Consider the following 144,179-nt stretch of genomic DNA (forward strand, 5'->3'; position numbering starts at 1 on the left):
AAAAAAAAGAATATGCGCTGGCAATGCAAATTATTGGCAAAAGGGAGACTAATTTATGTCTGCTCCCTAGTAAACTCTAAAATACATTTTACATGTAGTGACGCAATGGTGGCTATCTTGTTTACAAGTAGGCCATCAAATCAATTTTTTTTTTAGGATTTCGTTCAACCTTGGGGAGGTCTTGAAATAATAAATAACGCGGACGAAATGGGAGCCGGTTCCCATCTTTTCGGAACCGGCAACGAGAGTCTGCTCCGTTTCGAGCGTCACATCCATGGTGCAGTTCCCCCTGTGACCAGCAGGTGGAGCTGCAGCAGCGCTGCTGTCCATGAGGAGGTGTTGCTCAAACGTCTCCACTTTGTCCATGATCCTGACGTATTTCCTGGGGCTTGTGCCGACCACTCAGCGGTACACCGGAGGGGTATCATGACTGTTTATCATCAGCAGTTGTCTTTTACGCCTTCTTCAGTCGTTTCGCCGTGTCGTCGTCGGATTTAACACCGCAGTGTGAGACAATAAGCCGCAGGATCGAGCAGGATGTAAAGGAAGCTGGTAAGTTGAGCCGTTGGTAAGTTTACCGTTTGCTTTAGCTTGTTGTGTTTGACTTGTTCTGGTCGGGCTGCCGACTTTCACCGAGCCAGCTGCCCCCAGTTACGCCGAATCCCTGACACTTAGGACCAGGCAATGGATTATTGACTACGCTGTTGTCAGTTTGTGGTGTTCTCCCAAAAGGAGAGAGGGGCTGGGGAGGGGGGGGGGGGATCACACACATAAACGGAGGCTACGTCGACTACGCCGCGTCCGGTTTCTGTGGTTGTTCCTGCGGACGGTAGGAAAACTGCTGCTTCCGATCCGCGCTGCTAAATCGGTTTGTGTCCCAAAAAAAAAAAAAAAAAATTGCGAAACGATCGTCAGAAGTAGATAAGAGGAGGGAGGAAAGAGGAAAAAAAAAGGGGGAGGCACCTGTGAGAAGGAGCAGCGTGGCGTCAAGTTTGCGTTGATCACTGAGCGCTACAGTTTCAGACATATTTGTCAAGCGGAGGAGTCATCATCACCATCCTCATCATCATCGGATCAGCTCCAGCCGCAGCTCCGAGCCAAACTGTGACTCCGTGTTGTTGTGGAGGACTGAGGTGAGTCAACCCCACGGAGAACTCACAACAGGGGGCGAGGAATCAAAACCCTGTAACTTAATCTGGTAAATATTGATATTTTGAGCGATTCGGGGGCCAGATCGAGACAGAGAAGTTTGGCTCTTCCTCTTCTGTGCTGCAGTTTAGCTCGGCTCTCAGCAGACTTTTGTTGGTGCTCCGTGTGTTTTTCGGGGACAGCGTGATTCATCTTTCAGGGAACTTTATGAAGTAACGAAGATAAATCTGGTTGTTTTAAATCGATAGGGGAGGAGGTTAAGGCATTAGTTTCTGGTGATGTATTTCTCTTGATTATCAAGTGTCAGAGTTGTTGCTGCATTGGTATGAGAAGTGACCTCCTCCTGTTGTATTTATGTCTTGCACTGTAATTTCGAAATTTTCAGCTGGTGATCATTATGGATAATCACAGAAAACTGTGAAGCCCACAGTTTTCTGTAGGTAAAAAACAACAACAAAACAAAACAAAAAAACAAAACAAGACCAAACAAACACAAAAATTCACATAATGAAGTATTTATCCCAGACAACATGAAGCCTCTCAGTCCAAGACAAAAACACGTCGCAGTATTTCCATATAAATATGAATGAGGGCTTGTTTCTGCTAAGAGCTGAACCCTGTGTCTTTGAGAGTTTCATTAACTCTTGTTATAACAAGGAGAGCGATGTGACATGAGCAGCGTTTCCCCCCCAGAGCTCTGGCTGTTCGCAGGCAGCCACAAAACGTATAACTCTGCATCAGAGCCACACGTCCTCCTCCCATTTTCTCAAGATGACCTTCACGTTCCAGCAGCCGAAGTGAGACTCAGAGTTGCAGCAATTTGTTGACGTCCGTCAGGCACGTTGCTCTATTTCACCTGGTGATCAACTGTTGCGTATTGAGAATACTGACAAGTACAATTTTTCCTATCAGTAAAAATGAGCAATTTGATTTTGATTCACTGAGTTCTTCTTATGCTATTACAATATTTAAGTTATAATAGAGTTATCTCTCTATTTTTTTTTTATTTTAATGCATTGATTTAAGCTAAATAAATGTAGGATAGCTTTTTTTAAAGTGTGTATTGCTCAGTTTTAGTTTTTTCTGTTTTCCTCTTTATATGTTTTAAAAAGCTCGCTAAGTAGCTGGGCTATCTGCTCCGGTAGTCAGCCTGCAGTCAGCTGCTCACATAGCTCAACTACTGTGGTTTTAAAACTGCGTGACTATTATTCTTTTGTTTAAACTGTTGTTGTGCTTCCAAACTTGTCCCTTTTGTTATAAGCAAGGAAAACATGTGGGAGACTTGGGGTTTTTTGTTTCCAACATTTAAATTAGTTTTTTTTTGTATATAAAATATATCAGTTTGAAATGATACAAATATTTAAAACATTTTTTTTTGTAGACAGCAAGCTGTCTTTATTGGTATCTTCAACAAAGACTGTTGCATTTGTGCCTGCTGATGTTTAAAAAATAAAGTTCAGTCTGAAATGTTGGCGCTTCTTTTACCGCCGAGTTCTTCTCCTCATGTCTTCAGGTCTTGTTGCACTCACAGTCAGCATTCCCCAAAGCCCCTGCAGCCTCTCTGTTTAAAAGGAATCCCATCAAAAACGCGTCTTATCATCGCCTTTAATCAGACACGTTTGACAAAAAGGAGTAGAGCTGCTGTTACTCTTCTTAGAAATGATGTGACTGTTGCAGATGACGTCTCTGTCCTCCGGGGACTCTCTCCAACAAAGATACAAACAAGCTTCTTCTTCTGGGCTGTGCTCCTGTCACTTCTGATAACGCCTTTCTGGAAGTCATTTGGATCCAGACCTGCTGCCTTCCAGCGTCTGAAAGCTTTTTATGTCCCTCTCCGGCCGAGCTTTTCCGACGCAGGCTGAAAACGATTGCTAAGCGACGGCGATCTTCGGGTTTCAGAATCAGTTTTATTGTTAGGCAGGTAGTTTATGAAGTTGCACATTAAAGACTCCGAAAGGTCAAAATGATTTTTTTTTTATGAGATGCCGGAGAAAATGTAGAGTTTTCTTAGCCATGAGGAGCAGACCTGTCCTTTCCTTACCTGCTGCTGTGCACTGCTGGACACTTACACTTTATTCATATAAAATACAAATTTGGTTGGTTAAACTTATTTGAGGTAAAAAAGAAATAAAATGAATTGGAAATTAAGAATGCCACCCATTCCTTCGTATTTAGGAAACTTTGTTTTAAAGATACATTTACTTTATTCCATATATTTCCCTAAAATTTATGTCATAAAAAAAATATTATAGCTAGAGTTGTGCCGTATTTGGAAAGCATGCAATTGAGATGCAACTATAAAAACATTGATGTATTGATATGAGTTGGAACCAACCCACCGTTTCCTCACTTGTCATATTCTTTGCCATCATTGCAGAGGAAGAGAAAGGAAAAGCTCAGTCTGCTCTGCCGAAGCGGCAGGAAGTTCCAGCTGAGTAAACGGATGCATTATTGGCATTTATTGGACTTCAAATCGTTAACCTGCTCTTTTTACATTTTCGGTTTTGCACACATTAATTTTGTGCTTATGATAGCTATTCAGTAAACTATGCGGCTTCAATAATGACTAGTATTTTTTTAAGCACAGACTCATTTTAGCAGCAGTAATGTTAGTCGATCCTTTCTGTTTTTAATCAAATCAGTGAGATCATGCTGTGTGTTTTCCTTAAAATGTTTGTGTTCGCTCCATGAAACCAAGACTTTTTTTATTTTACTTTAATTGAAACTGGAAGCTGGATTTTTACATTTAATTGGAACTAATTAAGGATTTTTCGGATAATAGGAGCTCCTCTGGTTACGTAACACCTGCAATGCTAATTATAAAGTGACTTGCCGTGAATGAATAAATTGCTCATTTGTATGTTGATCCAATAAACAAACCACAAATTTTGCATAGGCTAATATGCGCTGTCCTTGTTATATTCATTCATGTATTATATTCATAATTCAGCCCTTGGCTACACTCGCAGCCTATTATCTCCAAAACACTCTGGAGAGTTTTTTTTTGATTGCGGAGAACGCAGTTCATGTGTGTCTCGGTGAGCGGGCCGACAGTAATTGCGGACTTAGAATAACTTGTTAAAGGTCATGTTGACTAAACCCGCTGGAGTTTGTTTCTTCTTCTTCTTCTTCTTTTTTTTTTTTTTTAATCTCATTAGAACATAAACAATAAACCAATGAGGTGTAAAAACTGCTTCCTTACAAAAACTGTCCTGATGAGATCGGTAATGAGGTCACAGTTATCTGTTGGGGTTTAATGATTCTTGGCTAATTATGATACAGTTTCAACGCATTGTCAGGCTCTGACCTGCGCCGTAATTTACTTCAGGGAGCCCGAGGACGCTAAACGTGGCGGATGTTGGCTCCTCTGGCGTCTCTTGCAGGAGTTCGGCGGTCTGTTGGCCGTGGCGTGTGCGCTTTTTTAGGCTGACGTTAAGGAAACTGAGTGGTTAGCTGCGCCGATGAGGTCACAGGCTCCTGCAGTTAAATGTCAGCGTGTGTCTGAAAATCAAACAAAAGCCTCGGGAACATTCACACTCTGTTTGCTTGTTGCATCAAAGGACGGAGGACAAAACTGAGTGAGTTATACACGCAGACTTTTTGATGGGTTTCTCTCTTATTGTAGCCTCTTTGGAAGTTGATGTTTGTAAAAGTTTTGATTTGATAAAGGGTCAATTTGATGTGTTTTTTTTTTTTGTTTGTTTGTTTCTGTTGGCTCAACATTGACACAGGTAGATTTGTCTCTGTTGGGAAGCTATTTATAGAATAAAATGTAGGCATTTGTAAAGCCTGACTTGGATTAGCAGCCCGTCTTTCCGGGACAGAAACAGGTTGACCTGTTTGACTGGTATTTGCTGTGGACAGTTGCCTCATAATCTACTGAAGGAAATTTACAGTACAGTTTAAGACACTAACTCTTCACTTTGCTCATGGACATCTCAGGATGTTTTCATCTCTTTATTTTGGTTATAAAAACGGTTTGAAATTTCATTTTAGTGCTTTGACACCAACCCAAGTTGTCAGGATTTTTCTTGATAGCTACATTGCGCACCAGTACAGACCAACAAAATGACAGTGGATGGGAAGGTCTGCTCTGATCCATGCAAGAGTGAAAAGAGCAGATGTTTCAGTTGATGTGTGTTATCTGATCAGCTGTTTCCACAATGTGCGTTAACACTTGGAAAGGTTTGTTGACCCTGTGTAGCACGAGATAAGCCACATGCTACCGTTAAACCATATTATAAAATTTAATGGTCGTATTAACTTTTTCCCGTCTTTCAACTAGGCAAATGTGTCTTTATGATCCAACCGTCACTGGGTCAGATGTTTTCTGAATAAACAACAGTCAATTATTTGCTTGATGTTAGTGATGCACCGATTAACCAGTCAGAAATCTGAATTCTCAACCGTTCGACACTGACAAATGAGAGGCAAATCAGATACTGAAAAATTTATTATTCCTGTTTGCTTGAATGCATCAAAACTATGAACTCCCACCATTCGTAACAGAAGCACATTAACTAAATGCGTGTTCTTGAAGACACTTTTATTAAGTTTGATTAAAATAATTTGCCTGTTGGGGATGTGAGCTTCTTGAATAGGGATGATGTTGTAATTCCTATGTATTCCTTAAGGGAGAAAATCGGAATCGGTCAAATCCTCAGTCAGCGAGTCAGACCTTAAAGGAACAAAAATAAATAAATAAATAAAAAATCCTGCTTCAATCTGCACTTGAAAATGTATTGCTTTTGGTTTTAGAGACGTGATGCGATCACTTTTTATTCTAATTGTCCCTTAATTACCCCATACACTGAGATGCTCCTGTGTTTTTAATTGGAAATAACAGGTTTTTATAAGAGGAGAGAAAAATGAGCCGCCGCTGCCTCTAAACGCATTATTCTTTCATTGCAACATATCATCATGGGAAATCTTCTGGAGCTTGTTTGTCCTTCCCGAGGCTAACACAATGGCTTACATGGGAGAAGTGACTATATTGCTTATAACACCTGAGTAAAAAGAAATAGGTGAGAGCCGCGGCTCCACCATAGACACCACTGGAGATCTCGTATAACGGCACGGAGAGGGAACTGCACAATAGGAGCATTGTGCTCAGAGAGGTCTAGTCCATTCGGTGGCACAGCGGTTAGCATGACGGATAATGGTCTGAACAGACAATGAAGCTGACCCCACAGCATTACTGCAGAAGTGTGTCGGCAAACAATTAAACATCAAGCTAAGATTTGTGTCTGGGTACAAAACCTGGTAGCAGAAACCTAAAATGAGGAATTGGGTTTTCCATCTTTGTTTATAGCGCAAGGCTATCTTGCAGCATGCTACAAGAAAAGAAAAGAAAAGAAAAAATAAATAAATAAAAAGTGGAAGCACTAAAAATTTCTACTTTGTGGAAAAAAAAAAATCTCTCCACTGCTTTTTATGTGCTGTCCTTGGCTGCAGCCTTTTCAGTAGCTGCCACCGCTGCCTGAGGCGTTCACCCTCGAGAGGCTACTTCACTTCCTACTGAAACGGACTCTGTTGTTATCCCTCAGCATCCAGGGTGTGGTCCTGCTTTCCAACCACACTCCTCCACCTCTGCTGCCAACTCGGTCTACCTAAGCATTTTTCTTTTGCAACCTTCGTTGACAGTAACGTCCCGTGGGAGTTTGGAGGCCTAAATTTGCTGCCGTGTGCCTGACCACAATATCAGGTCCGCTCCAGACGCCCCGCTCACTGCGTCATACCGGATTGTTAAATGCCTGTTCTTAGCTGGGCTGCTCAAACCTGCTGTTTTGGAACTTTAGTTGTTGTTTTTTTTTTGGTTGATCCAAAAGCAAATAAGTAAATACTGTAAGTTATATGATTCGTTTAAAATCTTGTGTGGCCCAAGTACATTTAAAAAGTTTTTTTTTTTTCTCTCATATGATCACACCCAGGCCACTTTGTGATCCTAAATTCTATATTTGTCGAATGTTTTCTAACTGTTTACGTCGCATTTTATTCGACTTTCATACCAATGCATGCGGCAGACTCAGGATTTTGGAAAACATGAAAGACTGGGATCAGCAATAGACAAAAGAAGCATGTGACTGCCGCTCTATATTTATAATCGCACGCTTCGTCCGTTCTTCAGAGTTTTAGTTTTCAGCTTTATCTCAGCAGAACAGCGCTTCTGCTGAAAAGCTAACTTCCTCAAAATCCTGGTTTCTGTCCTTCAAAACAAAAGGTATCCAACAGCAGTGCTTACTAGCAACATTGTAGCAGACAGCCTTGATGGAGGAAGTCCCATTTTGTCTATTCTGATAACACAACTGTCTATCTATGGAGGGCCAAGAGGGAAAAAATAAATACATAAATTCTTCATTAAGTCATACACCATAAAACATATACTTAAATAGATGTTTATTACATAAATTATCTAGACAACTGATGTATTTTCATTAAAATGTAGACATTTAATAGCTGATGCAGATTGTTCATTAAATATAATAATTATTCCTAGTTTCTTGTTCTGCAGTGTCACCGTGACACAATTTTATTTGTCAAGTTGAGGGGCGGCGCTTTGGGCGGGGCTTACATGGATCTGTTGAACTCCACCAGGGCAGCCTCATTTTTGTGTCGGCCTTTGTAATAAAAGTTTTCCCTTGAGCTCTTTGGAGAGAGTTTACAATTAGCAGACAACTCGGAAGCAGCAGATTATCATCCAGATTATGTGGCTGACAGATCAGTGTAAACATAAGCTTGTTATTTGAATGATTTAATGGTAATCAATAAATTTAATGTTTATTAAAAATTTTTTTAAAGCATTTTATTAAACATTTATTTTATTTAACGTAATATTTAATTAACTTAATGATGCATTTATTTGATTTTGTCCCTTGTGGCCCTCCATACGTAGCATTTGTATTTGTGTACAACTTGCTGCATGCAGCATGCCGAGTGTGTTGCATGCGATGTTGCGTCCAACACACACGACAGTGGAGTGACGAGTGGAGTCCAGGTCGCTCCAGGACTGCAGGCTGGTTGCAATGGAGTCTGATAGCAGCTGCATTAAAATGATGATATGAAGAGCACAAAAAAAACCCAAAAAACAATGTATCAGCATAAAGACTTGCGATGTGAACAGTTGAGACAGTTTGTCTTCTACTTTAATCTAGCTTAATGTTTCCTTTTTGTGCAAAACTAAATGAAATACTATAAGATAAAAGTTAGGAAAGCAAGGAGATTTGTTTTTTTTTTTTTTTTTTAAACTTTTAGAAAACTGTGTGTCCCGAATATACCTCATATTATCTCTGCTCAAGAACAAATAAAATACGAGCTACATTTCAGATATGGCATACAAGTAAGTATGCAGCTCTATCTTAGGTAGTTGCACATATATTTAAGAAATGTTATACTAAGATGTAATTAGAAAAATTAAAGACAGTATACCTTTTAATATATTTTAATACACTTAATCTAGCATATTGTAAATCTGTCTTAATGTTTTTTTTGTTTTTGTTTTTTTTTTACTTAAGAGCCAAAATGTTCAAATGACATTTAAGATGCAGTCTATCTTAAATGCATCTACATACATTTGATACAGTGTGTCTTAAATGGTTCTTTTTTTTTATATCTAACTTTATATTAGAAACGCATTCATCCAAGATGAAATTAGTAGCCGGTTTCTTAAAATCAGCAGCTGTCGTGTTTTCACCCCTTTCTTTAGTTTTCTATATTTAAAACTCAGAGAAGAGATGCGATTTTTATCTTTTTTTATTGTTCTTTTGTTTTCTTCCTCCTACATTTGGGTTAACACGGGGTGATAAATCTTCTTTGTTCATACTGGACCCAGTCCAGCTTGCTGTTTTGGGACTCGTACATCGGTTCTGACGCTCCGTGGTTTCCCCCCATCTTCTTTTGTTTCTCTCCAGGTGAGGTGCGACTCTCGCTGCCTTCGACTCCCTGTGCACCTGCATGCGCTGTAAGCAGCCCCGGCCTGTTGGAGAGCTGCTTCGCTCCGTGACTGTCCTGCTTTAGGAGAACCCATGGCTTCTGGGCCTCCATCTCCCTCCATAGGCTGCAGGCTCAGGCTGCTGCAGCTGCTAATCGGGGCTGTGTTTGTGCTGCTGGTGTCCGGGTTTGGATCGGCTCTGGGTCACAAGGTCTACACCAACACATGGGCGGTCCACATACCCGGCGGTCCGGAGGAAGCGGACCAAATTGCCAAGAAACATGGCTTCATAAACCATGGACATGTAAGTTGTTTGGGCTGTTTTTAGTGTAGTTCTTTAGCTGCTGCCGGGATATGCGCCACTGGTCGAGGTCGAGGTTACCAAGGCCAGGTTTTGACTATGCAAATAAGAGATACCTGAAACCTGAAGCTGTTGCACACAGTATCCCATTACTTTGTAGCTAATATCCGCCTTTATTTGCTATTAGGGTTCTCCAGAAATCCCTCGAATGCTCTTTTAACCCCTCTTTGAAATATTTATGGATGATTTTTCATTATTTATGTTCATTTTTTTTTGTGGGAGGACAGCAAAGTAACATTATCCCTTTCTATTTTTGCTCATGTTTCCTTCCACACACACACAAACCTTGAAATGTTCAAAGAGTAAAAAATCTCTCCTTTTGTGTTTGCAATGAAACCACCTTGCATTGACGTTTTTGTGCAGGTGCTTCATTGTTGTGCAGACGATATCTTTTACAGGCGTGTCACTGATCTTTCTTTTCTAGGGATAACTTGACAGGGTTTTTCTTCTAATGCATTCAGTTCACAAGAACAGGTGTGTTCCTGGGTTGTTTCTGTGAAGCTTTAGAGCTTTTGAATGTGAAAAATGCTTCCAGGTGAACAGGTTAGACGACAAGTCCAAGAGTACAGTGTATCTACATGGAAATATGAAAGCTGACATGGAAAATGCTTTCAAACTTTGGATAAAAAAGAAAAATTCACTGTAAATAAAAGGTACATTTCGTCACACATGCATGTTTCAGACCATGAAGCAAATTTTAATCATATGGCTTACAAAAAGTGGCAATGAGTGAATGAATCCCGGTTCGCACTTCTTTGCAGAATTGTTGTTTTAAGAAGCAGTACAACACCTCAATCAAATTTAAGTGGAAACTTCTACTAGGCAGCTCTAAAAGCTTAGTTTTTTTTGGAGCCGCAGAAGGTTCTGGATGCATCTTTTTTAAACAAATGTGTCTTCTTACATGATTGTTGAAACTGTCCTCATGTTGTAACAGTGTAGCATCAGACAGTCTGTGAAAAAAATCAAGCTCCTCTCGTCCTTCGTGTGTTCCTACAGCCATCTGCAGAAATACACCACTCCCGTTTAGAAACAACCAATCAGAGCCAGGAGGAAGGATTTGAGTTTTTTTTTTTTTAAATTAGGGGCATGTTGTGTTGCTTTTTGAGATCTTGTGCCCTACTTCACAGACAGGCTCTAATTAAATGATATATGATTGTGTTGGTAGTTAAATTGACCTAAATACTTGTGGTACAATGATTCATCTCAATTGCTTCATAGTTTTACAAAAGAGGCAGTTGCAATTTCTTACACGGCAGGTAAATTCATTTCCCCCATTATTAGTGAATCGTTTGTTGTAGTGATTCGTAATATATTTATTTGGTCTTTGAGCTGAAAAATCCAACTGTGATGCAGGAGATTTCTGAATGTGTGCTAAAGAGGTGTAGTTAAATCGATAATTTGCCTTTGTACAAGTCATAAAATAGCTTAATGCCTTTAAGTGAAAAATTAAGAATTTTTTTTGTGTACTTTTGAGAAAGCTCTCAAAGTGGCTGACTAATTTAACCAGCTGAGCCAAGAAAACTGTAATCTTTTCCAATGTGTGTGGGTGACGTTTTCCTTCTTTATGACTTCCTGCTTGGCTCCATTGGAAGCCAGTCAGCTGGGTTATCATTTCCCATCATCAGCTTCTCCCATAAAAACAAATACTGAAGTAAACTAGTGTAGCCTTTAGGCAGATGTTGCTGGATAAGTTTGTTTTTTATTCAAATTTCTTTTTTCTTAGGAACTGCTGAGCATCAAATCCATGACGGCGCTTAAACATCCTGCAGATATTTTACTTGTAAAAGCAGATGTCATCATTGTTGATGTTGATTCTAGATAAAAGGCTACAATTTAATGACTGGGTCTCTTAAATATTTAAGAATGTATTTGATTTGTGTTCTGCCGTTTGCACGTAGCAGTCTTTATATGTTAGAGCTCAGTCTACCGGTTTGAGCTTTTTGCAGTCGAAAACCAGAGAACAAGCAGCTCTTCATCCAGATGTTTAAAGTCCACCATGTCTCTGCTCTAATGGGCACCAGTGTTCTGTACTGCACCATATGGCCCGACTGGTCGCATGGGAAAGATGTTAATTGTGCTCTGTATCATAGCATGAACACTAATGAGCAACCCTACGCACTTAAATCCTTTAAGTATGCATTTGCTGCGGAAAGCGGGGGAAACGCAAACAAAGCAACCACACCTGGGTGCTAAGAAAACGGCTCCCTGGAGAAGAGTCCCCATGTGAGCTTTGGTCGGACTCGGCAGCTTGCTTCAGATAATTTTTGATATTCTGAAAGCTGGGAGTTGGACTTTTATGTCTGAGCTGAGCTGGACTGATAAGCAGCTCTTGACAGTGTCTGAGGCCGTTTCTGCTTAATAACGCTGCATTAACGAGGATATCTAGGAGGATGCTGAGTAAAGACTTGAACAGCCACTGAAGTGAAAACAGATGTGATCTCTCCCAGTATTCTTTCTCCATGACTTTGATCTCTTACCTTGCATGCATCTTTTTAAATGTTGGCTAATTAAACCCAGTTAGGACCCATCACACTGTTTAATCAAGCAAACAAACCAACAAACAAAAAAAAAATCCCCCAGCCACGTCTTGTTGAATCATTGAAGCCAACTTGTGCTGCTGACGACCTCTATTACTTTTACCCTTATCCACATGTGACTCATTTTTACCTCACGAAAAAAGTAAAGTCAAAGTATCAAAGAGTTGTTCAACAGTGGAACACTTAATCCTTACCAGAAGAGCTACACGTGAATGGTGTTCCCTGTTTAAAATGAATTGCAGAATGAAAATTTAATGAGCAACAAAGCTGAAATAAAGCATGAGGATTAATCTGGTTCTGCTGATGCCACAAAGTAAAGATGGAGTTTATGTTTGCCGGGATTCAACAGCGGAGCTGCGCGTTAACTGTCAACTGTGCAACAAAGTGCAATTAAAGATGCCACCTTGGGCATTATAAAACTGATGTACATTTCCTCCCTTTATGCTGTGTGGGCCAAACAATTATAAGATGATAAATTAATTAATTATGAGGGTGATTGCCAGATGAACACTATTTCAGGAAATTTACCTTTCCAGTTTGGACAGGTACCGTTACGCCTTGGCCTGGTATATATAAATACTCCGTTCATTAGCTTTGAAAGGCGAGCTTGATGATCACAAGCAATGACTTCAATAAAGATGCTCTGATGCGCTGCACTGCCTAGATGGCATAGCATTTTTGTTCATTGATTAAAATGAAGCTATTAGTTTAGAAATGGGAACAAACAAATCTGCAAAGGTTTTTTGCCTCACAGCTGATTAGAAATGAAAGTTGCTGTGTGTGTGACAGACTGTAGCATATCTGAGCTGTGATGTTGCTCTGAGTTTCTTTCCTCTGGTTTGTGTTGGCGTTGGACAGGAGGCCTGCATGATGGGATCAAAGACCAGCTGGACAGGTGTTTTCATTCCACCTTCACTCACTCTGTTTGCAATATGGCATCTATAGCTCTTCTACCCTAAAGACATGGATTATTTATTGCTCTCTGCCGCCATTCATGTCCACACAAGAGACACATTTCTGCAAATATAGAGTTTGCTAGCAACAGATCATACACATCAAAAATTCTTGTGAAAATTCAAGCTGTATTTTCTTAGATGCTCTTGAATGCAGTTAAAAATTTCTTTTCAAAGCCAGTTTTGGTTTTCCTTAGGCTTTGCTGTAACACATTTTAAGCTATTTTTAGCATACTATGCTAGCAGTTAGCCTGATTAGCATGACTAGCTTTCTGTTTTCATCAACCAATGTAAATCCTTACCTTGACTCTGAGATTCCTGAAAAGGATCAAATTTTCCACACCAGATCGATGCTAAAAGCAATTGTGCTGTATTCTGGTTAGCCTTCCTGTTATCTTCTGAAAGTCTAGCTCTCTGTCACAGCTTCTTTTTACATGGCCTTGTACGTCTCTGTGCTTCTCTGACTTAATTTCAGCTCACATAATCTCAGCATCCACACCTATCAGTTCAATCTGGTAGAGTTTAATCTGCTCTGTTTACTGATTTAAAAAAAAAAAAAAAAAAATCAGATTTTTGAATTTCCCACCTGCTGGTGCCCCAAAGCTGATTGGCGGAAGAAAAACATAAATGGAATGAAGTGACTTTTTAATTTGATTTTTATTTTTGTGTATTTGATTCTCTAGTATGATGTTTGGTAAGCTTGTGGCTATTTGTTGTCGCATTTATTGTCATGTAATGGGCTGACATAAGCATTTTTAAGTTAAAGGTATTTTATGCAACAAATATAAAAAAAAATTTTTTTAAAATATGCAGTCAAAAATTACTTCCAAGACGTTTCCTTAATTAAAATTCTGTAAGGTTTGCAAAAGGGACATTTTTCTGCAGTATATAAAATAAAACAAAATCTTACGTCAGATCTGTGTCCGTTTAAGTTTTCATTAGGATCCAAATTAATAGTACAACAAGCTGCATCAGAAGGTGTAAATGTGGGGGCAGAAAGCAGGGAATGATGGGAATGTTTGCTTGATCAGGATCTGCTACTTGTTTCCCTTGATGTTTCTCTTGACTGGTGTAATGGATCTGTCCTTATCATTGGCACTGTTGTTGAGGTCAAAATACATTCGAACTCCATTTTGTTTTTCTGTCCCTGCTAATCGATAAAGCTGAGCTGGCTGGTGCGAGTGGGTTGTTTGATGGTGTGGAAACGCCGAAGCCCTGTTGACTGATGGCAGTTTGTTATAGAAATTTCTGACCCAGAAGTGCACTAACTGTCAGGATTAAGGTGCTGCCTCGTTGCTCTGTCATTTGTCATCCTCTAAACTTTGTAAGTCATCCACTTTTTCCCCCCTCTGGTTCGTTTTTAAAATTGTTGATGTAAAAAAAACACCAAACGATTAAAAGTATTTGAAAATACCTGATCTTTTTAAAAGTAAACAGCTACGGTAACCAAGTGATTAGGCTTTTCGCTGCGCAGGCGCTTCTAGATTAGAGTGCTATTCAAAACAAGGCAAATAATTAAAACCAAGTTAAAGTCATACAATTAAGAAATGGCTGACTCACACTGCAGTAAACCGGCTTTGGCAACAATCCTGCATCTGCTGATGGTTATTTTGCATTTTAAAGACCCTCTTTTTTTGCTCACATCATCAAACTTGCGCTGCAGTTAAAGCGGAACCTGAAATTGTGGCGCTGTTCCCGGTCCGATTGCGCTCCCATTAGGGAGGTATTTAAATAAATAGTGAAATGGGATTTGAAGGAAGCCATTACTGGTAAGACGGAGGTCAGTAATGAGGACTGACACGAGCGAATGAATGCCGAGGATCATTAGGAGCGCGATCTTCAGCATGGATAGGATCAAATGTTACGAGATCAAAGGAATGATTTAAAAATGAATAAACTGCAGGCAGCGCCGCAACAAAAGGACTCCTTTTCCATTTGATCAGCTTGGCTGCTGGTGAAGCTGCTGCTGTTGCTGTTTGTGGGACTGAAACATTGTCTTTTTGTGACCTCAGGATTTCACCATCTTTCCCATCTTCTATGTGGCACATCAAAGTTCTTTTCCTGAAGATGAGTCCTTAAACCTTCACTCTTTGTAGCTGCACCTCAGAGTGAGTTATTAACTTCACTTTCATCAATGCCTTTCTCTTAGTCATCAGCCGTAGAGCCTCAGAAAGCCGCGCCATCCTGGTTATAATGATCGGCATGTGCGAGTGCCGCTCAGTGACTGACGGAAGCCTCATTTTCCCAGAAGCTCATATAATTTCTTTTTTTTTTGTTTTTGTTTCCTGCTTCTTCCTGTTGTTGCGGCATAAATCAGGTGCTCATTTTAAGAAGGCAGCTGGGTTTTCAGAATGCAAAACCGAGATTCAAGTTTTTCTGGGGAGTTGGATTTGATTATTTATGAGAAAGATTTTTGTTTTGTTTGCTGATTTTTTTAAAACAACTATTTTTATATTTGCTTCATGTAAAAAAAAAAAAAAAAAAAAAAAAAAAAAAAGCATTCCTTTGCAGCATTTCTCAGAAGTACTTCATGTGAACATGGACTTCTGATGGTGGCAGCAGATAATAACCTGTATTCATAGCTGATCTATTTAGAGCGCAGCATCCTACCCGGGGACTTTGCCTGTAAGAGAGGATTGTGTTTGGGGAAACTGTACCCTTACTGTACTCCATGGCACCATCTTGGCTAGTTTCTAACTAAAAGTACTCACTTCCTCCGTCCTTATGAAACGGTGGAAGCATTTCTTTTTTTTTTTTTTTGATGGTCATTAATATTCTGTAACACAAGATTAAAGAACCGCGCAGAAGAGGCGAACACTGTCTAAAGTTCTGATGAAGTAGATGAGGTCCGTGCTATCAGTAAGTCATGATACAGCACTGCACTTAAGGGCAGCCTCTTTGAGAACTTCTCTTTTATCTAAACCACCGTTCTCCAGGCTGGAAAAGACACGCCACAACTTCTAATCTTTCCACTTCTGATATTTCCCTGTAATTTTAACAGCTTGTTTAAAGTACACCCTTTCCCCCCCCCCTGGGGCTTTGCAAGGATATTGCAACATATTTCACCAAAGAATTTAATACTGCCACAATTCATGCTTCGTTGTGGCTGCATTTGCATGCAGGCGAGAATAAAAAGCCATAAGCCCTCTGTGCAATGTGAACAAGTTGATTTCACAGAGATTTTCACTCTGCATCTTATTGACACCCGAACAGGATTTTATGATGATTCTTGCTCTAAGTCAGATGAAATTTTAGTGCAACTTGAACCATTTTTTTTTCTTCTTTCTATGCGAGGCTTGCGGCTTTGAGATCCACAAGTATTCAGCAGATGTGTGACCGTGATGGTCGATAATGACCCATACGATGTAAAGACTTCATTCATATCAGACAGAATGGAGCTTAAATAGAGTGGAAATCGCACAGATTGAAACTCCTTTGCAGTGCGTTACAGTTGCTTATAGATATAAAAGATTAAGAGGTGTTGCAGTCGATGTCTGTTTAGTAATTGATTCGCCTGACAAGTTTTTCCCCAACCTCCTTGCAGCTGAGAAAAGTATTCTCCCTGAATATTGACTCTGACGCTGCTCAAAAGAATCAAAACAGATTTCTCAAATTGGTTTGCTGCAATGTAGCAATGTGGGATTCAGGTTACTTTATGCACAGACGTTTCCATTAAGCAATCAACCAAACTCCACCTAGCTTTATAGTGTTGTAAGATGGTTTAATATGAATTAAGACATGTCTGGTTATTGTTTTTGGAAGCTTACTGTTATGCAATCAGCTGTTTTAGGAATTGCTAACGCAGATCATTGGCAGCAGCCGACACGGGGTTGGGATCCCGATCCTGTGTGAACATGTTTGTCACAGAGATGGAAAGATATCAAAAGATGGATGAGCAAGTTTTATTTGCCCCTTAAGAAAATAAAGCAATCTCTTTTGTCAATATTGTTATCACTAGAGCTGAAACAATTAATCTTGATGAATAAATTATTGAGATAATTGTTAAACCGACTCAGTAATCGTTAACTAGAGTTTACAGACTCATTTGCTGAAAGAAGAACAAACAGAGCGTTATTTTAGTGAAATCCAGTTTGTATTTAATATGGGAAAAAAAAAGAAAAAAGAAAACATTTCTGTGTCTGTAAATTTATTCTCTATCCAGAACTAAAGTGGTATAGTTTTAACTTCTCTAATTGATTATGACAATAGTAATTAGTTGCAACCCGTCAAAGTTTGGGATAAAGGTCCATCTGTGCAACACGCTAACTGAGAAAAAGCCCTGAAGCTTCTTATGTCGCATTCGTGTTAAAAGTATGTGTTGCGTCTGTAACTCGCCGTGGTTGTCTTGCATTTAGAAACTTGTGGGTTTGACTTCAGCTTCTTCCTGTCACATGTTGAGTTGGCCCTGGTGAAAGAGTTAAACTCAAGTTGCCACTGATCTGTGTCTCAGTGAATCAGTGAGTGAAAACTGCACTGCGAAGCTAGACCAGAAAAGTGTTAAAAAAAATTCAGTTCCGTTACCATTAACCAGAAATGATTCCTGTTTTTTTTTTTTTTTTTTTTTTTTTTAATGACGATATGAGTCTCTTCTGTGATGTAGTCCAGTGGATTTAATGATAAGATGAGAGGAGTTGCGCCACATAGAGAGGAATTGAATATTTCATGCGAGGGGCAGAGCGGGTGCCCCGTTCACTTCGGCTAATGTTCCTTGACGAAGCCGTCCGGGGTTCAATTCCCGACCTCTGGGCCTTTGTTGCTCGTCTTCCCCTCTTTTCTCTCTCTGCTCCCCTCTGGTCTGAAACACTGCAAATAAAAATTCATTCTCCTTCTGCTTTCAGATCATTTCTTTGTTGTCTGTCAATCTTTCACAGTTTCTTTCTTTTTCTTTTTTTTTTTTCTTCCGCTGAGTGACCTGAATGCTGCTGGATAAATGATTTAAAAGTAGTGGGGGGCTTCTCCGCTGCGTGGAGACTCGTGAAGTATTAGCCCGATGAAGTGAACTGAATTCATCTGCTGGATCGCGCCTCGCAACGTCGGCTTCAGTATGATGAAAAATGTTATGCCGTTTCAGCGTCTCATCGCAAGTTTTATGAATATTTTAAGATAAACGAAGCCGCTTGTCGAACGGTTCTGCTGTCGGAGGGAGCAGAGCAGTTTGTTGCGCTTTAATGATTTGCGGTTAATCTTACCTGTGGAAACTGATAACTGTTTAAGGTTCTGCCATTAAACTTGTGGGCTCGTTTAATTGTGCTGACTTCCAAATACCTTCATTTAGATGCTCTGCTAAACCGTAGAGGCTGCACAGCCAGATAAGGCCTGAATTATTTTTGACCCATCAATCCGCTGAAACTTCATGGCAACCTGCAAGTAGAGAGAAGTAGAAAACAGTGGAAATTAGGAAGCTGAGCGTTCAGAGTCCATAATTGGACTCCAGAGACATGAAATAATTAACTGTGGGGCGAGAGGGGGCTGGGGGGAGGTCAGAGATATTTGCTGGGAAATCCTATAGCAGGACGTGACGATGATTGGAGAAGAAGGGAGCCCGCTGAGTGCTGATTGGAGCTTCTCGGCATGACTCGTACCGTACTATGTGGGTGGTTCCTCTTTTTGTGATCATTATTGCCAAACACAGCCCCGTCTGGAAAAAAACAAGACTCAGCGCCTTCATTAAACCCTGTCAGAGTCGAGTCCGCGCCTCCCTGTTTCTCCCTCCTCATTGTCTCTCCCTAACAATGCTTGAACGTTTCAGCCTGCTCTGCAGCACGGTGTGAAATTAACTCTGAACTTCTCACACAAACAGTGAGAATAATTGTTTCCTTCATCAGCGGCGTTCGAACGAGTCAGCAAGTTTACTTTAGGTGGAAAAAAAAAAAAACAAAAGCAGGTGCGTCACTAAGAGCATTCAGCTCGAGAAACCGTGAATTAATGTGGAAAAGTCCCTTTCATAAATGAATGTTACGTTAAATGTTTGGGCTAATATTTGTCAATAGGGTGCGACTCTAATTAAATCCTCCGAGCAGAAAAAAAAAAAGTTATATACTGGCAAGGCACAGCCCATTTAATAAATGTGGCCTGATGATATAAAATTGGCCCTAAACACAAACATCCCTATATCATCCAGAAAGTGCTAAATGTCTCACTACCACACATTAAACTCCTCCTCGAATAACAGAGCAGCGTGAACAGTGAGTGTTTGCTGTTTTTTTAAATTTTTTTCCTTTCCTCTTTTTGTTTTCCTGTTGCTGACCAGATCCAGCTGCTGTTAAGGCATCAATCATGCTATTCATCATGGATACCATTACGATGCCCCGAAGCCTCTCCGGGGTCCTCGAGTCAAACACCGCAACGCGCACAGATTGCCACTTCTAAATATTTGATCACGTTTAAGCATGTTTTGTAAGCTGGTTTGCTTTTGCCGTATCTTCATTAATCTTTAACGCGGCACTCTGTGCTGTGACTCTGTCCTACTTCAGGCTGAAGGGTGTGCAGCGTAGCGCAGCTATTGTAGCGCGTCCCATGGAGATGATGCTGCTGCTTTGAAGTTCGGTAATGAATGCGTCTAAATGGGTGTGTGCTGTCAGAGTTGTTGGATTTGGCCCCCTCGTTGGGTGCAGACAGGCTTTTTTATCCAGGGAGGAGAGAATTGTTACCAAAGCGGGGCTGGTTCGTCAGTGACAGAACGGTGCCTCTGCGCTTGCTACTTGCTGCTGTCAATAAGAGAGCCTCCTTTTATCCGGGGCGCCGCTCTGTTGTTCATCAAGTACCCCCAGATCTCACTTCGTCTTAGCACAGCCGCTCCTCTTTGGACACTAATGAACTTCACAGTTGACTCATCGTGTTCATTTGGCTAAAGACCTCGGTGGCGAAAGGACAAAGTTGCCAGCCAGAAGTGATTATCCAAAAAAAATAAAAATACTGACTCACTGTCTGTATGCGTGTTGCAGTAGAAACGAAACCAGAAAAAATCTCTGTAATTATTTTTCAGCTGGTGAATTATTGCCAGCTATTTTTCCATAGACAGAGCGACGCTATATGTAGTTAAAATACTGAAAAAATATATTTAGTTAGTGATCTGGAAGGTTGAAGACTAAGTTCTAACCAAACAGAAGCAGCATTCAGTTTCTATGCTCCTCTAATCTGGAATAAACTCCCGGAACACTGAAAAACATCTGAAACTCTGAGTTCCTTTAGATCACGGCTAAAGGCCTCCCTGTTTAGAGCTGCCTTTGTGGGAAACTGATCAACATATTTGATGTATTTGCTTCATGATTCTGATGATAAAATTGGACAACATGTAACATTTATGCCTCGTTATATAATTGATGACTGTTTTCATGATGTAAGGCGCTTTGAACTGCCTTGTTGCTGAAATGCGCAACACAAATTTGACTTGAGTCAAATTTGGGATGCTTTGATTGTCCCATATCAAAGCGTGCACTTTGATATGGGACATACAACTAGAACCTCAAGAACCCTGCTGCACATTTTGTTTTTTTCCTAATGTCATCGTCGTTAGGAAACAGAAGTTGGAATCAGCAGCTCAGATTGCAAAGAGAAGCTGAAAATCTGTATCTGTCTGAAAAGCACTGGTCTGTTTTATCTCTACTAAATATAAAAGGAAATGTGTTTGCTGCAGTTTCCACAGTGAACAACAAATAGCTACTGGTCTGCTCATAAATTTTCATGAGCTAATCCCAGATGAGGATGATTCAGTAACACTCCAGATGTTGATGCTTAAGGTTACAAATTGCCTCTTGCTTCTCAGCCTCCAATGTTGCGTTTGTTATAATAATTGAACTAATTATGTTGCTGAAGATGTTTATCACGTATCAGGATAGACGTTTTTAAATAGATCAGATCGATAGATGCAGCTACACTTAGTGATGTGTGACTGAACTGTGCTGCCATCTGTAGAGCTGCACAATGTTTCTCAGTCTTCATGATTTTTTGTTTTTATTTTTTTTAAGAACTGTTATTAAAAAGAAAATACTATCTGGCCAAAATGATCCCACAGATGATGGTGGAGAATGCTGTTATTTTCTAAAGGACTAAAATAACAGAAATCCATTTCTAGAAGCACTTATGGGGGTGGCTTCAAAAAAAAAAAAAAAAAAAAAAAACTTAATCTAAAGACAAAGATGAAAAGAAAAATAGCAGCCTGGTCAGTGGGAGGCAATCTCTCGCCTGAAGCAAAGCGGTGAACCACCCATATTGCCAGGGGTCCTGGGAACCGCAGCAGTTAGGACCCAGCACCGCTCAGTCGTTATTCTGCTCTCCCACAGCGGAGCGATGGGGGCTGGGACGGAGCCCAACCACACACAGGTCACAGAGGCTGTAACGAGAGCCAGATGTGCAGGAGAGACATGAAAACACTTGGACAGGAACCTCTTTACCTTTTTAAGTATGAGCACACACACATGTACGCACATGCGCTCTCTCGTGGGAGATGAAGCATTTGAAGAATGTTGGGACAGTAATGGAACTTTTTTTTTTTTTCGCTCTCTCTCTTTTTTTTTTATCACTTTCAGAGTTTGCGCTTTTGACAGCTCGTAGATGAGACGATTAGCAGATTTAATCAAAAAGAAAAACAAGAACGCTGACTGCTTATGAAAATACTCATTAGTTTAAACCCCCGGAGTACTGAAGTGTTCAAAGTAGGCAGATTCATATGATTCCTATTTACTCTGAATCTGGGTTGGGGGTTGAACACACCCCTTCAGGGAAGGAAATTACTTCATGGCGTCGTTAAATGAAGTACTTACCCAGCTGTTACAAGATAAGCCTGCTGTAGGTCCAGGTGTGAGCATGTTTGTGACTAAAAAAAAAAAACTAAATACCCCACCAGCATTCTTGTGCAATGATTACACAAAACCTCATGAATAATAATTGAATTTCATAAGAAAGCATTAATCTGTCTTGTTTCATCAGCTGAGTTGGAGAGAACTGACACAGATTCGTAAAAGTCGTCAGATTCGGCTGGCGTCTCGTGTCACGGAGCCCTCCATGAGGGCAGGGCGCTCTGCTGTGTCAGGCCTCTGCGTCCTTCATCATCGTGGGCCCGGCGACCCGGCCTCGCCTCCTCATGTTTGTTGATGTGGCACACATGCAAGCCGACCCGGAAGGCAGGGCAGCCGTCTGCCGTTACCAAGTTGGAAAGCACAAAGAGCCAGATCGCAGATAAGCCCCTTTTAACAATGAAAACAAGGAGGTGAATGTAAAGCAGCCTTTAACGAGCCTAATGGAGGCAGGACTGTGGGAGGAATGTTGCCAGCTGGGCGGAGCTTCGTTTAGTTTTTCCTTTTACACGAGGAGTCTCGCCGGGGTTGGAGCAGTTTGAGCTGTTTGGATGCGCTGCGGTGAAACACAGACGCAGGTTTTAGGTTTCAGATCAGATGTCGTTTCCATTGTCGGTTTCACAGAGCTGCTGGTTTCTGTCTGCATAAATGAAACGAGGACGAAACCAGTTATTTGATTTCGCTACTGTGTACCGTTGATTAAAAAAGGCTCTTTTTTTCCCCACACCTTGTTAAGTCATTTGTAGTTGCAATGTTACCCGTCTCGTCCGTCTCTTCACTTTGAGTTTTCGCTCCGTGACTAGATGCCAGTTATTTAACTCGAGTTTGTTTCCTCCAGCACCTTGTCAAAAATAACAAGAAAAAACTGATCTGTTTGAGCTGCTCTTTCAATTTGTTTTCCACACTCCTCAGTCACGAGGCTGTTCCCTCTCCACAGCGCTACGTTGTGAGTAGGTTGCATGTTTGTTGTTGAGCGTTTCCAGTAACATACTGGTACCTCGCCAACTTGGCAGAAGTCTCGTGTAAAAGGTCCTGGAGGTAAAATGTATTTTTCCTGGTAACTCCAGAAAATGCCGTGTTTATCTTTCCGACTTGTCATTTCATCTGTTCTGTTGAAGCAAAAGGATCTTCGGCTCGCCTCGGTTCCCGCAAAAGCCTCCTTACCGACGGCTCGCACCCGAAAGACAAGTGACCCGAGATCTAAAGTGAGCTGCTTCTTTCTGCATCTGCCATCCACTTTGCGGAGGAAGTGAAATTTATCAAATCTGTGTCGACCACCGGTTGTTCTTGAGGGTGTTAAAGTGTTCATGAATATTTTATTGCTGATGTAAGCTTTGCATCAGTGAGTTACGGGCCTCCCCGGCCCCTCACCTCATCTCATGTCTGTGAAATTGAATCCCTGGGTGCCCGCTATCTGCTTTATTGTCTATGATGGTTATGCTGACTGAAGCCGTGCTGACTAAATTGGATGCTTTATTTGTTTGTTTTTTAACTGTGGGAGTCGACCGCTGTGTTCGGATGAGGAATAATGCTTTAATTTAAATATATGGGTCTTGGCTCCTGGTATGAGTTGCATCTTTATTTAGCTTTTTTAAAGAAAAAAAAATACCTAAGAGGCACATTATTTTCTTTTTATATTGCAATGATGAGCTGTGTTAAACCTAATCTAAAGAACATAGATAAACCCATTTTATAACTAACAAAACAATCTGAGGGTGAATTACAATTTCTTTAAAGAATAAATGATGTCTGTTCAGGATTCTTGTGTATTTCAAGGAATAAAACAATATAAAAATAACACCACAACTAAGAAAAATGAAGTCCAATGTGTGAATACTCGAGCATTAAATCTACTTGTCAATGCAGCAGATTAACTAAAATTAAACAAAAACAAAATCTGATTTACAAACTGCTAATACGATTATTGTCATTAAAGATGACATGAGTACCCAAAGGTTTCTGAGCAACCAAGGTTATCCTTCAGCTTTCATATCAAACCCAGCAACAGGTCCCTAAAAGACCAATGTTAATTACAACTGTGGTAGTAGGGTTTGCTTCTGACAGTAACTATTGATTTTGATAACGTACTATTATTATTAAACTGTGAAACTACTCAGAGAAGATATTTTTTGCTCTTTTTTTAACGCAAGTTGACTTGACTTTTTAACTTCTTCATTGAATATCCATCAGCTTTTCTTTCTAATGTCTCTCAGACTTATCTCAGAGTTTTTGAAGTTGGTTCCGCTGATAATTTACCCTGAACTTTCAAGAAAATCTGCAGTTTTCAAGCCTGGCATTTCTAAACACAGAGCTAATTAAATTTGTAGCACTTGCCAAACTGTTAGAAAATGGTTTCCTTGAACACATTTCCTACATCTGCCATAGATGTTTGGTAATAATTCATGGTTTAGGCACCGTCGGGTTTAAAGCTGTTTAACTTTTTCAGTTTAATCGTTTCTACACAGCAGGTTTTAAAGCACTTGAAGGAACATCCATACGAGGAAGACTTTTTTTCTCCTGCTCTGATTTGGGACGTTGTACTTTTTCTTTACAAATCAATCCTGAAAGTCTAACACACACTGACTGATTCATGAGTTGGTCATGACTTCAGCCCAAAATCATCTTGCGTCTTTAAGCCCTTAAGATGCAAAGCTCTGTAGAAAAAAATAAAAAGACTCAAATAACCTCCTAGAAGTTAGATTGCAGGTACAGATTCATTTCCTCCTTTCATGTTTTAGCTGTCTATATTTTTACTTTCTGAAGTACCTGATTTTGCTGCACTTCTTTATATTTGCAGTAAAGAACCATCTTCATTTAAACCAGCGTTATCTGTCTTAGCTGGTGTTAGAATGTGCTCCAAAGTGACTAAGGATCCGATGATAGAAAAAATTTTCAGATTCCTGCTGTATTTACAGAAGTATGCAGAAAACCAGATGCTTTGTAAACACAGAATTTGTTCAGGAAGAAGGGTCCATCTGTTGAGATTTGTTTCTCTGAAAGCCATTTCAGTTTGGGGAATACTTCCCATGTTTTGGACAGGATACAGTGGCGAGGGCGGCAGTAGCTGAGCCCCAGTGGCTCAGTCTCTCTCCCAGGGCAGTGGTCCAGGGTAATTCGCTTCTTGCTCCCTGCCGTCTGGGTGGATTTTCTCCACTTTGCAGGTTTCCCTGAATCCAGTGCTGCCGTCTCCTTCCCCAAGCTTTTCAAATGCACAGAGTAAACTAGGAGAACTGCAATTATGGTATATTTGAAATAACTGAGTCCGGTGCAAAACAGAGCTCTGGGGTAATTTTCCCAACAAGTGGGTTCGGTGTTTAGTCCGCAGAAGACTGTCTGCCTCCCACCTCTTTCCAGACCTTTTTATTATCTCTACTTGGCACTAATCAGACTTGTTCGTTTATTTTCAGACTATTTTCATTGATCCTTGTTGTTGTACTTTACGGTAACCTCAGACACTGGTGTAACTTGTTTTTTTTTTCTTTTTTCCCCCATTGGCCCAATTACTCACTGAAAGAGAAATGACTGGAAACCTTATGCTGGTTCCTGGTAATGGCTATAAAGAGTTGAGTCAAAATTTGACTGGAGGGAGTAAAGAGTAGATACCTAAAATATACACTCTGGTTATTCTGATAAAATAAAGCAAGAGTAGCTTCAAAGCTCACCTGCTTTATCAAATTGATTAAAAGCGGTCAATAGGAGGCGATGCTAGCAATGTTAACGAGTCCAGGCAGTTGTTGTGGTCAGCTTTCCTGCTATTGTTTCAGCCTCCACACTGCAGCTTGGTTTGACCACCAGAATCTAGCTGAATCCAGCTTCCGTGATTTGCATCTGGGCTGAGTTGGTCCTCTGTAAACCTCAGTCTGGGCTCGACTCAGAACGGAATGTCCCTGTCTTGGTCGTTTGACCTGAAATGCCACCAAAAGTCAGGAATACTCTCTCCAAAGCACAGCTCTCTTGTTACACCCATGAGAACGATAAAGGCGTTTTAATGAGCCCCCCTAAAACCAATATTTGACATCAGTTGGGCTGGATTTATCTGCTTTTAAATGTTCCAAATGGCACATTAAGATAAAAAACAATAAGGGTTAAATAAATAGAAAGAAATCTTCGTCATTTCCACACAGATTACTTTCTTCAGTTTTAGGCAATTTTATTGTTCCAATCTGACATTCTAGATTTGACCCAAATTTAATTAAGTGGTATGCTCAAACCTTTGGGGGCCAGTTTGTTCAATGCACAACGTAAGAAACCCAAGGGATTTTCTCCATTGCGGTGCAGCAAATGCATACAATTCAATGCAAACGTAATAAAAGATGCAGTAAAACCAAATATGTAAGAAAGGGGGGAAAAAATAAAATCAATGACAATTGGACAAAATAACTGAATATATGTACAAGAAAAAACACTTACATTATTAAAAAGTAGAAACAAGTTATATAGTTGGGTTTGTTTGTGATAATACTGTGAGACCAATTACATTTTTACTCATGTTTATTTCATACACGCACACATTATTAGTGTCAAAACAGGAAATAAAAACTGATGATGTGAAATTTAGATGGCAAATGCATATTTCACAAAATGTTCCCGCTGTTGACGTTGGCTTACAAGCAGTAAATTAAATGACAAATAAAAAAAATCTAATTCTAAAACGGATAACAGAAAGTGTCCCCTCTATGTAAAAGCATCTGAGACCCAATTTCACTTCAGCTAACAGTAACTCTAAGTATTTCTTATCAAAAAAATGGTGGTATGTATACGAGTATCACTAAATAGCAACATTATTTTTAATGCGTTTGTAAAATTCCACTCATGGTTGATAAAGGTTGGATGTAGTCTGGCCAGAATATATGAGACACCGCTAAGTTTAATGAACTCATTCAAATGAGGGTTTGCCAGTGGTTTGGGCTGAACAGGTGCCGGAGCAGGAGAGTGATGGAGCCGTCAGCCCAGCGCTGCTTCAACACACCTGCAGAGTCTGGACTTACTGCACAGCATATGTGAACACAGCTGTGTGGGTGAGCAGTTACCATCCCACCCACACACACAGAGGCATGAGGGGACTTTTAGTAAAACATTAGTCGTCTTTTTTTTTTTTTATTTACCAACTTTCTGACCAAGAATGGTTTTTCATGGAGAAGTTCTCTTCTGGCTTCTCTGCAGATAAAACAAGCAGCTGTTGTGGAAGAAGTCTGTCTTTTATTTCTGCGTTTACGATGAGTTAATTGAGCTCATCTTAGTTACTCTGTGATGTCTTCAGCTCTTGACATTCTCCGCCTAAGCTATGGGGGTTTGGGGGTGGAAATAAAACCCGGCTGACTCGGTTCTTACCGGCTTGTTTGATTCCGCTGCAGCCTTCGCAGAGTAGATGGATAATTACATGTTTACAGAGGCATATGTCACCTGTGACAGCCTGTGGCGTTGACAGCGGCCATGTGTGTGCGCCTCGCACCGCTCCAGTCTCTCCTTGACGCACGACGCCTTGAACACACATTTACATTGCGCGGCTTCAGTTTCAGATGTGTTCGGTGAAGGGTTTAGAGCCGCGTCATGCTAAAGTGACCCAACTGCACGAGCAGCAGAAGAGGCGAGCTTTTGATTTTGATTTGCCTTTCAGCTGCGTGTGTGTTTGCGGTGTATTGATGCCGTGTCAAACACTCCTCTGGGAAAAGTAAAGGATCTGCAGTTTGAATGGTTGCTGCCGTAATGTCAATACCAGTATGTAGACGGTGTTATGAGTGGCTGTGTGGGTTTTCTCTCTCTCCCGCTGTACGCTTGTATATAGAGAAAAACACAAGGCTGAAAAATGGCTCCGAATTTGGGAGGAGTGACGATGCGTCATCAGGGACTCATCCAGCTTCCCTTAAGCTGTCCAGTGTAGAGTGCTGCTAAATTTGAACCTTAACAAAAGGTTAATAAAATTGCTTTGGTTGATGTTTTGAGCCTCTCCCAAGCTATAAACATTTTACTGCATGTGATGAGAAATCCAGTCACTCTAAAGTCTGTTGCTGATGAGGTAAAAATATGACTAAAGTGGCTGATTGGAGTGGTGCACACTTAGCATGCAGTCTGTGAAGCCATGTGGTCTGATGTTGAAGTTAGTCAACTGAGTAAAACTGGGATGCTGGTAATTGCTTCAGGTAATTCATCTTGTATGCACAACTCTCTACACACACTTGTGTTGTGTTACTTAAACTCTGTATTGCTGTTGGGCTTTACTGTGCTGTTTTCTATTCCAGCATTGCACAGATTATGCGGAGCTGTGTGCTGCTTAATAACTATAATGCTCCCCTTTCTCAGGATCAAGTGTGTGATTGATATCATTCCCATGCCAGGCCAAGCGCAGCTTTATTTGACAAGGAGCTGAAATAAAGGCAGCCATGTCATATGATTTTAATGTTCCATGACAAGACTCTGACTGCTTTCCACTCTCATAATGTCGCTGAGACGCAAGTTGTTTTCTGCACTCCTCTGTCTACTATGAATAAATCAGCCAAGTGGTTGTATTTAGTATTTTTTTTCCGTCTTTTGCTGAATTATTTGTCTGGAAGACCCCATTTGTTCATATGCTGAGGGAATACAGATTATGGGTAATTTTATTCATTGGCAGTCACCCACTTAATTTAACTTATCACGTTACCTCGGCATGCTGTGAATAGGATTTTTATGCGTCTTCCCAAAACTCACTGTTTTTTTTAAAAAAAGAGATAAACCCTTACTGGTCCAAGCTTCCTGACTTTTCCACTTTCCTTAATTTAGTTTTTAATCTATTACCAGAGCAACTGCTTCCTCATGATTACCATTATGCCTATCAATAGGTATCCTAATTAGCCACCTATTAAATGCACATTTTGCATTTAATTGGCTTTAAACTTTTATATTTGATGTATCAGGTTTTATTAGTCTAGCACTTTCATATAAGTCTATAAATTTTCACCACCAGTCGTTACTCTGCCATAGCCTAGATTTATTCGTTTCCGAGCCTGGACTGGGATGAAATTTTCACAGGATAACTTTGAGTCAAAAATATTATATTATGATATTTACACACAAATCTAAAACTTGAAAAAAAGTTACATATGATCTAGTTCTTTTTATTAAAACTGTGTAGCAGTAAGTATTACGGTTTCCTCCAGAGTCTGGAGACGTGTTAATGTATGGAGTCGGATTTCAGTTTCCAGACTTCACTAAGTATTCGTTTGTCTGAATGTTTTGTCCTTCCTTTTTCACATACTTCCTTGTTTTGTTTCCTTCTTCCTTCCTTCCTTAATAAGAGTGATAGGTCATTTTTCTTTAGTTCTCACACAATGACTGTCATTGTTTTTCCCCACCAGAAATGTTTCCGGTTAACAGACTCTCTGTCTCTGTAATATGTGAGGGAAAAGTGTGATTTTTATTCTTTCAACCACAGGAGAGGGGCAGCTCCACTCAGCTGGGAATCCCTTCATTTACTATTAAACTTGCTCCAGCATCTCAATAATTTAAACAATTAGATGGAATTTGCTCTGTAAAATGTTTGAAAACTTGTTTTTCTTTTATACCAGTAGACATCATGCGTCTAGTGATCCTTGCTCTGGAGTTACTGAGAGTCTTTAAATCTTTAAATGTTGCTCTGCACAATGTTATGTTCAGATGAGTCGGTGTTGTAGCTGACTGTAAAACCCTATGCCGATACCTCATCTGTTACGGTAAGGGATAAATAATCCAGTTTTAAAGTCACACACACAGTCTGAGACATTATCTCAAGTGAAGTGATTAAAAAGTCTTCCCTTTTTAAATATAAACCAGTTTAAAAATGCCTTATCTTATCCAGTCGGCCACTGTGTGCCAAACATGCCCTGTGTGTAACAAGCTTGGCCTGTAATATCTTTGAGTTGTATCAAGGAAATGATCCTTTTTACTTACAGGATGTCCTCTGGTTTCCTTCAGCAGATAAATATCGAAAGTGCTCTCAGACATGGTCTGCGGCTGTTTCCAGGTAGCGTTTAGTTGTTCTGCAGGTGATTTATGGGAAACCTCGAAGACTGAGCCCAGCTTGCAAAACATACTTGGAGAACGGCTGTTGCTGTACATCTACACACCACTCTTGATGGCACTGCGTGTGATGCATTCTACGGTTTTTGATGTGACAATTTTCTTTGCCTGTTTCAGTACTTTTAGCTGAGAATTTGATTTTGGATGGATTTTTGTGAAAGTGGGAGTGTGTGTGTATGTGTGTGGCTTGAAGCGTATTTCGAGGTGCCCATTATTGCATCAGATTGGAGGGAGCTGCAGGAGGATTTTGTCTAAATTAGCATCTTTGTGATAACATTATTGATGCCGACCAAGCCTGTAGCGCTCCCTCACACAAGAACATGTCCCTACGCCAAATTAATGACGTTTTGAGACTGCCAGCTGTTACAGAAAGATGCGCCCAACATTTGGTTTCCTTAATCATTTAGGTCTGCACTGCATGCGATAGGAAATCCTAATCAGCGATGTCTGGTTGCTTTTGAATACAGCGCAGAATTAAACCTCACCATCATGAATGACTGAATGCTATTCGTAACTGCTGTGTTTAAATGTGATGAATGTCGCATGGTCCAATAGAGTAAAGCTGCTGACGTGAATTTTCACAGAAACTCGCAGAGTTGCTCATCTGGCATGATGCTGACATGTTCAGTTCCTCTGTTAAATTAATGGAAAATGGAGTATGTCTGACAGGATTTGTTGGAGAAAATGCTCCTGACATTGTGAAGGCAAGGTCGCCGGCTCTTTGCACTTTTGGGAGACCCTCATCACACTGTGTTTAATTGGAGGGCAGAGAGCTGGGCTACCTGTGGCGGTGAACCAAGCACAGCCACTAAAGTAGCTGGTCCTCTGTGGATGAAGAGGACAATGATGGAAATGTCTTAGGTGGTAAGTTCATGGGAAATTAAGAGAGTGCAGCTTTCTAAAATGGCCCCAGCGGTCCCTCACTGAGGTGAGAAGAACCAGTTTGGTATTTCTGTCCAGGAGCTGCGTACTCTGTCTTTGCTCTGAGATTAAAAAGGGGAGGTGGAATTAGACAGCAGAGTTAAATCTTATTAGCTCTTGTCCCGCTGGCAGCCACCTTTTGCACCTTCTTCATTATCTCTGAGTGTATGTGTGTGTGCTTTGTGTAGATGTAAGCAATGGGGAAAAGCACAGAGATAATGTCTCCAGATTATTAATGACATTGTATATGGAATGATGACTTTGCCAGGTGTTTCTCTACTTTTTAACTCTACAAAGTAGTTCATGTGCCAGTTTTGATGCAGAAATCTGTTAAATCTATTATTATTTTTTCAAGGAAAAACAGAAATCATATAATCTGATTTAAAAAAAAAAAATCAAATGCAATAAATCAATTTGTAGCTCTGCTTGTGTTTCATGACTCACCACTGTATTAATATCGCTGCTCATGCTTATTCATCAGTGAACATTCTGTCCAACTCAAGATTTTACACAGCGTGCTTTCATGTCTTTTTAAATAACAGTATTTGTGCCAGCACTTGTGGCAGGGGGTCTTTGAGGCTGTGAAGCAAAAATACTTCAGCTGTAATGCCAGTGAATTCTTTGTAGGTCTCCTGTTGTTTCTATCTTGGACTCAGGTTTTATTCAGCTCTGAAGCATTGGATTAGGAAAAAAAAAGCTTTTATATGAATTGTGTTATAAATATGTAATTACTTAGGCTGTCTGTCAGTTCTTTTTATTATGGTTCATGGCAAACGTGTAAAGGAAAATGACTATCTGTATAATTTTTCTGAGACTCACCTCTTCCTTTTTACCTTATATCCGGTTGCTTGATTTGATACTGACGGAGGGGTTTGACGGTGAAAAGCCCTACTGACCAAAAAGAAAATGGCAAGAAAATACCAAAAAACATTGAAACTGTCCCCAAGACCTTTTATAAAATATTCAGGTGACAAAATAAACAGAAGTAGAAATTTTGGACGTTCCATAACTTCCGTGTGCAACTAACCTGGTATTTCAGAAAAGAAAAGCAGCAGACAATCAAACATGGCAGTAATGTGGCTGTGTCCGTCAGTTAGCGAGACCCCAACAACTGCTAACGAGGCTGAGGATTGTTGTGGTCAAAGTCTTTAATCCAATTCAGATGCTGTGAGGGAATAACCTTAAACAGACTGTTCATACTCGAAAACCCCCCAATGTGGCCGAATTAAAACAATTCTTCCAAGTGCGGGCTTCAAACACTCATTGCCAGTTATCACTTGAGCAGCTGTTGGCACTAAGAGTGGTACAACGAGTTATTAGTACGTAAAACAGTGTGTATACTGCAAGGGGCCAAAAGATTTTTGACAACACTGGGAATGGGATAAGATGTAGGAAAGTGAAGATGGCAGCCACAGTTGGAGCAGAATAGTTATTCAGTATCTGTTTATCAAATGGCACCTTTTTCTCATTTTGAATTACACGCTGGTCAGTTTTGCTGTGTATTTAACAGAGATTCAAAGCTCTGATTAGATTTAGTATAACCTCACAGTGTCAAAAGCAATCATAGAATCCCCTCTAACAGTGATAAAACTGTCTCCCTCTTGATAAAAACCTGCTTCCTCCCTGTCCCTTTCCAATTTGCTCCATCTCCGCTGAGTTGCCTCTGCTTGCCAGACTTCTCCGCAGCACCCCCGCTTCCCCCCCAACCCTTTTCACCACACATTCAGTCTTTCTGTGTACCCGGCGATGCCGTCCACTAATGAGGATGAGCTCATCAGGGCATCTGCATGAGAGAGCGGAACATATTTACACAGATTATTCAGCTGTTAGTAGGACTCCAAAGGAACAATCTTTTATTTCCAGCCTAGTGAGAACAAAACGCTTCCTGCTTCCGGGTGTCTGACTCAAAATGTGTAGAGTTTTTAGACTCAGCATTTGTCATTACTGCTGAACAAACAATGAAGATTTGAGTAGGATAAAAATTAACCCAGTTTCCTTTTTAATGCTTTAAACTGCAAAGTCTTTTGGAGAGTAGAGCACAGGAAGCTAAGCTTCAAAGCCATTGATGCATGAAGTGCGTTACAGTGCTCATACTGTATGATGCAGCAGAAAACCTGCAAACTGCAGAGTTTTACAGATTTATAAAGAAAAATAATTAATAGGCTTTTTCTTATTGGCTCCTTTGTTTGCACCTGTTCCCAGGAAACTGATACTTCATTGATCATCTAACTGTATGAAACTAAATCAGGCTTAATGTTTATGACACCAGATGCAGTATTTGAGGGATGCCACTTGCCCATCTGAAATGACTCTATGATCAAAGGAAAACCCAAACATCTGTTCTGATCTGTGTGAGACTCGTCTAAGGCAATGGCTCTTAGTTATTTTCTGTCATGACCACATTAAGGAACTTATTTGTTTTTTTCTAAACCTTCCTAAATTGATATACTGTTGAGAAACTGATGCTATTTAGTCATATATCTCTACAAACCATTGTATGACTTTGTGGTTCCAGCATTCTGCATACAATCATCTGATTACCAAAACAGATCAATAAAAGAAGCTGCAACAACTTCCATATTTATTTATTTTATTCTTTTAAGTCTTAAAAATGCCCAAGTTCAGTATGCTAACTCAATTTGTAACATTTAATTCAGATCTGCTCAATCCATGTTTCTCAAAAGAGAAAAAGTGCAAATGATTCACTGGGTTGTGCATTTTTAGATTGAACACACTAACATTCAAAACTTTTGTTTTTGTATATTGAAACATTAATTACTTTTTCATTAAGTTATCCCTTTTTAAAAACAGTAAAATCATTAACTTATAGAATTTGCAACATTGCCTATGTTTTAGCTTCTCGGAATAGCTGAAGAGGTCAATAACATTTTACATATTTCCTGGTCTTTTACTGCCAGCTACCATCACTTTACTTGCCTCTGCTGTCCTTATTATTATTATTATTATTATTATTATTATTTTTCACCATCACAAACTTCTCCGTCTCAGTTCTGTACACCAGTGCGCCTGTGTAGGCTTCCTCTGCTGGGTTGAACAAGGAGCCTGTTTAGTTTGAGCACTGCTGCCACCTAGTGACTGGAGGCTTCTTTATTGTTTAAGCATGACAGAATATATTAAAGGGGAAATCAGTCTGATTAATTTTAATCTCCTCACCTGGGGGATAAACTTGATGTGACACAGAGGCCTACATTTTTTTTTCTCTGCCACTCTTCAAAATGACAAAGATAAGAACACGCCCTTCAAGGCAGAAATAAGCTTTTATCGTGCATATGCACACATTTACAGCCAGAACACAACTTAAAACGTTCACACCTGTAACTGTGGCTATGCAGAAGAAGGTTAAAAAAGATGCCAGCAAGAATGGGATCCTGGGGTTAACAATTTACCATGACAACGTCTGTTTGTTCTTTGAAGTGTTTATGGATATGAAGGCAACTTGTTAATGTTCATCATATCATTTTAAAATAATTTCTAAGTGAGTTGTCAACTAACGGTTAATAGTTTTAATACAAGCTTGTGTAAAAGCTTGCATTAATATTGTATTAGACAGTATTTCTGTCTTTCTGCCTGGATTTTGAGTTGAGTCCTGTTTCTGCCTGATGCATTTGACAGTATAAGCAGCATAGAGTTGAAAGCTGTTTTTACTGGGATCGGTGAGTGAAAGTGCTCATGACAAGGTTGCTGTGCAACTTGGCAGAAATTACTGAAACTTCAGAAAGCATTATGCACGAGTGAAAACAGTTCCGCCTGTGGCACTGAATTCAATTTAAGGTTAGATTACTATGATTTTGGACCATTATAATATTTGTGGTGAAATTACAAAGTCCTAATGTTTAGGTTGACAGTTGATGCTGTAGATATTTTCAAGTTTAAAACTGCATGAATGAAGGGTGAACTGTCATCGCAAAGCCTAGTATATTCAAATGCTTGAATGTATTTATAATTGAAATCATATCCACATAACCATTTTATTCTCACTGTATGTCAATAAATCACACTAATCTTTTCCATTCGTTAGGAACTTTGTATCTAATTTGATATTTTTGATATTTTAAAATTATTGTTCATGTAGAGGATCCGCTTGTTCCTAAGCTTTAACATCCTGGCTAATGTCTTAAGGTGTTTTTTTTCCCCAATTTCCACATCATTATATTTTCTGATGTCATTTATTTTTCATAAATGAGCAAAATGGCTCATGCTTTTTCATTTTCTCCCTCTGAAGATTGGTTCATCCACAGTACTAAATCATTATTTCTTAAACCAAAACCATTTAACTATTCAGAAAGGTTGCTAGAGCTGTTATTGCTACTAATTTCCCCCATCACTACTAAAATGACAGAATTATTTTGAAATCTCACCTTTGACACTTTTACATTTGTATATGTCATAAAAAGTGGCATTAAAAACGTCCTCTCCAACTCAACGCAACAATGGCTAATTGTAATTAAGCAACACAGCAAAACTAAAACTGACAACACAAATATCAGAACTGAAAAAAAAAGTTGTAAGACAAAATTACTAAATAACGTCAAATACTAAAATGCTTCACTTTCATCTTGCCGATATCCATTTTAATTCACTTTCTTTGCCTTCTGTAGCGCGTCTGCAATCAGAACACTGAGGGAGTTGTAGTACAGACTTGGTTCAGTGCATTCTTTAAAATAAGCCCTCTATACTACAGGAACTGCTGGTTGTCTCTACTCGGGATCTTTGTGACATTACAAGTGACTCTGTCCGCAGCAGGTTTTCATCTGACACAATCAGTCTCTCAGGACTAGTGTGGGAATTATTACACTCGGTCATAGGCCACAGAACGTTGACCGAGTTCATCTTCTTCTTTCCTTATACCTTGTTAATGATTGCTATTCTTCTGACAACTATTCTACTGTGAGAAGACATGTGAGAGACCCATGACTGAAACTAGCAAGGCAGTGGAATCCCTAAAGGCAACAACCGCTCCCTTTCTTGGCTTTACAGTATTTAACAGCAAATTTGAACCAAACTGATTGTGTGTGTATTTCTTGGATACATTGACTTTTCTATTAAAGATTATTAGAGTCTGTGCAAACTTAGTGTTTTCTGGGTCTTGTACATGAAACCTATCATATTTGTTCTGCCTTTTTAATTGCTACCTTTCCAGCAGCATGAACATTAAAGACGCAGTCATGTGATTAAAGCTTTCTTTCACTAGTCCAATTCGTATCCCTATAACTGATGTACCATGACTGTTTTTTTTTTTAAACCCTTATCTTAACCATAAAACTGACTTCAGGCTACAGTGGCCATTATTTACCAATGCCGAGATGCAGTAAGAAAGCAAGATAATGCTAAAGATCTGTGTTTATTATACAGTGGTACAACTTATGTTTTTAATATTACTCCTTTCCAAGAGGCTGAATTAGAAAAAACAAGGAAATATTTTTTGTTCTATAATATTAATGATATATGATGTCAAATTTCAAATCTTTGCTCAAGGCCAACTTTTTCTAACTTGTTTTTATTACACTAAAATTGAGTTTAAAGTGAACCACTGGACTTGAAAATACAATGTTAAATAATTACGAAATGCATAAATCACAGAAAATAAAATGGAAAAACTAACCGTGCATCATACAGGTTTAGGTTCAATTGACTAGTTCAAGTCGTCTTAAGACTGATGTTTAAGTGAGTTTATTTTAGCACTTTTACTGTGTTTAAATAAGTTGGTACAAAGCATTTGGGAATGAAACCAAAAATTGGTGAAGTTCCCTCCTCTATCAGGGTTCTAATACACTACAGTACTAAACGTTTGGCAACTGTTTTTATTTTCAGCCTATGCACAGACTGTTTCCTCACAAGGGGCTTGTTTGTGCCTAAAAACTTGCTTCAATCTAAAATGTTTAAGGGAAAAGAACTTGCAATACAATCAGACTAGTGCTGCTGTCACTCTTCGCTTAATTTGGCTCAGACACAGATGAAAGTGAGTCACAACTTTGGCTTAGCGGTTAAGCCAAGCTGACATTTTGTACTGAAATGACAGAACAAATAGCAAGAACCACTGTAAAGGAAAACATTTTAAACTTTATGCTCACAAACGACTCCCAGGGGTGGCTTATTATTCTGGCTGTCGGATACTTCAGATATCTGTCCTAGTTTTGTTGGGCTGTCATCCCTTCTGTTTAAGATACGTCTTCACTTACATTAAAGACTCAGTTAGTCTAACAATCCTGACACAAAACGTTCCTTTAAACTTGGAGGTTTTGTTGGATCAGGAAAATTCTGTGTATGTCGAGCTCACACATTTTTCCTGAAGAGATGATCTTTGTCTCCAAATGCCTTCCTTTTTTCTTCTGCCAATAACATTTCCATTCAACATATTCCTACTAAGAGAGTCTTTATAGGTTTTATGGCTCTTCTATATAATATTTGGCCTTTATGTAACACTTTTAACAAGAAACTAGTTAATTTCCTTATCTTTGCTCACTAGGGAGAATAAATTATTTTTTAACAAGTCTTAATGACGCTGAAAGCTTGTGGGTATCTTTGTTTTTTGGTGATACCCAGAATAGACATCCTTCAGTTGATGATGGGGGGGAAAGGGGGAGCCAAATGTCCGGTGAGTGATATTCACTGACAGCTGGAAATTTCTTTCTTCCCTCAGCAGTGCAGCTCTAGTGCCATACCGAAGATTTTCCACATCCAAACACACCAAATGAACAGCACTTAAAGCATTTCAAGAGATGTCGGGTGCGGTTTTGACACATCTGTGTTTGCTAGAAGGGAGGCAAAAGGTGCTGCTAAGCAATTTTTTTACAAACTCACTCACGTCCCAGGTCAACATCCCTGGAGAGAGTGCAGATATTTAATGATCTGCATTTTTACCCTGTGTTTTCCTTCAAAGCCCCTGTGGATATTAAACCTAGTATCTTTTCATACCTCTCCTTCTGACTATAAACCTCCATATGTCACTGTCCTGTTCGTTCCATTTGTTTCTGTCAACACTATTAAAATGAGCAAATTTAATGTCCTGCGAGCAACTGAAGTGAAAGCGGATGGTGCCAAGAATGATAATCTGTTTGTTCTCCAAACACGGAGAGGAGGAATGGTCGAGTAACTTGTTGAGAATAGATGTCACGTCTGCAAATAAGAGGGGTTGAATTGGCCAATAGTTTGTTCCTTCCTATTTTATCGGTTCCATCCTTCTGACCATCACTACAGTGACTTGTATAAACACCTCTACTGCTGTGTTTGCTTCAGTCAAGGCTAAAAAGGCAAGTGAGAGGCTTAAAGTGTTGATTTAGCTTTGAACCTTCTTAAACGTATATATGACCTTAATGCCAAGTAAAACTAAGGGTTACCGAGTAAAAGACGACAGATTGAGTGCTCTATATGTGATTTAAGCAGTAAAAAAGGGTGAGGAAGGTATAAATAATGAGTGAAAGTATTTTCAGATGTATGGGTTCAGTTCAGGGTGCTGTGTTTTCAAAGAAAGAGCTTTTTATGTCCGGCTGCCTCTGTGGGGAACTGGTGCCCCTCTCCTACCCGTTCACCACAGTTGCTAATTGGACTTCAGCCTCATTACACAAACAAGTTGCCGAACTATTTTAGAAGGCCGAAACATTTGCGCTCCCACTTTATCTCGGCTCACTGATGTGCAAACAAAATATGTTAATGCCCCACTCTGTGTGAGGCCTGTAAATCAGATGGTATCAAAATCAAAAGAAGAATGCCTTGTCAAAAGTGTCTGGAAATGAACTACAATGACGTCGCTCTCCAGTGAAATCCTTTGGCTGTCTTTGATGTTCACGATTCCATATGGGCTGCGGTTTTCTGTTAATTTAATACAGCCCCTAGCTCCTTTAACAGCTTGTCTTCTGACATTGTTTGTCTCTTTGTAAGACATAATTGTGTCAACAACAGTCAGTGGGGATAAGACATCGGACCTTTTTGATAATTGCTTTCCCACAAGGTAAATTTGGCAGTAGGGGAGGAACCAAACATGCAAACAAACCAGCAGGCAGTAATTTTCTGCTGTGTGTTGCTTTGCATTTTAATGTTGATGGATTATTGCTTCGCTCTGGTAACTGACCACATGTTGAGTGGCTTGTTGTGCTGTAACAGCTCCAAGCTTATCACATCAGTAATGGTCACAGAGCTTGATCTGTTTCCACATTGGTTTTCCATCTAAATGTGTTAGTTGTAAATTGGCTTTTTTTTCCCCCCGCCTCAGTGGAAAGCAGTTAAACTCCCTAAGAAACCGTCTGGTCTTGAGTTGCTGAAAACATGAGCCCCTAACGTGTTGTTGCTGATTGCCAGACAATGTTCAAGCTGCAGGGTTTGCATTTAGAAGGACTAGATTCTAGTTCGCATTGTTGAATGAGATGAGAGTGCATGTCTGTCCATACACTTGCAACAGTTGAGCAGTTTACCTGAAATTTAGCCGAGTCTATGCATATACATGTGCTGATATACATATAGGTGTCTATATCTTAGATCTCCGACCAGTCTACTCTTATCTTTTCAATATCTTGTAATTTATCGCTTGTGCACAATGCTTTTTCCACTGCTGCAGCTTTGGTCCTCCCATAGTTCACACCGAGAGAGCAAAAAATCTTGCTCCTGACTTAAGTACACTGTGAAAAGTTGTTCACAGTTACCAGTTCATCACAATTAAGAAAGTAACTTTTTTTTGCCAATAAGAGGACAGACAGTCAGAGATGTCTGTAAATTAACAACTAAATCTATAAATTTTAATGATTCAAGATACTAACAAAGTTCTGAAGACACTCTTGACACCCCCAAATGGGGGTTTCCTCCAACAAACCACTTGTGCTAAACAGTCATTTATGTTTCCACCACTGCATTTATGAGCTGCTTACAACCAGATTCTAGCTAGATCAGAAGAGGGAACCCCCTTTGGAGTTTTAAACAACCATATTTAAAACTCCACAGTGTTATCTTCCTAGTAAGACAGGAACATAATGCAGATCTTTATCATTAATAAAGAAAAGTTATAGCTCAAATACAGAGATATAACTGTATTTGAGATATATCGACCGGACTTTTATCTTCCAGTTGATACGCAGAATAAAGGAGGAGGTAGTGGTGCTTTTTTTCCTCATTTGTACTGCAGTTCTTCAGCCTTACCAGTCTTTTAAAATTGCCTGGTAGGGTTAAAAAAATTCTTGCTGTAAATATTGTAGTTGACTTTTTGACTTTTTTTTTTTTACAACACTGTTTGTACTGATCTCTGATCAGTAGGTCACGATTGTGAAGATCTGGCACTAGCCCTGGTTAAGCATTACAACTTTGGAAAAATCCAAAGTGTGTCATGAAATAACCAAAATAAAAACAGTGTGGGGGGTAGTACAAGGTATTCTTATTTCTGTGCAGGCTGTTACTTCTTGACACGGCCATGGTTTTGTGCTAAACACGTAACTAGTACCAACCCTGTTCCAGCTTAATTTGTCTTTCATGTAATCCCATGAGATCCCAGGACAGTGTGTTTTTTTACAGCATGCAGCTGGGATTGCAGAACCAAAAGGTTGTGGCCTAAACTGTGTTGCAATCTGTATGCAAGCTGCTCAAATGCACTCAGTGCTTTAAATGCAAGTAACATTAGTGTGTGCCTTTGTCTCCTTATGAGCACCATGCATATCCTTGTACTGCTGCAGCTGCTGGTGGGTTTGCTTTGTATTGAATAACCGCCTCACACCCGTTTTGCAGTCTCATTTCTCATTATGACCACCTCCTGATATGGATTAGTGACGAAACAAACAACCCTATCCCCATATTCTGAGTTGGCACCTTTCAGCTGATGATGAGGCATAAACAAACACATGTATATTGTGCATTAAAAATATGACCTAGTCACAGACGTGAGTTCCTGAGCAGCACGCTATTAAAGTCAATGGTCCATCTTTCCCTCAGTTGTTCCACAATACTGGCTTGACTTCTTTAAGGGCAAATTGTCACTGAATGGTGCATGAGTCTTTCAGTGAAATACCAAGGGAGTCATAAAGGAAGGTTCATGTTTGTGGGTTTATCGTTGAACCTTCTTTTGGAAGGAACTTTTCATTAAAGTCCAGTCAAGCAGGACCTTATCTAAACAGCTGACCCTCAGCCCGGTTTATTCTTTTCTTCTTCAGAAAAAAGGGGGCAGTCAGCTCAGCTAATGGCTGTAAGTGTTTGCATTCTTTCCCTTCTTTCTATAAGTCCAGCATTTAACTTTGGTGTCGTTCTTTAATAGTTTTACGCACAAAGGAACACGTTCTCTCTTTCCCTCTCTCTCACACACACACACACACACACACACACACAGGCTTGTGGCTTTTGGTGGTCCTTTTCAGAGCTGAATATCACAGTTAACCATGTGCTTCCTCTTGGTTATTGCTTCCCTATTGTCTGGCGGGTTTGTGTGCAGGGCCTTTTTTTGTGTCACCCCTGCTGGAATCAGTCTGTTTACTGTGATTAAATGGGAGCAGGGAGGCTGATGAGGGTTGAGCTGTTCCTCTTTTAGACCAAGGGAATGTTGCAGTGCACACTGGAGTGGCACCATGTGGGGAGGAAGGGATCGTGGGGGAATGAGCTGAGCTTTCCAGATAAAATGTATAAATATATTTTACTTAGAAAGCAGAGTTATGATGATCCCTGTGTTTAAGGACAGAACAAACCTAACCAGGGAGCTTAAAATGCAGAGAAGACTTGTTTGCGGAGAAAAATGTGCATGGGGCTTTCAATAATCTGAGTAAAAAGAAACTGCAAGGAATATTTTTGATGCTGTTAAAGGTTATATATGTTCAAAAAATAAAAATAGAAATCCTGCGCTGGGCCAGATGGCTGTAAATATTTATGTTGTATCGGTTTCATCTTAGAGTAGAAGGCTGTTTTTTCCAGCCTGCTACACTGTTTATTGCCACTCTGTAAAGTTTATAGAAAAATTTGTCATTTAGTGGCAAAGGATATGCCATGAGGATATACGGAGGTGCTATCAGATTATAGGCAGACAGATCTGAACCGCAGGACGTGATGGGTGATCATATCTCTTTGTCTTTCCAGGTATTTGGTGATTACTATCACTTCCGGCATCGCAGAGTGGTAAAGAGATCGCTGTCTGATCACAGAGGGGCACAAGTCCGTCTGGAAAGAGATCCTAAGGTAAGAGGTTTATCTCTCGGGGTAGCGGGGCGTTCGGATGTGGTTAAGGTTTGCTTTTGGGGACAGTTTTTTCAGGTGTGGGGACAGCTGCATCTTTATGGAAAGTGAGAAGTTATTATTTTCCAGCTAAAAGGCATTTTTAGTTACCGTTTCTCACCTTTAGGACTGTGATGCCTGCAGTGAGCCTTCCAGTTAGCACTTGTCATAGCAATTAAGGATGTCTCATTCCTGTACTGCAGGTCAGATGGAGTCTAGATATAAAGCATTGTTTTATTCTACTGATTCAACTGAGTTAGCTCTTTTGCCTGTAGGTTGAAGATACTTGGTTCCACATTTTAATGATGTTAAACCGAGAAATACTTTTTTTTTTTTTAAATCAGTCAATCCTAAAAGGAAATATGGAACATTAGGTGTGGAGCAGTGTGGAGTCACCTTACAGTCTTTACTTTATAATTCTGTCTGTTTGTACAACAAATTTCAGGCTTCCTCTCACAATAAATGAATGTCTTTTAGCTCCAGTTAGCTCTAATCTAAAGTAATAACTCATTAACATATTGATTGTACAGTAATCACATAGCGATGGGAATAATTAAAATGCATTTTTTACATCATCATGTCTGGTAAATCGAAGTAGAAAACTCAACGCTGCACTATTTAGAATTGTAAAAGAAAGTAGTGTTCAATCATGGTACTAATTAAAAATAATTAACCCAATGAAAAGCATGAGCAGAGCTGGATTTTCTTTCTGCATTGCAGATATAATAAGGTGTCAATGCTAGCTTGGAAATCTTTGCTGTCTTCACCATATGTGATTTACAGCTATGTGATTTGGGAAAGTAGATGCATTGAAAGTAGACCCCGTGTTGAAAGATCCTCTATCATAACCGTCAACAAAAGGTCCAGATCAATTTACATTTTTTGCTATACTTAAGAAGCATTGTCATAAACTCATGTAGAAACAGACGTCTAAATTTTAGAGCAAAAAAAAAAAAAAAGAAAAAAAAAAGACACAATGGGTCAAAATAGGTTCAGACTATTTTTTTTCTGAAACTTTTCTGCTGTGCCTTGCAAATACCACACACATTCCCCACATCAAGGCCGATGCACTGGTGGCAGCAGGATGTTAGGCAAAACGCTCGCCTAACCATCAAGATGACTTTGGGCTCAGTGTCTTGCCTGAGGGTTTCACCGAAAGGAGGAGCCAGTATTAAAGCCCCCAATTAGTGAGCAACCTGCTCTACCTCCAGAGAGTTTCCTTTGATGCATTAATTCACTAATTATTTCTTCCACAAAGAATGATTAAAACACACGAATTTCCCCTAATGAAAGAACTGATATGCCAGTGATGTGGTGCAGCTTGTCTTAGGTAGTTCTTGCTGGGGTTTTTTTTATTTATTCTTTCCATTTTTGTTGTGCTCTCGGGGCATTTTGTGAGTGATGCAAGACAACAGTGTGGACTGATTTCAGGCAATTTTTCTTCATCCTGAATACATTTTCTACTTGTCAGTTTCCGATTTCTGCAGGTAACTAAAACTTATGAAAAAAAAAAAAAACCCGAGAGCATTCACCTTTTAAAGTGCGCAGCACAGCCGTAGCTGCATTCCACACTCTCTCAGTTGGTGTATGAATATTTATGGAAAGTGGCAGCCTCTGATCCATAGGTTACCTAGGGGTAATTGTACAGAATTGGGAATACATTTAAGGAATTTCTTTAGCCCTATGTAGCACAACCAGAGCACTGAGTTTGCACATCAGCGTGATTTCCATTGCTAATAATGATCACCAGCAGTGTAGCTGGGTAGCATTTCTATAGCAACCCATATCTTTAACCAAAAAGACTTTATATTTAAGCCGAGTTCTGCAATCAGTCATAATTCCTCTCATAAATCTCGGCATCAGTCTGTAGAAATGCAGCCCCCTGACTGATGGGTTTAATTTGCGCTGCACAGGTGCTGAGCGGGAATAGACGAGCGTCTGCTGAGCTTGTTTTACCCGGTAGACACAGTCCCACCTCCCTCTCTGGGATTTCCTTTAACGTCGCAGCTCCATTTCCTGTTGCTGAATTCCTTTTGTCCCACAGCTCCTCAGACAAAATGGACCGTTACACATCCAGCTCCTCCCGTCTGTTAAAATAGGAGTTGGGTTTTAATTTATTTTCAATCTGGTTTAATCAGGAGAACTTTGCCGATTCTGCTTTCCTCGCACACTTTACCAACCCCTCGGCTCCCTCCCTCACATAAACATCAATATTTGGACTTTTCTGTAATTAACAGTGTGATCAAAGCCTGTGAACTGTGAGATTATTGCTAATTGTGCTCCCATATTACTGAACCACACGGTTTCCCCCACAAAATAAAAGGGTTAAAATGAAATAGGAGGATTTTTTAAACCCTGGAGAGACTCTCTGCAGCTTTTAAACTAGTTGAGATGAAGCCTAAATGTTCCACTGAATTCTATTTGAAGTGCAATTAATTGCTCACGAAAGCATCTAAGCATCTGCCAGACTTTATAAACCAAAAATGCAAGCGAGTTAGGGGTTTAGAGCTTTATCTATTACGCCCATGCATTGTTCTGTTTTCTTTTATTCTGGTTTTATTTGTTGTTTCGTACAGTACTTCGTTTCAGTGAATGTCCTTTTTTTTCTAGAGAGACAATAAAAAGGCATAAGCACCAATTTTAACTAATTATCCGACACTTGTTTACGGGATTTTTTTTTAATAACTGCTTTTATTACTTCTGCAGTAATGGCAATTTTTGCATCTCCTAAACAAGTTTCATAGTAACATAAACTGCTTCATAATTCGTTCCAGTTTGTCACAGGGGAGCCGTGCTCTGCTTGTTGAATTTGGAAGGACAAAGCAAAGGGTGGACAAAATGAGTGTGTGGGGATTTTATTTGTTGGAGGAAAAATACTCTCTCTCTCAAACATGAGACAAGGCAAACTCTTTGAACGTCAGCTTTCCATTAGATTGGTATACACCCTGATTTTAATGTTCAGATATTCTCTACAGTGTATAACATGAAGATACACAAGTCTTCTTGCTAGTGTGCTTTCTTGCTGATCCTGCCAGACCTGGTAATATGTACCTTAAAATCCTCTAACTCTTCAGTTGCATTAAACAGACTAAGAAATAATTTGCCAAAGACTCAAAACGGGGGGATTTTAGGCGTTTTGATGCGAGTAAGATGTATTGCTGAGCATTTACTGTAAATTTTCTCCCAGCTGTAGAGGTGTTGCTTGTTAAACCAGTGCTTCCTGTTTGTCTTTACCATTTCCTGGTTAGGTGTTAGGAGCAAACATTCCACAGTCGAGGGAGGTGTATACGGGGTTACAGCATGATTTGCACATTGTGGTTTTTTTCTGCATTGCGTTTCACAGCATACAAGGATTCAAGGTTGCAACATCCCATGCGCTCAAAATTCTGACGAAGCGATGGAATAAATATGAAAGGTTGCAAAATAATGAGGGCATCGAGGTGTTTGTTGCTCCATGCTTTACACACCACACATATGAATCGTTGCATGTAGGTCAGCTTGAAAATGTCCCACACACACAACAGCCTTTCCCTGTGTACGTGTGAAACCAGAGTGTCAGATATGATAGAAAGGGTGCTAGGAAACGAAAAGGGGGAAATCACACCCTCATCCTGATGACGCAGAAGAAAAGAAATGGTTTTAATCTGAGTTGAAATCAAATGAAGTTTAGTCAGTGCAGAAAATGACTGCTTTCTTCTGTCCATAGAGATTGTTTTAATAAATTTGTCGTCTTATTAAAATGGAAAGCCACAGTTAAGCTGAAGAAAGAAGCAAAGCGCTCCATTAGCTGCTTTTTCATCCGTCTCTGTCTGGCCACTTAAATTGTTTAAAATTTGATGCATGTATGGTGAAACCTGGAGAGTGTCTCAGTCCTTCAGTGATTCATGAATTAGAATTAGGTTTTAGCAACTCTTCCACTTATCTAATTCAGTGATGTCAGATTTTATAGGCTCTGATCTGATTGTACTAAAAGCAGTGTTTGCCTTGGCTTGCTCTATAAAAAAAATATATGAATGCAGTATTGAATAAAAATGCTTGTTTAGATGACCTGTCTTAGTTCCTTTTTGAAGAATTGGATTTTGCAGAATGTTGTCTGCAAAATTCAGAACTGCAGGGATTAAAACTTTTCTTTGATTGGAAGATAAATTTTTTTGTTAAGTTTAAAGCCTCAAAAGAGCTACAAAGTTTTTAGCAGCATGTCCTGAATGCTGTGGCGTAGGCTAATATTTTAAACATGTTCTTCAAAGTGTCTTTCAGATTTACATGTTTGATTTATGAGATATGACCTTTAGGGTCTAAACACAGTAGCTGCTTCCTCTCACTTTCCCACACTTGCAACTAGAGGTGCACAGATCCAACTTAGAAATATTTATTTTATACTTTATTTTATCGTTTTGTTCCAATTTTGCCTTTGAGGAATATAGAACATGAAGTAGGAAAATGTTCTACACGTTTTGTAATCCTATGGAAAATGTAAAGAATATCATAGCTTATTTATCAAAGCTTATGGCTTTAAATTTTCTTAAATTTTTTATGGAACTCAAAGTTAATCAAAGTACATGTTGCTGCTTGATGCATTTAAAGCCTCAACTTCATTAGACTCTATAATTTTGATTCTGTAATGGATAATACTAATAATAATAATAATAATATAAAAAAAAACATTTTTATTAAGGATTTCATTTAATTTTTTGTATTTGATCCTTCCCATCACCAACCAGAGCTGATTCGGAGTGTGTGAACTGCCACAGGGATGCAGCTGACCTGATCTTCACAGTTAGAATAGCATAAAAACTTCACATCCTCTTAAACTGATTGAACCCAAACCCAGACCTCTTTGACGTTTTGAAGAGTGTTCTTCTTCCATTATGACATTGCTTCAGCAGTTAATATAACCTTCATTACTTTTTACCTCTTTGTCCCTCTCCCTCTGTCTGCATCACCAGAGATTTGAGTAAAAAGGGAGATTGGGTGTAATTTAGTTGTCCTTCACATCAGGTACTCTGTCCTTGCTGCAGACAGTTCTGTCTTTCTTCTTTGAAATGTTTTTTTTTTTTTTCTTCTTCTTCTTCTATGCGACTTACCAACCTAGGTGTCTGCCTGTGCTCAAAACACAATCCAGCCAGGGAGTAATATTCAGAAACATTTTCCCTGTAAGCCCTCTGACTCTGCCAACATTTCCGACAAGTGTTCCCCCATTATGACGGCCCGCTGCACACTTATGTATTGTTACGCGTTCCACCCTAATGTGCATTCATGTTCAGGTGTACGCATATTCACAATAACCTCTGATGCATTGCATTTCACTTTACACAAACCGGAAATTTTAATTAGTCTTGGCCTGCTCTGGAATTCATCAGCGAGCCTCATTAGAGAGGAGTCCAGCATGCCCCGGTGCCTCTAATCTCACTCTTTCAGCTGCCGTCCCGGTGAGAGTTGGATCTCAGTTATTTCATTTGGCATGCTGACACTCACGGGCAGCGCATAATTATACCTTCTCTCCCCCCCACCCACCTCCCCCCTTTAAATGTTGTGAGTGATGTTGCTTCTGCATTTTGTTTTCTTTGACTGAAGGTTACGAAACGTCTACCTTTTTTTGTCTCTAATTTTTTTTGTTTCTGCCCTCTCTGTTTAGGTTACTTGGTCAGAGCAGCAAGTGTCCAAACAGAGGAAAAAGAGGGATACCGTCACAGAATTTGTTGATCCCAAGTTCAGAGACCAGTGGTACTTGGTGAGTATTAACGGTGCGTGACAAAAACCTAACTGAGCAGAAGCTGCCTGAGCAGCAGTGGTGTCCAAACATGAAGTCTGGCTTTGCAGCAGTTCATAAAAAGCACAGCAACAAACAGGGAAGGCAGAGCGAGACGGGCGCAGTTTATCTTGAAGTGGTCTTGTTTTTATTGGATTGATTTTCACATTTGACTTGAGGAATGCCACTGATACATTAGGCCGTTAAAAGCAGTGGTAACAACTCCTGAGACTTTCAGCTCAGCGCCGCTCTTCAATTACTGTGAGGTTGCTGCAGGCAGAAGAAGATTCATGGTGATGCAAAACAGACTTGAATCACAAACTGCAGGAACAGAGCCTGTAGTTAGTAGTTTTGACAAGAAAAGAAGTAAAAGACCACAAATGCCTGTAGAATTGATGTGTGTTACTCATCCTGGTAAGATCATAGTACATTACCCCTAACTTATGTCATATCCTGTGTGGCAAAATGAAAAAAAAAAAAAGTTTATCTGAAATCTAATTGCACCTCTAGTTACTTCTAATACGTATAATAGTATATAATTTTCATTCATTTTGAAGTTTTTTTCATTTATTAATGAGCTATAAAACCATCAGCCTTAAAGCTGTAGGAAAAATTGCACACAGTTCAAAGTAAAGTTTGTTTTACAGATTCTTGCATAAAATCACAAACTGGTGTATTTTATTGGGATGTTTTGTTATAGACAATAATTGTCTAGTGATTCAAAACTTTGAAAATCTTTTACAAGTAAAAAATAAAAAAGATGCGTACTCAGATGTATTCAGTCCCCTTTTCCCTGATATACTTTAATAAAAAAGAGAAAGTTTAAATCAGGGTAAAGTTATAAGTGATTTTCCCCATGTCTCATGGATGGAACATCTTGTAAAGCCCTATCCTAAATTAAGATTACAACACATCCACAAAACCTACCAATATGGCTGTCTACCAAAACTGACAGGCTACAGGACTTTTAGTAGTGGGGGGGGTCCTTGTAGAAGTATTTTATTGATGGACATATGCTAGCGCTGTGGATCTGATATTAGATTAAGCATGTTTAATTCAGTTTTAATTTGTTTAAATTAGATTTTAAAAAATGTCCTGCTGATAAATTACTGATGCAGCTTAAAACAAAGATTTTGTCAGTTTGCTGAAAATGAGAAGGAGATGCTCCTGTTTGATGGACACTATTCAGAATTAAAAATGTCAGCCACAAAAAGGCCTTTTTTTTCTTTCTTTTTTTTTTTTTGCAGAACTTCCTCTGCATTGCAAATCAGAGTAAGTCTGCAAAATTAGAACTTTCAGTTTTAATTGATTTTTCTTCTTGATGCTTGGGGTGTCAAGGATCTTACAAGGTTGTGGAGTAATTTAATTCTGTCTGATCGACCCAGGCTCACATGGTACTGTACTGAAATCCAGGGGAGAAGTGCTCTGGATGACACCTCAGACACATTACTTTTTAATGGTTAACTCCGAGAGGAGGAGCTTTGAACCGTTTGAAAGTCCAATGTGACTTTTGATAAAAGGTCAAGTTAAACGTCAAAAGCATGCAAATTGCATTCAGTGTGCCCTCACTCACCTCACTGTTTCTTTACTTGGCTTGCTGGCTATAGGAAGTGTAGTCAGAGCAAATGTGATACTGATATCCTTAAATATACACCCTTGATGCTCCTCATACCATCACTGCTTCACTTTAAGTGGAAAAATTCAAACGGCAATAAAGGTTGTTTTCATTTCATCCAAAAAAAGAAGTAATTCTTAAAATAATTAAGTTGTCTTGTGTTTTCTTCTCTATTCCACAATGAGTTTTATTCTCATACATCTGCCGTCTTTGCTCTCAGTATAACAGCAACCACCGGGACTTGAATGCCAAAGCTGCTTGGCAGTTGGGCTACACAGGTAAAGGAGTGGTGGTGTCCATCCTGGATGATGGGATAGAGAAGAACCATCCTGACCTGTCGCAGAACTATGTGAGTACATGGAAAATATGCACACAGAAAATGCAACAGATTTCTGGTATACAAGTTAAGAACCAACAGTTGATGACGCAAGCTGCTCTTCTGTCTTTTAAAGGACCCGGAAGCCAGTTATGACGTGAATGATGCCGATCCCGATCCTACGCCTCGGTACACGCAGCTTAACGACAACAGGTAGCTGTTTATACCGATCACGGTTTCATCTGTTCTCTTGCTTTGTGTTTTCTTTTCCTCGCCCTACTACGCTGCTGCTTCTGTAAATGTGGCTCTGTGGGACACATGCTGAGAGAGGAAGTCCTGTTGTTCAGTTTCTCCTTTAATCACACTTCTAGTATGTAAATAATTACCACCCATAACTAAATAAAAAGCCTTTTATTCGCTGGTGAATAAATACAAGTTCATTAAAAATAGGTGATTTTTACTCATTAAATTTAGAGAGGGAGATTACTTACTAACAAATTGAGGAATTAGAAATGTTTATTTCTGATCATTTTAATAATTATCACTGGTTTTCTGAGTTTAGACAATTTCAGATTAAAATCTGAAAAAAATAAAAAAATGTAAAAGAGAAATGTCAGCCTACTGAAAAGTTAGTTGTAGAGCGGTCTTCAGCTCCTGTTCTTGTCTCATTTTTCACTTGACAAGAATCCATAGATTCTGTTTGGGGTTTAGATCAGGCCAATTTGTTGGCCAGTCAAACTCAGTGATACCCTGGTCACTGAAGCGGGAATAGGTACTTTTGGGAGTATGAGCAGGTGCCAAGTCCTTCTGGAAAACGAATAAAGCATAAAGCATGTCACCAGAGTGAATCATGGATTGCTCTAAAAAGTCCTGCAATTCATCTTCACTGACTTTGGACTACAGACACAACACTAGCAAGTGACAGGACTCCCTAAATCACCTGTATTTCTTAAAAAAATAAAATTACTCTAGACTTGTACATTTCCCACCACATTTTTCTTCCACTTAATTTTCCATTGATATGCTTGGATTTAGCGCTGCATGAGCAGCCAGCTTCTTCAGCTCAGACCTTTTTATAGTTTATCTTCCTTGTAGAGGATCTCAATGATTACCTGCTGGACATTTGTCAAGTCAGCAATCCTTTCCATGATTCTCAATGCCATAACATTCTTATAGTGTAACTAACAGAACAGTTCTGTTCTGTTTGCCTGATGAAATATTGGAGTTTTGTGGGACACTTTGCTTTTGGTTTTCTTTAGCTATGAGCCATAGTTATAAAAAATAACATCACTAAAGGTTTTAAAATTGACTACTCTGTAATTAATCTGAATATACAGTTATTTATTTCCATTACTGAAATATTCAAAGCTTTTAAAGACAATCTAATTAATTAAGATGTACTCTCAGACTCTAGAAAATCCTAATTCTTTGGTACTTTCTAAACCTTTTCTTTGTTTCCATTGAGTGGTACATGCAACGTGGGTCGTTGCTGTTTGGTACGCTATTTCATGGCCCAGTTTATTTAGGAGAGCATTTCTACTGCCAACTGGGTCCTCAGTAGGCAGGTGGGGTTAAACCGAAATGCCTTACTTTGCGTCATACTAATGCAACAGCAGATTTGACGTAATATGTCTCGTGCTTATCACAAGCAGTGATGTTTTTCTGAACTGTGTCTTGTGATGCCAGTAGCTACTGTAGCATTGTCCTATGGACCTACAGCTGAAGTTGGCCCAGGAATAGTGCTGCAGGGGTCGATTATAAGGGCTGCTTTTACAATGAAAACAGACAAAACAGCCCACCGCATTGATCTGTGCTGCTCAGTGGAAACCGGACTTCAGTTTTCTGGCTTCCTAAAGCTCCACAGTACCACCAAGACTCTCTTATCGTCTGAGTAAATTTGCTCTGGTATTAAGGTATTGCGTGTAGAAAACATCATTATTGCTGCGGTGTCTCCAGATGACATTAGGGTTTGTTTATCGCCACCATGGTGCCCTGCAGTGAATTGGATTGAATTAAGTTCATCAGCATTAATGAAACAGCAAATCTCTTGGCTCAGAAAGGTCCCTACTTGTCTCCCCCTCACCCTCGCTGCCTGCCCCTGCTTCTCCCCTTTAATTTCTGATTTGCAGTAATCTGCTGTTTGTTGGCCGCCGGCCCGGGAAACCTTTTTAAGGGGAGGCGCTGTGTGATTGCTGATGATGGGCAGAGAAGATTAGACTTTGGGAAAACGAGGTGTATCGTAAGCTACAGATGGAAGATTGTTAGTGTGTTTGTGTCATATCATGGGAGCGAGGGGAGGACAACCATGGGTCTGTGAATCTAATCCCACTGAAAATAGGTTACTTCTTTAAACCCACACACAACTGGGAGAAAAAGTTTGACAAGTAATGATTCAGTACAAACATGGCTTTCTAGTGCCGACCAGTTGAGTGGTTTTTAAGACACTATGAGACTGGTGTCCCAGAAAGTTATCCCACTATCATTAATAAAACCTTAAATGGTGGTATTCCTTGAGAAAGATTTCATATAAAAATCCCTCCTGTGCAGTTCCTCAAGTCAAAAATCTATGTCGAAGAAGGTTAAGCCCCTCCTGGGGTTCATGGTGGCCCAGAGCCCAGCAAAGACGCTTCTTATTGAGGTTTTCCTCTATGTGGATTAACCTCTCGCAAACAAACCCCAGCTCCTATCTGGAGCCACCCAGCCCTTTGTGGCTTCCATCTGGCTGGACCCGTTTAGAGGGAGAACGTTTGTATGTGTGCTTCTACATGTGTTTGTATGCTATACTCTACTGTTAGTGCAGATCTACGTGCAAACAACCTGTGTGAGGGCCTGAATGTGTGAGAGACTGTAACTGTCTGTTCTCTTCTGAAAGCCCAACTCTGTTCGCTCCCATAAGGCTGCCTTTCTTTCACAGCATGCAAGCCGTGGAGAGCAGCAGTCACCCTCATGTTTATCTAAAGCAGCATGCAATCTAGATGTTTCTCTTTCCAGGGTTTTCTCCAAAAACCTATTTGGATGATTTTCTAATTATTTTTGTGGGTGGAATTGCTTATAGAAGTGTATAAGTTTAACTATAAACCTGGATAAGTGCATTTAGTGTCAGCTTTTGTAGTTTTAATTTTATATATATATATATATATATATATATATATATATATATATATATATATAAACTCAGGAAGATTTTGCAAAGCTGCAATCAATTGATGCCTGACTTCCCTGGGACATGCTTAATTTATTTTATTTTGAAAGATTGGCTTTCTTTACTTTGGATTTTTTTTTTAAATCACTGGCCCTTTTGTGCTGCAGACCAGCTCATTAGTTAACAGACAGGCCCATTAACTGACTCAAGAAGGAGCAGAGCAGAACACTTGTTCTGATTTACCTTTGAGGTTGAGTGAAGCCAAGGAACTATTGAACTGCAAATGCCACTGTCTACAACCTCGGGAACCTCGGAGCCTTCAAAAGTTTTATTTTAATGTAATCGGGCTCCGAGGAAGGAATCATAATCATATGCTTTGTGTAAATCTTTGAATGTGGGAGCTCTGGCACTCTAAAGATAATAATTGGAGTGATACTCTCACAATCTATGTATGAACATCCTGAGTGTCTCAGTCCATTTCAGCAGCACAAGCAGTAAGTATGTAATGTTTCTAATCCTATGCAATCAAGTCCTTCTTAAATCATTTCGGTTCTTCTTTTGTTTGTCTGAGCCAAGTTTTCACATTGAGTTTTATCAGCAGGAGCCAAATTTAGATCTCGTCAGGTGTAACCATAGAGATGCTCTGATTTATGATTCTTGGGTGAAGATCAGATTCTGTTATCTGCATTTAAATCAGCTAACTACTCCAATCCAAAACACTTTACCCTAAATGTTTAGTGTTGTATAAGTGAATAGGATAAACCATCTGTCGTCTATAAACCTAACATTAGGTATTGGATCCGGTACCTAGATTGTATCAGTCCGGTTCCATCTGATGTTAATATTTCCCTTTTTTCCACAGATCCCCCTCATAAACAGCCAAATAAAAGAGACGATTCTCCCATTTTTACTCCTTAATGTGCTATTTCTGCAGGTTGGAAGACATCTGTTTCACAACACTATCTCCCTTACCTGGGTTCTGTAAGGCTTTTATTTTGGTTAGTGCTGGTAATTTGCCTTCTTTAGATCATATTGTTCACCTCACTCAGTTATGTTCTGTACCAGCAGTCCTCCATCAGACTGGTTCTCCAGATGTTTAAACAAAACTTTTTATTTTTGTCGTCATTTATGGTTACTGTCGTTACACCGTATTTGTCTAACAAGGCTGAAGAATATGTAGGAACCCAATAAGCGTTTGTTTTACTTTCTTTTTCCCTGAACTGCTGAAGATTCTGGTGTGAATGTGTTGGGACATACGTGTCTAAATACAAACCACATTTATCTTCCTGTTTCTTTTGTCATCAGGATGTTGGGTGTAACATTTGTTGCATGAAAAGAAAAGGTGTTGACCTTTTAGTCCAACGGTGCACTTACTGCTAGTATGTGTCAAAATTAGGGGGAATCCACACTGATTGATTCTTGTATCGTTTGTTTTTGACTGCATGAAGCACAGGAAGAGTCTTCTTAATTTTGGTGGAATGATAGTTTGTCCGTCGTATGTTTGTGTCTCTCCAAGTTTTATGCTTGTACATTTGCCTGAAATACTAGCTGCAGCTACATAAAACTACAACAATATATAATTAAGGTGCGAAAGGAGGGTAAGCAGTTTAATGTTGCTTTGTTTGTGAAGTGTGTAAAGGAATCCATCAGGCAGGTTTTACAGAATTAATCAGGGTGTCTTGTTAACGATTCCCACTCATCAGCTCATTGTTCCTCCTGACATCCATGCTTACTGGTGTGCATCCTGTGATGATCTTGTGCATTGTGCAGTCTGCGCACCCACCACAGAGCAGTAGAAAATTTCCTCACATCTTGCCTCTTTTTTGTTGGAGGACTAGTTGTCCCCTGGGGGAACCATTAATAAACGCACATCCTGTTGACCGCTCCTGTTTTTCCAGATATTGTGCCGTAAAGATTTATGGTTTTTAGCCTTTGCTCCATAACAAATGGAATAAATAAAAATGAAAAAGAAAACCCAAAGCCTGTCTTCATACAGTGAGATAATTGGCTTTCTTTTGGCATTTAAAGGTCATTTTTAATTAAAACTTCTTGGTGCCCTTTGGTCTTGAGATCTTAATGTAGCTTAAACAAGAGATTTTCTTTTTCCTTTTTTTTTTTTTTACTGCGCAGGTATTATAATTCTCTGTACCATCTCCATCATCAATAAGACTGGCATTCCAACGTTGCAGTGAAGATCTGCAGACTTTAGGATCAATGCCAACATGTACCGATGGTTTTCTGGCAGTGCTTTGTGGTTAAGCACATTCCTGAAACCCTTTGCTTTGTCTCTTTGCATGATTTGTCATCACTGTATTTTCACTGCCCGGCCCAAAAGGTGAAAGCCTCTAATATTTTATTTGACCAGAGCTTTGTTACCTTTTCTTTTGTGTCTGCATTGTTTCCTAGCAATTACAATATGCAGTGTGTCATTGATTTCTCGCCAGAGCTGCATTCATTTGTTTCGCTGGTAGACTATTGATGATGGATCTGCTCCAGCCCATTAAAGGTTCTCAGTGGAGCTAAAATTCGGACTGTGCGGTGGCCTGATGATTAGTGACATTGCCATCCCACTGGCATATTTCTTATATAACCACCCTGTATGGTTGTTTAAGGAATAGCTCTCTAATTAAAGTGTTTTACTGTCAAATGTATCCCTGCTGTTTTCCTCGGCCTTTAACAAGTGAGTGGGAGAAGTTAGAAGGTATCATCTTGGATTGTTTTATATCTCCCAAGATAATTAGTTCGAGAGTGCTGATAATGCAAGCAGTTTTTGCATAATAAGAGTGTAAAGATTGACCTCTGCTAGTGTTGCTGCATTCTGTACATCGGCCTGCCCAGGAAATGAATCTATTAGAAACAGCTGGAAAAAGGGGTTTTGCTGACAATGAGAGGAATGGGTCTGTGCATGCCTGGCATCTGATCGCAGACACCTTGGCTTCTGCTTATCAGCTGCATCGCAAAAATAACAGATGCAGAGCAACATAATACCCCAAAGAGTACAAACCAGCACTTCCAGGAATGTTGTGATAAAGCTCAGTGGAAAATGACTCGGATGACATTTTTGTGTGAAGGTGTTTTGCTTTTTGAGTCTACAATGAGCTTCTATTTTTTTTATTCATATCCAGCCACCATGTTTTTCTCTGCGTGCTTCAGTCAAGCTTCGTCTTCCTCTAAATAACATCCTGCGACATATTGGAGTCCTGGTGTTACTGTTGATTGTGGCATTTACATTAGCCTTCGCCCTCTGAGCTCACCACTGTGTCTTAAGAAAACTCAGGGGAATGGAAAGTGAATTACAGTCCTCTGACCTTATGCCAGTATACTCAAGCTTTTTTTTATGCAACCAGAAATCTTGATTCTAATTAGATGTCCCTGAAGATTCAGGTTGTGCCTCCTCAGACCTCTCGATTTTTTTATTTTTTATTATTTTCCTTGTACAGTTCAAAATGCACCATGGCAGCAGAATCCATTACAGATTAATAACCGGTAATAGCCCCACTGGCAGACTACAAGCTAAAGCACAGCTAAATGTCCTTACCCTGACATTATATGGAGAGTATTTTATCAGTAGACGTTGGCTGCTGGTGTTGTGTTTGATTATTTGGTTTTGGTTTGGCTCGTCAGCTAGAGTGTCTCAGCTGAGCCTGGCTGGCTCAGAATGTTTCTTGAGCAGTGAATGAACGGCCTTGGATCCAGCTTTCCTGTCTAGGAATGGCAGCAGTCCAGGGAGACTCGGCTAAAGGCTTTAGGGCTTTAAACCTGTGTATCCGCCTGGCTGGGAAGGGTACACACACCTGACTGCGGTGGGATCATCTGCCCTTCTAGCGCTCTTATTTTGGATCCCCACACTGTGGTGCCTGGAGCTAGCCCTTACCGCAGGGGCTCATGTTTAATGGAAATGGCAAGCCTAATTCACAACTTCCTCGTTATTCAAGCTTGAGGCAGTCCAAGGTTACTAATGCTACAAAGCTGGAGATAATGCACAATGGATTGCCCTCACTGATGAATTTATTTGTTTAACAGTATCCATGCCAAGTCTCTGTCTCCAAGAGTTTGTGTTGTCTCACTGTACAGCTTCACCACACCGCATGATGGGAAATATTTTTTCTCATGTAACCTTTAAGAGACCTATATTCGTCTATTGGCTGCACGCGCAGTAAATGGTTGTCGGCAGGTTCACCAAATTTACGAGAATAAGGATTTTTTTGTTTCTTCCTCCTTTCCAGGCATGGAACCCGATGTGCGGGAGAGGTGGCAGCCGTGGCCAACAATGGGGTCTGTGGGATCGGCGTTGCCTACAACGCAAAGATCGGAGGTAATGATTTGGTTTCTCAAAGCTTCGTCACGGTTCTTTTTTGACTGCATGTTGAACAGCCTAATGCTGAAATGAAATGGTGATCCTGCACCTGATTATTTATTTATTTTAATTTTTTACTTCTTCACTGCATTTCTCAGACACAGTATGTCTCTAAATCTTTTTAAGCATCGCTGCAGCTGCGAGGATTGGCACGCTGCTGTAAGTGTATTGGTTTTGCAAGGAGTAACAGTCTTGAGATGTGGTTCCTGAAATGACACGTTGCAATAGCCTTGATTCAATTTGTGTGTGTGTATTGTCAAACTCTCTTCGCTCAGTTTGTATCGATGTTCAGCAGAAATAGCCTGTGTAGATTTGTGACCATGGGTTTTAAATAACCTTCTGTGCAAAAGTATCATCGGCAGCTTCCATTTTAATAATGTCAGACTAATTGCTCTTTCACTTTATTTTAGCAAAAAATAAATAAAAAATACACCAGTGTGACTTGTGTGGGATTATTTTAAAATCATGTAATTTACAAATAATGCCTGGAGTGTTTCCAGTGAAGGAACATTGAAATCCACACAGTCATGTTAAAAATCTGTGTTTTACCATTCAATTAACTCAATAAAATCTGTTTAACTTGGTGGAAATATTAATTAAATGAATTCAGTGGAGTGAGTGCTCTCATCAAAGCTATTTTAATGGAATCTATCCAGTAATATCATATTCTATGGTTATGTTCCAAATTGCAAAGTTAAAACATCACAGCCTTTAATTATTGTGAGATATTTAAAGGAAACGGATATGCAGCTGCTGCATAGTTAATGTAATGCTCCTTCTGGACACAAATTTTAGACTTTAATTGTTTAGTCCTGTGGATTATTACCAGCTTCCTTTGAGCTTAAAGTGATTTTTACATCAGCTTCCGAGTGTAATCACAGTGAAATAATCATGCATGGGAATCATCACCACATTTTATTTTTACAGCTGAGGCTTCTTTCTCTTTTCACTAAACAGACTTGGGAAGCAGAATCGGCCAAATTGAATTAAATCTGTTCCAACTTTGAACAGTGTTTGGACTGACTTTACATACGGTAGCTGTTAAATAATAAATGCTACGAAATTATCTTATATTAATCCTTCATTTGCCTGACTTCATTGTTTTAAATCATATTTTTGGACTCTGCTGTTGCGGTGGGAGATCTGTATCCCCAGACAGCAACAGCAGCATCTCTTCTGCAGGGGGAGGAACTGCTAAGCATCAGCAGATGTAATTTATGTAAACCACCCGGTTTTGTACCTCACAGTGCAAACGCACACAGCTGACAGACGGGGAAGAATAAAATAAATTCAAGGAAGATGAGTTCCACAGGAAAAGCATTTTGGGTTGCTGAGTTTAAATGCGCCTTTCCTCTCTCCTGTGCTGCTGATGTTGTCAGAGAAAAGGGAAGCGACAGAAATTCAATAACTGTTGTACTGCAAATCTAAATACATTTCCTTTTTATTAAAGACAATGTATGAGGTGCATGACATTTCTTTTACAAGTTGTCGCAGATGGAGAAAAGGAAAATCTATTATAACCCGCGTCTGGGAGCCTGCTTTTGGTATGCCTAATAAAATCACAGTTTGTTGTTCTTATACTCTAAATGCAGAATGTTTTGTAAATTACCTTAACATTAAACTGAGCGCTGTACGAAGCACATCTGGCTGTTTACTACTTTCAACTTTGGAAAAAAATAATTCACAAAATAATGTAATCTAATTGTTCTCAAAGCGTCTCCAGGAGATTATGCTTATTTTAACCCATAACAGAAACCTTGAGTTCTGCTTCAACCTATTAGATTCTTTTATTACATAAAAATACAGTATACATAAGTTGGAAAAGCTCCTCATATTAAGAGATTTTTAGTTTTCATGTATTGTTTTTTTTTTTACTTGTAGTTCTTTATAAATTCACTTTATTTGTACCTTACTGATTAACTATGGTTTGTTTGCATCTGCAAAATGAAGTACGAATCTGGTTCAATTTACTGCTCTAATCCCGTCTTTGGAGTCGAGTACCGTTTCCTTTTTTGATGAATGCTTTGCCTCAGATGTCTTCTTGACTCTCAAGGAGATTTCACACACGCTTCAGCAGATCTCATTCTTTTGGTATTTCTTTTACAACCATCTTGAGTACAGGCAAAAATCAATAGAGTTACTGTTTAAATTATACTGCTGGCTCCAAATTGAAATGATAGCAGATGTACACTAGCGGCATTTCCTTCCATTCTGAATGTCCTTTACATGAAACACATGCAGGTTACATAACTTATAACACATGTTAATATGCATATCAATCACTAAGAGGAAACATTTGAAGTTTTTTTCTCATCTGAGCTACATCCTTGTAGAAGAGTGAACCACATTTTTGCCCGAATTTTGAGTCATTATGTTGTGAATTTTCTGCAGCGTTTGAAGTTATTGTCCAGCTGCATGACCCAGTTTGGACCAGGATTTAGCTGTTGGACATACTTTTCAATACAGAGGGGTTTATAGTTGACACCAGCTACAACATTTACAGGGTCTTGTGACTGCAAAAAGAAATTTAAAATCATCACTCCTCCGCGTTTGTTGATACGAGGTCTTTGTTTTTACTAAACACGGAGCTGTGTATTATAGTTTTAATCTCTCTCCTGTTTTGTCTGTCAACAGGATTTTTTTTTTTTTTTTTTGCCTGAAGTTATGTGGTTTGTTCATGCACAGCTTTGCAAAGCTAAGCCTTCCTGTCATCTCATTTTCTAGCAGATGTTTTCTTCCGGCTACTCTATCAAACTTGAGGATTGAAAACCCTAAGTGAGGCGAAGGAGAGAGACATGTAGATCATGCCGTTTTTTGCAGTGTTTTGTTAGCACCGATTGGCTTGGATGTCTTTTCCAACGAACACTATTTATTTTATTAAATGTTTTTTTTTGTTGTTGTTTTTTTTTACTTGCGAGTAGATACTCATGATAGCAGCACAACATGCGACTGTGGTGATATTGTTGTGATTAGCCAACATTATCTTCATTATTCTATTTTTTTCAGAGTCCTCACAGCTCTTGAAGGTATTTATCATCTCGATCACTAAAATCTATATCAAATAATAACTCACCAAATATAATAAGAACCTACAAAGTTAAATTTTCTGAGAAACATAGTTGTTATATTTAAGAGTTACAATTGCAAGTCTTAGTCATCAAAAATATCATAAATAAAATACAGTATGTATCACTAGAAGTGCAGTGAATGCTTGTAATTCACAAGGTTCTCTTTTTAAAGAGTAGCTAAAGTAAATCATCATCTAATTTATTGAGATGCACCTGTTAAAAGACTCTATACCATTTTAAAATGCCTGTAAAAGCCTTCCCTGATTTATAAGCAACACCAACAGCTCCTCTTAGATTGCTGAAGTTTTTACTCCTTGTCATTTCGTTGACTCATCTTAATGCACCAAAGCAGCAAACTGCCAAAACTTTTGCCATTTATAGAGGTTCTCACTGGCTGACGATGAGTTAATCGGATTTCCTGGCTGCTGCTTATCCTCCTAATTGCAGTGACAGTATTAAATATGTAATATATGTGTTCTTTTACACACTGCTTCGACACCTTGGCTTAGTTTTTATTAACTAAATAACGCTAATGAAATGGGGCCATGTGGTGTTCATCTAAAGTTGGATTAACCCTGTTTGAAGACGGGGGATCTTTGACTATAAATCATATAAAGCTGGTGATTTGTGTGCATTAGATATTCATATAAAACTACCATTTCTACTTGCTGTCAACCTGGCTGCAGGAGTGCGCATGCTGGATGGAGAAGTGACTGACATGGTGGAGGCCCAGTCTCTCAGTCTGAACCCGCAGCATATCGACATCTACAGCGCCAGCTGGGGCCCAGAGGACGACGGCAAAACAGTCGATGGACCCGCTAAACTGGCCAAGGAAGCCTTTCTTCGAGGAGTCACTGATGTGGGTGTATGATTGTGTCTGTGTGGGACAGAATTATTTACTGCCTCTGTATTGCCTCCTTTCACCAGTAAGTAATTGAACTGTTCAGGCATGAGAGGACACCAGCAAGAGGGACAAAGCAGTTTTTGACCCTGGCCATCCCGAATGGGAAGAAATGTCCTCTAAAAGCCACCAGCGAGGACAATCGGGGAGAAAGGGGAAACAAAAAACTGTCTCCGGCTGGTTCCCCCTCCCTTAGCTCCTCATTTGTTTTAAAGCGGTGTTGTCATCTGAGCAACTGTTTTAGGTATTTTTGAAAGGCTATTTATTATAATAAAGGTGGCCTTCCAAATGATAAACATTCACTGCAGCTTTGAATGATTAAATATTCCCAATTAAACTCTAATGTCTATATATATATATATATATATATATATATATATATATATATATATATATATATATATATATATATATATATGCCCAAACATTGGAGATTTCAGGAGATTAATGCTAAAAGCCAGTCTGTCGGCGTCGAACGGTAACGGTCTGAATATTAAACATGAAAAGATGCATATTGTGATGTCGACAGTCTTGTTGCTGATCGCAGCTCTTTGCATTTGGCACATTGGGACCACATGAGAAATGAACAAGTCAACAGAATTATAAGAATACAGATTGCTCCTCACACTGTCTCTGCTCGCTTTGTCTCTTGCTGTGAGGCTGTAGGATTCAAAGCATGTCCCATAAAGCTGATTGGAAGCACTGACACTGACTACTAAGATAATTGGCACTGTGACAGCGCTGTCAGATAGTGGAGTGGGTGGTGCATCGCTGGAATTGATCAACACACGGAGAGATGGTGCCACTCAATACAATAAAGCAGCTCTTAGATGAAAATTATTGCACTTTAAAGGCTGAGAGGTTAGATGATTTATTACAATGAGCTGTTGTCATTTTGAGTCGTTATGTATTGCATTGCTGTCATGCGATACTTAGCTCTTTGCAATTTACTGAGTGACCACCTTGGCCCCGGCGATGTACACTGGGTTTTAATGGGACCTCTTTGAGGGACGGCCCAGGATACAGTCACCCTCCTGTAATTGGGATTCCTATTAAAGTTTGAATGAGAATCTCTTCTTCTTTGTCTGTTGTGGGTCTGCGAGGTAATTGAGTAAAAGGAAGGACGCGTGTTCAGTAGGGTGGGCATTTATCGTGCCATTTATCATTTATTGTAATAAATTTCTTATAAGAGTTTTGATTTATTGTTGTCGCGATAAATTCCTACTTATAATGTTTAAAACCCCCCAAAACTGTCCATATTGCTATGATTGACAACTTTACTATTTTTTCTGCTGTTTGTCCATTGAAAGTATCAATGAATGGCAAGAAATGTGAAAACACAGTGGCCATGTGTAGTTTAGCGATACGAATAACAGGTGTTGTAAAGAAGCATATTACAAATGGGAATCTTTTCCAAGAGCATTATTTGTGTTTGTGGGGCAATGATTGCTGTGGCTCACAGCCATACAGTTACCTGAAAAAGGATGTGATGAATAGTTCTTATTGTCCCTTTTATTGTTATCACAACACTATTGCAAAATATCGTGATAAAACCTTCAAGTCTGCATCACCCACTGCTAGTGTTCAGCGTTTTTTATAAGCCTGTTTTCTGCTCCTCAGGGTCGTGGCGGTTTGGGCTCCATATTCGTGTGGGCCTCTGGGAACGGAGGAAGGGAGAAGGACAGCTGCAACTGCGACGGCTACACCAACAGCATTTACACTCTGTCCATCAGCAGCACCACGCAGAACGGCAACGTCCCCTGGTACAGCGAGGCCTGCTCCTCCACCCTCGCCACCACCTACAGCTCGGGGAACATCAATGAGAAACAGATTGTGAGTTGGGGCCGAGGGTAGCGTGTCCTCTGCGTTTGTCGACCTTTTCATGTTTCTGTCGCACGAAAGCTCTGACTTTACTTTGAGCTCCTCCATCCTTTCTCTGCTGACTGGTTTCAAAGAGGACCTGCTGTCATTCCTGAAATATTTGACCAGATGGAGGCTTTGGATTTAAAAAAAATATATATATAATTACATTTTTGCCTTTAGTAACTGGATAAATAAAAAAAATGTTCCAGCTACAAGGCACTTGGTGTGAAGCCTTCAATAGTGCAGAAACTGAAGTTTGAACTTCCCTCTCCCAGAGATATTAACAGATAATATTCAGATATTAACAGGGAACACAAACTGTTTTTGTCGCTTTAGCCTGTGAACTTGTTTGGACTGTTTCAGTGTAGACAAAAAAAAAAATTTTGTGAGGTGATTGCTTTGTCTTCATTTTTCGTGGAGATATTGAAAGCAGATGTCCACACTTTGTGTGTTTAAATATTTTCTCTGCTTGTTTTCCCCCATAATGAATTGCTGAGTGACCACGTTTCCATATTTTCGACCACTTCGGTGTTTGAGAAATCTGAATAACCAGAATTCTTTTTCAGTGAGTCAGACGCTTTATCCGCCATGTTTGTTTTGATACTCTTGGTCAGGGGAGCTAAACACAGCTGATGTGTGCAGCACACACAGACGCACACAGATTCTGCTGCGGACTTCAGACAGGGAACTATCTTCACACAGTAATTTGGGGGGGAAAAAGTTTGACCTATGTTTAAATGTTAAAAAGACAAACGGATTGTTTTTCATCTGCATCTTTGATTACCCTGCTGTGAAGTTTGCAGTCTAGTCCTGTTTGCTACCAGAGCCAGAGATTAAACCTCAGATTGTTTCTCTGTCTGCAACAAAATTAAACAAGGGTGTTGCTCTTCTGAGGATGTTTAGAGGACGATGCAGAGAAGCACAATCACTAGGGAAAAGTTGTTTTTCCTCTAAATTGAAAGGAGTGATTCCAAATGGGTTCAGGCATCCAGTAGACCTGACATTTCTTAGCTTAGGAGTGTCCAAATTGACTGGCAGGAAGCAAATGTAGACAGATTATATCTGTTGAATGTCTTGGAAATGCCTCAGTGTCCCTTCGGAAAAGCAGGGTTTGCCTAAACCGGATTCAAATTTCAAGACAGGCAAAAATGGATGGATGAAGAATGCAAACTGATGTACACTTGACATGTCATCGGTATGGATGAATAAATGATTTTGAAAAAACATGTTGAGATAAGTCAAGACTTTAATGATCAAATTTGGTCTGGTTGTTGCTAATTTTATGATTGCTGCTGAAAGGGAGGAACTAGAGAAAATACTACAAATGTACATTTATAATTGAACATGATTTTCCTGTTTAATGTAATTCTTAACAGTAGAAAATACCCACTCATTTTGAAATCAATCACTTTGGATGTTTACCTTATTGGCAAGTAAATTGAATTATTAACTGATTATTGTTTTTTTTTTAGTACATTAACCCATCGTCAAATTGATTGCAGCAGCTTTTTCTCCATTTCAACTAACAGTTAATTGTTGCATTTGCTAAATACCTTTTCTTCAGACCTCGTGCTGCTTTGAGTCATTAAAAAGTTCATAGCAAACTGCTGGAGCTCTATCCATCAAATCTGTTTCTGCTTAACATTCTTGTGACAAGCATTAAATCTCTTTCTTACACAGACACACCAATACACACACGCACACACACGCATGCACAGACTGCCTCTTTATAGCATGCAGCCATGCAGCGTGAAGAGCTTGACAGGCAGCCGATGACAACTTCATGACATGTGGCTGGTCCCGTAATGTGTCTGTGATGTACCGACTTAATTATGATGCCACTCATGAACTTTAAAACAAAGAGCTGGAGAAGAGGAGAGATGTTGACATCTGTGAGGTTATACCAGAGAGAATATTTTGATCTTAAGACTTTTTGTTTTGTTTTGGAAACCAAACTAGAAACCAAATGAAGCAAGGGGGAGCTTCTAGAAATATCAAAACTATCCCAGTTTTTATTATTTAGAATAATCATTCTATAAAGCCTGTGGAAATATCTCCTGCTTTTATTTTATCGGTCTTGTTCAGTAACAGACAGACCTCTTCTTTTGCATCATCCTGCAGGACAGCAGGCTTTTCATATGTAAGTCTTCTGACATATGAAACGTCTTTTTTTTTTTTGTATCATTGGAGACAGACTTTTCTTTGAAAAAATTCTCTGCTTCTGCAGCAACTTACTTTTTATTCTTGCGGTGGGAGATATTAACATCTGGGAGCTGGCCAATGAATCCACAACCCTCCGCTGTGGATCACTTAGGGGATGTCTGCTGAAGCAGTTCATTCTAAAAGGAGTCTCTCTTAAAGAGAAGGAGAGCACATGCTTTCCACGGTTTGATTTTCTAGCTGGCGGCTTTTTACTTTTAACCTTCTGCTTCTTTATGCGTTTGATGATTCTTGCCTCTAGCAAATACAAGCAGTATGGGATAACATATGAGAATCTGGTGAGGAGTAAAGGATTTTATTCATTTTACTGAGGCCAATTCCACGTTATCTGGTTATTTGAAGGGAATCCTGCAAATACATTTTTAATGCGCAAGTCGGCTTGTACGAATGTTTAGCGTTGGTATACTTATTATAAAGTATACTTGCACTATCTTGCCTGAATGCATTTAGATTTATAAAACCATACTACATATTGTTTCAAATTCAAAGTTAACCAAAGTAACAAAAGCAGTTTTCAAATTATGATTTTATTCATTAGAGGAACAAAGTTTTCCAAAGTAACCTGGCCCTTTTTGAAAAATCAGTTGCCACTTTTTTAAACCTTTAACTGTGATTAGCAACATTGATTACATTTCCCGGGCCACACCCAGACTTTTTGTTTTTGTTTTGTAGGCCTTCATAATAAAGAAAAATACTTGAATATAAACTTTCTGGCGACATGAAGTAGGCTAAAGGATCTTAAAACGCAAGATGTCACGCACTTATCTAAAGAAACATAAGATCAGATCAGAAACCAACTCATTGATATCTGTTAGTTCAGAAAGGGTTGCAGAGTCTAAGCCTCTAACAGTGGCCAAAATTACTCCAAGGAGCAATTTGGATTCAACCAGGAAGTCACAAAAGAACCAGAAAAACATCTAAAGCACTGCGGGCCTCATTTGCCTCAGTTAAGGTCAGTGTTCACGATTCAATAATACGAAACAGACTGCGCAAAACGGGCGTCCAGGGAAGATTTCCAAAGTGAAAACCACTGCTTAGTGAACACTAACAGGCATCTTGGACCTGAGAAATGCTTTTTTGATTCCTAAATGTTCTGTGGACTGACCACACAAAAGAAGAACTTAATGGAAACGGTGTGCCTCGTTACATATGGCGTAAAACTAAAGACAGCTTTTCAAGAAAAAATACATTAACATGACAGTCAAACATATTGCTGAGAGTGTAATGATCTGTGGCTTTGTTGCTGTTTCAATATGTGGATGACTTGCCAGAGTTGATGGATCCTTTAATTACTATCAGAATGTTCGCTCATCGCTTTGTCACCTTAAAATCAAGCACACTTGGGTTAAGCAGCAAAACGGTAATCTGAAACACACCTTTAGGTGGGTAGCTCAAATATGTGACGGTTTTAAAATGGCTTAGTCAAAGCCTAGACCTACATCTGATTGCTTTGGTGTGGTATGACCTTTGAACCAAGTATGACCAGGCCATCACTTATGGAAAAGCTTCTGAAGTAAAACAACTACCACAAGAGTGGGTCATAATTTCTCCACAGTGATTTAAAAAATCTCGTCTGTCATCATAAACTCTTGATGCCTGTTGTTGCCAACACAGGTGGCACAACCGGTTTTTAAAGAAGACATTTTATGCTGGTTCTCTGTGTTAGTTAAATTTAGTTTGAAACTTTTAAGTGAGACAAAATGGCAAAAAAATAAAATAAAATAAAAAAAATCCCGAAGCAAATGTAAGGCGGCTAATATATTTTCACAGCACTGTCAGAACGGAGCAATCTGTTCAGCTTTTCGCTTCTCTTCCTTAGATAACAACAGACCTCAAATCCAAATGTACCGACTCTCACACCGGCACCTCTGCCTCCGCCCCACTGGCTGCTGGGATCATCGCTCTCGCCCTAGAAGCCAAGTAAGTTCTTATCACCACTTTTTTATGAGTTTGGACCATGAGCTGCACTGCCTCATTTAAATTGACTCAGATTTACTTGATTCAAATTAACCTAATGCACAAAAAGGGGAAAAAAATAATAAAAATGTGTACACAACGAGCTCGTTAAGTTGCGCATTCATTTTTATAGGGACAGTTTGAGAGATTTTAGTTCGAGTAAATTAGATTTCAAAGCAGCTTGAATTAATGGCCACGCGTTATCAGTTCCTGCCATGTGGCTCGAAAACTCCCGACAGCAAATGCTTCATTAAAGAAAGTGTGAATATTTCAAAGAGTAATAAAATGATACGTTTTAAAAGCCTTCGTGTTGGATTAAGTCACCTCTGCTGGTGTTGCCAGCGTTCATTTTAATGCTGTTTTTAAATTTTTTTAAATTAAAATATAAAGTTATTTAAGCCGTTTGCCGCATATTTAAATTGTGCTTTTACAAATAGCTCGGAGCACTAATCATTCTTATCTGGTCACCCAGCACTAATGGACGGTCATAAAATATGTTCAGCACAAGGCTGGATGTAAGTAATTAGTCTTGCAGCAGAGTGAAATGATTGAGGGGGAAAACTGTAGATGGAAATGAATTTGATGAGAAAGGGTTTATTTAGCTGGGGTTACTTTGTAAAATGCCGTCATTTAAGCCAAATCCACAGTAAAAAGCAATAATGAATTTAAAGCTTGTATGAGGTTAATGAAAGGGAGACAAATCGGGCTCCGACTGTGTTTACCCCTTTTTTTTTTGCCAGTTAAATCTTAGTGTTCTCCAGGAAAGAATAACAATAGAGACTCATCAGTTTTTCTTTGTTTTGCCAAAGGGCTGAAATGAGCCTCAAACCACATGCTGGCTGAAGATGTAAGAGACTACCTGGACACTGAGCTCATTGTTTATAATTATCTGTCCACCTGCAAGTTAAAACTGTAGCCTGATCTTTGGGAGCTTCAGCTTTCTTTACAAGCTAGAGTGTGTATTATTATACATGTTAGCCTGTATGTGCCTTTTTTACGTGCCAACATCCATTTCCATTTGCTCCAGTAAAAACCTCACCTGGAGGGACATGCAGCATCTGGTTGTGCGAACTTCTCGGCCTGCTCACCTGCTCGCCAATGACTGGAGAACCAATGGAGTTGGACGCAAAGGTACAGAAATATAATCTGTTTTTGTTTGGTCAGTTTTAAATCAATCACAGGTTGGTTCGAGTTGCTTCTGCTTTTCAGAGAGGTATGATGAAATGTGGGTATGATAAGAGAGTTAGAGAGGAAAAAGCCATATTCGTTCACATGATATGAGGCTGGATGACTCCCAGTGGGGTCAAGAAAAACAATGGCAGCAGGTGCTTTGCACCTTATGATTCAAAAATTAAAATATCTGGCTGCAGCTGAAGGCAGTTTGTTCACCAAATGGTCAGAGAGCAGTACAGTAATGAGTGTCTGTAGCGAAGCATGGTGCTTGTTCCTCACAAGTTTGGTCACAATATTTGGTGGACTCAAGGCTGACAGATGCAGCAAGATCATCATGGATTGTCCAATTCCATCAGGAAGGCACAGAAGAGCTGAGAAAGCTTACATCCACAGTAAAACTGTGGTTAGTTCTTAGAGGTGTTTGAAACAATCGTGCCATAGTCTTTTGTTTATGATCAGTTAAAAGTAAAACATGTTGACGGAAGTGCTGCACAGTTAAACCAAGCATAAGAAATAAATCACACAGGAACAGCGGATGTTATGAAGAAAAAAAATAGTCAAGGATTAGAACAAGTAGGACAGAAAGGAAATGAATTTGAAGACGCTGTCAGTAATTCACACTGGATTAAAAGTCAGAGATTTAGAAACCATAAGAAAATGTACCAGCTTGATACAAAACCAAAGCCTTCCACAGTTTTGGATCTCCAACAGGAAAATCTCTACGTCCTCTGAGGTTTCATCACATCTCTGGAACATATAAAAGCATCTGGTCTTCTGACCTGAGGGAATGAGACGGTACATTAGAATGCAACGGTTCAGACAGATAAAATGGAGCACAACTGTTAAGAGGCTTAAAGACAAAAAAAAAAGGAAATGTAGTGAAAAAACCAGGGAAGGGGTGCCAAAAGTGGAGAAACAGGCTCTCTCTCTATTTTTTTTTTTTTTTTTTTTTTTGCTTGTACCAGTTAAAAATCAACTGCAGACATTTGCTCCCAGTTGCAAATGAAACATGGAAAATGGACTAATTACACAAAGAAGCATTACAGTAATCAAGACACAGTCTTATAAAAGCAAGATTAGTGTTTCGGTGTTTCATCAAGAGAGAACACACTCTCATCATTGACAACCAATTAAACTGGAAAAAACAGGATTTTACCAGTGCATTTAACGTGACTATCGAGTCTAAGAAGACTCCATTCTCACACCTCAATATTTGATTTACTCCAGTGAGGTTTGGGAGGCACAGCTGAAGCATTTGCTGGTGAGACTGAACCTGAACAGCCTGACGCAAGTGTTATTGTGATGAAGACTGGGAAATCCGATTCCAATTAATCTCCTGATATCAGAGCAGTCAGCAAAGATATTTAGGGGACAGAAAACCTGGCAGTCTTCAAAGAAATGAAAAGATTTGTTATGATTCTGGTGAGAAAACAGAAAAAAAGAGCTGATCTGACAAAGGAGCCTTGTGGCACCTCCAAGGCAAATGTAAAAGGTTGGTGATGCATCAAAAAGACAGGATCTTTGATGTCCAACCAATGCTTTAGCCTAGAGATGATGATCTTTTGATCTACGATGCCCAAAAGTGCAATTAATGCAACAAAAGTCTTCATGCTAAAAAGACTTGCTAAAACGTGACCATGGAACGAGAACTAAAAACGTGTATCGAGTTGAAATCTGTGTCTAAAACTGGACCAGCGCAGACCTTCAGGACATCTCTGAAAATCTCATCTCTGTTCTCTCTTTGTTTCTGCAGTTAGTCATTCATATGGATACGGTCTGCTTGATGCCAGTGCAATTGTATCACAGGCGAAGACATGGACAAATGTGGGGCCACAGAGAAAGTGTGTGATCTCCATTCTCACTGAGCCGAGGTTTGTATGCTGTACATGACCACAGGTCTCACCGTGCTGAGTTCGTTTGAACATTTCAGTTAATAAACGTTTAAAAAATGATCCATCTGACAAAAGTAATAATGAGCAAACTAATTTCAAACAACAAATCTGTTATTAGCAGATGTACAAGTTAGCCAATTTTCATAGTAGGTGTGATTCAGTAAAATGTGCTCCTGGGGGCACTTACTGTAGCATTATGTCTGTATTTTGTATTGATCACAACATTTGCAGTGAAAAGGATGAAAGCGAGAGTAGCTGCACGTAGACTGAATTAATATGACTGCTTTGGAGAATAATCAACAAAATTTCAGTGGAGTAGATTCAGCGTGGAAAACAGTCCCAGGGTTTTGTTGAATCAGTCAAGTTTGTGAAGCTGTAATGCATGTGAATGAGATGTCTGTGTCTGATTGAGCCTTCATGCATCAATTCAGTGAAACGTTGTGCCTTCATCTTAATCAACCTGGTGGCATTCATTAAAACCTCCGCCGACATTCGTCGGCTCAGGTTTCTCCCAATTACATGTTCTGTATTATTCTTCAGCCCCTCTTCCTGATGACACAGACTAAACTCTGTGTGACATGCTCTGTTCATTACGCCGTCACTCGTCTCGCTGGGTTTGAGCAGATGGTCGAGAGTCTGGGAGCTGCAGGTTATTCAATTTACATTCTAGGTTTTTAGCTGACTCGCTTATCAACAGTGATTTGCAAAAAATGATTAGAAGAAGGAATTATCTTGTTACCAGTGGTACATTCACTACATGCTAGCAGTGCTGTGCGAACAGAGTTGTATCTGATTAAAATGTCTGTTTGCCCGTAATTGCAGGGATTTATCTCAGCCACAGATAGTGATGTACTTGTGTAATAGATAACGCATCAAAAAGGCTTCTTAATGTTTTGCAGAATCACATCAGTTTGTTGCTCTGCTATCTAAAATCTGTGATTCGGACAGCTTCCATGTTCATGTTTGGAAAATAGATTTTTAACCAAGGAGAAAATGCTACTAAAACTCCTCTGAGCTTTCCCCCCGACTGAATAAGGTTGGATTTGTTATAAGCTGAATTTCATGCCCTCTTCGTGACCTCAGAATGTGTTATGAATTTATGGGTTTATCCATTCTGTTACTGAGAATTTAACATGCTGATTGCAAGTGATCATGAGTAAAAAGAGAGAGAGAGCATTTTGAGAAAAGAGCAGGTGGATGAGGCTTTTCAACAGATGATTTATAGTCTCGATACACTCTCCTGTTTTTCCCAGGTTACCCAGCCGCAGCATCACAAAGCCTCACGTTTGGTTGGCTCAAAGAATTGTCGTTCGTTTGCTAAGATAAACCTTATAAACACTTAAAAGAAACAAGAATTAGTTTCTGGCTGATACCGATTTCTGTCTGTTCAGGCCTGATCTGCTGCTTTTCATTTGATTGATTACATTAAAAGAAAAAAAAACTCTTTAACACAAGAAGAAGGGAGAAAAAAAAAAAACTTCCTATCTTCAATATTTGCTTTATACCTCATATTGAATTCCCACCATTTGGTACCATTATGACAAGAGTCGGCGTTTTAAAGTGGTGCCTGTCAAGCGTCATTATGTTGGGGCTTATTCATATCCACCACGTCCATTAAGGGTGTAATTACTCCCACTGACAGAAGAGGGAGACAGAGACGTTGCCTTTGGGGAAAACTCCTCAAAAAGGGTGATTATTAAAAAAAAAAAAAAATCGTGGTTGGAAAATAACTATATAAAACAACCTTAATGAGCCCTACCGGTATCTAGTTTATTTATACAGCACTAAGTTACAGCAGATGGCATCTCTAGGCACTTTAAAAATTCATATGCAATTACTGTATGCGCAATCCAGTTCAGTCCAAAATCAGTAAAAATCTGTTTAGTTTATAGCAGTGAAAATACAGTACAATGATCCTAATTATTGTACAGTACAGATAGCCAGTTTACTTTTATGCTAATGAGTACTTGATCAAAATCAAGCAAATGTACATTATATATATTGATCCATGTTCCACTTATTATGAATCAAAGACAGCTTTAAACAGGTGGGTTTTTAAAACAGGATTTAAAGGAACTTTGTGAATTTAAGTGTCTAAGGTTTTAGCATCATTTACAAATTTAGACAATTTGTAGAGGAAGCATGTGGTGACAGTGGAAAATAGCTGTTTTATGTTTATTAGGATCTCAGGCCCTGTGTGCGCTGTCATTGGTTGCAGCAGACTTTGATAACTTTTTAGACCCAGGATCCTAAATGACATGCAGGTTACAGATCTGGTTTGAAAAGAAATTGTGCGTTTCATTTTTTTTTCTGGTTTTAAGAAACTAATTACAGGTTACAGAGCTGCATTTTATCACTCCCCCCCACTGCGCTTTAAGTTCAGCTTGTAGATGTCTTTTCCAAAGTAAAGCTGCTTTACGGGTCAGAGGTGTTTTACTGCAGGTGATCCTTTAATGGAGATTAAAATATGTGTACATGTTTGGACCGAAACTAGAGGCAGGCTTTGTTTTTGAGGCAATATGTGAGGTTTACGAATGGCTGTTGAAAGATGTTCACATCTGTGGATCCGGAGCCCGGTGCTGCGGTCCTCCTCAGAACGGTTGTGGATGTGTCTAATCTCCTAAGAGGATTTGAGGTGAAGGAAAGAAAGAGTGTTTGATGCTTTACCCGCCTGAGAACAGCGGTGCTACAGGTTCTAAGGCATTAATCCTCTTCACCCTTCACAGTCCCTCTCAGCAGCCAAATCTTACTCCGTTTTCTAATTCGCGACAAAAGAAAAACTTTAATTTAAAAAAAAAAAAAAAAAAAAAAATCCAACGAAGCAAAGATGATGTTTGTTCCTCACCGACTCTGTTGTGGCCCCACAGGAACATTGGCAGCCATTTGTTGATTGACAAAAACGTGGACGCCTGCCTGGGCTCAGACAGCTATGTGACCTCATTAGAGCACGTCCAGGCCCGGCTCACCCTCACTTACAACCGGAGGGGGAACCTGGCCATCCACCTCATCAGTCCCTCCGGCACACGCTCCACCCTGCTCCACCCGAGGTACGAGCGACGCCACAATATGGACGCATTCAGTCCCAGTGGACAAACCTTTTAACGCAGTTGCTTCCTTGGTTCCCTGCAGGCCTCATGACTATTCGTCGGAGGGTTTCAACGACTGGGCGTTCATGACCACCCACTCCTGGGACGAGAACCCCAGCGGCGTGTGGAGACTGGAGATTGAGAATGTCGCCGGCGCCAGTGACTACGGTAAAACAGGTTTCTTTCTACTTGTAAAATCTGATTTATTTGATTTATAGGAATCAACCATACTAAGTAAGATTAACACAAGATTAGTCAAAAGAATATATTCATCTTTGCAGGAACCTAACAAAATTTCTGCATTTTACATTAAATCAAAATAAGAAATAGGAGCAATTATAATTGAAGATGAATGGCTTGATGTATGTAAAATTCCTGTAACTATACCTCAACGTCACTATTTGTTTTTTTTTATTACACCTGAAATCAAGCAAAACGCCAATTGTTGAAGGGGATGTGGAAACCATATGGCAGATCACATTCATGTTTTTTGGGATTGTCAGGTTCTCCAGCCTTACTGGCAGGAGTCGGCTAGCATGATTCACTTATTATTCAGAATATAGAATATGGTTTTTACTCCACACACCTGGGAGTATGTGTCGTAAACTAATTTAGCAGACAAATATTTGACAAAACTAACATTTTGCAATTATGAGTAAATGGCAAAATAAGGACCCGGCAATAAAAGAGGAATGAATTGGAATCATTAAATACATTGATGAAATGTGTAGAATGACCTCTTCAGTGAATTTACGTGTGGAAGGATTCCTTAAGAATTGGACGAAATGGAATACAAAGTTTTGCATACAGAGTAGTATTTGTCTCTGAAACCCAAGTATAGGGAGGTTTCAGAATGAACTGAATAAATGCAAAGATGAGATTTGTGACTTGAGTTGTTTTTTATTTTTTCGATGTGTAAAAATAATTTTAAAAAGTACAAAAAAATAGGCCTGACAGCCATTATTTAAGATTCTTTAACTCATTGTAATTTGTTGTGTCTGGACCTCGGCTAAGAGGGTCGAGGTTCACCGCAAGGCGATTAGAGATCAAGTGGCTCTTGAAGCCGAGGTGCCTTTGCTCTCTCTGTCTTTGCGCTAGTTTAAACTGCGTTGCCTTACAGCAGCCAGTTTACCTGTTGATTTCTGTTCTTCTGCATGAGAACACCGAAGTAAACTACTTGTGGGTGTTTTCATTATACTGAAACGCATTTCTGCATCATTTCTGGGAGAATGTCAGAAAAAAAGAAACATCGAAGGAAGGATGCACCTTTGATTTCTCAGCTCTAAGCTCCTCCTGAAGCCTCCTTTGTCCTCATCTCCTCAAGGTGCTTTTAAGGGATTGAAAGATGGCTCAGGATCGTGGGCAGGGAACAATTTCTAGGTCACCAGTGCAAGGAGGACTCGAGGCAGCATAAGTTAAAGCAAAAAGGTGTTTTTATGTTTGCTTTGGATTTGACATCCAACTCTCAATGCTTAATAAACAAAGCTGCTTCACCCACGACTCGATAAACAACCAGAAAAAGGTCCATTAGTCCAGAGTTATTCACTAAAGTCTTACTATTTAGTCTTTTTGTGCGCAGATCCTTTCAGTAACTGAACTTAGTCACAGAGAGGGGCTGCTCTGTTGAAATGTGTCGCAGAGTCATGTTCTGTCAGGAATATCAAGAGAATACAATTACCAGAATCCCCCGGGATGCGCGGGAGCCTTACAGCTTCTGACAGGCCTACTTCTAATTTCTGTTTTTATCTCCTCATCTCATTTTAGGCACCCTGACCCAGTTCACCCTGGTGCTGTACGGCACCGGCTCACCCTCCTCCAACTCCTCCGAACAGCCCCAGTGCAACAACGACATATGCAAGACTTTGGATCTGAGCATGAAATGCATCGGTAAGACCCGCCATCTTCCCCCCAGGTTAACTCCTCGCAGGAAGTCACAGCAGTCAGAGGGTGGATAGAACAGATAAAAGGAAGCGTGTTGCGATAGCTTGTGCTCAGCTGCACCCGCCCGCTTGGCGTTTCTACAGCAGCTTCACTCAGATCTTCTCCGCACTCCTGCCAGTGTGGGGCCTTGACCTCATCGTCAGTGTTTTAAATGAATAGCTAACCTCTGATGAGATCAGATAATCTTCACCTCAGGTCTCTTAGCTAATCTCATTTTAATTTAAAGCTCTCCTCCGCTCTTCCCAATACAAATATTGCTACGGGCGAGGTTTCACGCTCCCAGTGAGCCCAGTCTGAATCCAGCTGCATGTTGACGGAGGTGGATTCAGTCTGACCCCTACAGGCCGTCTGAGGGTCATGCATGCTGGCACTCGAGTGCTGACTGAATGCAATTATCGCGCATTTGAATCATCTCAGACAGAACGTTATGATAATTATGTATCTCCGGAACAGAGTTCTGCATGGCAGCTGAATCACAATTATGTTATTTTCTTCCCCTAGATGCTAAAATGCCGCCGTGTTCAAGCCAAATTTTTTTCAGCTCTGTTACTTTCACTCTGCTGATGATCATTGTAGGCAGTGATGTGTACCTGGACCGGCTTTATTTGGGAATGTCTCTGCTGTCTTTGCATGCTGCACTCAGAAGGCAGCAAATGTTTTCACCGAAATAAGAAAAAGGAAATCTAAACCAAACAGCCCAAGAATTAATTGAACTGAAGACAAACGCACTTTTGGTTTATTTCTTCGAAGGTGTGAACTTGAGTCAAAATATCTTAATAGCCTTTTTACTAATCAAATTTAAATTTTCGCATAAATGACCCAAAGCGATACCTATTCTTGATCCTGGTTTTAAAAACAAATGCTGAAAAATATCATCATATTTACCCAGTCTGAAGTGACATCCTGACTTTTCTCTAAAGAACATCTTAAACATCAGTTCTATTAAAAATGATTAAAAGCTGTTAAAATAGTAAGTACTAGAAAAGCAGCAAATCTTTACGTTTATTTAGAATTTGTGAAGTAAACAGGAGGCCATGTCAGATGTTTCTTTTTGCAAATAACTTGGATAAAACCTTCAGCAAACCGTCACTTTATAGTAGCAGTAGTGTAAATAAACAAAACCCGTTGCTTCAGTAGGATGCTTGTAACCTGAAGTGAAAAAGGACAGAATATTTCTAACTTTACATTTGTTTAATATTTAATATGAAGTGCAGCATCAGCACTGATTTATTAATTCAGTTTTGGACTTTCACTGACATCAGGTCAATTCACCAACATTCAAACTTATTGCTACTTTGTCCTTTCCTACTATCAGGAAAGGATGCAGCTTAAGATGTACTTAAGCTACATCTTAGCTTAAACTAAGATGTATCTGTTTATTTTTATTGGCAGTGAAGCATTTATATTAATTGTGGAGCTGGGTTGACATCAAAATGCTCAAATTGTATTTTATTTGAAACCTTGTACTACTGTCTGTTTCCATTTATAATAGTTGATGCTAAACATGACTGCAGATTAAAACAAAATATCCTGAAGTGACTAATAGCTGTCACATAAGCCATTACCTCATAGCAGAATATAAATAGTGTTTGACAAATGAGTTTATAGTTAGACCGTCGGTTCTCAAAGCGGCTATGAAACATGCAGCTGTCGGCACAAAGTAATGGATGTTCAGCACGAATCGTCTTGTGACAAACAATAAAATCTCATTCAACAAAGTTGAACAACTAAATCTGCAAAGGCACGAAATGACTAGTTCCTCCTTCCCTCCCTACTTGTTCTGGGAAACAACTACGGCTCCAGTGGTTGGCTGGTCCAGTTTCGACGAGTCAACTTCTTTACACAGTTTCAGTTTCTTCCTTATAAAAACGTTTTCTGGGTTCCAAACAGCAACATTTAAACACAGTTTTGTTCCAGCACCTACCACTCAGATAAACAGGTTATATAGCTTTTTGTGTTTCCTTCTGGTAAACTTTTTTTTTTATCCACTTCTGCTTCCATTTTGTCATATTTGTTCTCTGTGGTGTATGTTGAAATATATGTCTGGCGACCGTTGGCTAAAATCAACCTATGGATACAAATAGCTGCATCCTAAATGCACAAAGGAGCCTCGTCACAGATCCTTCCTCCCAGCAACTATTAGACTCTACAGCCATCAACAAAATCAATAAGTATTTAAATACTTATTGATGTTTACACATGTTGGTTTTAACACTATAGGAACTTTTTTTTGTGTGTGAACCTTTATATCTGATGGTACTGTTGCATCTCGATTTCCCCTTTGCGGAACAATAAAGGCCATTTCTACTCTGTTCTAATAAATACACTGACTTGACTTGGAGTCAAATCACTTGTTGAAAACTAAAAATGCTCTGTAATGTGACCACTTGTTTAACTGAAGTTTAATGTTTAGAACTTGAGTGAGAACACTTGAGACTCATAAATTAATGACTGGCCCCAGCTCTGTAGGTTTTTTTTTTATTCCTTATTTTTGGCTGCTCTGACCCACCAAAGGGGGTAAATACTGAGTGCAGCTGCTGATTTCACTTTCTGTTTCTCTCGCCGCCACAGAGTGCAACCCTGGCTACTACCTCTTTCAGCAGGGCTGTGTGAAAGAATGTCCTGCAGGCTTCGTGGTGGGCACTCAGCCCCTCAAATACGCGGTAGGGAACTACATCCAGCCAGCTTCCGTCCTGGCCTGCCTGCCGTGCCCGTCGCCCTGCGTCACCTGCAGCAGCCTCAGCCCCCCGTTCTGCCTGACCTGCCCCGATCACAGCTCCCTCGACCAGATCTCGGGCACCTGCCTGCGCCTCAACCACTCCATGCGCGAGTCGCCGGGGGCCTTCATGGAGGAGCGGAAGCCTTGGTTCAAGCGCGACTCTCAGCTGCCCATCACCGTCGCCGTGCTCAGCTGCATGGCCATCATCACGACCTTCGCGGGCGTCTTCCTGATGCTGCAGCTGCGCTCCGGCGCGCTCATCAAGCTGCCCTCGCTGGAGGCCGGCGGCGGCTTCACCCTGAGGGGGGGCAGGGTGGTGTCGTACCGCGGCATCCCGACGGTTTGGGGGGACGACGGACTGAACACCGACTCAGAAAATGAAGAGTTCGACGTCCATAACGAGAGAACTGCCTTTATCAAAACACAAAGTGCTCTTTAATGCCTTCATAAGTCCCTCCTCCTCCTCCTCCTCCTCCTCCTTCTGCTCTACTTTTAAACTCCTCTCCTCTCCATCTGTCCGACACTTCAGGGCTGTTCGCTGTGCTCAGTCTCATCCGCACATACACCCAGTTAATTTTATTCTTTCTATCTTATCAGATCCTCATCTGCTTTTAGGAACTGGCCTCACTTGGTTGTGGGAGCCTTGATGGGAAGCTGCTGTTTTTGAAAGCTGGGGACGGCCTAAGCTTTTCGCTCTGTTCACACTTGGCTGCATTTCTGTTCAGGTGTCTCCCTCCTCCAAACCTCCGATCACTAACAGCATCTGTTGGTGCAGAGTTCATTTCCCTCCAGCTCCTCTTTGTTACAGTAAACAATTGCTTATCATTTACTGCGTCTCCCTGCTTTTTTCCCCTCCTCCCTTTACCTTCCATTAGTCTCAGTGCAGTAGCCAGATGAGATTTTTGAATGTGAGAGTAAGAGATGATTTTGTGTGCGTGTGCATTTCTGAATGAATGAGCCTGCATAATAAGGGGTGTCGAGATCTGATGAGCAGCATGGAGCGTCGCGCCCCTAGTTTAAAGCACTTCCTGTCGTTTATTATTTTAGCTGATGACAAACTGACGGTTATTAAAGAGGCATTCACTTAAAAACACTTATTCTCTTCACAGTGTTTGTTCACATCAGGATACGAAACCAGTGCAGCAAAATCCAACGTTTTAGCAGGGAGTCTCGCTACTCGAGCGCATTCGAATCAAAAGCATAGCTAGTGATAAGAATTTAAATTGAATAGTTTAAAAAGCAAGAAATGACTAAAAGAAATAACTAAAAGAGATTACAGCCTCACATTTTCTGCACTTTAGGACAAAAATAAAAAAAAGCCAAAGAAAAGCAAAAGATAAGAATCTCAAACACTCAACCGTAGACGTTTAATGGCTGCATCTGATGCACCCATCCTCAGGGGTGAGAGGTCAATCAGCCGAGGCGCCGCCGCGCGTGTGTGAGCCTCAAAGCAGCTGGCAGGTGTTGACTTACCTGTGATTGATTCCTCGACTCAGCCGACGCCGTAACAATACATCAAGGCTCTCCCCTGCTGTCAGAGCGAATCAGCCCCACAAACACCGGCCTCTTGCCGTAACGACTGGATGCGGCTTCGTGCGTCAGGATGTAAAGTGTCACCTGACTCACCTGGCCTCTGAAGCGATGGTTTCTTCCCTCCGCTCTCGGCTCCACTCTCCAGATCTCGAGTATTGATTAAAGTCCCACGTCGACGCTCCTCGGCTCATCAGTGTCTCTGCACTCCAATCCTCATCCAATCAGAAATTCAAATCCTCATCAAGTCGGCGTACTTTATACTCCAGATGATACTACAGCGAAGAGATTTTATTAATATCATTTCTCTTTAAGTGATATCAGTTTTTTTTTCCTTCCTGAGCTGTAATCATATGAAATAAGCATCTCGTTGTTTAATCCATTATAGCCATGTTGATTTTTGTTTTCTTCCTTTTTTTTTTGTTTAAATTTCTGCACAAGAAATGCTGAAGCTTGTTGGGAGAGGTTTTCAGATGATGGCGTGCACAGAAAACTGCAGCTGCTCATCCTTTTATCTACCTCTCATATCCCACAGCGAGGCTTCGTAGACTCTTAGAGGAGCTCTTAATTACAGAGGTAAATTTAAATGTGGGTTAAGGCATGAAAATCTTCTCTGTGGTGATTTAGGTGACGGGGTGTGCGTGCTGAATTCATGTTTTAGAAGGGAAAGGGTGAAAGTAAATCAGAAACTGTCAGCTCCACTTTCCTGGAAACTCCTCTGTTCTCTTAAATGCGTTGCCTTTGAGGATCGGCATCATGCGTGGTCACACGTGGGCTTTAAGTTGAAATGTTCACAGATGAAAATGGCTGGCATTCAAGTGCTAAATCAACCTTTAAACCAACAGGGGCGTTTCTGCTCTCCATCTCTAATGGGGCGTCTCCTTCTGGATCTCACTCTTTTGTTGTTGTTTTTTTTTTCTCTTACGTTTATGTCGCTGACAATCAATTTCCTTGTCTTGAGTGCAAGAGGGTGCGAAGGCATACAAACAAATCGATTTTAGCTTCTAATTTAACCACTGGCGTTGTAAAGTCTTCACAGGTGTTTCAGAAACCGAGCTGAGGGAAGCAGGTATATTAGTGTGGAGGCTGTCAAACACCATCAAATCCCCTCACTTGGCCACATGTTTGCTCTGCAAAAATGTAAAATCTTGCCAAGTATTTTTGGTCTAGTTTCTAATGCAAATATCTTAGTACACTAGAAATAAGAGAAAGCTAACTTACCAGTAGCTTTTCAGCATGACGTAGGAGCTATTTTTATGTCAATAGTTCCTTAATATTAAAAAAGCACCAGTTTCACTGACAAATTATTTCGAGATATTTTTTTCGTGTTATAAGTGAAATAATCTGCCAGTGGAACTTGTAATTTAGCATCAATATTAAGGAATTATTCACTTAATCTCCTGTATCTTGCTGATTAGTTACTTGTAGGATAGTTTTTGTCTTTTTTTTAACGTGTGCTGATATATTAGCCTCAGAAACTAGACGAGAAATACGTGGTGAGATCTTGTTTCTGCAGTGTGGTCGCTTCTGAACTGGAAGGAGACCCATGAGAGCGGCTCTGGTGGAAAACGCTCTCAAAAGCAACACAGATGTTACAGTTGTTGCTTTTTGTGATGAACTTCGGTGCCTACCGCCATTAATGCTTTGATTGGTCTCCGCTGAGCTCCGGCCTCAGACTCGGCCGGCTTTGTGCAAAACACCAGGGCAACAAAACAGGCTCCAATTAAAATCTGAATGTTGAAGAACTATAAAGAAAAACGCACTTTGCCTTTTTCCGCTTCAAACTCTTTCTTTGTCACATTTCGGAGCCCATTAAAGCTCACAGATTGATTTGTTTTTCCTTCGTCTTCGGTTGATGTATTCACTACAACTCAACAACTCTTAACCGATTCTCACTCTTCTCATTCAAGGGTTTAACTGTTAGAGAAACTCCTGAATGGCGGCAGCATTAATTAGCTTGTGCTTCCTGAGCTGCTGAAGCCCATCAGCAGCTTCACTGCCACAATGTGATATAAAGTACACACTAAAAAGGAAACCGGTGCGCTAATAGCCCCAGAAAGCAGCTTTTTCATGACTGTAAAGCCCCCCCACCTCGCTGGCAGTAAAGCTCGAAGCTGTTAAACGCTGACAAACAACAAAAAAATAAAAAATCAGTTTGATGCTAGTTATTTTTCTTTTCTGATTATAAAGATGAAACCCATCACGTCGTTTTAATGCTGTCACTCGGAGCTCGGTGTTGCTCCGGTCCCCGTTTTTAGGATGTAGTCTGAAGTTATCCACACGAACTCGGACGTAGTCGGTAGGAGCAATATCTTTGGCATAACCAAAGACAATCATTCAGATGCTGTCTGTTTCGCATTAGAACATGTCGCCTCCAGGTCGGTTCGTCCCGCCGTCCTCCTGTAGCTGCGTTTAGTTGAAACCCATCGGTGATCCGTGACGACATGTTGCCTGTTGAGCAGCCGTGGAGGGAGGAGGTAGAATGTATCCCATCGCCATGACCTTAAGGGCTGAACCGGATCTGCGCGCACATGCCTGTTAAAGTCGAAGCGAAACACTTTGCGATGGAGGAGCCGTCTCAGTCCACTCCTTTGACCTCCTCCCGCCTCCAGGTGAGGATCCTGACCTGTGGCTGCACACAGTACCTTACAGATTTGTGACCTATGATTAATGTACAAGAATGACTATCCTACATGGGACATAACTCTAAAAATAAGGCCTATTTTTGTACTATATGAACAGTGCAGTGTAATTTTCTTGTAATTTAAAGATGTTTTTCTTTTGTTTTCTCCTTTTTATTTAATTGATGTCAATTATAGATTCTACTAAAAATAAAGATCTATGCAAATTTAAGCGTGTCTTGACTCTTTTTTGCCACGGTTCCTGTGCTGTTGGGAAAAATATGCAATTTTAATCAGCATTTCCAAGGCCTCAAGAAAGAAAAAATAATTTCAGACTATTTTCACTCACTTGGTTTTCTTTTTTCTTCATTTTCATTTTACTCGTTTCTTTTCTTCTGTCCTTTCTCACAGCTGTTTCCTTCATTGCTTCCTCCCTTTTGTCTGACTCGTGTCCTTTCCTTTTTCGTGTCCTTCCTTTCTCACTTTCCTCGTGTACCTTGAAGCTGTCATCATTGTGTTCGCCTGTCATCTCTTTTGTACCTTCCTTCTGTGCTTTTCTTTCTTTCCCTTTTTCCGCATACCATTTCTCTTCAGTATCTTTTACTTTTCCCCTTTATGTACTTCCTCTACTTTTTTCTTGTTTTCCCCTTCATTTCTTTCTCTTTCCATGTCCTTCCCCACTTTCTTCCTTGCTTGTCTCCTTTCTTCCTTGCCTTCTTCCATTTTCTTCCTTCCTTTCTCATCTATCTTTTTTCCTCCTCTTGTTTTGTTCTTTGTCTCTTTGCACCTTTCATTTCTACCTTAGCTCCTTCCTTGTCTTTCATTTATTTCCATTCTTGCCATTTTTTCTTATCTTCCTCATGTCCTTCCCTTTTCCTCGTCTTTCTGCTCTTCTGTTCCATTCTCCCCTTCATTGGGTCCTTTCCTCTCCTTTCTTTTGTCTCTTCCTCTCGGCCCATGTATTTCCTTTCCTCCTTGTTTTTAATTTCTTTCTTCCTGTCAAACATTTTCTTCCCTGTGCTATTTCTTTCTCTCAACTTTCATACCATCCATCTTTTCTTTCTCTTGTTCCTCTTTTCCTTCTTTTGAAGTCTCTTGTTTTCAGATATTTAATCCCTGCTGCATTATATTTCCTAATGAAAGTTTGTGTTTTGTATTTAAATTTGAGCTATGAGAATCCTTCAGCACCTGAAGTTTTTTTCCATGAAGAACATGTTGGTGAACTGAAACACGGTGCTGAAACTGTGACTCAACCTTTCTATGTGCATCCAGTGAATTAATAATGTACCGAAATACATTTTGAGTTAAAATTACAAATTTTATTCAGCAGAATAATTTTACTGAAACTGTGAGAGCTGCTGCCTTATATTTAAAAAAACACCTTGTGTAAAATATGAGTAAATTTACTTAGTTTATTTTTAAAAAATATTCCAGTTGTTCCCAGCAGTAGACGAGTTGTTGCTGCTCAAGAAAGCTGCAGAGTAAATGTCAAGTCATGAAGTTGGTAATGGCGAAATAAGTGAAAAAACAGAATTTTAAAAATCTATTTCTGCTTTTGGACTTTTTCCATTTTTAGCAGCTCAATGACAGATGGGAAATTCAAGGAAGTTCTTCCCCACATAGACATTTTTACCAGAATATAAAGATACTTTTAGTACTAAAACCTGAAATTCATAAAATATCACAAAAGGCCAATTCAAAAGTGTTAAAGGTTTACTTGAACTATGCCGACTTCACATTTACCCAGCAGAGGATGATGAAGACTCTTCACAATGAGGCTAAACCACAGACACACAGGCTGTTTGCAGTCTTATAAAGAAAGCACATTTACAAAAAATTAAGTGGAAAGAAAAACTGCTAGGAAAAGCTCTTAAAAATGCATTGTGGCATAGAGGTTATCAGTCTTTATGCCTGAGGTGTTAAAGAGGCAGGATTATGTATTTTCCAGCCAGATTGTGGCACCATGTACCACTATCTAGTATCTGTGTTAACCTCTGTTGTTATAAAATTCTGTATGTATGAAACTTAAGAAAAATGTGGCTTTGCAATTTAACACCTTGAAGTTGGGCTTCTGTCTCTTTAAGAACCTCCTACTCATTTTTGAATCTTCGCCTTGTCACAACCATGTTTCTCCATTGAAGTGCTAAAATATTTCATGGTACATGTCTGCACCAACTGGACTTTAGCAAGTTAAATGCAAAATTTACTTTAATGGCAAGAAGATTTCTGTCTCTGGTTTTGCAATGGCTTAAAACAAGGAATTCAGTGACTGCAACAAGTTGCAGAGCTGTCTTGGCTTTTAAAATTGAAAATTCATCCATTGTCTGCACTCAAACTGTTCAATGTGAAGTTATCTCTGTGTTTTTGTGCATCTCTGCCCATCAGTGTTTGGTAGTCAAGAGCACTTTAGAAAATACAGAAAAATTCATATAGGGTTGCAAGCTGAGTGCTCTAAGTTGCAGAACTATATTTCAGTAGAGATGCTAATCTTTAGGAGAAAAAACATAAAATAGTTACCTTACCTCAGATAGATGGTCTTTTCTTACCACGCAGATATGCAAAGCTGTAAGTCTTGTTCACTGAGATCTTAATTCGTGCCATTAAATTAGAATAAAAACTGAGACGATATATATATATAGAATGTGAAATGGCTTAAGAAAAGGAAGTGTGGTAGATTTATTCTTCATGCATCTGAGCTTAAAATTAACAGTGAGGGAATTGCTGCTATGTGAGCATTTCTTTTTAAATTCATGTGAAATGTTTGTCTTTTATTATACCACTTTACCAAACCAAATACTTGAATTGGTACATCAAGAACTGGTGTGTCATTTCTCTTGAGTGACTCTGAAGTGGCATTCAAAGGCTAAATATGATGAAGTCCGGATCCTGCAGCAGTGACGTCCACCGCCAGTCGTTCGGAGCTGGAGTCCTGCATGCTTCAGAAGTTCTCTGGTTCAACACAGATGAATTTAATGAACAGGTTCTTACCCAGACCTCTGCAGAACCTGGAAACAGGCCAGGGAAGTAATGCAGAGATTTAAATCTTAGAGTCATGGGAGCTAAACTGTGCGGGACCGTGGCCCCCTAGGGCCAGTGGACACTGTCTAGTAGTGATGGGTAAATGAGGCGTCATGTATTGTTTCGACCCATAGCAAAACTGTGTCGATTCTGTGTTGATACTGTGTCACTCAATACTGACACCTGCTGGACATTAAAAATTCCTACAGGCAATGTAGTGATTTGATGACCTAGTCTATACAATAAGATTTAAGTCTTCGTATTTTATTGAATATTATATATTGTATTATGTCATATCTTCAGTTAAATTTAAAATAGATTTGATATACAGTCAATAAAAAATGTGAACATGTACCATAAAGTGAAAATTTAAGTGAATGTCTTACAACATTTTGAAATTTAGCCTTTTACGCTTTTTAGAGAGAAGAAGCGCGGAGACTGTTTTTACCATCAGGACGCAGAACACTGTGGGGGGAAAAACTGCACAAAAAAATCTGCGAAGCAGCGATACCGTGAAAGGTGAACTGCGTTATAGCGAAGGATCACTGTTTAAGAAATAATTTATGAAAAGCAACTGAGTAATTTGTAGAATGGCTGTATATCTGAGTTTATCTAGGTGTATCTGGGACTTCATTCTCATGCCTGGCCTCATAATGCCTCAACATTGAAAAGGTGGATTTATTTAAATAAGACAGTTTAGTCAAACATGTGTGACACTTAACCTGCAGAACATAACATGAAAGTAAACTAAGAGTCAATTTCAGCTGAATTTGGATTCAGATAGATCAAGTAGAAACTGACAAGAACCGGATGAAACAACAAAAATGAAAACAAATGTATTTTCCAATATAAGATCAAAATGGTCCCACACTGCGGAAACCTTTCCTTTGAGGCTGCTCCATAGTTGATGCTGTAAAAGGTTAAGAATTAGTTTGGCAAATGCTTTTGACAGATTCGCTTCCTTATAAACACAGTTTGGCGCGTTAATGTCATTTTGAAACTGTTCCTGTATTGGTCACGTGACTTGCTGAAACCAATACGTGCACCGACACGGGTTTTGGTCTATGGGCTTGATACATTCACCGACGCATCGGTGTTGCCGGACCCATCACTACTGTCTAGTAATCTAATCCCATGTCCAGGTTTTGTGTATGCAGCGCATGAACACGTCCTGCAGCCATTTCCTCTGCGGTCTGTGTTTGCAGAGCGAATCTTGCCTCTTCACCTCCATAGCTTGTCTAATGAAAGTGCTTCTAATTTATGGTTGGTGTAATTTTGTGGAGGAGTTTACAGCAGGGAGGTTGCACTCAACAATAAAACCATCTCATAAATTAAAGTAACTGCAAAAGGCCGGCTTTAATGCTGTGCTCATTCAAAAAAAAAAAGAGAGAAACTTTTGGTTTAATCGTGACGTAGACCCTCGATTGTTCGCTGAATTTTTTGTGGTTTACCATAGAAAAATAATTCAACCAATATAATTTTGAAATCCAGTGCAAGCTGAATGACCAATCAGGCTCAACTCTTAGATGCAGCACACCTGAATCTAATGGCTCCTTTAAGTGAGGATCTAGAGCAGTGTTTCTCAACCCTGGTCCTCACCACCCCCCTGCTCTACATGTTTTAGATGTGCCTCTATTCCAGAGCAGCTGATTCAAATGATTGCATGACCATCAAGTACTGCAGAAGCCTGTTAATCACCCAGAGATACAATTCAGGTGTGTGGCAGAGGGGAAACACCTAAAACATGCTGGACAGGGGGGCAGTGAGGACCAGGTTTGAGAAACACTGATCTAGAGGGTAGACTGGGTCACCAGTGAAAATATATGGCATCATCGTTTCTTCATCCACAGTCTTCCTTTTCCTTCCAACCTGTCTTAAAATATCATTTTATCATTAAATAAGCCAAAAACACACAAAAAACACCTATTGCAGGCTGTCTAACTGTGCCACATTCAACGCCTGCAAATTGAACAAATTGAAAGTGGTGCTTGCTTATGTAAAGTAAAAAGCTTAAAATTATGTTAAGAGGTGCTGTAGATCATGTTTGTTTATGTCGCCATGCTTAATTCCAACTTCTTAACCAGATGTAAAACCAGCTCCAAGTTCTAACTTCTGACATAACTCACATACTCAACAGCATATTCAGTTAAATTCAACTTCAAATCAAAAATACTTTATTGCTCCCAAAGGGAAGGTGAATAAAATTCAGAGCGCACACATAAATATGTACAAGCATTTTTGGCACATTTGAAACCCCGTACAATGCAGGAGGTGTAATAAAAGGGGGTTAACATTGTCAGTGACTCGGTGGATGATTGAGGTTTCAAACACTGCTGAATCCCATGAGCGCGACTGACTCTCTAACAACCAGAAAAGCTCTGGACAGGCTGAAGGTTTCTGCACTTTTATTGTCCAAGATATCAACACAGATGTGATTTGAGTCTGTCTTCTAGAAAACTGACTCTAGAAGTCAGTTTTCTTTCCCTATGTTGAATATATTTCCGCATGTAAAATATTTAATGCCTGAGAGATTAAACTACTGTGTCTTTGATAGTTGGAGGGAAGCTGCTTTGAATGCAGTTCAGTCAGAACAACTTTCTTGTCATGCTGTATTTTATTTTTAATTTAGTACAGTGTGTAGGTCAGTGCTTGTTTTGTGCTTGGGATCTTTTTTTTCTAGCTGTTTTTGCATCAGAATAGTTTGTGACGACGGATTCACACATATCGGTGTACTTTCTTGTAATCAGCATTAAGGGACAATCTTCTGCCAAAAATGAAATATATGTGGAAATTTAACACATTAGTTCATTATATAGCATGCTAACCCTATGATGATCGTTTGACAAAGTTCACAGCCTGGTTGAGATTCTGGAAAAACATCTAGATGGTCCATTTATACATTTGCAAACCAATCTATACTAAAACAAAAACATGTTTTCTGTTGTCAGTGCTTTACACTTACAAGTTTGTTTTACTGTTTTAGCTTCATTAAATGATGAAACATGACCAAACCTCCCATAAAACCACATCTTTCTTGCTCATAAAATGTTTAAAGTTGTTTCCTAGAGGGAAACATCCATTTTTTTATGTATATTCCACTGCTAGGCAGTTTAATTTCCCTTTTCTGAGTGGATTCAAGGCAGTAATGATAAAATCCATCCTGTTTTGATGCCACCTAGAGCTTATTATTTACTTTATTCCTTTGATTCTTGTAATTTGCTCAATATTGAGTTCATCTGTTTCATGTTGACGGTAAGGTTTTCAACAGAAACTGTTCGGTTTCCTTCTTAATGTAACCATGCAAACAGAGGATGCTTGTATGTAACACACACATGTTTCATCAATCAAGGAAAACCCATTCTTACGGTAAAACAGAGCAGCAATGAAAAGAAAGTAGAATCATCACGTCAAACAGAACAATTCAAATGATTTAATAATTAAGATTTTCATCATTTAGTCGCAGTAAATCGACTAATTCCAAATAAAGAGAAACTTAATGAGGCTTAATGCTTTACTGACGACTTTGAATGTGTTCTTGTTGAGACCCTGCAGACATCTCTGAGCCTCGGAAACACAACCGAGCCGATCAAACTGAGAATCTCATGTTTGTGTTGCACAGAGCAGCAAATGAGCAGACATGATGAATTATGTAGATAAGGAGCATGACTTCTAAAGTGCACCAGCTGTGTTCAACATCTACTTCTCATTAGTTTTTTTTCCCCCAAAGAAGTAAAAAAATATATAATAAATAAAATATTTTATGTATATGTATATATTTATGTTTATGGCACACATGCAGTTATATGATGAGTTTGGCAGATGTTATGCAACTAAAGCTGTTTGCAAATTGAAAGTAGAACCACATTCAAACATACATGAGGAAGTGCTGCCTCTCATGAACCGCTGTACACTTCTTTCTTGCTCAGAGGGAAGTGAAACCTCTGCATGGCCGCAGAGAGAGAGAGACTCTGCTGGTCATTAGAGCAGCTGCTGCTTCACTCATGAGAACGCGCTGCTGACGACGCATCCCAGGCAGAAGGAGGTTGCATTAGTCCAGAGATGGGTTTCGGCGAGGATCTCCGGTGTCCACAGGCGCACGCGGCCGTCATGAGGCTGCTGGACTCCGAGCTTCACCTGATGGAGATCATGAAGAAGTGGATGGGTCAGCGGGCGAAGAGCGAGCGGGAGTTCTCAGTGCAACTCCACCAAATGACTGCCATGGCCGAGAAGATGGACCGGCCTCAGACCAATCCGGGAGCGGATTACATCAGTCAGCTCAACAAGGTGGGGTCTTCTCTACTTCTACACTGATAGGTTGAAACATCTGGTAGAGTTCGTTTTATCTTCTGAGTCTAAAAATGTCAAAGAAGATGATGTTCGTTTAAAAAAATGTATCAGAAAACTACAAATGAAGACCAAAAGTTGTAAAATGGCTTTATTAAGAGACCTTTCTCCGCTCGTCTCCTCATTAATTTAATGTTAATGAATTCCCAGTCCCTCATAAGATTGCACTTATTTTGCAATACCACTACTCATCTTGCAAAGTCTTTTCAATTTTTCATCTGCATGGCTTTCAGAATAGCTGATGAGCTCATGAACATGGATTATTTAAAACACGGTTTTGCTATTCAGGTGAAAATGCTGGTGAGCCACCAGAAAAGGGGATGTAGTCACACAGTGTTTGGTATTTATGACACTTGGATGTTCACTTCTTGAAAGTGGAAGCAGGGCACTTTATGGCACTTTGTGCGATTTGCATGTATTCAAATCTAAAACCTGTTTAATGTTCTTCTGGAGTTGGGCGTAAAAGCTGATGATTTTCCTCCCCTCTCCTGTGTGTGCCAGTCGTGGGGAGTGCTGGTTTCGCAGACGGAGTCCCTCAGCCAGGTGATGAGGAGGCGCTCCGAGGAGCTCCTGGACGGGCCCATCAGCAAACTGACTCTGCTCATCAGAGACAAACAGCAGCTCCGCAAAACCTACGCAGAGCATTGGAACCTTCTGCGGCAGGAGCTCAACAAGGTGCGAAACAAACCACACAGAGAGGTGTTTCTTTGACACGTTCACTTCCTGCTGGAGTGTTTTTCTTCTAACACTTGGAGTTAGTCTTTAAAAAGTTTTTAAAACGCGATGTTTAATGTTCGGTAAACACTTTATTTGAAGGGGTGTGCATAAGGCTGGTGTGACACTGACATAAACATCCATCCATCCATTTACCCCCCACAAGTACATCTAAAAAAATATAAATACTTTGAATGAGTTTCAGTGTGTCAGAAAATTAGCGTTAAAAAATTAAATATTGGTGATTCGTGTTGTCATACCCTTATCTGCTAATTAATAAGGGTATAACTCAAAGTACCTGCAAAGGTTTTCTGATCCTCCTGATCTCAGAGTCTCAGTCAGTAGGACATGCAAACTTCTGTTCAAGCATATGCTTAGAAAGTTGAGTGGAAGGAAAGTTTGATTGAAAAGGTCCAACAGCAAAAGGGATAACTGCGACCTTGAGAGGATTGCCAAGCAAAAATATTTCCAAGAATTTGAGAGAGCATCAGAAGGAGGGAGCTGGAGTCGCATCAAGAGCCACAGCTGTTAAATCTCACACAGGAGCTCCAAGGAGAAAAGGAAATGAAGCCTCTGGTCCATCGATGAGAATTTATTTTATAAGGGAGAGTGCATATTAATTATCATAAATACATTAAAACAGCGATGTAAATATGCCATATTTAGCCACCAGGGCTAATTTTCATCTGTAGTCTCCTGGCAGGAAAAAAATTGACAGAAAATATGCTAAAAAGGAAGTCACACTCATTAAAACACCCAAAACAATTAAAACATTTGTTAATTCAAATGTGCTCATTTAAAACATGAATGCAGGAGAGTAAAGTTTGCATCTAATCTAATTTATAAAAAGAGTCACAGAATCTGAACCAACAATGCAGATGACCTAAAATCTGGGGTTCATACCAAATGAGCCCCAACTATTGAGTGTATAGGAACAAACAAACTTTTCAAACGTCTGAAATTTCTGTTTGAAACATTATTTCATTTCTGACGTGTAAAATTCAAATGTTATGAGACACTGAATTTTGAGTTTACATCACCTGTAAGTCACACAAAATGAAGGTGAAATATTTTGCTGGTCCTTGAAAGTTTAAAAATAGTAGCAAACTGTTACCAGGATGTCATCATCACAAAGAGCAGCATAATGTGTTCGCCTTCATGAATATGCTGAACATGTCGATCATCAGAAAATGCTAAATGCTGGAAGTAGCTGGCAGCAATGCCACTGCAATGGCTTGGCACTCACAATGTGATTTATTAAACCTGAACAGATTGCTGCTTTTGCATCCATACGTATATTGTTTTAAAGACAGGTGAAAACTGGGCCACAAAAATGTCTGGAGCCAGATTATTTTAGATTAGATTAGGTTCATTGTTATTGCACAATAAGCAGTACAATGAGATTAAAAGCACAGCTCTGCTTAGGGCTCTTACAGACAAACAGACACGTAAGACCAGACAGACTTATGATCTGGAAAAGAAAAAAAGTCCAGAGCATCTTTAGAGACGATCTGGACTCTAACGAGAGTTTGTTGATGATGGGATGTAGCGTTTGTGAGGAGTAGATTTGGGAGTACAGTGTACCGCTTTTAAAGGTAAAGAGTAAAAATACAACAGCAGTAATTTGGTTTATTTACCTGGTCATAGAAAAATGATGATGACAAGGTAATTTCTCTATTACCTTGTGTGTGTTCATTTTTCAAAGTCATATTTTATTAATGTTATTGATATATTATAAAAGTCAGAGTTCCAAGTGAAACATTCAAGTCACAAGTTAATATTGTTTACGAACTATATATTTAGTTAGCAAGCTAGAATCCTGAATGGTCTTCTGAAAGAAAAGTTAGAAGTAACACAAGCTGCACTTGTCCTCTCCTCTTCTCCAGCAGAGCGTCTAATTCTCAGAGAAAGAGCAAAATCAAGGGGCTAAAACAAAAACTAAGATGCCAAAATTTTTGTTTTCATGGTTAGCTGAAATGTGTCAGCAGTTACCAAGCTGAAGGCTAAGGAAAATGAATTTTATGGCTACCCTTAGTGTCCCCCAGAAAAGTAATTTAATGTGTTCATGTCTAAGTTGAGCACCATTAAATTGTGTCAATATTTAAGCTCATAATCTAGAAAACAGCATTGCTCAGTTCAAAGTTCTCTGGAAAGTGAGGACCTCTCATGAACGCCATGCGTCCATCAAACATGTTGCCTTTTATTTTCTTTTTATTTATCGTGACTGCTACTTATTGACATGACAGAGCTTCCATACGATGCCATTACCGATCATCATGATTGTCATCCATATTTGGACTTGCTTCCTGTGACTCAGAAAACTCGTCTGGTTTCAAAAAAATATCCTTCAAGACTCCTCATAATATATTCAGTTTAATAATGCAGACGCAGTCAGCCAAGACTCACTCCCTTCACTTTCAGATCAAAATGCTGGTTAGTTACTACTGAATGAAAAGACTCAACGTGTTTAGTTTGAGATCATTGAGGTTTTGTTCTTGTTGCTGGAGTCTTAAATATCACCGGCCTGAAATAGAGGAGCAATAAAACTGCACAGGAAGTCCAGTGTGCAAACGGAACAAAAAGTCTGCAAATACTTCTCATTATATTTAATTAAGGTGTCCACAAATAAATATCTATAAACAAGCAATATAAAGGTACATTGTAAATGTTAGCAACATTAAAGTTTACTTTTACACACATCATCTTATTTCTTTCAGTCTCGACCATTTCTAAAAATCTTTTCCTCTTTCTGGGCAAGAAAAACACAAATTGATTTATACAATGTGGAAAATTGGCAATAATGTTTGTTTGCATATAAAAAATTACTTAAGCAAACATGTCAAAGCTTTGCAGATGAGTGGCAGTTTCATAATTAAATATAATTTTCATAAACTTAAGCAGAAGAGCCCAGCGCAGTTTAAAACGAGCCCCGTCCTGTTTGTTTTATTACCCAATTACATCAAGCAAATGAAGTGCAAAGTTTTGTAAATCTGTGGTGGGCTGCAGCACAGACATTTGTTGGGTCGTTTGCTTAACATGGTGCTATTACTTTGCCGTGCAAAGCGAGCGTCGCTGTGCGGTTTTACAATAGATATTTCGTTTTGTACCTGACTGAGCCAACAGAGCAGTCAGAGATGCTATCAAAGAGCTTTGAAACGTTTCCACCAGCTACACGACAAAGGTCAGATCGTTTCCTCAAATGTTGTTTCTCAGCTTTCATGTTCCTTCAGAGGAGAAGCGCGGCAGGTCTGCTGTCCACTTCCTGTGTCTGTGTTTCGTGGTATTTACTGTCAAGGTGCAAAGAAACTCTGCTGGTAAAAAGTATTCACTCCCCCTGGATTATTGCTTTTACAAATCAGTCATGATCAACAAAATTTGACAAAACTTTTACAAAAAGCTTTGGTAATGTCAAAGTGAAAGTTGATTTCTAAAAAAAAAATAATGACCAATAGTCATAATTATTCACCTGCTTAAAATGACTGACTCAATTCAACAGAGGTCCAGCCAGTTGGTGCCAATATTCTCACAAAAAGTGTAACAGAAATACAGACACGTGGAAGGTCCATTCATTCATTCACTTATGCTACCATTATAGCATAAAGATAAAAAAAACACTCCAAGCTAGTCAGAGAAAATGTTTTTGAAAAGTATAAGTCAGGGGATGGATACCAAAAAAAAAAAAAATTCAAGGCACTAAGCATCAGTGTATTCATTGAAATCCATCATCAAGAAATGGAAAGACTATTTTCATAACTTCAGTTAAATAAAGTGGGGCAGCAATGAGAAACAAATTTTTAATGAAAACTTACATCAGGATTTGACTGCAGTTAGTTAGAGTCCATGGTCAAGTGGAAAAGAGTTATTTGGTCTGATGAGACCAAAATGGAGCCCATTGGCCGTCAAACAAAACAAATCACATCGAGCACACCATCCCCACAATGAAGCACGGTGCTGGCAGCATTATGCTGTCAGTGCCGTTACAGGCTTGTAAAGGTAGAAGGTAAAATTCAGTGTTACAAATATAGAGAAATACTGGAGGAATTTGTTTCCATCTGCTGGGGTTAGAGAACATTTATTGGTTTGAATACAGCAAGGTGAATGTTCCGGAGTGGCCCAGTCAAAGCCCAGACCGCAATCTCATAGAGAATTTGTGACAGCACTTGAAAAGTATCTGATTCCTATGTAACCTGTCGGAGCTTGAAGAGGTTAGCAAGAAAGAATGGAGTAACATCTCCAGATGTGTAACTCAGACTCCATGTTGTGATCGCAGCTCAAGGTGAATCTACTGAATGCTGGTGGGAAGGAAGTAAATTATGCAGTCGCTTATTTTGTAGAAATCATTTTTTTTATATTAACTGTTATTTTTTTTTTTTATTTTGTCAAAAAGCCAAACTTTGTTGATCATGACGGGTTTGTAAAAGCCATAAAAGGAGGAAACATAAAATGGTGTGTGTGTGACATTTATTTTGGCACCCGGCTATATTCACTATGTTATTTTACAACTTTTCTGACACCTCCAAAAGCTATTAATAAATGTTGACGTTTTCACATTAACATAACAAAATGTAAATTGTTTATTGGAATTTTCTACAGCAGATGGACAAACAGCAGTTCATAACCGTTATGTGGAGGTAAAAAGGATTCATGGTTTTCCTTTTATTTATATAAAAAAAAATCTGAGAAATGCAGTCAAACTGAGGTTAACCTTCATCCCATTCCAGTTTCTACTTCTAACAAACTTTCTTCCCTAATCTGATCTATCTACTCATGAACTTTGACCAGCTTCACATTAAGAAGCCATGTTTCATCTTAGAACTGGTGTGTTTGGCTTCCTTTATATCACACACTTTTAAATCTTGGCTTAATTTTTCCCACATGTTTGCAAATTACCAACACGTTACTTTTCTGTACGTTCTGTACGTTTCTCCATGCCAAAGCATTTTGTCACACTGGATTTTGTTTAAATGAACAAAGTAAAAGGGGGAAAATACAAATTCACAACACCTTAAGAGTTTCACCAAATATTTCGAAGACTTTCTGTGCTTTTCTCCCACTTCGCAATAAGACACTAGTGTGTGTCAATCACAGGAAATCCCAGTAAATGCATTGAACCTTGTGGCTGTAATGAGAAGAACAGTGGAGTTGTAGGGAGTGTAGAGGCAGACAGAGGCAGTACAACTGAAACGCTGCGGCTGACTGATTTTGTGTTTGACCAAAGGGAGAGAACACATTACACGTTCAAGAGCCTCTGCATTGGTTTGCTGTCAGTTTCTGAATTGATTTGGCTTCTTCAGTGTCCGTGAAGCAATTTGTTTTCTTGCTCCAGCTAACTTGCATCTCGTGCTTTGAGGGAAGACCTTTGCTAGGAGACGGGAAAAAAACAAAACAAAACAAAACAAAATAAAGCAAAAAAAAAAAAAAAAAAAAAAACATCTTGTCAGAGTCATAATTTATGTTGTCATGTATGAATTCAAAAATGCTTTATTTTGGTTGCATAGGTGACCCACACAGAGCTGGAGAGGCTGAAGACCAGCTACAGGCAGGCGGTTAAAGACGCAGCTCTGGCAAGGAGGAAGTACCAGGACATGAGCAAAGGTGAGAACTTTGAGGGTTTTTACTTCTCTAAATAGGATCAGTTTCAGACACACCTTGTGCTTTCTTCTTCTTTATGCAGATAAGGAGCGAGAAAAGAACAGGGAGCGCTATATAAAGGCTTCCCTTAAGCTGCACGAGCTCCACAATGAGTATGTGCTGTCGGTGCAAGCGGCTCAGGTTTACCATCAGCACCACTACAGCCAGATGCAGCCGGCTCTGCTCAGCGCGCTGCAGACGCTGCAGCAGGAGATGGTGCTCATCCTGTAAGACTGCATTCAACACAGTCTGCATGGGCGTGTGTGTGTGTGCGTGCGTGCACATGTGTGTGTGTGAGAGGCTTAAAGAAAATTAGAGACATATATTTAAAATCTCAACAAAATTTCATTTAAATACAGTGGAAATATTTATGTATAAGATCAACAGTTGATGAAAAATAGATATAAAACAAAACTACTGAATAAAAACAATTTGTCATTGTTTTGATTCGGTAGTTTCAAATACTTAATTTTATATCCACTTTTCATTATTTTATTTGATTTACTGTTGAACTTAACTTTTCATTTTAAACAACTTCTAAGGACAAATGTTGCAAATTAGTTAAGGTAATATTTGCATTGGAATGCAGGCATTCCCTATAAAATAAACAATAAAAAATAAAATAAAAATAAAAATAAATAAAATAAAGCATAATCTCTGATGATTTAATTTGTATTCACTCTCAGAGAAAAAGAAGCTGAACTCAGTTTTATTATTTATTCTTAGCACTGTCGGAACATTTGCCTAATATTTTCAAATTCTTTAATTGCCAACAATAAACTCTTAAACATATTTATTCATGCATGGATTTAAAGGATATTCAGAGTTTATAAAATTGGGTTCTGTAAAGTTGTAGTCAGTATGTTACCTGATGCAGCTTATTCAGCTTCCCAGTCCGCTCTACTCAAAACCCACAAGACGTTTGTCATCTGCCAGGAATCTCTACAATTGCAACTTTTACGACGGTGCTGGACGTGAGCTGCAGCAGAAAGATATCAACCTCAGTCAGGGAGTGGCGCCAAAAACACTGCAGATCAGGAAACAGGAGTCAAATCATGAGAAGAAGAAGAAGAGCAATTTTTCTTTTTCTCATGAGAAATCACTTTATTCTTTCTTTTTGGCTCTTCCTACATTTTCTGGTCTTTCCTGAGACTTTATACTGAAAACTTAAATGTCTCAGTGATACACAGTTACGCAGCTTAGCTCAAATTAACAAGACTGCGTGTTATTGCGCGATGTCCAAGCGTCCAAGCGCGTAAACGACAACGGTTTGTGAAATCCTCCACTCTCTGATCCGCCTCAGTTTACAGAAGCAGAAATTAGTTCTCACAGAAAGGCTGTTCTACAGTTTGTGTGCAATGGAAGGACAAGTGAAACACTTGTTGCAAAATCAAAAGTGTCAAGAGCAAAAACATGATGTAAAATTAAAGCTGAGACAATGTTATACGAATCAAGTCAAAGCTGATTAAAATATGGTTTAAAGTGAAGTTGACTCTGATCCAGTCTGACTGGTTTCATAATCTTTGGCTCCTGAGTAAATCAGAGAACCTTTCCACCTCAAACAGCAGGTTTGGACAGAGGGAAACCTCCGGTCAGCACCAGGGTCAAAGGTCAGACACATGAGCTGGAACTTGATGTGCAGTTGATTAAAATGTAAAGTCATTTTTAAGTGGACTCCACATTTAATGGGTTGCTAATGTAACCAGGCTGGAGTTGGATTATTTTTTGATCAGCCAGCAGACATGAAGGTGTGTTTCTGCATGTGAGGTCAGATGAGGACAAAGATTAAAATCTCAAAGTTCCTGAAAGAAAACACACATGCGGCTCCACATACACCTGTAGATTTAACTTCAGTACGTTTAACAGAATCTAATTGCTTTTATTTGAAATTAAAAGGAACACAATTTCCACTGTTGTTTAAATGATAAAGTATTAGCTGTATAATTATCTTGTTATTGATGGGGTTTTTTAAAATTGTGATACATGGATTCAAGTAAAAATATTCGCTTAACGCTAAACTTAGTAATTGTTTTTTAAACATTACACATTTTTGCTATTCTTGTTTTTATAGACAAACCCAAATGTGTCAAGCTAATGTTAGCGGGTTAATGCTCTGCATCGCTGGCTGGGTTCTTAATGTTTACTTGCTGGCACTTCTTGTAGTCTCCGCATTATTACTGTCTATGTTTTTCTCAACAGGAAATAATTTTGTACATCCATATTTGCACATTTTCAGTTGTATTATTATTAGTGATATATGTTCAATTAGGAAGGGCAGGCTGGAGAAACTGAGGTTCTTCCGGCGGTTTCTCTTGCATTTTACCACAGGAATAGGATGATGGAAAATTTCAGCAGTTTCGGAACCATAACTCAACCATGCTGGTACCGAACCAAACCTGCACTCTTCATTTTATCCAAACTGATTTCTGACTGCCGCAGCAGTGGCTGCTCCTCATCTCCGAGTGAAGCATCAACGTTTTGTCTGATTTATCAATATTTCTCACTTAGTTCCAACAAAAAGAAATTACTATGAATTATTTATGCAGTTGAAGCTTTACTTTGTTCTTCTGCAGCTGGTTTGGTAGAAAAAGCCTCTGTTTGAGAACAGCAAAAACAACAATTCAAGGTGAATACAAGACTTCAAATCAAATCTTTATATAAGTGAAGAGGAAAAACATGTAAGATTTAAAGAAACATCAACAAGAAAGAGCCAGAGAGATTGATGTGTGTTAGTTAGATGGAAGAGTTACGAAGGAAAAAACAGAAAAAACAAAACAAAGCAGAAAAAAGCTTTACTTCAAGCTGCGGTTATTGATGAAGATGTTGTTGCTTCATTGCTGGGGAAGAGTAGAGTGCAGATAAAGTTGATGCTTAAAACTTAAAAAATGGTTTGTTAGTCACTGCAACACTCAAAAGACAAAGATCTCCACCAATTTTCTACTTACTTTATTTATCAATTAACATAAATAATTTTCTTTGTCTGTATGAATGGATTTTAATTTCACTTTATTGAAATTTGTTGCACATTATCTACTGTATGTAGCAATCAAAAATATGGGAAAATATGAAGGTAGCTGTTTTACTCCTATGTAACGCAAAACAGAGAAAAATGCAAAAGTCAGATTAAATTTAAAGTGATTAAAATTAAATTATATTACTGTAAAACATTTGACTCTAAAAATACTGATTGTTTTTGTTTGGGATGTTCTACACCAAACACATTTTTATTTTGAGCCATATCAGGAATCTTATTGTTCTTAAAGGGCCGGTTGAGCCAGAATTTATTGACAGAACCCATAAAACTGTTCAAGTATCAATAAATATCTGTTTTTTTCAGTAAGTGTTCCTTCAAATGAGATAATGATTGAAGAACTTTTCAGTCCATTCAGAATTTCTTGATTGTTTTTGATTTTGTGGATTTACTAAAAAGTGGAGGAGCTTACTGATGTAAGTCTAGAGGGCCACATAAAAAGCTACAGAGGGCCAGATTGGGCCCACGGGCCTTGAGTTCGACACGTGTTCTACACTTATGGGTCCCAGGCTCACATTTCAGATTTATTTATGCATTTAAGCAGGAATGGAGCATATTAATGAACAAAATCACAATATTTGTAAACATGCTGGACTATAACCCAAGGTTTCTATCTGTTTGTCCCTCGGCACTCAGCAGGTTGATGCTAACCTTAATACACTGGACATAAAATTATGTAAAACAATAAAACGAAAGGAAAGCACAACTTACACACAATTAAAAAAATGGGTGAAGCTCAGAGGAGCCTTAAAAGTTGCCATAATAAAGAGGATTGATCAATACATGCCCAAATCTGTTGGGTATTTTATGCATGACGGGTGCCAAAAGCGATATTGCACATATCAAACATGATTAAGAGTCAAAACATCAAAAAGATGTCTGCTAAAAAGCATCTAATTTTCCCCAAATTACTGATGTTATTAATTATTTTAGACTGAAAAATGAAGTGCTGAAAGAACCCCCTTTTTTTCTTTCATCATTATTAATGAAAAAGGACGAAGTCAAATCAGACCTGAAGCTGTAAAAAGAAGAAAGTTGCAGCTCTGACACACGGTCAGCTGCTCAGGAGTTTCCAGTTTGCTTTGACAGATGAGAGGTTTCAGGATGCAGACACCCGTACGATCACTTCTGAGAGGCTTTGGTGAAAATGGGAAAAACTGTGGCCCCTTTCAAAAGCGTTTAACCCTTTTCATAAAACTCAATAAGGCATGGATTCCTGAATGGATGCCATTTACGTCAGAGGATGCTTTGAACCTGAGAGGCACCCTTAGTTCAGTTAAAACATGGAAGGACGCTCGGAGTTTGACCTATGGAGGTGGTTGAATTTGTGACACAGTTTATTTAATTCTTCTTCTGCTATACGTCATATTACCAGATTTTTATATAAGAAATTAATGAGATCTAAATATTATCATGCAAGCAATCAAACCTGTCTCACAAATGAACATTTCTGAAAGCAGCTACATTTGCAGGTTTTCATTCTCCTGTGGCGTTTTTATGTTTCTTTGCCTGCGTTTGTATTGGGCCTCTGTTACCGTCAGGTCCCTGCATAGAAACCAGTGAAACCACTTCCCTTCAGAAGTCACCCAATTAGTAAATGCTGGCCATATGTGTGCAATTAAATCTTGTATCAGCTCAGCTGTTCTGCGAGGTTCAGCAGGAGAGCCACACTTATGAGAATCTGTGTAAGATTTGAAAATGTATCTAAAAAAAAAAACTCTTAATGTGGAAAGTTGGAGACATGAGATGAGGCAGCAAAAAGTGGATATACAAGTTATTGACCCTGAATAGAAATGCAAACCTCACTTGACATAATAAAAATGTATCTTTTTATTTGAAAATAAATTCTTGATTAATGTGTATAATTGTTTTTTCCCACTTTACAAGCATTTTTTCATTTATGTTTGTCAATCTAAAGAGCTACATATGGTTGAAATACGATGATAAATGTGGTAAATAGTACTTTTTCAAGGCTATATACTTGCACTAATTAAATATTACAGAATTGTTTAGAGCACAGTGGTCAAACTCAAGGCATGAGGGCCTAATGTGGCCCTCCATAGCTTTTTATAGGACCCTCAAAAGAGAGCTGTGTGCTTAAATATTACTTTATCTATCAAATCAAATCAAATCAAATCAAGACATGTGTTTTGTTGTTGACTTACCATTCAGAAACCACTTGCTGCATTCTTCTTGGCTGTGCAGAAGGCTCCACTAATGCTTGTCAAATATGTACAGCTGTATAACTGAGCAACTGCTTGCAGTGTGAATAAAGTGTAAATGTTGAGTTGGGCGTGGCCAGCAGAGACAAGAGGCAATAAAACATCTCTTTCTGAAAGGAGCAGAACTGAAATCTCATTTCCTAAGATTGATTTTTCACAAAAAATGTGATGAAAACCTTTAAACCATAGGCCTATTCTAACCTGTCCAAGGATGCATAATAGGATAACAGTTTATTAATGGGTTTTATCAGTACATTCTGGCACAATCGCCCTTTGAGGACATTGATGATCTGGATTAGACCCAAAATGAAAATGAGTTTGACTGGTCTAGAGGAACTGTAATTCATTGGAGGCTGGAAAATGTGAGTAACTCTCCAACTTCTTCACATCCAGGAAGGAGATCCTGCAGGAATACTTTGACATCTCCACCCTCCTCCAGCAGGAAGTGGTGAAGGTCCACAGGGAGATGTCATCCGCCCTCATCGCCATCGATCCGCACAGAGAGTACGAGAGCTTCACCCAGCAGAACCGGTAAGAAGAAGCAAAACTTTTGCAGAGTAAAGGTCACGATGCTCTGATGGAGATGCAGCTGTTGAGTCCGTGTTTCTGATCTCAGGTCCGTTGGGGAGATCCCTGTTTGTGTAGACTTTGACTGCAGCCTCCTGGAGGACACGGAGCAGCTGAAGCCCAAAGAGATCGAGCTGAATGACCTCACCTTGGAGACGATCCAGCACAAGTGAGAACAACGAGATAGCAAAGGCCCAGTTTCCTCTGTTAATATCTCAATGACTTCCTCTTCTTCTTTTCTGTCTGTATTTCCTTTAAACTCTCCCTGTACTTCCCCTCTTTCCTCATGGTGCTTCTGCTCTTAGGCTGACTGCGATCGAAGAGGAGCTGCTGGCCCTGGCTCGGTCTCTGGGCTCTCAGCAGACGTCTGTGGAGCAGCTGGAGCTGGAGCTGGAGAACGAGGTGGACGGAAACAAAAAAGGCCAGAGGTGAAGAGAGAGTAGGGCTGCTGCGTTCACACAATGGAGGAAACGATCTTTGGGAGCTCTGGTGGCAAATTGCTGAAATTTTGCTCCCGCTTTGCCTCTGTGTGCAGTCCTGAGTGACTGCTAATAGCCTGCCTGGTCTCAAGAGGCTGCAAGCACCTTATTAATAATAATAAGGCAGTAATATGCAAGGAGTTATGAATCCCGGTCCCCTCGTTTTTCTTGGTTGACAAGCCTGTCCAGAGGTGTCACAGGTTTGATCCAGTTATTAATTAGCTCCTGAAGGACAAAAGGAACCAGAGTGTTTATCTGCAAAACCCTGACAATCATTACAGAAAGCCAGGAAGCACATATGGTGTTTTCGAGGTGTTTTTTAGGTAAGTGGAGGTCGCGCTGCCCTCTGGTGACACTTTCACAGAAACATTTTGTAAACCAGCAGGAAAAGCTGTTTCAAGCTGACCTGCTGTGACCTTTTCGGGGCTGTCAGGCTTAATGTTCCCCTTCTTCAGACTCCACAGTAATTCAGTTCAGCTCGTTTCTCTTGAAACAATTCACAAACAATGTCACTGCAAGACTGGGAAATACAGTTCAGGGAAGAGCTGGTTTAACAGATGCTTCTCTGTTTTCAGCACATGGCAAATAATTTACTAGCAGCTGAAGTGAAGTAACATGCATGCATGCTGCTGGTTGTGTGTATTTGGATGATCATCAGTCAGAAAGAGGAAGAGCAGAGTGTCAACCATTAAGTTCCTGCGGCTCATAAAAAGGGCATACCTACATTATTCATATCTGAAACCTAAAATCTTATCTGATCTGCTCTCTGCACTTCTGTTAACCCTTTTCAGAAAGTTTCCTCTCTGGTGGTCTGTCGATTTTCATCCTCTCCGGATGTTAGCTTGGAGATTAAAGCATTCCTCATTTTAAATTTACATTCTCCATCCACATTTGTCCTGATTCTTGTCTGTTAGAAACCAACGGAAAACAGCCATATCCATCTTAAAAAGAGACCCATTATGTCAGAATGAGCTGTTTTATGACCTCTTGTCTCTTTAAATCCCAATAAGCCTCTGCTGACCCCAACTCAGCATTTACACTCATGTGAAAACGGTTGCAAACAGATGCGTAATTATACAACCACAAATGTTTGAAAAGCAGAAGTGGGGCCTCCTGTACAACCAACAATAATGTAGCAAGTGATTTCTGTGTGGTAAGCCAACAAGAAAACATTTGTCTCAACCAGCAGCCATTGTACAGCCCATACAGTGGTAAAACCAGCTGACCAAACGTCCTGTGACTTTGCTGGGGTTGCTAGGTGATGGGGCTGGATTCAGCGGGGGTTGCTAGGTAACAGTGATTGTGATTTAACAATCTGGAGGTTTTTGAAAGAGCTAATTTTCCAGATACCATAAAACCAGGAAATGGCTTTGTGTTTTTAAGTGCTTGGTTTGTTTTTAGAAGCATTTGAGACCCAAACAGGAAGTATTAAAAATGTACAAAATGTAAATTCTGCATAATAGGTCCTATTTAAAGCACACCAATGGAAGCCTTTAACTAAGGTTAAGCCACAAGCTGATCAGGAAGTAGGCAGATGTATCTTTGAAATGACATGTCTGTAGGCCTATGATTATCACAAAAGACAAGAAGAAATCTCTGGCTAAACTGTTAACCGGTAGCTTTGCAGCGCCGCTCACCACACAGACCAACACAAACCACTTCACTGCAGCTGCTGAAATCAGATAAACAGTTGTGAAAATAACCATTTTGCATCAGCATCCCCAGGACGGATGCAGATAGAAGACATTTCAAGTTGAGCTGTCGGCCAACAATAAAAATAAACACATAAAGTGCTTAATTTTGGTTTTTAGTCAAATTAAATTATAGATTTTTCTAAAATGTTTGATCTGAAGTTGTTCTGCTCAACATATTTTCCCAAACTTTCATGTCAAATTGAGAAATTTCATTAAAATCCAGAAACTTGTTTTCCGGAAGCCCCTCAAGAACTTCACACACAAACAACCTCAGCAATCAAAAGCAACACCTACGTGCAACTCAGGATGTTTTTGTGGCCTGAAACTTGTGGCTGTTGTGCATGTTTCTAATTAGTTTCATGGACCATCACAGCTGACTGAGGTGCAGGTAGAAAACTTCAGGATGCATGCACTAAATAATAATAATAAAAAAGTAATTTTATTTATGTTTTCTCTCCTCAGGGTTTATCAGTTCAGCAAGAGACATGCGATGGAGGAGTGCAGACAGCAGGTTGCTCTGTCTCAGGGTATAAAAGCGAAACTGGAGGTTCAGAGACTTCTTCTAAAGGAGAAACTGGACCAGCTGGGCTTCAGAGAACCTCCACAGGCCCTCAGGCTGGACATGGACTCTGTTTCGCTTTTATCCAGCACAAGCAATGTATGTTCCCCCTGCTGCAGACCTTTGCTGGTTTCCCTTTTCCTCAGTTGTTGTCAGTTCTTTGAAGCAGGCCAGTAAACGGGCATCTTGTGTAACACCTCACTGAAAGTGACTGGGTGGGGAAGAACTACCGACATTTGGTTTTAAAATGAGCGAGTGTTGATGTGGCACAGAGAAAGTTTCAAATCAAGTTGAAGCTGTAAGTTTTGTATAAATAATTAAATAAAAAACTAACATGGAATAGAAATGAGGACCACTACAAAACCAGAGTCTGAAAGTTTTAGAAATAAAATTTCAGGAAAAAATTCAAAACAAAAACAAATTGTAGCCTTTGCTGGGAGGCAGATATGCTGGATGTTTTCACCTCTTTCCATTTCTATATAGATTTACCAGGTTACAGATCCCAAACATCGGTCTAGTTAAAGTAAACCTTAAGCTATTTTCCTTTGACTATGTCTTGAATTCACATAGTTCTGTTATTTTTTTTTTTAAAGTTGCATAACTTGTCAATGTTGGTGGTCGGACAACACAGAAATATTTGTCTCCACTGTTGCAAATGAGAGAAATCTTTGTAATTTTTTTTTTATATTTTCAAATTTTACTTAGAGTACATTAAAGTTTGGACATTGTTCAAACTTTAGTGCTTGCAGCATAACGGAACAAAATATGTTTTGAAATGGTTACTCATTCGGTTACATTATGAGACAAACTGAAAGCACCATGAGACATAGATAACAATTAAAGCAAATGTTTTCTTTTGATTATGTTTGTTGCATAAAAATGTTTTCCTTTCCATTTTAAAGTTTACATTTATATTGACCACGATGTTTTGCTCTGTTATTTTTAGGACAATGTTCAAACTTCGGGTAAAATCCTCGTGGACGGGATCATAAACAACCTGAGCAACCTGTTTAGACACAAATCTGAGGTAGGATGGCATTAATATTTCATTAAGCTGCTTATGCAGCGAACAATATCTTTGTTGGTGTGGACAAATATTTCCCCAAGGAAATTAAAATTATTCTCATTCCAATTCAGATCAGTCTAACAAGCCGAGTGTTTATGAAGTAAGGAACAAAACTTTCCTTCCTTCTGAAAGGCAATAAAAATGACCACATTTTGGTAACATCTTACAAATAAGGGTCAGATAAACAATCTTTATTGCACAGAAACTAATCAGGAATTATGAACTGATCATTGGCTTATGATGATCTCATTAAATTAAAAAGACCAATATCAGTCAGTAACTGATTATGAGATGAGCCAGGGATAAATGTGAGACTAATTACTTATTAATGTTTTATTGATTAGGAGCTCCTGCTGAAGTTTCCCTTATTTACAGAAATATGATCAGTAGTTAGTGATTAGGGTAAACTACCTGACCAAACGGTTTGTCATCTAAATAATATATTCTGAGAAGTTCATTTATTTACTAGGTTATTTATTAGATAATGTGTCAGAACATTAATATGTTCATTCAAAGAAAAATGAGCTCAATGGCGACTACAGCAACAAAAACTACAGCAAATAAACCACAATGCCCAGCTGAAAACATGAATGAGAAATTTAGGTCATAAAGTTTGCAGCTCACCTGTTAGGTTAGAACTGATTGATTGCATAGGAATTCAGGAAGTGTGACATTAACTTTTTGGTCTCATCTGCAGGAAATGATGGTTTTAGTAAATTTTAAATGAATCATAATTGTAGGTTTTTTACACAAGATGGTAGAAACATGCAAAGAGTAAAATAAAGCTTATGATTAAAAGCCAAGTATCCTATATTATATTATATTATATTATATTATATTATATTATATTATATTATATTATATTATATTATATTATATTATATTAGAGATATGCTTTTGCAACCAAAGTGTCCAGTTTTCTGCTTATTAGAAAACTGGACTTTTTCCTAATAGTTTATAAAATATAATATTATATAAAATTATACTATAATTTTATATAATATTATAATCTATAATTATTTTATACTATGCTAAAAATAATAAAATATGGCAATATGTTATTATTATTATTATTATTATTATTATTATTATTATTTTGTTTCTCGTTAAATTCTGTTACACGTTTATTTGTGGAGCTGATTACTCTTTAACCTCATAGTCCTGGTTACAGCTTTATATATCTATATTATGAGTGAAGGACATTTATTTGTTCCTGCTGAAGGTAATGTCCCTTCCTTTCTGGTCCTGCCTGAGTCCAGGTTGACTGCAGGGTCTGTTTTTGACTCCCCAAACCTCGCAGTGCAACAAACAATAAATCACTCTTCAGACGCCGTGTCAGGGTTTCGGAGGACATCCTGTGGGTTTAACGTGCTCTGACACCACGCTGCACGGACATTTTAAGGTCAACTGCTTCCAAAGTTCTGCTCGACCCAAATTCAGCTCTACCTCACAATCAGCAAGTTTACGTTTAAAATGCTGAGAAACACACCTACGGGGCGGAGAGTTCAAATCGGGGAAATGCTGTGATATTTAAAATGCTGCACCTGAAGTATAAAATGTAATTTCTGAGTGAGCCGCTCCTTCTTCTCTATTTCACATCACTCTGGAGCCCGACAGGCATGCATGGACGGTGGAGTGCTCAGACTTTTAAGTTTTATAGAGTCTCGACTGAAGTGTCTTCAAATAATCTCTCCCAGATCTCTGCACATCCTCTGTCTCTTTTTATTTCCCTGAGACTCCTGCCAGCACCAGTAAAGATCCCATCTCCCTGTCCTCCTCCTCCTCTTCCTCTTCCTCCTCCTGCTTCCAGGTTCACCAAGTGCAGGAAGTGGACCGGCCCCTGTCTCAGCAGGACTGGTACCACGGAGCCATTCCCCGGCTGGAGGTGCAGCAGCTGCTCCAGAACGACGGAGACTTTCTGGTGAGGAAGAGTCAGGAAAAGCAGGTGTATGTCATCTCTGTGCAGTGGGAAGGATCGTGCAAGCACTTCCTCATTCAGTACACGGATGTAAGTAAACCTTTCTAAGACCGCAGCGCACATTTCACTTTCTTGCATCACTCCATCCTCAATTAATATTGCATTCTATTTTTTTTTTAAGAATACAGATTTTTATATCTTCAAAGGTTTTGGAAAAGATGTTGTTTTTTCATTTTTTAATGTAAATAAAAACTATGCAAGCATTTTAGCAACTATGTAGTTAACCCCAGGTTGGGTTTTTATCCTGCTAATTCAACAGCAACTGGATGCAAGAACACATCAGTTCAGCTAACATAACAATCAAAAACAGCGTTTTCATAGAGTGTTTCTCTTTATGTCAGTAAGGCTCCTTCTGAACTTGTTTCCATGTGTGTCAGTAGAATTTGTACCGTCTGGATGGAGAAGGTTTCCACAGCATCCCGAAGCTTATCAATCACCTGCAGACGTCTCGTCTACCCGTCACCAAAAAGTCAGAGGCCATCCTGAAGAAACCAATACTGAAAGTAAAACCATGATTTTTTCTTTATGAAAGTTATGAAAACCAAAGATTTCATAACTTTGCTTATCTACTACACTTTATGCTCATAATTATCACCTGATGTTATCTATGTGGTTTGGTTTGTGGCAATCTGCTCTGGTTATCTGTCCTAGCTGCAATATGAACTATGTTGCGTTCTCATCGCTCAAGCTTCAGAGCGTTGTTACTTCAATTAAATCGAAGAATCCAGTAGTTTTATTATCCAAGGGCAAAATATGTTCAGACTCTTTTTGGCAGATGATAAGAAATCTGTCTATCCAAGATTAGGTTTGCAGGTTTTCATATTTCCATTTGGATCTCTATGCTTCTGAAAACAGCCCAAGTCCTTAAAAAACACCCAGCTGTCTTTTTTGGGCAATATGTTTATGTTTTTTGGTGTCTTTAAAATGAACCATGTCAAAAACCTCCCAAATTGGCAGCCGCTCCACCGTTACAAGTGGAGCTCCAGCAAATTTGGTCAGCTGGCTTTACCGCTACTTCTGCTTTTTAAAGATGTACCTTTGTATAATTCATCTATTTGCAGAAAATGTTCATGTGTGAGTGTAAACGTTGAGTTAGGGGGCGTGGCCAGCAGCAGCTTATTTGGATTTAAAGTGACAGGAGGGCCTAAAACAGCTCATTCTGAAAGGAGCTGAAAATAGGCAGAACTGAGCAGAATGAAATGTCATTATCTAAGAATGATTTTGTGCAAAAGACCTATCCTAACCTGTTCAAGGAAGCATAGTAGGTCACCTTTAAGGTCCAAAGCTTGACATATAAAAATCTTAACTGCCTCTTCTATTAAATTTCTTCCCAAATAATCACCGTTCCGCTTTGTAACCTGCTGCTGTCACAGAGTAACGCAGCCTCTCCTTTGGTTTCCAACCCCTGCAGGATAAATGGGTGCTGGAACATGATGACATTGTCTTGGGCCCCCTCATTGGAAAGGTGAGTACGTCTCACATCTACTGGCAGAAACACTGACGTGATGTGAGAGAAAGCTTTACTTCAACACTGTTTTCAAAGTGAAAAGTGATGGAAAACAAATAACCTACATTCTCAAGTTTAGCTGTGACACAGCTGCACCTTTGTGGTTTTCCTCTGAAGTTTTCATCTTGATGGTGCCTGTTTTGGTGTTTCTGTTACTTCAGCTCAGATTTCCGAGCTTTCTGTCTCTAGAAAGTTCTTTTTAATTTCAGTGTCACTTGGGAGTTAATTTCTGCACAGCAGGAAGACTATTGATGTTAACTGCTTTTGCTTAAATTTAAACTGCTTCGGGGGGAAACACCACAGCGGTCCCACTTGATTATGTTTGCTGGCTACAGGTCAGCAACACTGCTGGGTATAAAATGTACAACACAGAAAGGCTGGAGAAAAGTTAACTCATCTGTGAAACACTAAACCTTCAAGCTGTTTTGTAATCTAAAAGTAAAATTTTCATTGCACTGTTTGTGTTAGATAGAAAATATTGATGGATGTATTGATGTAAGGCAAAACCAGTGGGGGGTTGTAAGGAGGGGTATTAAAAACTGATTTTAACCGGGAGTATGGAGAGTAAAACATGAAAATCTTTGCAGCAGGTCAAGAACACTTACTGCATCTGCAGTTGCAAGCCCAATTTAAATCCTCATGAAGGGGGAAAAAGTAATTTAAGATCCTTAAACGACACAACCTTTCTTTGGTTTCATTTAATTTGCTGTTAAGTTTTAGATTCCTTTGGGAAATCATGGCTGCTGCGTCCTCAGGGCTGGAGAGACAAAGGAAGAGCTTATCAGGACATGGATAGAAATCAGTGCAGGATATCGTGTTAGGATCTGAAATATTAATGCCGTATTACATTAATATAGTTGAAGTCATGGGAAAAAACCCCCAACAAGATCAGATTTAATCAAAATAGCTTGAATTAGTCATTTAAGTCTCTTTTTTTTTCTCGATATTGCTTCATATCGCTGAAGTTCTCAGACGTTTATCTGTGCAAAGCTCACTGAAGGTCTCACCACGTATCAGTCTCATTTAGATCTGGTCTGGGTTGCAGAGCGCTCATGTTGTGTGAGAAGAAAATTTCTGTTGTGTTTGCTTTTTGCAAAAGATGCTGCAGTGCATTAGGACCAAATATTTCTACGTTAGTCTAATCTTTTCTAATTGCATTTTTCCGGAAGCCTTGGGATTCATGCGACTTTGCATGACAGGTGTGTTAGAAAAGGAATGCATCTAAAGCTGCAGATGGTAGCTCTGGAAAAATAGACTTGGGCACCCCTAGCATAAATGTATAGAAATATAATGTTAAAAATACATTAAACACCACATATTGTTAAATAACTGATTTTATGTATTGAAGTTTTAAATATTACATTTGAGTTTCCATGGATGTAAAATTACTGCTCAGTTTAAAAATTACATTATTTAAATCAGTGTTTAAAGGTAAGCAAACAAATAATAAAAACAAGTCACATGGGCAGACATTATAGACTTTACGCAAAGATTTAGTCTCAGAGGCAACTGAAATCAATTAATAATAAAAAAAATCCTTTCTGAATATCATCTCATGGTCTCTGAACTAAATGCATCTTTCTGACCGGGAGCTGACAGCGTGTTGAAGAGTTATGGACCGGACGCTTTGGAGTGTCTGGTTAGGAAGCGCATTACAAACCTTTGGTTGAAATGTAGTTTGTAGTCAATTCGTGCTCAAAACCTATTTTAAGTCAATTGTCGGCCTATAAAATGCTGGGGGCCACATGTGGCCGGCGGGCCTTAAGCATTACGCCATAGAACTGCCAATTGGTAATTGAAGTAAAGTAGCTTCGATTTCAAAGAAGCCGACATTGAAGTCGATTGGCAAATGAACCATCACAAAAGAGGAAGGCTCTTGTTGTCTCACTGCACCCCAAGAGATGCATAACCTACAAAAACCATTTCTGTCTGGTTTCGAACCAGAGACCTTTAGCGTGTTAAGCAAACGTGATAACCACTACACTACAGGAACTGAACTTCTCTGCTTTGTTTCAGTTTAAGGTTCCAAAGTTGATGATGTGAGATGCAACGCATGAAAATTTCAACTGAGGCTTGCACTCAGATGCCTGGATTCAGAGTACAGACCATGACACCACAGAACCCTTGTTGACCTTTGCAAAATCTGTTTCTGTCTGGTTTCGAACCAGAGATCTTATGCATGTGAAGCAAACATGATAACCACTACACTACAGAAACTCATGCTCTTTGCAGTGTTCCTGGTAGATGATCCAAATTTTGTCAGAGACCAATGTCAACGCTGGGCATGGAACAATGTCAAATACTTATACCACAGATCCTCTCAGAGAGCACAGTAACTTGGTGAACAAACTGTCAGAGTTATACTTGTGCCTAATTTCACATTACAGTCCATAAACTAAGCCTGGGATCAAAAAATTGTATTGGAGATGTCATTAGCAGAGACAAATAGTCCTACAGATACTTGACTAAATGGCTAAAATTATGTTGTTTTGAAGAACATTAGAATATAAGCACTTTTATCAAATCTTCATTGTGGTAAGATCATGTAAGTTCTTCTTAAATCCATGGAAACTCAACAGTTTGTAAGGTAGGTGAGTTAGCTCAGCAGGTTAGAGCACCGTGCTGGTAATGCTGAGGTCATCGGTTCAAATCCCATATGGGGCAATTCATGTGTAAGGTCTTTCAGACAATCAACACTTCAAAATAAATAAGGGTTCAAAAATAAAATCAACACTTTACAATTAAAAAATAAGGTTGCAAAAATAAAATCAACACTTCAAAATAAATAAGCTTTCAAAAATAAAACCAACACTTTACAATTAAAAAATAAGGTTGCAAAAATAAAATCAACACTTTAAAATAAAAAATGGTTCAAAAATAAAATCAACACTTTACAATTAAAAAATAAGGTTGCAAAAACAAACTCAACACTTCAAAATAAATAAGGTTGCAAAAACAAAATCAACACTTCAAAATAAATAAGGTTTCAAAAATAAAATCAACACTTTAAAATAAAAAATGGTTCTAAAATAAAATCAACAGTTCAAAATGTATAATGGTAACTGTTTCTGTCTGTATGATTGTAATTTCACAGATAAAAATAGTACATGACCAATTTTTTTTATGTTGTCGGTCAAGATAATGAATAACAAAAAAGTCTACCGCGACCTGCCGCCCTCACACACATAAACTAAGCCTGGGATCAAAAAATGTATTGAAGATGTCATTAGCAGACAAAGTATTGGCTAAAAAATAAAATAAATACTTACAAATAAAAAATGGTTAGGAAGCACATTACAAACCTTTGGTTAAAATGATGAGTTAAATTTAAGTCTCCATTACAGACCAGAGAAAACTCAAGAGAATGCAACGTTTTGTTAATCCATTTGAGGAGCCGGCAGTTTATCTTGAGGAAATAAATGACGATGCAAAAGTTAATTAGACTGTAACATGCGCAGTCCGCTGCTCAACCACTGCGGACTGCGAAGACTGAGAAACCGCTGGGAGTAACTCATCCCTCGGATTTAACAAATGCAGCCTTCTGGGTTCACGTCATCCAGAAGAGCTACGGACTGGAGGAGCTGCAGACGTAACGTCCGTTTCGGAGAAGCGAAACCACGCAAAAAATAAATAAAAAATCCTGGAAGCGCACACCAGGATGAACTGAACTGAACACTCACAGTTCAGTTGATCTGTTTGGATCAGACAGATCCAACTGACTGATGAATTAGCGCAGATTTTTCTGCAGATGGGAACCAGGAGGAAGTGCGTTCAGACCCCAGCGGGTGAAGTGATGCTAATTTAGGTGAAGTCGCTTAATTTAATTTATTAAAAGTTATTGGGGCCTCAGTCAGTGGTTTTTGTCACTACGAGAAAAATGTAGATACATTTATCTGCTTAATTTGTGATGGGATCTGGATTCACGGTGAATATTAACTAAACCGCATAAAATGCGACTAAATAGCCGATGTTAATTTCACGGATAAAATAGACCGATTTTTTTATGTTGTTGGTCAAGATAATGAATAACAAAAAAAGTCTGGCGCGACCTGCCGCCCTGACACCAACTCACACACATCTTCATTCACAGTCTTACTTGTAAATCGATTTTTCTTTTCTTGGACGTTTTGATGTTAGCTTGTCGATGTCTCAGTTTTATTCGCTGGGAAAATCAATAAGCAGCTTGAGGCGACTCTGCTGCTCTCTAGTGGCGAGAAGCCGTAATGTTGGCTGGTAACAATCGGAATGCTTTATGGGAGATGTAGTTTGTAGTCTATTCGTGCTCAAAACCTATTTTAAGTCAATCGTCGGCCTATAAAATGCTGGGGGGGCACATAAAATGACATGGCGGGCCACATGTGGCCCGCGGGCCTTGAGTTTGACACATGTGGTCTAGTTGTTGATCACGTGATTCGTGTGGGAAAAAAAAAATATTTCCATTGCAGTTTTATGAAATACAGTAATTTCAATAAGGCAAACAAATAAATAACCACCTCATTATAGCCCTGAAAGGTTTTTTTTTTTTTTTTTTTTCAAAATTAAGTCAATTTATTTTTGACATGTCAAATTGTGGAATCATATGGTTAAAGGAAACACAGTTAGTGACAGAAGTCTGCGATAGAATGAAACAAATCTTGAAGGAGCTTTATAAATTTTTAAAAATGTCTCTGCAGGGCAACTTTGGAGAGGTGTACAGCGGCCGTTTACGCTCTGATAACACTCCTGTAGCTGTGAAGTCCTGCAAAGAGAATCTGGCTCCAGAGCATAAGAGCAAGTTCCTGATGGAGGCCAGGTCAGTGTGTCTCCAAACACACACACACACACACACACACACACACACACACACACACACACACACACACACACACACACACACACACACACACACACACACACACACAGATCAACCAGCAGCAAAGTCTCTGAGACGCCCTCGTATCCTGCAGGATCCTGAAGCAGTACAACCATCCGAACATCGTAAAGCTGATCGGCGTCTGCACACAGAAACAGCCCATCTACATCATCATGGAGCTCGTCTCAGGTGAACACCATCTCTACATCTTGAGCTCTGTCTACTACTCGGCTGCATCATTCACTCTCTGTTTTTAACGTTTCCAGGCGGGGATTTCCTCTCCTTCCTGCGGACCGAGGGTCACAGTTTGACACCTAAGATGTTGGTCAAAATGACGGAAAATGTAGCAGCAGGAATGGAGTACCTGGAGAGTAAGAAGTGCATCCACAGGTTGGTGGCGATGTGTTTTACTGATAAAATAAATCACCAAAAAATCCTTCCTGTGTCTTTGTACAGTGAGTTTTATTTTTGCACATTTTTCCAACTACGATAAACTTGTGAAACTTTGAAAGCAAGGCTGTGATTTAGTTTAGTTTTCTTACAAAAGCAGCACGGATGATGAAAGATTTAAGGCAAGATCTTCATTTAGCCAAAAGGAAATGTCGTTCCACCTGTAATAAATGAAAGGTAAAACTAATATTTCACACGACTCACAAAGCTTTAGGAATGTTTAATTAACCTTAACAACTAACATGCATTCAAACAGCAAAAACTGTATCCATGTAAAAGAGTTGTGGGGCGCTGAATGCCGCCACTGGATGCAAAAACAAAAAATGTCTGAATTTAATTATTCAGAACAATAAAAAAGTTTAATTTTAAAGGCATTACATCTTGGAGGCATTCATGTGATCTCTGTGACCTTTTAGTTGAATGGATTTTGGCCATTTTCACTGCTTTCATTCCTTCTTTGAGGGGACCTCCTGCAAAGTCACTGAGGTGAAGCTTTTAACCTTTGGAGTGCTGCCAGTCGTCTTCAGGTCATCATTCGTCTTTTTCTTCTCTGCCAACTGTTTCTTGCTCAGTCCGAGTGTGTGGGTTAAAGCTGCTGAAGGCTTGGTGTGAAACTTTAGGAATGGAGCGTTGTCCATGTTTATTGCATGTTCCATTGATTTTACAGAGATGAGAAAGCTTTCCTGCAGCCCAGCACCCTGAAACCATCCTTGACCTCACTCAGTGCTTCACAGCGGTGGTTTCCCACTGCGGCATGCAGCTTTCATCCAACAACAAGCACACAGAAGTGTTTGAACCAGGGATTTCGCTTAGTCTCTGCTCCAGCCATCATCCCTCCAGTGCAGTTTTTTTTTTTTAGCTGATTCCTTTTGTGAATCTATAATGTGCAAGAGCGGCCGTTTTTGAGCTGATACAAACTGGAACGTCAGAAATGGATAGCTGAGCTCAAACAGCAAAGCTGTCACACTCAGAGAAACTCAGCCACTGCAGAGGAAATGAGTCTGCGCTGCTGCTGCAAGGAAGGTCAGAGTGGGGTGATCCAGAGCGACGGCCTCCTGTACTCCAGCTACAGAGTGCTGGAAAAAAAAAGTTTGTTCCCTTTGTGATTTCTTTTTGCGCTTGAGTGTTTCAGAACATTAAAAACAACACAAGTAAACACAAAACACAATTTTTTAAATGATGTTTATTATAAGGGAAAGAATGATCCAAAAGTGGTGGTGGTTTATCTCTGTCTCTAGCCACACCTGCACCACTGCTCTCAGTGAAGACTGCCTGACATCAAATTACTCTCAAAAGCTAGACATTATGCCTAGATCAACAAAAAATTAGGAGCAAGTAAAGAAAGTAATTGAGAACTATCCGTCTGGAAAGAGTTAAGTCATTTCTACAGCTTTTGGACTCCACTGAACCACAGTGAGAGCCATTATCCACAAATGGCAAAAACATGGAACAGTGGTGAACTTTCCAGGATCGGCTGGCCAGCAGAAATTAAGAGCACAGCGACGACTCACCCAAGAGATCACAAAACAATCCCAGCACAGCATCCAAAGAACTGACGGCCTCACTTGCCTTGGTTTAGGTCAGAGTTCATGTCTTCACCAGAGGAAAGAAGCAGAAATGGCCGCATGACAGAGTTTCAAAACAAAAACCACAAGATCATTACGGCTCGTCTCAGAAAACATCTTGATGATTCCCAGGACTTTTAGGAAAATATTCTGTGGACTCATGAGAAAAAAAGTTTAACTCTTTAGATTTCCATAGCACTGAGATCAGGACATCAACTCCAAAACATTGATTTTGTTTCCTTAAGACAATTTGTAACAAGATTTCGTCTATGCTTAAAGTCGTTATTCATTCAGAAGACCCATGTGTTCTTAAACAGTAACTTTGTGGCTGATATTTTGAGATATTGCTTCACTTTTTCAATTTAATATTCTTCCTCCATGGAGCCATCTTTCGTAAAGTGCACCAGTCCCTCCTGCAGTAAAACGCATAACATAACATGATGCTGCCAACCCTACACTTAATACTTGGGATGATGTTTTCAGCCTTGCAAATGTAACGAAGATAACAATTAAATGTTTAGTTTTTCAGATTACACAGATTTTTGTTGCTGAATGCATTTGTAAGAAAGGCTTCCTGCTGAGTCGCCTTTGAACCAACAGGATTTCTCTCACTGTAGATTTGGGTTTCCCAATTTGAGCACAGCAACACCAAAAGCAGAACATGAGAGAAATAAAAGTTAATTATTTTATAATTTTCAACCATAACCCTTATGTTAATGTTGAATGTTGGAAACATTTCAGAGAACAAGAGCAGCTCAAGCTCCTCTGATGTGGACTGACATATAAGTCCTTAAATTACCACACCGACATCATCAAACTGTCAGCTTTCCTCACAACACTTCCCCATGTGTTGTCATGACAGTTTACAAAACAGGAATAAAGGAATTTCCTCAAATAAAAAGTGAGAAAACTCCTCTGTGACTCATTGCCGTAGGCGTAATTTAATGACACAAGCATTCAGTTCTGCATCGGATTAAACTGAAAAGACAGAATTATTCAAGGAAACTTAATGTAAGCAGTCAAGATCTTAAAAAGTAAAACTTGAATTATTCAAACTGGAAGAGGCGACTTTAAACACAATATGTCTGCAAAAGTGATAAGAAACAAACCTGCAAATGTTTAAATGCAGTCAACTCAATATGTCACTAATTTTCATAATATCCGACGTTTTTTGCTATTATTTTGCTCTCGACATTTTATTCCTGCACTTGATTCAGGAGGCAGATTGAGCCTAATAGATGCCAGAGCCAACGTGTCGACCAGATTCAGCAGATGGGAACAATTTGCACCAATTTTTAACTTTTCACCCAAAAATAGAGCAGAAGTAATCAAAGAAGGAGAAGAAAATTAAAATATAATTTTTCTCTGTAATTTTCAGGGAACTCCAAGTCCTGACCTGATTAGGTTTTCTTCAGAGCTTTAAGAGCAACATCGGGTCTCACTAATGCTGCTAAATCAACGTGATGCTGCGGATTGAAAAAGGCAGGAATGATGCAACTATTTTACTCATTTGGAGATAAAAATTAAATATGCATGACATTTCAGGAGTCCGTAGTAACTTATAACTGCATCAGACTGCAAAACAAGCAGCCTTGTTTTGCAGTTATGTTAATTTCACTTGGTGAATAAAAAAATATCTTCGTTTTCTGAGTTTATATTTTTATAATTTTGATTTATCTCTGCAGCTGAGGAGTCTGTTTTCTTCACAATCATAAACTTTTACTTTCTGTATTTTAAAAAGCATTTTAAGAATGTAGACAATTTATTGAATTAGAAGCATTATTATTTGCATCTAGCATAGCTCCCTGGAGGAGAGGATACATTATATCTTCTGCAGCATCTATGATTTGATGTTTTTCCACACATTTTTTTCTTTCCAGCATCACAATTCTCACTGCTTTTCAGAAAATTGTAGTTTTTATTACAAACAGCTCTGTTCTTTTGAAACTGTTTGCTTTATTTTATATAAATATGAAGAAAAGTATGCAGAATTTCCCCTATGTGCACACGCGGTGCTCCAGTGAAACATAATCAAATTTCCTGCAGAGAAAGGCTTTTTCACAATTATTTTAGGAGCAGCTCTGCATCTTCATTCCAGGAAAGAAGTTATTTTATTCTGTTAGCAGAATGTTTGTTCTCATTTGTGAGCTAATTGAGAAAAGTCCCATTATCTCTAGTTTGTCTGTGCACAGATTTAACAGGTTCTTTATTCAGACTTGAAATGTCCTTGTAGCTCGTTTGAACAAAACCTTAAAAGTAGAGATAAATTCAATTGAAAATTTCTGAAAACAAGAAGATTCTGGAGAGTTAAACAGTGGATGTGGGTTGAGGAATAGAGGCATCATGAAGCTGTGGGAGTTGTGGAGAGGAAGAGGATGAGGAGGAGGAGGAGTAGGAGGAGGAGGAGGAGGAGGAGGAGGAAGAGCCAGCGATTGTGATATCTGGCTGAGTACAGTTCACACAGCGGGAACAGATCAGAGCAGGTTTCTGGAAGAATGGCTGCTCAGCCTGCATCACAGAATGTCAAAATGAACCCACATAAAACACCAAAGACACGTTTTCTCTTTCAGCATCGTCTGTTCTCTCCCTCCTGTTTCTTCTGCAGAATATGATTTTCTCTGTTTTTCTCCCTTAATACATCTGTTTCTTTTTTTTAGGGACCTCGCAGCAAGAAATTGCCTTGTTGCAGAACGCAACGTGGTGAAGATAAGCGACTTTGGGATGTCCCGCGAGCGAGATGACGGGGTCTACTCTGCAGAGGGGGGTCTGAGGCAGATCCCCGTCAAATGGACCGCTCCAGAGGCCCTGAACTATGGTAGGCCAAAATAATTTCACCCTCACTGCACTTTGCAAACTGCAAACCGTCAAAAGAACGCAACACCTTTTCCTTTGCGAATGCTGCCCCCTGCTGTCTCTCTCAGGTCGCTATACCACTCAGAGTGACGTGTGGAGCTTTGGGATCTTGCTGTGGGAGACGTTCTCCATGGGGATGACGCCCTACACCAGCATGAACAACCAGCAGACGCGTGACGAGGTGGAGAAAGGTAAAGACGGCCTGCGGAGGATGAACGCTGGAGTTCAGATAATGCTGCGGAGAGCTGATGGTGAATCTTGTTGCAGGATACCGGATGCCCGCGCCTCACGGCTGCCCCGTGGAGATCTCCAGGGTCATGAACAACTGCTGGCAGTACGACCCCAAAAACAGACCAACCTTCAGGAAAATTCGGGCTGAGCTCAATGCTATACACAACAAAATCACATGATGCAATCCTCTGTCATAGGCTTTTTCTGTCTTTTTTTTATTAGTAATCTATGCACTTGTTTAATATATTTCGTTCCCTTCTGGTGAAGAGTTGAACACTGAAGAAAAACTCAAATAAAAAAAGAAAATCAATGGATCTTACTGGGCTTTTTTCTGACTCTGTGGTGTGAAAACGATATGAAGAATTACTTTTAGAGGCGGGAAGTGTGTTGGTTGGCCTCCGGCGGGCGTTTTTTTCTCTTATTTCGACTTTTCCAAAGTCGCCTTCAACACAAGAAAACTTCTTTTCAGACAGAGAAAAAGAGAGAGAGAGAGAGAGAGAGAGAGAGAGAGAGAGAGAGAGACATCTCCAGTTGTATCGTCCAGCAAAGCCTCTCTGAGGAGTTGAGGGGCTTTTGTATAGCTTTTTTCTAAACACTGCAAAAGAAAAGTAAGAGTCTAATCAGAACTAACAATCTTTAACCACCTAAAGGATGAGGCTTTATGTTTTCAGCTGGATCAAAACAGCAGCTCGGTTGGCCCTGTGGGGCTCTGCTGAGAGAGCAGGAGGAACTTTGGAAAATACAACAAATCTACAGATCTGGTGATGCATCTTCATGCAGCATCAAATACATTTTTGTCTTTTTTTGTTGCTTTTAAGACATTAGGTCTTTTCAGGATTAAAGGAATCACATAAAAAATGCTGAATTTCAAAAACAAACATTTGTACACACAGGGTCTGATATGATACATGCACTTTTGATCATCTCTTATGTTTGTGTAAATGTCCTTTTGAAAGTTTTATTTATTGCCACCATCAATTTTCTGGCACTGTAGCTATAAGAGTTCATTTAAGTTTGCTGGTTTCCTGTGTGGATCTGGTTTTGAGAATAAACTTTACGTTTCTAAAGGCTTGAAGCTGATACCATTCGAGAAGCTTAATGCAATTCTGCTGTATTTAAAAATCTTTTTTATATATTTTCAAATCATTGAAAACTCACTTTGTGTTCAGGTTTAAGCCAGCTGACCTAAACTCTTACTTCCAGATGTTAGATAATAACCCAGGACTCGCCATGGAAACTGCAAAGGAAATAAAATTTAATCCCCAAGGATCGAACGGAGATGGACAAAAATGAAACCTTCAAGCTCGACTGAAATTTGCAGCTGCCCACATGGAGAAGTCGGATGCCTTTTTGCTAATTAAGACTGTCAAACTTCCATAGATTTAGCAATTTGGCCTCAGTGAGCAGAATATGTTGCAGTAAGTGTGGGATTTAAGACAAAGTAACAGAACTGTAAAGCATGGTGGTGGGAACGTCATGCTTTGGGGCTGCCCGGCTGCCATCTTTTTCAACATATGATTGAAACTTGGACGCAACTGGATAATTAATTTAAACATACATAAAACTAACTCTGGAATAAATGAAGCGGACTTTCATCAAGCTTCAGGAACCCAAGTGAAAATAAACTACAATACAAAGGCTTCTTTTATCAAGAAAAGTGATCAAATATCCTGCAGAAAATGTGGCAGAGACTCTCAGGCAGCATTAGTGTAAGCTGAGCTTTTAAAACATACACAAAAATGCTCAAACTTGTGACCCAGGTATTGCTTTTAAAATTGACCGAGGTAATTTGTTGTAGGATCACAGAGAAAAGACACAAAAAAATTACAAAAAACGCTCCCAAAATATTCCCATGGTGAGTACGTAAACTTATTAATTAAAATTGTTCCCACAACAGATTCATAAAATCCAGACGTCCTAATCTTTCTAGATTCAGTCCATTCAAAGTTGTAATTCAAAACACAAATAAGCAATGAGTAAGCCGAGGGTGTGTCCAAACCTGTTTCAACATACTCATCTGGAGCCGATCCAGTTTCCCTGGATCATGCAGAGAAAGAGAAAGAGAGAGAGAGAGAGAGAGAGAGCTATAAAGCTGGATGAGTTATAGTCCCTGCTCCAGTCCCACCTCTCAAAGATTGTGCAACGCTTTGCAACTTTCTCAAATAAAGAAGGGGTGGCAGTTTGCTTTTAAACAAGAGAGATGGCCTGGTGCTGGTGCAGAAGCCTGCAGCTGGAGAGATAAGCTTAGAAACCAGTGATAACTGGGATCTCACTTTAAACAGATCTACATACTTCATTTAGTAATCACTGAATTGTTTAATTTAGGTTTTACATAATGTATCAAAGATACAGCACAACTGTGCATGTTAAAAAAAAAACAGCAAACAAAATGATGCATGTATAAATGATCTTAAATTACAATTTGCTTAACTCCTTTAAAAATATCCCAATGAAAGAGAGCTTAGTGAACTAGTTCCAGGTATGAACGCAAAGTGAATCACTTTCATTCAGTTTACTGTTCCGATTAAAGAAAAAAAAAAGCAAAACGACTCAAAAGGCTTCCCATACTATTTAAATGAACAGCTGTCAGGGAAAATTGTTTTTAGTACATGGAAATACTTTCATTACCTTTCTTGTTTTTTTCCCAAATGATGAACAGCAATTAGTTTTAGCTGAGAGAGGAATTTCCTTGGAAACATTTTCCCTAGAGAGCAAAATATTCTGTCATTATCAGCTGCAGCATCACAGGAGGAGTGAAAATTATTTAAAAGAGAGCGTTCATTTCTAAATTCAGAGAGAAAATTCATATGAGAGTAAATTAGTTTGGGTGCAGCACTAGGAGAGAATCTTGACACGAAACTGTCCTTTAGTAAAGAAACACGTGGCACGTTTGCACTTTGATGTATAGGAGCCAAACTACACTTAAATATTTTTTGATCTGTATCCAGACAATTTTTAGTTGTTTTTTTTTTCCAGTTTCCATTTGTGTACAAAAGACAGGTGGAAAAACAAAGACAAAAAAGTATGAATCTGTTTTAAATAAATAAAATTTCAATTATTTTTCAGGGTCAAACTCTGCAGCGACGTTGTTTAACTTTGAGGTGAATATAAATCATCTTCTAGAAGCCGAGATGTGAACAGTGTAAAAGCAGACGCCAGTGAGCTGCTGCTGACGCTTTTGAAGCAGGAGTCACGTCAATTACAGCTACAACATAAATAGATACAGATGCATTTTCTAACTTAAGTGGTGAAATGTTGCTGCTTCATTCACATCTATGACCAGTTTGCGATAAGACGTTTATTTTGCTGCATGTGCTGTTGTATCAAAATAACTTTTAAAAAACAATAGCATTCAGCGTATTGACTTTCACTGGAATGAATCACCATACTGACATTTTCCCAAACAAAATATACCTGCTTTCACAACATGTGAACTTGAGTAACTTCCCATGGTTAATCCAGGAGGTTTAATATAATGTTGACACGCCCGTTGCTGTTTCAGTCTGTAGGCTTTCTACAAGGTTTAAGAAAGTGTTTTTGAAAGATTTTGACCAGAACCAGAAGACATGAGTGGTTTGGAGGGTTGATACAAGGGTGATAGAAGACCGACTTTATAACTGTCTTTATGTGACTCTGAATGTTTAGGTCAGAATCCATCACTACACCCAGATTTCATGCCTGATCTCTAGTTTCTATCTGTAGTATCTGTTGTGTTGATGCTGGATCGTTCCTGTTTAGGTCCAAAGATGATAACTTCAGCTCTGTTTCGGTTCAACTGGAGAATGTTGTGGTAACATCCACACATCGATTTGTTCCAAGCACCTGTTCAGAGCAAGGATGGATTCAGAGTCACCTGGTGACATCGTAAAATGAGGAGACTTGACTAAGAGGGCGTCCCATAATTGCCGTCTTGTCTGTGTTGCTGTTGTGACTTGTCCACAGTGCAGTCCTGCATCTCACCCCTTCATTTCTGGAAAAAGGCACCAGATCCCTCTAGACCAGGGGTGTCCAAAGTCGGTCCTAAAGGGCCGGCACCTTCATGTTTTAGTTCTCTCCCTGGTGGTTGTAACAACCTCCTCAGCAAGTCGATGTTCTGCTTAGGTCTTCTAACGAGCCATCATTTGATGCAGGTGTGTAAAACCAGGGAGAGAACTAAAACATGCAGGATGCCCCCGAGGACCGACTTTGGACACCCCTGGTCTAGACCTTGTATGCATAAAAGAGTTACCTCAGATGAATGGACTGATTGTTTTCTGCTGTTTATTGATGAAAATACCAATGAATGGTTTTGCCCTGCCAAAACTGAAGCTATTACTTAACGCATTGTTCAAATCCGTCATGTGACAGAAGAGGAAAACCTCTTCCAACAGCTGCATTTTTAGAGAGCGAACAGGTGACATTGCTGAGTGACAAGCACATGTCTGTTGATGATGGCGGTGTGGGTGTGTGAAGTCACTCAGGGGTTACATACTGTCACCAGAGACGTAAGGTAAAAACCTTTGTCTGGTCCTTTGTATCAGCTGCACAGATTAGATCAAGTTAAATAATCATGAAAATATGTGCAGTTTCTTTTCTTGACGTTTATGTAATGTGGATTACACATTTCAGTGTGGATAATCCTCTCTGCAACGAGAGCACGCTTTGAGACTTTATGCTTCAAACATAATTTGAGATTAATCCTGTAGATAAGAGAGAGAAAAAAAACTTTCAGGCATTCAAGTATAATATGAATAACTGTTGCTATTTTTTATTAGAAACTGAATATCACTGCTAGAAATTCACAAGCAAGTTATATATGAGAATAATGGGGCGACAGCGGCTGAGGAAGTCAGAGTTCATCCTGTAGGGTTGATGGTTTGTCCATTTCAGTCACCTTCACCTGCTTTGCCTCCTGGTGGCCAACAGGTCCAGTGGAGCCGTTTTCATTTCTGTCAGTCTGCCACAGAGCAGCTGAGGCTGCAATGTAACTCCACCATTAGAGCGTGAATGACTGAACGTAGTCTGAGGTGCTTTGGAGTCCTCTACACTAGACAGCTCTATGCAGTTCGTGCAAAAAGGAAGGTGTGTCCCTCATCAGTCGACGTTTCCATCCCCCCTGTGGCGGTTTTGTAATTGAAACCTCACTGGTTGAGCTTGTTTTCTGTAACGTTTAGTTCGTCTGATGAAAGAGTTGTGATTTATTTGCCTCCAAGGAAACAAAACATGAACAGAACAAAGTTCTTGCACGAGAAGATTCCTCGCTGCTCTTTTGACAGCTTGAGTGATCGATTAGTTAATCAGCCTTTGACAACTTCCAGGATTACAGGCACATCTGGTTTTTAACTGTGATTCCAAGTACACAACAAATCCCGAGTGACCAAATTAAGACTGTCACATTTGACTTCCAAGAGTGTTTGTATGAGACAACAGCAGGGTGTTGTTTTTGGAGAGTTGGTACCTCAACTCTTTCGTCAAATAGTAAATCTGTCTGGAGGCAGTAAATTAACACTTACTAACTAGATGTTCAAGTTAAAATATTAAAATCTTGACGCTCAGAGTATTTTTTTTTTTTTTTACTGCACGCCATTCTCTAATCCAGTGATCCCCAAAGTCGGTCCTCAAGGGCCGGCATCCTGCATGTTGTAGTTCTCTCCCTGGTTTAGCACCTGGATCCAATGATGGCTCATTAGAAGGCCAAAGCAGAACACTGACATGCTGAAAAGGTTGTTACTACCACCAGAAAGTGGAAATTGTTATTGTTTTGAACTTTTCGAAATTACTTGGAAAATAAACATTTAATTAAGATCCAATGTTCTTCCAATGAAGCACAATTGGAAAACAATTTAGGGAAAACTCTAAAAACAGTAATGCTTCCCCCCAACCCCCCGTCTGTTTTCAGGTCCTATTTCTCTAAGCATTTTGTAAGTACAAATATATTTTTAATTTAAAAATAAGACTGCTTTTAATTCAATATTTTTCATTTCAGGATAATGTTTTGACACATATTTTAGCGTTTGTCATAAGCAAACTTAAGACAGGAGGAAGAGAAATAATCACATCTGTTGTTTGAGTGAATACAGGCAGAAAAAACATTGTTTTTCTCTGTTAAATTTCAGCATGAGAATCATCATGTTTGAAAATTTGTTTGTAAAATTTTGCTTAAATTTAGCAAAACAAATAAGGCGGATTATGTGAGCTTAATTTTTTAAAAATAAACCACGTTCCAAAATAAACAGCTATGGTACCAGGCAGAGAAACATTATTTAAACAATGTGGAGGATAAAATAACCTGCTGTGGAAAATCCTTCACCTCATGACACCTGTATTTTCAACATCAGTGTGCATTTTAATAGAAAAATAAACACGGGATATTCTTTGATCTACAAAATAAAACAAGCAAAAGGGAAAAAAAGAAGAAGAAACTGCAAGTGCAACAACAACTGATGTTGCTCCACCTGAGAATGGAGGCTGCTCTCGGTCACAGTCATTATGTCACCTGTGCGTCTACCTGCGGCATGTGACGGAGCACCTGCAGAAAGATCTTTGCATGCGGTCTCATGAGGCAACATGTGAGGAGCAGAGATGCTGGCCGACAAAGTGCCCTCTGCTCTTCATGCTGAAAATTATCACAAAGTAACATCGCTTGCAGCGGGACAGATTTCCGTCACCAAGAGCAAGCCGACCGATCGGCTGACTCTATGATATCGCCATGGCATCTGTCTTTGTGCGGTTTCCGTACCTGCAGAGCTCTAAGAAATTCCTCCAATAATAGTCACTTTGTGCAGGTTGACTCATTAGATCAAAGTGTGCCCAATTTGACTCGTGTATTGTGGCACCACAGGAGGGAACGCTTGACAACATAATTAAGCACACATCCTATTTGTGTTCTGGATGTGCATTCATCTCCATTTAATCAGCACCGGAGCCACAGTACCGTATGAGACAAATGCTGACCAAACAAAAGGGACATTTTCAAAGTTTTATTTATATTTAACCTTTGTGCGTGCGAGGACTGTGGCAAATGATGCAAGTTTTACGTGTGTGGGGTCGGTTGGACCCCATTTGTAAACACAAGGGTTAAATAACTGAAGGGCACCGTGGTATGGCTCACTTACCTGAGACTGACAGCCGCTCTTCGTATCTGTTGCTGTTCATTCCAGCGCTGTGCGCCACGCCATGTGACGAAGCATAACTGAGATTCCTTCCTCTGATTAGATCTGAAACCTCCATACTGCTCCTCTGTCACATGCTCCATCTCTAAAGGGCAACATTTTATCATTTCTTTCTGTTTATCACTTAGTTTACAGACGACCGTTTCCACCTCTGTGTGCACAGTTACTTCCTCTTTCTGCTCAAAACGCACACAACGTCATCATTGCGTCTGCAGCTCCCGTCCTCTCTCGTCTGTGGACTTATCTGCCCGTGTTTTAAATTCGAGTTAAAAATTATGTTTAGTCAATTTTGTTTTGTTTTGTTTTTACTTTATAAGACAATTTATGTGAAAATGATCGGGGTTTATTCTGCTATAGCAGTTTTTAGCACAGTTGAGACTTAATTTATAATAAATTTTACATCTAATACCCATTTACAACAACAAATATCAAAGAGGTGAAAAGATTGTTTTTAAAATTCTTAAGTGGGGTTCTGTAGAGTAATCATAAGCATTCAGTGTGTTCCCTGCACTAGTTAGCTTTGGATAATCCAGGTTTTTAAGAATATTTGTCTTCCCATAAGTTGGTCCTGGTGGTTCTTAAGTCACAAAATAAGTTGAAGAAGATGTAATGTTAATGATGTAATATTAAAGTAAACTTTAATTAAGTTGCTGCAGGTAAAAAGCAGGTTTGGTGTGCTGCATAATCTCAAACTCTCTGACTTCAAATCTAGATATATTCATGCTATATGAATATATCCACGTATATTAAAGAATACACTTACACGCATTGATTAATTTACCGCTTGTTTTTGATGCAAGCAAATCTGAGCACTCCCTGTTCAAAAATTCATTACAGTTTTGTCCCACCCTCCGCAGCAATGGATGAAAAATGCAAAGTGAACATTGTGCGATAGCAGAGCTCTCACTCACTATAAAGGTGATCAAATGCAGTCGTCTTTTGCAGGTGTAGTCTGCAGGTGACTCAGACTTGGGAACAATCTGTAACAGCGACTTGTAAACAAACACTACTGTTGCACCTCAGCTCTTGTTAAAACAGCATCCTGTGGGATTTGAGCTAAATCCATCTGAAAACTCTCTAAATATGACTTTTAATCAGGACTAAACTGACACAGCAGATGCTAAAAAAACATCTTAAGGCTCTAATTCTGCATTTCCAGTATAAAAAAGATCCTCAGTAGGAATCTTAACATACACCACAGTTCCCTGATCTGCTTAGGTTGATGGTTTCTATGAGAGATTAACAATATAAATCTGGTGATGTATTCACTTATTTAGACTTTTCTAGATACAAAGTCTTGTATTTTACACTTTATTCAATATAGAGTCATTTGTTTATTCTTTATTTAAAGGAGTGGTTGACGAGAGACGACCAGGAGATAATTGATGTTGTGTTTCAGGAGTTTTTGTGTGAACTTGTTTTTTACATTGATGCTTTTTGTTGTGTCAACTAAACAAAGTCCATCTACTGGGTTTCCTTAGACAAACATTTTTTTAAAACTACTGAATAATTAATTGAGCATATTGCACTTTTTGATAATGATGATTAAATGGTATATATGTGTGACTGAATAGAAATTTTTCTTTTTTTTTGTACAGTGCCTTAACACAACATTTGTGTTGAATTGGGGCTATGTAAATACACCTAATTGAATTTAAGCATTGTTCAAGACATTTTCTCTTGTGGGAGATTAATAAATAAACTTTTTCTATTTCTAATGATGCCCTGTTCTTATGCTTTCACACCTTTTCTGTTTGAATTAATTCTGAAATTTTTACTTACACCAGTTTTTCTCACTGTATTAAAGGCTAGCTGGTTTCACTACTAAATATGGGGAAGTGAATAAATATTAGATGCAGTAAAATATATAAACTTTTCCTTCTTTAACTTCTAAAGACCATAAACTCAACAACTCCTGAATTTTTTTGTAGCTGAACCAGAAAACTCACTAAAGCCAATGTTGGGCCTTTGCTTAGGGAGTTTAGAAATTGTATTTTCTGATCCATCCGACTACGTCCAAAACAAGTTGACAAATGTAAATTGTTTTAGTGCGGAGACTTTCTGTATGTCTAAACTTTGCATGAAAACATAATAAAATCATATAATTCTAAAAAAAATGTGGTCAGTTATTTGTGCTCTAAACTTATATGACAGCCTAATTTCCAGCATGACCCAAATATTTACAAAGTACTGAATAACAACAAGATTTATTTCTGCTTGAGGGGTTTTCGGCTGTCTGAATTCTTCTGTATGTAGATGTTTAAATGTGACCTTGTGACTGAGTGACATTCCTCATTTTTATGGCTCTCTGTCCCCTGACTCTCTGTGTCTGTAGAGTTAAAAACATGTTTTTCATCAATCAAAAGGAGCAACGTGCTCCTTAAAAGGGCCTTTTAACAGACGCATCATTCTCTCTTTTCTACTTATGCAGCATTTATGTTTTTGTCAACTTTGACAAAGTTGATTTAATTCTGACTTGGTCACATTGGCTAATTAAAATACTAAGCAACATTATAAATATAGAGGAAAATAAGCATGATAAAAATGGAAAACAGTCCAGATGCTCAAAAGTTCTGCAGAGGATGAAAATCTGTGTTTTCTCCTCACATATATCATTTGTAGATTATATTAAAGTGTCTTAAACAAATTTGAGCATCATATGTATGTAACTTGACTAAACACAACACACTTTAAAATATAAAATAACGATGATTTCCGTACTTAAATGAAAAATAAATATCCAAAACAATCTGATTATGAAAATTAAGCGTCAACTGTTGAGCTCAGTTTTATCCAGTCAAGACCTGTTGAAATGAATTGAACATTTAGGTAGAACTTGTCTGACAACATGAAGTAGGCAGAAGAAAAGTAAGAATATAAGCACTCTATACTTTGATTTAAATGATTTTAAGAACAGATGAGAAACAAAGGTACTGAGATCTATTGGTTTGAAAATGGTTTAAAGCCATTAATACCAGCAGTCAAACTTGATGGTGGAAATATACTGGCCTGGAGAGACGTTACTGGATGATTTCTTTGTAAGTGATGGAAACATGGATTCAGCTCTGCAGAAATAAATCCTAATGGAGAGCATCTGACCACCAGTTTGTGAACTTAAGTTCTAACCCAGTTGGGAGAATGATTAAAAATATATTAGCAAGTCCACTTCTAAATGGCTAAAAATGAAAAGGTTTGCAGTGGCCTAGTCAAAGTCTGGACTTTAATCTGATTCCAATATTTATACTTGAAAATCCTCAAACAGGGATGAATTAACAAACCTCTCCATAGTGCTGAGTGAGTCTTTGCCAGTTGTCAACCTTTTCGCCAATTTTTGTTTCTGCCAAGTGGGCTTAGGGTGATTAATTTTCACATGAGGTCATTTAATTGTCTTTTCACTGAATAAAGGAAATCATAATTCAGAAACTTTTGATGCTAAAATTGGTTTGAATATCTGAAAAATTTCAACGTGCCAGAAAAGGAACGAGACGAAATGTGGAAGGAATCTGACACTTTTTCATGTGAAATAAAAAATCTTGCTTACAAATTTGCACTCATTTAGCATCCAGTGCATATTTTTAAGAATTACTCAACATACGCTTTGTGTCTCAACTCAGAAACCTACAAGAAAACATATTTATGTTTTGTTTTCTTGTAAACAAATGGGCTCTTTTAGAAACTGAAAACGTCAAATAAAAAACACAGCACAGTTTGGAGACACTCCAGACCATTAACTCTGCACTCAAAAATAATATTGTTAGCATTGTTCAATCGAATGTTACCATCTTTATCAATCACAGCTCCTTAGAGCATCCTGGGAACTTATCACAAGATCTCTGACAAGCCGGTGTTGCTTAAGTCTGAGGTCAATATGTTGAAACGAGAAAACAGATATCTAGTGGAATGTTCTAGGTGTCAGTCAAGGAGCCATACCTGAAATATGATGAACTCTTTAGTTGTAATTTATCTTTGGTCAGATGATCAGTGAGATATGAAGCACACAAAACGTTTTTAAAGGCGGTGAGCATGTGACTTTGTACATGGGCAGGAATGTTCCTCGCACTCCACCACAAAGAAAATGATCAAAACTGCTTGCAGTGACACATTAAGCTGGTAAAATATGAATATAATGAAGAAGAAAATATGTTTTTATTTTAAATATGACACGTAGATTGTAGTAGTAGTAGTTAAAAATTACATTTCAGGTTTTACTCTAAAATGTGAAAAAAAAAATCTTCTTTTCAGCTTGAGCTTATTGAGGAACTCTATTTTATATTTTGAGCACATATTTTAGACATTGAAGTGTTTTTTTATTTCCTCTTCTGATTCATTCCACAATATTTTGCTTTACAATTAACTGAGTGTACACTTTGAATCCACCAGTGAAAGAGTTTCTGAATTCCTTGAATTCAAACCAGAATCAATCCACAATCATGCTTAACATTTAACGACATTCTGAAATTTCAGCTCGATTTTTTTGTGTTAAATTTCACCTTCTCCCAGAATCACTTTGCACTGATGTCAGTTTGAAAACTTTTTATACAGAACTTCTTCACTTCTTCATTCAAGATCCTTTAATAGCCACACATGTTATCTGGTTTACAGAAACTCTCATATAAACATTTCCTAACTAATAAACGTGCCAGCAGTACTCTGATCTTCACCCAGAAGAATTGTGGGTGAAGAATAGCTTCACTCAGAATAGTTAGCTCCTAACGGCTCCTTGGAAAAGGAGCGGCTAAGGAGCGGCTAGCTCCTTTTCCAAGGAGAGCTAACCTCTCCTTGGCTAGCTCCTTTTCCAAGGAGAGCTAACCTCTCCTTGGGAAAGGAGAGGTTAGCTCTCCTTTTCCAAGAATTAGCCAGAACAGTTCATAGGAGATTCTGTTACTGTGTCTAATTTTATGATGCTCAATTGTCAACGTTATTTATCCTGTTTAAATATTGTTTATTTATACATTTGCTTTGGATTTTACCTATTGATATAAGTTACTTTTCCCTGTGTAGGGCCATCAGTTTTATATCTGGTGCTGCAGCAAAGACATTTCACAGGCATTTTTTAATAAAGTAAATGTTTTCCATCCATCCATTTTCCTTCACCCTTGTCCCTCAGTGGGGTCGGGAGGGGTGCTGGTGCCTATCTCCAGCTCACGTTCCGGGCGAGAGGCGGGGTACACCCTGGACAGGTCGCCAGTCTGTCGCAGGGCAAGTAAATGTTTTATTATCACTAATAATAATAATAATAATAATAATAATGGACAGACTTTTTTTTTAAATTGTGCAAAAATTAGGTTTTATTCCATGTCAGAAATAAATTTACCTACTAATTCCTCTAAATATTCACATTCCCTAAAACATTAACTATAAGTTACTAATGTCAGAGATTTATATGTCTCTGATATCTCTGTGTTACCAGAGTAAAGTTTAACTTACTTTCAAAAAGCTGAAACTCATAAACTTTTTTCAATACTCAAACAACACTGCAACATTTTTTTAAAGCATTCAGAGAAATAGCATAAAATGAGGACATGCATTTTCCTTTTTAATAGTTAATTTCAGCAGCACGTTCTGCCTATGTTATGTTGTGATTTCCACGTCCCGCAGCCTTTTCTAGAAGTGATATTACCAGTCTAAAAACATCAGACGAGGAGTGGCTTAGCTCTCAGCAGGTACAATGAGTCCACACCTTGCCTCTGGGTGGTGGACAAGATCCCGCCCCCAATACAAATCGCTCTATAAACATGATGGCATGCTAATGCAAGACACAGACGGGGCACCGGACTGAGAGGACCAGTACCAGGAGAGGGTCAGCACCATCACCATCATCATGGGAAACTGCTGCGAGAGATTGGGTCCACAGAAGAACACGTACATGCGTGTGAGTCTGCCAGCCGTCTGCTTTGTGTGGCAGATTGCTATGATCGTCCTGTTTGGGGTTTTCATCCGCTATGACAAAGAATCAGATGCACACTGGGTGGAGTACAAGCACAAAAATAACCTCACCGACCTTGAAAATGACTTCTACTTCAGATATCCCAGTAAGTATGAAAAAGTTGACAGAGATTTTAATGTGGGTGTGATGGATGTTTGAGAAAACAGATGAAAAAATGTCTGAATGCAAAATGTGCTTTTGCCGGTTTCTTTCTCTGTCAGGAAAATTTTAGGTACTTTTCCAAAGACACACAGAAAACACCATGTGTTTACAAAAACTAAGAAGTAATTCATGGGAAAGTATTTAATTAAAGATTAACTATCTATTTTTTTATATCTATTATCTGGTAGTCTGGCTGCAGTTGAACAAAACTGTATTCTGCAACAAAAATCCTACAAGTTACTCTCATGAAATATTATTGCACATATAGGGAAAAAAAATCATAACTAAAACTTCCAGAAATAAATTGACCTCACTTCTTAATCCTGAATTGGAGTTGCACAAATATTGTTTTTCTTGAGAAACTGCGTTGTCTTGTTTAGAGCAAGCTGTTGCATAACAACCCCGGCATTTGTTTCTGCGCCTGCAGGCTTCCAGGACGTCCACGTGATGATCTTTGTTGGATTTGGTTTCCTCATGACCTTTCTGAAACGCTACAGCTACGGCGGCGTGGGATTCAACTTCCTGATCGCCTCGTTCGGCCTGCAGTGGGCTCTTCTCATGCAGGGCTGGTTCCATTCCCTCGATCTGGACACTGGAAAAATCTACATTGGGGTTGAGAAGTAAGTACTTTTCCCTGTGGAGTTTATTATGCAAGTAAAGTGAAACTGCATTCTTTCACCGGTCAGGTGATGTGATCTGTGAAAGACATATTTCCAGTTGAGCTTGAACTCTCCTTCTTCCAAACAGCATCATCAATGCAGACTTCTGCTGTGCCGGCTCGCTGATCGCCTTCGGCGCCCTGCTGGGTAAAGTGAGCCCCGTCCAGCTCATGGTTGTCACCTTGTTTGGTGTCACTTTGTTTGCTGTGGAGGAATACATCATCCTCGACCTGCTTCATGTGAGTCTGATTAACCAATCAAACCAGATTTCATTCACTTCAGAGAGAGTTTTTCCTGACGTGTTGCTGTTGTTTCAGTGCAGAGATGGTGGTGGATCCATGGTCATCCACTGCTTTGGAGGGTATTATGGACTGGCCATCTCCTGGGTGCTCTATCGACCAAACCTACACCAAAGTAAACACCTGCATGGGTCCAACTACCAGTCGGATCTGTTTGCAATGATTGGTAAATAAAGATTTATTTTGGCTTAAAATGTGGAGCTCTTCTCTTACAGATTTTTAGATAAATTTTTTAATTTGATTTCAGGTACTCTGTTTCTCTGGATGTTCTGGCCCAGTTTCAACGGAGCTATCTCATACCACGGCGATGGACAGCACAGAGCGTTCATAAACACCTACATCGCTCTCGCCTCCTCCGTTCTCACTGCTGTTGCCTTGTCCAGCATGTTCCATAAAAGAGGAAAACTGGATATGGTACATTTGCAAAGGCAGAATCTCTTAATAACTCAATAATCAGGCGTATTTGTGATATTTGTCATGAATAACACGTCCTCTGCTCCCCTTATGCAACAGGTTCATATCCAGAATGCCACTCTGGCAGGCGCCGTAACCATGGGAACGTCAGCAGAGTTTATGATCACTCCTTACGGCTCGCTTATTGTGGGCTTCTGCATGGGCATCATCTCCACCTTCGGCTACGTCTTCGTCACAGTAAGTCTGCATATTTTTACTGTGTCGTCTGCAAACGTAGAGGTGAACAAAAGACACAAAAATGTGTTTTAAACAGGAAGTTGGCAGCAACTTCCTGTTTTGAGACAAGTTATTTTAGGCACATCTAGATTTTCAATATTAAAAGGAAAAATTGATAAAGTACCTCTAAAAACAACTGTAATTTTGTTTCCAGCCCTTTTTGGAGAAAACCCTGAAGCTCCAGGACACATGTGGCATTCACAATCTGCATGCCGTCCCAGGAATGCTTGGCGGCTTCCTCGGTGCTATCGTTGCTGCAGCAGCTAGTGAGGATGTCTACAGTAAAGAAGGGTGAGCCAAATGAATGCAGTCATAACTCAAACCTCATTCAACCCCAGCCAGACATCTTTAGCTGTGGAAGTGGTGGTTCCCCTTCTGTCTTCTCAAATGAGGCAATAATAACAAAATGTAATTGCTGTAGATTAATTTTGTTTTGATATTTACATTGGTCAGACCACTGATTTGGTGCTTATATTGAAATAATCACCAGAAATCTGCAGAAAAAACAGACAATGCATTTTTTTTTTTTTGTATCTTTTGACACACCCCTGACCTTGGTTCTCCAGACAGACAAACTTCATCAGACTATTAGATTAGCAACTGATGTAAAAATGTGTTAACCATTCATCAAAATCTGATACACATCTCTATCTACATTTGTATTTCCATGTAGGCTGATAATTGTATTTGATAAGGAGGGCAAATATGCAAACAGAGGAATGGGAACGCAGGGAGGATATCAAGCTGCTGGGACATGTGTGTCGATTGCCTTTGGACTGGTTGGAGGAGCCATTGTTGGTGAGTTTAAAAAAAGTGTGATGCAGTTGGCTTCAGTGCTTATTTTGGCAATGCATGTTGAAAGTATTATTTATATATATATATATATATATATATATATATATATATATATATATATATATATATATATATATATATATATATATTAAATCTGACTCAGACTGACAGTATTTCTGCCACAAATACTAACATGCTAATAAATATGCATATTTCTTTATGAAATGAGTATACATGTACATTGAGCTGCGACATCTACTGTTATCAAAGGATGCCAGAGGTATTTATTTATTTATTTATTTTTTTAAAGGGCTCATCCTGAAGATTCCTATCTGGGGTGACGCTGCTGATGATCACTGCTTCGACGATGAGGCTTACTGGGAGGCAAGATCACCTTTTCTACCACTAGATGGTGCTCTTTCCCTTTAAATTACGTCTCTAACCAATAATATAATTTTGCAGCTTCCTGAGGAAGAGGAGGAGATCCTTCCTCCTGTTTTGGAGTACAACAACCACATGACTCACAAAAGCCAAGACATGTAAGCGTATTCACACGTTTACACTATTTTGCATCTGTTTTCTGAACCTCCAGCTAACTGTGACTTTCTTCTTTTCTCCGGCAGAGCCGAGTCCAGTTTCTGTGCCGAGCAGTGTTAGAGACAAGCTGTTGGCCCAAGTTTAAATTTGAACATAATGCAGCTCTTCAGCAACATAATTTATGAAGGTTTTCACTTTGCCATTTTTTTTTTGACGGCTTTTGACACCTGATGTCAGGATCTGATTATTGGAAACTAAAATGTTAAGTATGTTCCTTTTTAGATCAAAAATCTATTCAATCAGATTTAATGTGGATCTTTCATTGAGGAAGAAATGTCATGAATTATTGCTGTGACCATGGTTCTTACTCCAGTCTGTATGATGTGAAATTGGATGTTTTTATGTTCTTTAAGCTGATTTTTGTCAATACTTTTTCAATGTAATTATGTCTAAAGCAATTTAACTTACTACAGAAAATTGTGTAGCTGAAAAGGCTTTTAAAGTGTGTTATTTTATGTAATGCAAACAGGAAGTGATGAGGTTTGAAAAAGGCTGGTGTCGTCAGATATGGCAGGTTTGAATAATGTATCTACGTCAGCAGTAGTCTGCATTTATCATTAGTTCTTACAGAGTAACTATGATGCAGTTTATTCAGTTTGATTGTTGGAATGTTGATTGTTAACTCCAGTTGCCAAAGGAAGCGCACCAGCAGGAAAACTCAGATTTCAAACATCTATAAGAAACGTGTGCTCCATTAATGACTGCATCTCATGAACAAGACTGACCTAAGATGATATTTATTAATAAAAACAGGACTAATTTCTGACAGCTACTGTTTAAATATTTAATTACAGGCCCTTTGAATCGTTTGTAAAGCTTTATGAGACAGTAAGGGTTGAAAAGTCTTGTGTGTTTAAAAAGAAAATAAAAGGCATTTTTCAGCATGTAGCGTAAAACCTCGCCACCAATAAAACCTCAGTCATATGTAAAATAATATGCCAGACATATCTTCATGCCCTCTAACAGTTTCAAAAGTTATTTCTCTTATTGGCCTATTGTTCTAGATTTTGTAAGATTAAATTGTATTTACCTGGAATAAAAAAAAAAAAAAAAAATACTGAGGAATCATAAATTTGTTTTTCAGTCATTGATTACATGTTTATAATTTGTAATCAAACAGGTGTAATGTCGCAGTTTGTGGATTATTTAATACTTTGTTTTAGAATTACAAGATGCAACAATGAAAAAATAAAGATGCTTGAAAAGCAAAGATGTGCACCAGATTTTCACCCCCCCTGCCCCCCCACACACAAATATTAACAAGAAGTAAGAGAAATCTGAGAGAAATGTTACTCCTTGAATGTAAATATATGACAAATGACAGAAGTTGTGGCTTTTGTGATAAGATGTATCAGAGGAAAATAAGAATAAAATTATTCCCAAAAACGACCGAATTTCTCTCATGCACTAAAATAAGATGTAAAATAATGCAACAATATAAATACCTGGGTTTTCCTACTTTGAGCCACAGGGTGGCGCTGCATAGCACACAGAAACAATGTATCTGTTCTGAACACAAATTAGTGCAGTTGAAGGTTGTAGGGCTTAACTTAAAGAGTTTTATTAGTTTATTTTTCATTAAAGATAATATATAATGTACAGTCTGTTGGCCCCACATTATCCATAATCAAGCCAAATTTTAAGTTTAGCCTATATGGAGCTTTCTACCAGTAAATGAGAGCACAGTAGAAATAATCAAGCAGGAGATGTTAGTAATAAAACAATGTGCAACTCTGAAGTCATGCATTAAGATTCAGGAAGCTTTTCATGAATCTCTGACATTTTTAATAATTTTCTTTACAATGGATTTTATTTTTGTTTTCTAATTCAGCACTGCAAAAACAAACCAGTCAAGTTTATTTAGTCTATTTCAATCCAACAGGTAAAACATAATAATAATTATTGTTGGTCTTAATGTCTAGCAGACATTGGGATCATTAACTAATTGAGGGGTCTGATGCCTTAAACAACCTTTTTCCCTCCAGATTTTTTTTTTCTAACATTGTCTCCTTTGGAAACCTGACGCGTCACACAGAAACAGAGCTGCAAAGCAAATGGCTGAATGCAGACAACAAAAATCAATCCAGATCGCTACACGTTTCACCAACAAACTGGGAAAAGACTAAAATGTTTTTAAATCTATTTTTGTTTTCTAATTCTTAAGATTAATAGATTTTTTTTACACTATTATAGATCCTGGAGTAATGACACTCTTTGGTACTTAAGTTCAGTGAGATACTTCTAGCAGTCATCCATCAATCTCTCTGTGATGTTTGAGGGATTTTTTTTACATGGTTAGTCCTTTTCAGGATCAATACCTGTTTTTTATTTTTATTTTTATTTTTCACCCACTTTTTGTCAGCTTTTGGATTATTGTGATGTTGCAGGGACGAATTAGAGTTGGTCAGGTTCTGCTGCAGCAACGTTTTTTTTTAGTTTTTTTTTTATCTGTAACGTTCCACTGGGGTTATACCAAACACGTCTTTTCTTCTGGTGTGCAGGTTATTTAATTTTAGACTTTTTTTTGTCCAAAGAGCATTTTTACAGGAGTCCCAAAATTCATCTGTGATCTCTCTGAAAACATCTCAAGTCAAATCTGTGTAGCCTCTTTGTGATTATACAGGCAAAGATTTACACATAAATATTAAAAAGACTCTTGTTACGTTTTAGGGTTTTGTGACATATAATTTGATGTTTTTAGGACTAAGTTCTGTTGTTTTGATGATCCTCCTTTGGGAAACTAGAAAACTGATTGACTTCACATTCTTTCAAGACATCTTTAAATCCCCTTTCTAGACCCACAAACATATTGGTTACTATTTATTCCTCACCAGAAATTAATTGCATTTTTCATGGTACTGAAAATTTTAAAGTTTTTTTGGTTTGCTAACTTCCATTTGATTCGTTCAGTAATGTAGAGATGTTAAGCAATCCTGTGTCCAAATTAGAAATTAGTGCATACACAAAAGCTCTGAAAAAGATGTGAAATATCCACACATTAAATTTTAAGTACATTTTTCTGGTATTTGATTACAACAACTAGAGTATTTTGACTCCAACTGGAAGCTTTTAAAGTATCAGACGACAATAAAGTCATGAATGTTCATCTCACAACAAGCTGTAGAAGTAAGGAGACTCGTTGAGAGCCGACTGCAGGAACATTTTCTCTGTCAGCTGTGAGGATGGAGAGGTTCAGATTGTTAAGGCGGCTCCCTGAGGTCTTTGGACACTTGTTGCCCCAAGGCCTCTGGCCTCTTCGCACCCTTTCATTCTGATGGTAATGATGCCCGGACAGACCGGTCAATAGGATCATCTCCTGACCAATCACTGTGACATTAATGAACTGCGAAAACAGAGGCTGGACATATGCTGCATGCTGGCTTTGTCAGGTTAGCTGCTGGCAGAAGCTTTATTGAAGGATGAGGTTAAACAGGTTAACTGAGGGCTGAAGCTGCTGCTGTCACCTCAGAGTCTGAGTACAACAACTTCCACATAGAGTCTGGGACTTTATCCCCTTAAATGCCTTTAATAAAAGATGGTGCATTCAACTATAGGGCTGCATGAAGCTTTGTTTTTTTTTTGTATAAATAGCATCAAAACTCAAAAGTTTTAAGCATTCTTTGGATTTTAAACAATGAGCTCAGAGCTTTAAAACAATTTCAAGAGAATTGTTATTAATTTTATAAATGCTAAGAGTGTTTAAAGCCAATTAAAGGAAAGTTATTGAGGTTTTCTGGGGGGAAAAAAAAGTTTGTCTTTTGATGATTGTGGCAAAAAAAAAAAAAAAAAAAACCAAAGAAGGGAAAAATATATTTTAAAGACACAATCTGACAGGAGCACAGAAACAAAACCACTAGTTCAATTAGATTTTCACTAATAATGGTGCATTAGTATGCTTAAAAGGTTTGAAAATGTCTTTTCATTATGTTAAATACAGAAAACCAGGTCAACACAAAAAATACTGACGCAAATAAAACATATTAAGAGAACATAGAAATGTTCTTTGAGGAAAAGATGGAGGAGGATCAGGAAGCGTTTGCTAAAAGAGATGTTTCTCTTAAATTATGGCGCTTCCAGGGACCTGATGCCAGAGGAGAGTAAACACACCTCTCCTCGTAGATCATATGACCCTGGGGAGAGTGTTTGTGAAACCACTTGGTCTGCTATTGTCCTCCTGGGACTGGACTCCTCTGAAAAGCTGCAGAAAGCCTGTAATCAGATTAAAGGCTGCTGGGAAGGGGAGGAGGGATTTTTGAGGACTTGCAAAGACGTCGTGGAAGTTCCCTAATCAGTACCTGCCATTGAAGTGCAGAAAAGAGGCTAAATAACGCAGCAGGAGGGAAGGCGGGAGCCAAGCTGGAGGGACAAATTGGCCTGTTGTTGGGGAGGGATCGCGGAACAATGAGGGAGGGGAGGACAATCAGCGAGTATAGAGCTGGAGAGAATAGATGTGATAGAAGCAAGAAGGAGACGGGAGGACTGCAGAGGCGGTGGCCTCATCCTATCTTGCCTTGGCAATTATATCATCTTTTTGAGCTGATTGGAGCAGGCTGCCACGTCCAGCTGGGCTGTAACACGGACGGAGCATCCTAAACTTTTTCTCTGTGTTCACAAAATGATCACACTACGCCAAGGGGCAAGATCTCAACTCCTACTGTAACGCAATAAACCTCCCGCCGGTCTTCATGCATTTCGCCTAAATTCCTCACACAGAGTCCAGTCCACAGCACTGAACACCGTGAACCAATGAAGGACCGTGAACCTGTTTTTTTAATGTGCTTCACAGGAGTTCATTTGTTGGGGTCAAAGGGGAAGGTCTCAGCGGGGGGGGAAAACCTCTCAGCAAGCACTGGTGCAGAGGAAAAACCAGTGAAATCACTATTCATGGCAGGAGATTTGGTCACAAAGGCCACTGGTTCCCCGCTTGGACTGAAAGAAGGAGAAACGAAAGCCGGGTTAAAAAAATATGTGAGGAATCCAACGTGAATGATTTGGCTAATTAAGATGCACCTGCACACCAGAGAGCTAATCGATGCTTTTGTAGCAGGTATTAGAGCTACATTACCTTATGCTGCTGGGCCATGTACTCTACCATTAATAAGATAATTTGTTTATAGATATGATGGGATTTTTACCCTTTCCCATTGAACCATTATTACGTCACAGAAGTCTGCCCTAATTTACTGCTTTCTTTTACATTCCTACATCAATGAGAACAAATCTTACAAAAACTGGAGACAAATCACCAGCAGCTAAAGTGTAAATGTGTCATGAAATAGTAATTTTAATCTAATTTTACAGGCATTTAGTTATGAACTAGAAGGAAAATGACTCTTTTTTTTAAAAGTTAAAAACAGAAATATTTGGCAGACATTTATATTATGCTTAACCCAGATAAGACAATACTTTGTAAAAACAGTTTTTGCTACAGTAAAGAGTGTGTGTGTGTGTGTGTGTGTGTGGGTGTGTGTGTGTGTGTGTGTGTGTGTGTGTGTGTGTGTGTGTGTGTGTGTGTGTGTGTGTGTGTGTGTGTGCGTGTGTGGGTGTGTGCGTGTGTGTGTGTGTGTGTGTGTGTGTGACCCACCTTTGCACAGCCTACTGAAAATTGTCCCCACTTTTCCTTGTAAAGTAGCTCCGACTCAGCCAGACTGAAAGGAAAACATCACAGAGCATGACACTGCCAACATCGTGTTTTGTGCTATTAGTTTTCTTAACGTTTTGCAACTAAGAACGTTCAGGTTTAGTCTGATCAGTGGACGATCTTCCACATGTTTGCTGCGTCTCCTACTTTAAATAAGACTTTTCATTACTTTTCCCAGCAATGTTTGTTTTTTGTTGCCACAATTTCATGAGGTCAAATAGGACCAATAGTGGACTTGTCAACTTCTTTCAGACTTTCTCTCTGGCCTGTCTGTTCTTATTAAGTTGATTGTTCAGTAATGCTAACCCTGTTCAATGAAGACGTCATTGATGAGGGAGAAACGTTGTCTTTAATTTTATTACTGGGAAATCAGGAGGGGGCATATGTACATAGACATGCCACGCCTTTTTAGTCTTTTATTTTAATTTATTCTATTTTCAAAGAGAAATTGGCAACATTGTCAGTAAATCTGGAGGAGACAAATCTGTAAATATATCTGTTTCGGCAAGACACTTAACATAATTCCTAAAAATAGAAATAACAGAGTACTTTAAAAATATAGTAGTTTAAAAAAATATCTGTGACGGAAATATCGACATATGGACAAAAAATACATAGTAAAAAATATAGGAATTATTTAACTATAACTGAATTTTCCTAATGATAGAAATGCCGTATTTGTTTTTTTTCTAGGTTTCTATGTCATCTGTCAGCATTATGATCATTTTCTCCTTCAGTTGAGCGGTTTGTATAGGAGTAGGCCCATGCTTTACCAACTATGAAACATCTGGCATAACCTATGGCGAAACAATGAAATACTGAGGAGAGTAATAGTGACTAGATTCAACAGATTTAAAAGTGTCTGCTGTATTTTATAGTTCAACTGTTTCAACATGCTGCAGCCTGTGAGGCCCTTAGAGGCCTGCAAGGCTTTCCTGACAAACATCTGGTGTCCCAGAGGTGGCAGAGTTTTTTTACTTAATCTTTCAGACATTAAGTAAAAATAATGATATTAATCATATTGGATGATAAATATTTGGAGATACAAAAGCCAAAGAAAAATAAGTTTAACATATTTTCACTTGTTAACATGTTGTGTGAAGTTGAAATTCAAATTCCAGGACAAATAAATATAAAGGACGGCAAAAATGAAGCACCTGATTAATCCTCAACAAACCCCCAGAGGTTGTTGACAAAAGCAACAATTTACTTAATGCAACCAATGCTTTATCAACAAATCAAAGTCAAAGTGATACATTTTAATGTCTGAGAGCCAGAATACCTAAAGAAAAAAATTCAAGGACCATATTTTTTAAATTAATTTTCCAAAAGTAAAGGTCTGTCTAAAAATCATATTAATCTAAGAAACAATTTTTGGGGGATAAATCCTTTTTAACAAGAACAACCCAGGACTGCTTTTGCAACGATTATCGTCTCTGGAGAAAATGTAGGCGAGTTCCTTGGACTGAAACAGGAGCACAGGACAGATTTCTAATCACCCATAAAAACAAACTTTCTATTGAAATGCTTGTTATGAAATGATTTGGATCTTTAATTTAAACATAGGAACAACCCATATCTAAGAGATAAGGATGCTTCACAGTTCATGCCACCTAAAGGTGTTGTTTGTGAGCACACAGTTCACCTTGTAAGGACAGTTTTCAGTATTTAGATGTTCACACTCAGTACAAAATTTGTCCTGTATGTTTTTCCACAACAGCGACTCATTTTTCTCTCGATGTTTCTGCCAAATGAATCAAATTGGCCTGCATCTAAATCTGAGGCCAGATTTAGATGCAGGCACAGCAGATGAACTTCCTTTTCATGGATATGATGCGCAGCATTAGCTTCATTCACTGTGCAGCTCACTAATGTCATGTAGCATTTTTTGGTGACATTTGTTTGGAGAAACAGGAATGCAGATGGATCTGAACATCAGACTAACAATGCAGATCAGACGTGGAGCAGCAATTCTGTCAGAAATTTTGCGATTAAAATTGCAATATTTATCACAATCCTTGAGCGTTTGGCATTATTATAATGCCTCATAATAATGAGGCATTATTATTATGCCTCATTGTTATGAGGCATAATAATGTCTCATTTCTTGTTACTAATATTCTGTTTCATTTGTGCAACATAAAACGCAGAAATTCAGCGATCCTTTCTGCTGTGAATGACTGAAGAAGGTAAATGTGCAGAAATAACCCCTAATTAGCATTGACCTCTGCAAAAGACTCTCTTTTTTATCTGTCCATCTCTTTTATGTGAAATACAGATTATTATTAATCCACAGGGAAACAACGTCCTCAGCTGTGTTGAGTGCAGATCGTTAAAAAAAGCGACTCCTTTTTGTCAAAAACTGAAAGAGTGAGCTTCTCTGGAAGAGAGCAGTGACACTTATTGCTCCATACAGTTACAAAATATAAAAGCTCTTGCTTTCTTGGACTGCAATGGAGGAAGAAATCAGAACAAATAGTGACTCATGCCCCTTTTTTGTTTGTGTGGTTGTTTTACTTTGGCACCTACTTTATTAGAAATGACCATGGGTGCATTTAGTTTAAGCCCAGTAAAGGTTATAAATATTTAGTTTCTAAAATAACTGCAGGAATTGCACAAGCTGTTTTGCACAGAGAGGGGGCGGTAATCCCACAGTGCGACAAGCAAAGGAGGGAAATTCGTGGAAAAAAGGAGGGAAAGACGGAGACAGGAGAGGTGGGGAGAGTAATGATTCTCTTGGGAAGGGAGGGTGTTTGGGTGAAAAGCAACAGCATATGTATTGTTGGAGGCCCTGACTCGCCACCCTGGAGAGCTCCCTGTTCCCACGGTTTGCTCAACAAACAAACGCAGCGCCCCACTCCTCCACTCCCACCCCTCAAAACATACACACACCACCATGCTCCTGCACGCAGCAGTGATGTCATTAATTACCATCAAAATGAGCATGACAGCAAGCAAGTGTGCGTGTGTCTGCAAGCGAGGCTTTGTCTGTGCGTGTGTGTGTGCGTGCGCGCGCATGTATGTGAGTGAGGGAGGGAGATGTAGGGAATGAGAAAGAAAGAGACCATTGTCCGTTCTGAAATAAAGAAATCTCCACTGAAGCATTGTAAATGAAAAAGGCAGAAAAATGGACTAAATTCTGGGATCTCTGAGTGAAAGCTGGGCTGTCACATCTTGTCAGAGCCTCACAAAATGTGATGTGCACACAGCGGCTCGCCTGGCCATAGAGACACACTGTGTGTGCTGCCCTGATGAAATCCAAGCCTTTTCCTTCTCAGTGTGCCCCAGCTCTTCTTTTTTTTTCGTTTTAAATGAACGTAGCATATTATTATTATTATTATTATTATTATTATTATTATTATTATTATTATTATTATTATTATTATTATTATTATTATTATTATTATTATTATTATTATCATTATAGTACCTGTCTTCTGTCTGTTGACTGGTACTCGGTAGAAAAGTTTGCAAGGATT

General features: G+C 39.1%; 3 protein-coding genes across 6 annotated transcripts; all 3 read left to right on the forward strand.

Moving 5' to 3' along the window:
- Nucleotides 1-359: 359 nt before the first annotated feature.
- On the forward strand, nt 360-82,251 carry furina (furin (paired basic amino acid cleaving enzyme) a). Of its 4 annotated transcripts, none has more exons than XM_014994012.2 (16): nt 360-552; nt 9,057-9,380; nt 41,736-41,834; nt 47,506-47,601; nt 49,455-49,583; nt 49,687-49,763; nt 56,919-57,007; nt 60,804-60,976; nt 62,639-62,851; nt 66,921-67,021; nt 68,085-68,188; nt 69,984-70,101; nt 72,990-73,169; nt 73,252-73,376; nt 74,973-75,095; nt 77,721-82,251. In XM_014994012.2, the coding sequence occupies exons 2-16, from the start codon at nt 9,171-9,173 to the stop codon at nt 78,305-78,307; spliced, it is 2,424 nt and encodes an 807-aa protein (XP_014849498.1). In that variant the 5' UTR covers nt 360-552; nt 9,057-9,170; the 3' UTR covers nt 78,308-82,251. The 4 variants fall into 4 exon arrangements, with proteins under 4 accessions (XP_014849498.1, XP_014849499.1, XP_087860454.1 ...); XM_014994013.2 differs by lacking the exon at nt 360-552 and adding an exon at nt 561-1,133; XM_088004328.1 differs by lacking the exon at nt 360-552 and adding an exon at nt 1,177-1,198.
- A 6,706-nt stretch (nt 82,252-88,957) lies between these two features.
- Nucleotides 88,958-119,094, forward strand: fes (FES proto-oncogene, tyrosine kinase). Its single transcript, XM_014997641.2, has 18 exons — nt 88,958-89,321; nt 89,883-90,056; nt 95,594-95,690; nt 95,770-95,953; nt 101,373-101,510; nt 101,596-101,715; nt 101,852-101,974; nt 104,182-104,377; nt 105,225-105,305; nt 107,155-107,352; nt 107,703-107,825; nt 108,734-108,787; nt 113,503-113,621; nt 113,776-113,870; nt 113,948-114,071; nt 118,354-118,511; nt 118,618-118,740; nt 118,817-119,094. The coding sequence occupies exons 1-18, from the start codon at nt 89,097-89,099 to the stop codon at nt 118,957-118,959; spliced, it is 2,475 nt and encodes an 824-aa protein (XP_014853127.2). The 5' UTR covers nt 88,958-89,096; the 3' UTR covers nt 118,960-119,094.
- A 12,578-nt stretch (nt 119,095-131,672) lies between these two features.
- On the forward strand, nt 131,673-136,448 carry rhcga (Rh family C glycoprotein a). The gene is made up of 11 exons (XM_014997640.2): nt 131,673-131,963; nt 132,447-132,639; nt 132,767-132,917; nt 132,996-133,143; nt 133,225-133,391; nt 133,491-133,628; nt 133,822-133,958; nt 134,341-134,465; nt 134,773-134,846; nt 134,925-135,001; nt 135,086-136,448. The coding sequence occupies exons 1-11, from the start codon at nt 131,753-131,755 to the stop codon at nt 135,117-135,119; spliced, it is 1,455 nt and encodes a 484-aa protein (XP_014853126.2). The 5' UTR covers nt 131,673-131,752; the 3' UTR covers nt 135,120-136,448.
- Nucleotides 136,449-144,179: the final 7,731 nt, after the last annotated feature.

This window comes from Poecilia mexicana, unplaced genomic scaffold, assembly GCF_051168715.1.
Source record: "Poecilia mexicana isolate PSO_F unplaced genomic scaffold, ASM5116871v1 scaffold_3, whole genome shotgun sequence".
Lineage (NCBI taxonomy): Eukaryota > Metazoa > Chordata > Actinopteri > Cyprinodontiformes > Poeciliidae > Poecilia > Poecilia mexicana.

Excerpts from the sequence above, each read along its gene's own strand:
- furina (XM_014994012.2), top strand. The coding sequence starts at position 9,171 with ATGGCTTCTGGGCCTCCATCTCCCTCCATAGGCTGCAGGCTCAGGCTG. Across the intron at positions 49,584-49,686 it reads CTGACCTGTCGCAGAACTAT|GACCCGGAAGCCAGTTATGA; the intron begins GTGAGTACATGG and ends TGTCTTTTAAAG. Across the intron at positions 73,377-74,972 it reads CGCCGGCGCCAGTGACTACG|GCACCCTGACCCAGTTCACC; the intron begins GTAAAACAGGTT and ends ATCTCATTTTAG.
- fes (XM_014997641.2), top strand. The coding sequence starts at position 89,097 with ATGGGTTTCGGCGAGGATCTCCGGTGTCCACAGGCGCACGCGGCCGTC. Across the intron at positions 89,322-89,882 it reads ACATCAGTCAGCTCAACAAG|TCGTGGGGAGTGCTGGTTTC; the intron begins GTGGGGTCTTCT and ends TGTGTGTGCCAG. Across the intron at positions 118,512-118,617 it reads TCCAGAGGCCCTGAACTATG|GTCGCTATACCACTCAGAGT; the intron begins GTAGGCCAAAAT and ends TGTCTCTCTCAG.
- rhcga (XM_014997640.2), top strand. The coding sequence starts at position 131,753 with ATGGGAAACTGCTGCGAGAGATTGGGTCCACAGAAGAACACGTACATG. Across the intron at positions 132,640-132,766 it reads ATCTACATTGGGGTTGAGAA|CATCATCAATGCAGACTTCT; the intron begins GTAAGTACTTTT and ends TCTTCCAAACAG. Across the intron at positions 133,629-133,821 it reads TCGGCTACGTCTTCGTCACA|CCCTTTTTGGAGAAAACCCT; the intron begins GTAAGTCTGCAT and ends TTTTGTTTCCAG.